Source organism: Corylus avellana, chromosome 5 (assembly GCF_965113065.1).
Source record: "Corylus avellana chromosome 5, dhCorAvel1.hap1.2, whole genome shotgun sequence".
Taxonomy (NCBI): Eukaryota; Viridiplantae; Streptophyta; class Magnoliopsida; order Fagales; family Betulaceae; genus Corylus; species Corylus avellana.
In genome coordinates this window covers 16,395,183-16,520,770 of record NC_142494.1, presented here as the reverse complement: position 1 = coordinate 16,520,770, position 125,588 = coordinate 16,395,183, and the positions used below count along the sequence as shown (strand labels likewise).

Genomic DNA, 125,588 nt, shown 5'->3' with positions numbered 1-125,588 from the left:
CATGCATCGTATCTTACTTGAAGAGGGAGCAAAGCCTTCCCGTCAATCGCAAAGAAGATTGAACCCACCCATGATAGATGTAGTGAAGAAGGAGATCTTCAAACTTCTTGAAGTTGGAGTGATTTATCTATTTCGGATAGTAATTGGGTTAGCCCGGTTCAAGTGGTTCCTAAAAAGACTGGAATAATTATTGTGAAAAATCAGAGTGATGAGTTAGTTCCTACCCATGTTCAGAATGGGTGGCGGGTTTGTATAGATTATAGAAAATTAAATGTTGTAACCCGCAAGGACCACTTCCCTTTACCTTTTATTGATCAAATGCTTGAAAGGTTAGTTGGTCATTCTTACTATTGTTTCCTTGATGGTTATTTAGGTTATTTTCATATTGCAATTGCTCCGGAGGATCAAGAAAAGAGGACTTTTACATGCCCATTCGGAACTTTTGCATATCGTTGCATGCCCTTTGGCCTTTGCAACGGCGCCAAAATTTGGTGTGCTATCACAGGCAACCAAAAATAAAACCTATACTTCTAAAAATACATGTAATAGTGCGAGTAAGGGTCGTTCTCACGGAGAGGATTTAGCCTAGTTTTATGCTACATGAACAAGGATGGGGGGTTTGAGTATAATGAAAACAATTTTAAGTAGAATAAGTAAGGAACAATTCAAATTAATGTATCGAAATCAATCAAAAGAACAAACCTTGGTCTAAGTCAACATCCACCATCGGAATTTTACAACTGATCATCGATGCAAGTATATATCAATTCATACTTTAAATATTCACCGTTGAAACTATTTTCCCATCTCTCCTTAGTCGCAGTTAATTAGAAAACAAGCGATCTAATTAACCTTAACTACTAAACAACCCAAGACAAGCGCTAAAGGTTTAATCTAGTAGCAGCCTTAAGAATTAAAGAGATCGATGAAGCTAAACAACACAAGCACAAGCGGTTGCATTTAATTTCGTCAAACGTTCTTCCTAAGATCTAATAATTTTCTGACGCAGCAAATCATTAAATCTTAGTTGTTTCACAAATTGGAGGGATCAAACAATTACAGATTTGATATTTAACCTAGCAGTAGATTGCAACGAATAATAAACTAGTAGGCCTCCTAGTAATTAAACGAGACAATCATGAACATAGGCACAGAAGAACATCCGATACACAAAGCATAAATTGAACAATAAAAACAAATTAGATCTCATAGTTTTATTGATTTCGAGGCTTCCGTTTCCTTCAACCAATTATGAAAGTTTAGCCGCGCAAGGCCATGATTAAAACTCAAAGGAGAAGTTAGAGAAGAGGGGAGAGGATGCATGTCTAGTCTGATGATTCCCCCCTCTTTATACACGTTCATGCCCCATATTATCCTAAAATAACAATATCCAAATTTGACTAACTCAGGAAAATATTGAAAATAAAATAAAGTCCTAATATAACTAGGAAGGTGGTATTTTCAACTGGAACTTTCGTGCACCAGATCTGAAAACTTCCGCAAATAAACCGCGTCAAATCCGTGTATTAGATTTGCATGCTAAGGAACGTTATTCCAGCACTTCAACAGTGTAGGTGCAGCAACTTCAAGCCCAATTTAGACTTTGATTCAGTCAGTATCTCTCAAAACTCAGAACATAAAAGTTGTATATCTTTTTCTTGGTGTTCCATAGCATCTTGAATCATCTCAATCGGAGCTTGGATGAGAGAGTTATACCCAGATTATAAAGCCATGTCGAAACTGTCCAAAATCGCCCAATTAGCTTTGTTTTGCATTTAACACCTCCATTTGCATCCTAAATCAAAATAAAAGAATAATGAGTACATTTGAGCACCAAATAAGTATAAAAGACTAAATATTAAGGGAGAAAAATATGACATTTTGCATTCTCATCAATGAACATGGTTCATGTGGGTTGAAAATGTAAAGGGAGTTGATAGGAGTGGGTATCCTATAACTAGGAGAGACATGGTGTACAGAAAAATTATTAAAATCATCAGATAGATTTGGAAAATGTGCCCTTCCACTAGTTGAAACATGTTGCACCCAATTTTTTTTGAAAACATCCAAAGAATACATGCTCACTCCCACTCTTTAAAATAAAAACATACTTCCACATGAAACATTAACCATTCTTCTAAAAATAAAATAAACAAAAAAATAAATATTATAAAATAAAAAAAATTAATACTAACACAAAAGCGTAAAACTAAACAAAAATACCAAAAATCTAAAATCTAAAACTTAAAAACTCACAGAAATGACCAAAAATAAATTTTGGCAAAATTCAGCTATTGCCTGTAGCAGGTGCTTCCCATTGCGTTGGTGCACTGATCCGTCAAGTGCTGCTGCTTTTATGCTAGTGCGCTCGAGCTTGCGCTGAAATTAATCGAGCGCAGGTGCGCTGGATCCTCTGATGGAGCTGTCTGTTGCGCTCGTGCGTAGCGTAGATGGGATTGAGCACAGGTGCGCTGATTCGTCTAATGTTGTTGCCTTGGGCTCGAGTGCACTCGAGCGTATTTATGTTAGTGTGCTAAAGCGGGTGTGGCAGAAGCTGCAAAACAGTAACCAAAACCCCCTTTTTTTTTTGTAAGATGACAGGAAATAAAACAAAGAAAGCAAATTGCAGAATGTAAAATCCTAACTATAACTAGTCGAAAGACAAAATAAATTTAGAAATAAATTGTTTTAAAAAATCAAACAATTCCCCGGCAATGGCGCCAAAAACTTATTGCGTCAAAATTTAATACTCGCAAGTGCATGAATCGTTTGCAGTTGATGGATTGCAAATGCGAGGTCGATCCCACAAGGAATTGTGTTTTTGAAAGCTGAATTTATGCCTAAACCAGTTTAACCTTAACCTAGTTCCAAAAGTTAAGAGGTTGTCTTTATGAATGAAAAATCAAAAGCATAAATAGAATTAAGTGAAATTAATCAAGTAAAGAAGCACTAAGGTGTCGGAATCTGCACTTACAAATTCATAGAAACATATTCCCATGATCATTAATATTTTTCAAATTTCTTACAATAAAATCTTAAGTGTGTTTTACCTATGCTTCAAATAATTAATTAAAACCATTCCATGTATTCATTCTTTATACAAATCACAAAAGAAATCCAATTTAAATCAAATTTTCAAGTGTATCCGTAAATCATAAAAGATATCAAATTTAAATCAAAACATCAATTGTATTCGTAGAATAAATCAAAAGGGATATCCAATTTTTTAACAAAGAAGACTAAGTAATCAATTATATAAAATTATCTCAAATTATCAAATATATCCTTGAATCACAAAAGATATCCAAGAATAATTCAACAAATTGAGTTAAAGTAAAATAATTGGAAAATCAAACTAAATAAAATTGGAAAATATTACATTACATGAGAATAATGTTGCTAATCATAAGTGAGGCTTCATCCTCAACCTTAGTTGAGGGTTTAGCCTCTCATGAAATTGAAAGATAAAACAAAAGTAATAGAATCCACAGAGAGTTGAGAAGCTTACAAATTAAAAATTCCAAAGTTGAGAACACCAAAAGCTAGGAAGACCCTAAAGTCTCTTCTCTCTACTCTGAAATTTCGTACTCTATAGCCTCCTACAAAATTCTCTAAAGTATATTCTATTTGTAGGGCTTTAACTAGGGTTTTCAGGGCTTTTTAACTTAATTTTGGCGCCAGGTCAGATAAGTGGGCTCGAGTGCATGGCTAGTGCACTCGATCGCAATCGAGCATGCATAACTTCTCTTGCGTCGCAGGTGTGCTCACGCGCTGGGGCTTATCTGCGATCGATCGTTGCTATTGTTGGGCTCGAGCGCAGATACGCTCGATGCTCAAGCGTAGAGTGTTGCACTCAATCCTACGTCCGTTGGCATCTTTTCTCCAAATCTTGCATTTTTCACTTTAAATTCGCCATTTTACCTTAGTAGCCTGCAAAACCCTTAAAACCACAAAACTTGCACGAGATATCAAATTATAGCACAACTAAAAGATTAACAAGTGTAAATTAGGGGGTCAAATATGTAATATTTGGCACTCATCACCCCCCTCTCACTCAAAGTTCAAAACTCTCAATTTAGTATATCGATCATATGAATTTTTTTAAAATTACCCCATCCGTTAAAGATTGTGGTTAAATAAGACGATAAAAGAGGTAAAATGTCCTTTATACCCCTGAAACTTTTCTAAAATTCTAAATTTAGCCTTAACTACAAATAAAATATTATTATTTTTTGACCAAAAAAAAAAAAGGAAAAAAAGTGACCCATCGCGGGTCACCCTGGGTGACGCACGATGGGTCTTGTGACCCACAGCGAGTCACCTTGGTGACCCTCCGTTGGGTCACCTTGTGACCCAAGCCGAGTCACTCTGGTGACCCACGATGGGACTCAACCCGTTGGAATTTTTAGATTTTTTTATTTATTTTTTTATTTTTTAAATGAGGTCTTTTTAGGAATTTCACACCCATCCATTAAAATTTAACAAAAAATCTTAACGGAAGGGGCTAATTTAAAAAAAAAATCAAAAGATTGATACACTAAAGTGAGAGTTTTTGAACTTGGAGGGAATCTTTGCAAAATGTGTGACATTTTAGGGGGTGTAAGTAAAGTTTCCCATAAAACTTTATATATATATATATATAGAAAAAAATCACTTTACCTCCCTGAAGTTTCAAGGGTTTTTCAATTTGAATCTCAAAGTTTAAAAATTGGCAATGTATCTCCCTAATGCTTGAAATTTTTTTAATTTAAACCTTCCGTTACTAATTTCCGTTAAATTGGATGGAAATTTTTTTTAAAATGCCTGAAGGTAATTATGTAATTTTATAGATTTTCGTCAAATTTGACGAAAATTAGTAACAGAATGTTTAAATTGAAAATTTTTGAAACATTAGGGGGGTATATTGCCAATTTTTAAACTTTTGGGTTTAAATTGAAAAACCTCTGAATCTTCAGGGGATAAAGTGAATTTTTCCATATATATATATATATATATAATATAATATAAAAAAGCCCCCTAAACTACCAGCCGTTTTCGTTTTAGCCCCATAATGTTCAAAAAATGATAAAGTAGCCCCCCAAACTACCAAAAAGTTGTAATTTGGCCACTCCGTTAGTTAACTCCGTCAGATTGGATGGAAAATACAAAACGATGTCGTTTTTTGAGGTTAAGTTACTAAAATGCCATTTTGAAAAAAAAAAAATTAATTAAATTGACCCCCAAAACGACGTCGTTTTGAGGAATTTTGGAAAAAAAAAATCAATTTAAAAAATACTCCCCAAAACGACATCGTTTTGACGGGAAGAAAGAAAGAAAGAAAAAAAAAAGTCATTTTGGGGGGCATTTTTTTTATTTTTTTATTTTTTTCAAAAGGGCATGTAGTAACTTAACCTCAAAAAACGACATAGTTATGAATTTTTCATCATATTTAACGGTAATGACTAACGGAGTGACCAAAATGCAACTGTTTGGTAGTTTGGGGGGCTATACTTTATTACTTTTTGAACATTAGTGGGCTAAAATGGAAACGACTGATAGTTTGGGTTTGGGGGGGGGGGGGGGGGGGGGGTTCTTTTCTCTTATGCTCATTCCATCTAAGCTAAGAATTTGAGTTCCCTTAACACCAAACAAAACTATGTAATATCTGATAAAGCACCTATCTTTGATCGACTAAATATTCTTACATGTGTTTGGTGTATTTTGTGGAAAGTCTATTTTGTGGACTAAATAGTTAATTTGTGAACATGATCCAATATTAAAATGTATTTTGTGGATCTACTAGTTAGTTTGTGAACACAGTCCAATATTTGAATGTAGTTAGAACAATTAACAAGCAAGTCTATTTTGTGGTGATATAGTTGGAATATATTTTTGATATACTACCTAATAGAGAGTACATTACATGAAATTAGAAATTACAAGCTACCAAGTAAGTTTAACATTAGAATAAAGAGTAACATAACATAGAGAGTAATATTACATGACTGTTAGAAATACGACGTTTGAAAAATATAAGCGTTGTAAAATATGACTATTATAAAGTACAACCATTTCAAAAATATTACACTTACAAAATGATTGTTTGAAAAATAATGACCATTGGAAAATCATTGGGTTAAAAAAAATAAAGAAAGAAATACGATTTTTAGAAAAGAACTAAAGATACAATCACTAAAGAATAAATAAAAAATATTTAAATGATATATAGATAAAAAATAGATAATCGGATGTAGGGATCTTTTAAAAACCCCTTACCTAAACTAGATAAAGTGAATTTTGGCTATTCATTTTGCATATAGATTTGCATCAACCAATGAGAATTCTTTTAAGAGCTTGTTTATGATTGCATTTGAGAAATAGAGCTTTTAAGTAAAAAAAAAAGCTTTTGGGCAAAAGCTTTATTTTTAAGCTTTTGCCAAAAGTGCATTTGTGCCATTCTTAGGCTTTTTGGACCCTTAAATACGCTTTTAATTTTTTTTACCAAACGAATACTCTTTTCTTCGTACAGAGTTTTTTAGTGTTAAAAATTCTTTTAGGCTTCTTAAACGCAATCCCAAACAGACTTTAAGTAGTTTGACATTGTTTTTGGGTAACTTTTTTTTGCTTTTTAGGCATTAACATAAAAATCAAAATAAAAATCGTTCATATAATATAATACTCAAAACTATTTTAACCCGAGCTAAATATTACCAAAAAAAAAAAAAAAAAAAAATCCTCGAAAACAGTTTTGTCTAGCTGAGTTTTCCCCCAAAAAATAGTTTTACATTAACGTGAAAAAAAGAGAAGAAAATGGCTTAGCTGTGACGGCCATTCCCTTTCCCGGTTCTTTTTTGAAACCCCCTTGCTACCCCCGAAAACCCTAGTCCATTTCCACGACCACCAACTCTGATCCATATCCATCTGCAATCTCCGGCTTCTGAGGATTATCGACCACCGCAGAGAACCAACCTTTAGCTCTCTCTCACATACACCCACTTCCTTTACAAGCGCACAGAGAGAGAGAGAGAGAGAGAGAGAGAGAGACAGTGAGAGAGTGCTACAATGGCAGGGATTGTGAAACCGCCCGGCGCGTTCGCAATCACGCCGCACAAAGTCTCGGTCTGCATACTTCTTCAGATCTACGTTCCGTCGTCGCAAATGTCGGTGCCGTTCCCGTTCTCCTCCGTCGCTCAGCACAACCGCCTGGGCTTGTTCCTCTTGGCCCTGACCAAGGTACTCACTCTCAATGTGCTGCAATTTGTCTTTAACTTAGTTCAATTTTTTCTTTTAATCTATTGGCCCTGCTATTTGACCCCGCTGGATAGCTCAGAGTATGCGGAAAAGGTTATAGAAAATCTTTAAAGTTGTTTGATGTTGATTTTTCTCGTTTGTTTTCCTATCCTTGCAGTCATGCGATGATATTTTTGAGCCGAAACTGGATGAACTCATATGTCAATTGAGGGAAGTTTGCGGCTCATCAAATCTTTGGTTTATTGATCATCTAACGAGTAGGCTATCGGCTCTGTCATTGGCTGATGATTTGTTTAACTTCTTCACTGATGTGCGAGGTGGGTTGGTCGCCATCATTACTGCATCTTTTCTTTGTTTCTTCTTCATATCCTTCTCATTTTTCGTGTCTTTTTTTCTTTGGCTTCTTTGTTTGCATAATAAATTTTGGTATGATGTTGTTTAGGGATCCTTGGGGGCTCCGAAGCTGGTGTTCTGGAAGATGATCAATTTATTTTGGAGCCAAGTAGCAACCTGGGGATGTTTCTGCGTCGCTGTATACTTGCCTTCAATCTGTTATCTTTTGAGGTACTATGTTTCCAATAATGTCTTGATAGCTATTGTGGAAGGACCTCATAAGTTTCAACCGTTATTTTCTCAGTATCATTGTTGGTTTGCCGTACATGAAAGATCAATTTCTTTTGAAGTTTCATTTTTAATTCTCTACCATGGTCCTACTATATTGCTTGTTACAACTGCTGTGTGCTTGCCTACTATAATTCATGTCTGATTTCTTATTCACTGATTTACATGATGGCATTCACCAAAGGCACCTTCCTTGCTCCACTCCCTTTCTGACCAGGAATGGAACTTATGTGAAAGTTGTTCCTCGCTCTTACTTAACACTTTAATTGCCATAAATTTTAAGTATGGTAATTGTAACTATCTTTTTAGACCATGTATATTGGCTCTGCTGTTAGATTGTTCTCTTGCATGTATTACTTGCTCCCTTCTAGTCACACACAGTGATCTTAGAAGTTCAAAAAATGCTTAGAACTTGATGTTGGTTTTGATTATAGCTGCAAAATGTGTATGTTCCTGTCTAGTAAGTACTAGTTGAAAGTAGATGGGCTGGGTGGAAGAAGAAAAACTTAATCACAAGCAGGGGTTGGGGGAGGCGAATCTTATTTTACAATGCCTTAACTAGTTTGCCAATGTATTTGATGTCTCTTTTTTAAGATTCTTTTCTTTGTTGCAGATAGATTCATGTAGGAGTAATTTTATCTAGTTTTGCCAATTTATTGTCTCCTTTTCTGATTCTTGTGTCTGTTGCAGGTAGTATTCTGGAGGGATACAAGGTCATATAACGATAGAAAATTTATAGGGAAGAAATATTGACTATTTGCTTGTAAATTACAACAAGATTTTCCCCAAATAATTTTGATTATTAAGAAAAGTATTATGCTTTCTTCGGGTCTTCTCAATCCAAACCCTACTTAAGTTTGGGAAATTAAGGCCAAGTTTATGCATAGAGAGGGTTGTTTCTGTATTAACCTTCTGGATTGTAGTCAAGTTGCGAGGACTTATTCATTGCCTGTCAATTTTCTAGCTCCTCCCAATGACTCTTCACAATAGTATTCACTTAGAAGCTTCTCCTTTGTATTTGATGAGAAATACCTTTTTGTACACTTGTATCTGGCAAACTAGATGCTTTTCTTTCAATTTTTATTTTCTTCAGATTATGCTGTAATTTGGAAGTTTAGGTGCTTTTGAAGTCGAAGCTTTTACAGTGTCAATATTCTAAGAAATTTAATCCTGGTGATCTGCCTGAGGACACCAAAAATGCATTGTTTCTAGGCATATGCATTATAGCAAGTGTAGAAGAAGTGACCGCTAGCTTAACTAGTTAAGTTTCTCACTATTTTATCAAAGACCTGAGATAAATTCCCCCAATTGGATTTAGGCAATGAAAGCCTCTACCTTTGGTTTGGTAGCACATGGTCCCATCCCGCCTCCAATGGGTGTAAACAACCCCTCCTCCCCACCAAGTATATCATGTAAAGCTTCAGACTGATGCTACACTAATTTACCTTAAGGTTCAACTTTTCTTTTTCAACCTAGGAAACAGAAATAAGCATGCTACACACACTCAAAATAATAGTTTAGGTAAATTTGTCATATGCAAATCGTTAGTTATTAGTGGTGTGCACTTCTCCTAATCGGTGGAGTTGACAGGAATCCTATCATTGCTGTTCTGTCACTTCAACAGCCATGTTCGTACTATTTGTAAAACCTGCTCATGCTAATAATATGCTCTCCATTTCTGAAGTAACAACTTTTAATTTTACAAATTTCCTCTAGAAGTCTTCTATATCAAATACATAAGGGTATCACTTATTCATAATAGTTGTACAGATGACTCTTTGTCCCTCCTTGCTTAATTCAAATGAAAGGTAGTCACTTTTTCAGTTTTTATCACAGGATGACTTACCTGTTGCCATACATATATAGCAAACATGTCTAACTGCCTTCTGCATCGAATGCTTCAAACCCATTTGATAGTATTGAAATTCTGATCCATTATTTTTTATAGATTCTATGGAACTGCTTTGCACGGGTTCAGTTTCTGTATTAATTTGAGGTTGGATGCAAAAGTTTTAAAATCATGGGTCAAGAGCTAAAGCCATTAATATTTGATTGTGAACCTTGCACATATCTTTTCCAGCTCTCTAAGATATTCAGAAATTATGGCACCTCTGTGCTTGCCTCTTTTTTTTTTTTTTTTTGTTTGTTTGTTTTCCCTTTTGTTTTAGTTGTTGTAGCTTTAGTTTTTATTGGAAAAAGAGAAGATTAAACAGATGTTTTGCTGTCTTATTTCACTAGTAGAAAATAATTTTTCCTACTTCTAACTTGCAGGGTGTATGCCATCTTTTGACCAATACAGGGATATACTATAAGGAAGCCCTCTCAAGTTGTCCTTCTTATGAGGCAACTTGTGTAGAAGATTCCAGTATCAATTCAGAGGCATTTCTAGAATATGAAAACATGGACCTGGAGAATTTTGTTTTTGAAAAAGTGACTGAAGAAATTGAAGCAAGAAAATGGGCCAGTGAAAGAGTTCCTTTTCATCTTCATGCGCCAAAAGCACTTTTTGGGTTGGTTGAAGGTACAAGCACCAAACCTTTGTTTTTTTGTGAAGCACGTGCAGAAAGCACTTATGTTAGCTGCCTTTGAAATGAAGAAAGGTACCTTCAATGGAGGACTGTTGCTCTACACCCTAAGTGATGGAGATATCCTCCGACTTATATGTTGACCTGGAACGCATATGGACTAGCTGCTTAAGGAGATTACATTGTGCCTTCTCTCTAGCTATAATCTTATCACTCTCTCTACTAATAGTGTCAATAAAGCTTTTAGAAGAATACTGTAACCTGTTCGGTGGATGGGATGAGGAAGAATATGATCTCTATGCTACACTTGTGGGTGTTAGCTCATCATTGTAGTGTGGTCCCGACTTTAGATGAGTTCTTGAATATGTGCTCTTTGTATAGGTTTCTATTATATCTTTTGCATTAGGGTTGCGCCCCTCTGCGCTTTTTTCAATAGTATTCTCATTACTTATCAATAAAAAAAAGAAAAAAGAAAAAAGAATATTGTAACCTTTCCAAATTCCCATTTTGAACTCTCTAAAAGATAGTTGTCAATGGGTATCCTCGGTTTAAACCATATAGCCTTCCATCCTTTTCCACCACAATGGAGTTTAAATTTGCGGTGGAATCACCACATCAATTTGTCCTCCCAAAGATTTAAACTTTGTTCTTGGATCTTGGAGGAAACATCATATACTAGTTATGGTTTTCCATAACTTTCTTGGTCCACCAATCCCCTCTCATGTCACCATAGGTCAAGTGAGAACCTTCTCTCTCTTAAGAAATAAGAAGAGGTAGTCGATAGTGGATATGATTGCTTCATAACAAGCCCCTTCCCTTTTCTTTAGGTGAACAATTGGACATCAATGGTAATCATTTCTTCCCTCAATGAGAGGGAGGGAGAGGGAGCTTGGTCAATGGTGAAGATGATCGCTTCATACCAATCCCTTCCTTTTTCTTTAGGAGAGCAATTGGACATCAATGATAATTATTCCTACTCTGGTAAACAAGGTTTCTCATCGAGGTTTCTATGATCTGGATGCTGGCATGAAATTGGAATGCTTGATGAGGCATTTTTGGTTAAAACATGTTTGTGTTTTCCCACACTCTTGCTGAAATCATACCATAAGGATGCCTGGTGTTAAAATATCCCAAAATTGTTTGGCCTTGAAAGAGGTCTGTGAAACAACCTAATATGTGAAGACCACTGTCTTCCTTAGGCCCAAGATTGTTTTCCAGTGGTTGCACCTCCCTCCACCGACATATTTTGGATTACTTAAATGATGCCGGTTCTTTCAGATTTGGCTTTTTGTCTTGATGAAAGTATAATGGTAAACATATAACAATTTAACATGCAGATATTGAGGTTGCTTCTGACCCAAGATCCAAACACAGTGACAAAGGCAGGGAGGTTTCTCCCTATATGCATCCTCCAAAAGATGCATCAAGAGATTTTGAGCCCAATAGTGGGATATTCCTACGAACAAACTGGCAGATACAAGGATACTTGCAAGAGCAGGCTGACGCAATTGAAAAGTAAATGTCACGGTCACTTGTTCTATTTAAAGTAAAGCTTTTCATCTGCGAACTTATAAAAGTGCACTTTTGGTTGTACTAAATCTCAAGTAAAATATTGTGGCAGGAGTGGAAGCTCTTTCTCTTTAAATGCTTTTGAACTTATTTTAAGGCGGCTCCATAAATTAGCACCTGAGCTACATCGTGTAAATTAACTCCCCTTTTTTTAATGCACTCATTTTTTGGTACTTTTGTATTTTCTTTCTCTTCTCTGCTCTTCTCTTTCTTGCATTTTAAACCTGTTGCCTTTTCTCTATGCTGGATTGTGATGTAGGTTCACTTCTTGCGTTACTTGAATAACCTTTATCATGATGATTATCTTGCTGCTTTGGAGAATCTTCACCGCTATTTTGATTACAGGTGAATAAAAATTTTAGCTTGCTATTTAATTTGGGAATTGCTTAATAAATTGCTGCTATATACGTTAAACTGAAAATGGAGAGAAGTGGTTTGGTCGCATGGTGTTATGTGTTCCTATATTGAAAAGAGGTTTAATGCCCAATAAGCTTTTATAAAGATTTTTAGGCTTTTAGCTTCCATAACTATTTACATGTAACTATCAAGTGGCATGCTTTAGCTAAGCGGGGAACTATAATGTTTCTTCTGGATCTGCCATCTCTTTTCTCATGTGTGCAGAAATAAAACTGCTTTAGTTAAGTTTTGGAACCTTATATCTTGTTGAATGTTTATGGTAGTTTTCTCGAGATTGCTTCATCTGGCAATTCCAGTGGCATTATGGACATTGCATCTTGGCATGCTGTTTTTTTCTTTAATGTTTATTGTTATCTCATACCTAGCCGCATTTTTAATATCCTTTTACTGCTTTATTTAAGTTTCAGAATCTTATATCTTGCTGCTATGGTAAATTCTCTTGACTAATTGTTGATAATAGTTTCTTGAGATTGCTTTATCTTGCAATTCTAGTGGCATCATGGACATTGCGAATTGGTGTTCTTTATTTATTTATTTATGTTTATTGTTATCTCGTAAATATTTTCCTTAGCTGAATTTTTCAATATCCTTTTACTAATTATCTTAGTTGTTTGTCTCTCATTATCCACAATTAAAGCAACCTTGAATTCATCTTTATTATATCAGATTGGTTCTGGGTATTGATATTGCAAAACTGTTGCCTGATTGATCAATGGTTGTAAAATTTTACTTTGGTGCTTGGAAATGAAGGGTAAATTTTTGAACCAGTACAACTACAGTTCATTTCTTTATTTAACATATTTTGGCGGGAAAATTTATATCTAATTCCAGGGGTTTTGTGATTTCAATTTAGTGAATGGGTTTCAATTTTGGCAATTAAATTCCTGGGTAATTCACGTTTTTCAATTTTGTAAAACCCCACCTTAGGCATTGATTTAATTATTTAAACTCATGAGATTTTTAGCTTTTAATTTTAGGAGCACTTGGAAGTTTAAATTAGGAATTTTGGCAATTAAGAAAAGTAAAAGAATTAGTTGGAGAAATTATACATTTTCGGCCATAAAGGAATTTTATTTTTTTGTTAAAGCTAAAAATTTGCATTGGAGAAATGGAAGGAATTTAAGTGAAATTTTCGCCATGAAGCAAATTTTACTAAGCCCGGAAATGGTATTGGAAATTCGAAGGGAAATTGTATTTTATTAAAGCCGAAAATGGTGTTGAAGAATTAGAAGGAAATTTAAGAATTTTTGTTTGTTACAAGGAAGCTCCATCAGCGATTACTCTGTTTAAGCATAGTGACTAGCACTTCTTTGTACATGACAAAAAACTTTTTTTCTCATTTGATTTGCTCATTTACTTTTCTAATTATATGTTTAGTTACAGCCAGATGGCTCAAATGACACTTAGATGCTTTTGGTAGCTTATGTAGAAATACTTTTTTTTTTGATAAATAAGTGATTCATTGAAAAGCGTAGAGGGGCGTAACTCTAGTACACAGGAAGTATACAAAGAAAAGCCTTACTAAGGCAAAAAGAGGAACATAAAGAAGCTTATGCAGAAATACTATAGTTCATTAACAATATGTCGTTAAGAATTTGTTCTTTTTATTGTCATTGTCCTCTTTCTTTGTCCTCTTGTGATAAATTCAGGCAGAAGTTTATGTATAAAAAATGAACTAATCTGGAAATGTCACCACAAAAGTGCAGGGACAGAAGGAATTGACTTCGTTCCCCCTGCATCTAGTTGGAATGATTTTGGCAGATACGAAATTGCTTTATTATTTCTTGGGGTGATGCATTTCCAGTTTGGGCATCCAAAGCAAGCTTTGGAGGTGAGCATGAGGAAAGCATTCCCCTCCCAGAAGAACCCTCTTTTCCATTTTCTCTATTATTTATGATATTTCATACTTGTAGCAGTTTCATTTCATACCCCTTGCAGTTGTTCAGTAACTGTTTTGCTTCACACTGTTTAGGTTTTAACTGAAGCAGTTCGTGTTTCTCAACAGGTAATCTCCTTATTTATGTAATTATTGTCATTATTGGTCTCTTGCACGTGTAGATCCCTTTTGCCGATAGCTTGTTGACGAGATCTGCATAGGGGGAGTTGTTAACTAGAATTTGAGAATGGTGTTTGATGGTAATGTTACTCGGGCAAAGATAAAGTATATGAAATCCAAACCCTTTTGGGAGGAAAATGGTGGGGAATAATATAGCTTTAAGATTTGAAGATTCCTACACATTTATTCGCAAAAAAAATGAAACTGGTCGAATGTTGTCAATTTGACGAAAGTGGTTCAGCTAAAGTAGGATTACAGTTTCTGGCTTTATGTGACTATTACGGCATGGACATAGTAAGAAGGGGATTGGCTTCCCTCGCACTGTCTTTGTTTTTGGGTAATGTAGAAGATGGAAAACCAAATCAGTATCAGAGTCTGGTTTTCAAGTGTATGGATTTATGGGAAATATGTAATTGCTTAAGATGTGTGCATTAAAACATTAAGAAAACAACTTTTGAAAGGGTAAATAGAAACCATGATTTGAGAGTGGTTTTATCCCCCTAGGTCACATCAGGTGTAACTTGCACCCAATTAGTGCATTACAATATGATGGTTATTTGTTGTGAAGCACCAAAATGTTTCCATATTGGTTGTATGCTTTTTGTTCCGTTAATTGATGTCTTTTGTGCAATAGGACTGATGTATATTAAATTTGTGCAGCAAAGTAATGATACTAGTCTTGCATACACTTTAGCAGCTATCTGTAACTTGTTGTCTGAAGTTGGTGTCTCAAGTACAGCTGGGATACTGGGATCATCAATCTCACCCTTGACCTGTATAGGCATTTCACTGTCTACTCAGCAACAATTGTTCGTCCTCCTCAGAGGGTCTCTAAAGAGAGCTGAAAGTCTAAATTTGAGACGATTGGTGGCTTCCAATCACCTTGCAAAGGCTAAATTTGATTTGATGGTAAGAATTGGAATTTCTGTAGTTTGTGGCCTTTTCTCTTTGTAAGCTTTCTTTGTTATGTGTTCCCCTGAAGTTAGTAGTCATAGTGTATTTCTAGCATGAATTCTTCCTCTGCAAATAAAATACTATGCATGAGTTACTGCGGCAACTTAATCCTCTTTGTATTAGTGCTTTAAAGTACCTGTTTGTCCATGGTGGATGGCTATCAACTTAGTTACCCCCATTAATAAAAGGGCTTTAAGATGCAACAAATATATGACATAACAATACCTCATTATTTAGATTGTTCACAATAGGGGTGTATGCGAGCGAAGCCGCTTGCGAGCAAACTCGATCGGCTCGTATAAGCTCGACTCGATTATTAAATGAGCCGTTTGTGAACACAAATCCTGACTCGAATATTAATCGATACAAACTTGGCTCGACTTGATTAGGCTCGTGATCAAGCTCGTGTATATATATATATATTAAGTAACATAATTAATTTTAAGGATAAGTTGTAGTTAAAATAAATAGAAGGGGTTAAATAACAATTGGAAAAGAAAGAACTAAGATAAGCTTGGGTAATAATGCGATTTAAAAAGTTAAGAGGGTTTTAATAAAAAAAAAAAATCTTATCCACAGCCACGTGTGTGACTGTAAATCACGTTGGGTCATTTAACCCTAAGGGCTGAATCCTTTGTTCTCAATTCTTGCCCTCTCTTTCTCTTCAACCTGGAACGGCGGAAGTTCTCTTCCCCTTCATGCTCGTCGACACACATGGAGTAGAGAGAGATCACGAGGGAGAGAGAGATTGAGATGCAGAGGAGAGAGAGAACTACTGATAGAGAACCGAACCCAGTGAGTGATGTATGACTTGGAGGATGGTGAAGTTCCAGCCATTGGGAGCAAAAGAGTTACAATTTTGTCTTACCCATTAAGGTTTGATTGCAAAAATTATATCAATTTGTAGGATTTTGTTTAAAGTTGAGTTTTGGTTTGGATGTCCCTTTGTGGGTGTTCAATGGGTATCAATAGGTTTTGTTGTTGAGTGGTTTGATTTGGGCCAAACTACTCGAGCTTGAGCTTGACACACTTAAACAAGCCGAGCTCAAACACCATTTTTGGGCTCGTGTCGAGCTCGAGCTTGACACAATCTTAAACGGGTCAAGCCTAGACAAGGGAAGCTCGCTTAAGCTCAGCTCGTTTACACCCCTAGTTCACAACTTTTTCATCCAGTGCTGACCCATGCTTGCCCACAAGATCTTGCCTTTATTTTTAAATGAAATATGGAGTGCACAATGAGTGATAGTTATTTTTACAAATAGATTCTTGCAATATTAAAGGAGAAAACTACGAGCCCACTTTGTTGTTACCTTTCTAACATTCAAATTCTCCCTCTAGGAAAATTTAATATAGTTAAAGATCCATGCTTTATTGTTAATAATCTCTCACAATTGGAGAAGATAAGGATTCCATAATAAGTTTTGTTGGATAAAACTTGTGACCAATGAAGTGAAGGATATGACTACAATTTGTTGAATAAATCTCTTCCAATCAAGGTTCTGACCTTCTAACAGAAATTAATTTCAAAAGCTTAACAAAAAGAGTGGAGGAGGGTTGACAATTTTGTAACTTGGGTGAGTTGGTATTCGATTTAGCCTGTTGAAACTAGTGAAGGGCATGACAACAATTTACTGCATTTTCTTTTTTCAACATCAATTCAGACCTTCAAATGGAAATGTAATTCCATAATATAAATGAAGGGAAGGGGGGTTGTAACATTTGTAACTTGATTGACTCAAACTTAATTTTTGTTTGGACCAGGAAAAAGTTTATTTCAACTTGAAGAATTGATAACTTTCTTGAACTCTTAATGTGCTTTCATTTGTTAGATTTGAGTCTTGAACATGACACTACAACCTTGTAACAGTTTTTTTCAGAGCTAGAAATGTGTCCTATATTTCAAATTGACTTTCTCCTTATAGTATTATGCATTCTGTAGTTGATAAAAGTTCATAATGCAATGGTGCAAAGGTCTTGACCATTGTTTATTTCTTTGTACTAGCGTCATTGTCTCAATAGGCTGTCAAGAAGAGAACAAAAGGGTGCCAAATAGTACAGTAACTTTAAAAAGAATCCCCCCACTTTATGTTTCATTCTAGATGTGTTTCACCGTGATCCATATTATTCCATTCTCTGGATGCTTTATTTTCTAAACCAATCTTTTAACTCGTCAAGTGCAAATTGTCTCTGTTCAGTTTTGGATGCCTTCAGCGGTATGGAACCAGTGGGGATCTTGATTATGGTTACCTTCTTGCTTGCCCACTGTAAACCCACTTTACCACTCCCTCCCAGATTTGCCACTCCCTTCAACAGTCCTGTGTGTTTAGGAGCCACGTGCCAGTTAGAGGCCTTTCCCATTAACAGATTCTCTTGGTTCTCTTTTTGTAGATAATCTCCATATTCCATTTGCAAATAGTAGCTTCATTTTGCTGGTTCCTTGGCTATTATACCTCAAGAGAATCTCATCTGTATATCCTCACAGAATTTCCTAATAAATGCAAACTTTTGGGAATCCTAAAGTACTATTTCTATTGCATGCAGATGGTAAAAACCTATGCATATGCTGCCATCTCAATGGCCAACACCAGTTCCTTTCAAATGTTCATGCCTATTTCACTTGTTCCCAATTTCCTGTGCTTTTGCCACTTCTCATACTAGCATCCTTTACTGAAGCCGCTAAAGAAAATTCAAAGTTCAAATGCTAAGAGTTGCAGGCTTTTATTGTTATTGCACATTGGAGCTACAGTAGTAATTACACAAGATGCCTTCTCCATTAGCGAGCTTGTTCTGCAATCTGTCTTTCATTGTCAACCAGCAAATAAGTCCTTACTTTAGTATAATGTATTTGTTATATAGTAGGTCTTGCCTAGCTGCTCTTCTTAAATTTTCCTCAAGTTCCCACTCTCTATTAAAGGTAAATTTGTGCCTTGCTGTTTGGTGCAGTCCATTCTTTCCTCTTCGATTAGGTAGTTCAGCTCTTCTGGACAGTTCTATGCTCTTTGAATACCCCTCTTTCCTGATTTAGGAAGGAACCATCAACATTCATCCAAAGACACTTTTGCTTTCCTTGGAAACCCTGATTCCCCAGTGGTCTCCTTGCCAAATATTTCTACCACAGTCCAGAGCACCTGTTTCAACCAGTTAGCACATTCGAAATTCTAAATATTTCTCCTTTTTATTATGAACACGTGCTTTATTTACTTTTCAACTATTTCTCTCATATTAATGTTTTCCTCCAATTCCAGCAGCAAGCACCCAGAAGCTCTTGGCTCTGCTAAATTCTAATTCTCAATTAAATGATTAAGACTAGATGCATTCACTTGCCTGAAGTATTGGTACTTCTGCAATATATGCCTATGTAATCTTTACGATGGCTGCAATATTCCAGCTCTTGTGTCTGCTTCCATCATAATAGACATGCTTCTGTAATAAAAAATCTGACTGTTACAACCCTCTAAGTCATGACAGTCATGAATTTGAATTTGAAACTTCACCTAATTTTGAATGATTTTGAAATTTATGGTAGACTCAATTAGTGCGGTTGAGTCCACCTTACTTGAGCTATTTAACTGTTTCAGCTTATGAATCTTAAAATTTACCACTTATTTGAATGTCGAAAGACCTATGCAACAATCTAATATATTTCAATATGACACTTCCATACCGTAGTAATTGAAATAATATCAATAGAAGAAGCATGCAGGAAAAGGCAAGCATCTGATCAGATCAATCAAGAGATAGGGGTTCGGCCAAACTTCTTTGACCTCCCTCTCATGGTTAAAAAGTGGTTAACCATCTTGAAAATTTGCATATCATCCACCCGAAAAGCGTATCTGGACTACAGGCTACTCCCCTGCCCTCTTATACATACCGTGCTCTTAAGTAACTCTCCTGCTACTGGAATAAGCCACTAGTTCCACCTCCCCTTCCCTCTCATGGGTTTGAGGGAGAGCCCCAGCCAGCACAGGCGCACTAGCTAACCCAGAGCCAGAGGGTGAAGCAGTGTTAACCTCTCCCCCCCAGCCATTCTTGTCATAGCGCCTTTCCACCAAACTTGTTGCCTTCTTTATATGTAAAAATGCCCAAATGGAAGGGAATGTTCAGCCCACCAAATGCTGGCATTTGATCCACTATGTTTGCATGTGCATATGTGCGCTCAACCACCCACATGTGCTTATATTCATTGATACATACCCACTCCTATGTTATCTAGATGCAAGATAGTGCTGATGCATGGTAATATGGTTGAAAGGTGATATTGTCATGCATCTCTGTGTGCATATATAGTTGAAAGGAAATCCAATATTCTTTGATCCATGTGAAGTGATGAAATGCATGTTGGAGAGATTTTGAGAAATTGAAATAGTTATATTATCATGTGCAGCATGTGCAAAGACCTTTACTATCATTTGGTCCTAAAGCTTCCATGAAGCTCAGAACATGCCCAATTAATGTTTGCAAGGTAATATGAGCCTTTGTTGATTATTCTTTGCTCTTTGTCCATTTCAGATAAAATTGTAAATTATTGATTTCTTAGTGCTGTTGCTTTCTTTTTTTTTTTTTCTTTTTTTTGAGTGTAATATTTGCAGGAATTGAGGTTATGTTCTCATTTGATTAGCGAATTTGGATCTGAAAGTTCTACAATGACGACAGATGGTGCTTTTAGTACTGCTTGGCTTAAGAATTTACAAAAGCCATTGGGTTCAATGGTTTTGTCCCAAGATGTAGGATCTGGGAGCAATACTAATGCTTTCCAGTTTTGTGCACAACCAAGTTCAATTCCTAGATCTGTATTGCAATTAATTGGCTCTTCATACTTGCTCCGAGCCACAACATGGGAGATATATGGCAGGTGATCTTTAACACAAACATTGTTACTCTTGTTCTTTTATTTTTATTTTTTATGCGTATTTAATTTAGCTTTTGGTAGTTGTTTTTATTTTATTTTATTTTTATTTTTATTTCCGTATAGAAATAGGAAAAATGACAAACCCTAACTTTATTTTGAGTTGATTTCTAACCTGAAATGATCAGGTTGATCTTCTTGTATATTGGTTACTTTGGGCCCTCTTTTCTAGTACTTTCTATAAAGAAATTATTAATGAAGGTCTTTTGAGTTTATTATAAAAAAGGAGGGGAAGCAAAAGTGGGAAAGCTGGGTTGGGCACGGCTCGGATCCGAGGGGTTGTGGTGGTGTTGCTGGCTAGTTGGAGAGGCCAATTTGGTAGCCATCGTTGTATAGATGTTTGGAGGATGGTTCTTCTTTGTTTGATGCGGTGCATTTTGGAGAGAACACAATTCTAGAAATTTTGAAGATTGTGAGAAAATGTTGATAGAGTTAAAAGCAATGTTGTTCAAAACTCATTATGGGTGGTTGGTTGTTCTGAACAATTCTCGTATCCTAATTTTCTAGAATTTCAAGATTTGTGTTCTTCCGTGTCTCCTTAATTTTGTGTCCTCTTATATACTCCATGTGTACTTGGGTAGTGTTCTTTTGCCTCTTTTTTTTTTTTTTTTTTTTTTTTTTTTTAATTTTAATTTTTAATTTTTTAGATTGAATTACTTATTGAAAAAAGGAAAAAAAAAAAAAAAAAAAAAACTGAAGGCGTTTTGATTTAATTTTGAAAATAACCTTTTAAAACATAAAAAAATAATCAAAGAAAACAAAAGTAAAAAAGAAAAAGAAAAAGAAAAAAAATCTTGGGCTTGCTAGAGGCTGGTCTCCACGTTGGTAGTTGTCACCTTTCGTCTGTGAGCGGTGGAGGCTGCCACCGCTTTATTAGAAGGTGGGGTGGGTCCCTCCTTAACGACAGGTACAAAGCGGTGTGGATCTTCCCCTCCCCCCGTCTCTTGCGGGGTGGAGATCCATCCCTTTGAGGGGGATGGTGTGGGTGGAGAACCAACCCTCTTTGCACCTCTTGCGGAGGCATGGGAGGTGGGTCCCCCCTCCCCCCTTCGCGAAATGCATAGAGGTGTGCTTCCTTTGATGTTCAACCGTGCAGGAGGGGTGGAATTTCACCCAGCCCTTCGTGAAACTCCAGCCCCTTGTGGTGGGGGACAGAGTTTCATCCTCTTTGCTTTGCGAGGGTGGACATTGGAGGTGGGGAAAGGAGACTCACTTCCAGTGTAAGGGTGGCCTCCAATTTTTTATTTATTTTTAAATCCTTTTTATGAGTAACAAGGCCAGCCTCGACATTTTATTGTGCATATTTGGACTAACTAAGCCGTGTTTTCAAAGGTGCTTTCACTTGTTTTTGAAAACTGAGCATGTGTGTTTAAAACATTCTTAAATGATGGTGGCGAGAAGTTTTTTAAAAAGTGTTGTGTTTTGTTTTAAAAGTGTTTGTGGTTGGGCAACATTTGAAAACTTGTTTGGATAACTATTGTCTGGAAAGTGTTTTTTAGTGGTTAAAAAGAAAAAAATGTTTGGCAAAAGTTTACTAAACAAGGCTAGGGTTTTCACTCTTAACATTTTTAGCTTTTGGGATGAGTAATAATTAATGGTAAGTCTGAATGAACTCTTTAAAAATGAGAATTAATATGGGTCCAGCATGATTATTCCCATTGGCTGATTCAGCAAGCATTTTGCCTGTTTGTATTGAGTATCTATCCATGAATATTTAGGGCTTTTAGAAGTTACTCTTTGATGCATTAGTGTTTTCATGTCCCATTTTATGGGCTGCTTTTTAAGGATTGCATGGGAAACCTCACTGATTTTTGTGTTTGTTATTAGTGCCCCACTTGCTCGAATAAATGCGCTGGTTTATGCAACTTGCTTTACTGATGCTTTGAGGTAACCTCTAGCAGAAAATATCACTTGATATCCCTGTTGTTGATTTTCAATTTTTTTCCTAAACAGTACTGTCTTTTCCATCAAGCTGCATTTAACATGAGGTTGAAATTTTCTTCGATATCCTCAGTTCATCTGATGCAGCATTGGCATATGTGAAGCTTATCCAACATTTAGCAGTTTTTAGAGGATACAAAGGTTAGTTTGAAAGCTTATCCATCATTTAAAATGAGATTGACCCTTTTGTGGAATATTGTTCAGTGCATCCCTTTTTTGACATGAGATTGACCTTTTCTTGGAATATTTGTCTTCATTAATACACATTATTTACTTGTGCATTTTCATGAAATTATCAATATTTAGAGTTACTTGTCTAACTGAAATCCTTTAGAGTTGTTTATTTGCTTAAGTATTGTATGAGTTTGACAATGAGAATTATACAAAATATGTCATGCAGACTTGCCCTGGGCAATTCATGTAATCTTTTTTTTTGATAAGTAAGTAGCTGGTTTTATTAAAAGCGTAAGGCGCCCCTAAGTACACTGGAAGTATACAAGGAGGAACACCTAACTAGAAAGGGAAAAACGTACAAGGAAATCATCATAGCTAACCGAAATCGGGAAAACAAACGCTACAGTCCAAAGATACAGAGTATGGAAACAATAGGATAAAAAGTCCTCAAAAGACCTCTCCTCATCCTCGAAGCACCTATTATTTCTCTCTCTCCAAAGACACCAAAAAAAGCAAATAGGCACCATCTTCCAAACTGCAGCACTCCCCCCTCTACCTGCAGACCACCAACAGGCTAGCAACTCAAAAGCCCGACCAGACATCACCCAAGATAACCCAAAGCGGCCAAAAAATGCACTCCACAAAGCAGACGCCACCTCACAATGGATAAGAAGATGATCAACTGTCTCCTCACTCTTCTTACACATCTAACATCTGTTTACCACAATCACATTTCTCTTTCTGAGGTTATCTAGGGTCAGAATTTTCCCCCAAGCCGCCGACCACGCAAAAAAAGCTGCCCTTGGAGGAGCCTGAGTCCGCCACACACTCTTCCAGGGGAACCTCCTCCCTTCCGAGCATGCCAAGGAGAGAAAGAGAGATTTGACCATGAACGTACCTCTTTTGGAAGGGGTCCACCATAATCTATCTTCCGACCCTCTTCTCACTCCTGTAGAATGTAATACTTGGAAAAAGGAGGCAAAGGCCTCCACCTCCCAATCATGAGCCTCCCTCGAGAAGCTCACGTTCCACTGGTTGGAACCCCCTAGCATCTCCACATTATCCGCAACTGAGGCTTCCTTCGCACAAGCAATACTATAAAGGATCGGGAAAGCTATCTTGAGAGCTGAATCTCCACACCACCAATCATGCCAAAAGCTAATCCTAGACCCATCCCCCACTGCATATCTCGTAAAGCTTTTGAAAGTTTCCCACCCTTTCCTAATATTCTTCCATAACCCTACCCCAGAGGCTCCTCCAGGCTCAACCGAACACCACCCTCCCCACAAGCTTCCAAACTTCGCATCTATCACAACTCTCCACCAAGCTTCTCTTTCCGCCCCATAGCGCCACAACCATTTCCCCAAAAGAGCGCGGTTGAAGACCAATAAGTTCCTAATTCCCAACCCTCCTTCCTTGATCGGAGTGCAAACCTGCGACCACTTCACCAAGTGGTATTTGAACTCTTCGCCTATCCCTCCCCAAAGAAAATTGCGTTGAAGCTTTTCAATACACTTAGCAACACTCACCGGAATAGGAAAAAGAGACAAGTAATAGGTGGGCAGGTTAGCAAGAGTGCTCTTAATAAGGGTGACCCTACCCCCTTTCGACAAATACAACCTTTTCCAGCTGGCCAACCGATGTTCAAACTTCTCAATCACTCCATCCCAAATATGCTTGGACTTATAAGAGCCTCCCAACGGGAGACCAAGATACTTCACTGGCAAAGGAGCTGCCTCACACCCTAAAATACCGGCTAACGAAGCCACTTGCTCCACATTCCCCACCGGAATAATCATCGATTTAGCCAAATTAACCTTCAACCCGGAAGCAGCTTCAAACAACAAGAACAAACTCCGCAAGTAGCGTATCTGGGCAGGCCTATCATTGCAGAAAATCAAGGTGTCGTCGGCAAATAACAGATGAGAGACTGTAGTGTTGCCGATTTTGAACCCTTCTAACAACCCCCCATGAACCGCCGCCGAAATCATCCTACTCAGAACCTCCATCACAAACACAAAAAGCAAAGGAGAGAGAGGATCCCCTTGTCTCAACCCCCTGGAGCTACTAAAAAAACCTTTAGGAGACCCATTAACCATAATCGAGAACCGCACCGAGGAAATGCACTGTTGAATCCAAGAACAGCAAACCCCTCCAAAACCACATCTTCTTAGCAAATACATCAAGAAGCCCCAATTCACATGATCGTAGGCTTTTTCCAAATCCATTTTGCAAATGACCCGTGGCTCCCCAGATCTCAACCTACTACCAAGGCATTCATTAGCAATCAAGATAGGATCTAGAATCTGTCTACCTTTGATGAAAGCATTTTGCGACTTGGAAATAATCTTGTCCAACACAACCTTCAATCTATTTGCTAAAACCTTGGCAATAATTTTGTACATACCTCCTACAAGGCTAATCGGGCGAAAATCTTTAAGGTTGATGGCACCGGGAATCTTCGGAATAAGCGAAATGAACGAAGCGTTGAGGCTCTTAACAAACATCCCGCCAGCATGAAAAGCACTGAAGACCCTCATAATGTCCTCCCTCACCACATCCCAACAAGCTTGGAAGAAAGCCATAGAAAAACCATCGGGGCCCGAAGCCTTGTTGCCATTCATCTTAAACACGACCTTTCTAACCTCTTCCTCTTCAAACTCTCTCTCCAACCAGCTGGCCTCTCCCTCCGAGATGGAATCCAAGGAGATACCATCTACCAAAGGCCTCCAACTGCGTTGTTCAGCAAAGAGCTTTTGATAGAAATCCACAATGTGCTCACTAATCTCATCCTGATTTGAAGAAAGATTATCCCCAATCATGAGATTCTCTATCGAATTATACCTTCTATTAGAGTTGGCTATGGAATGAAAGAATTTAGTGCACTTGTCCCCTTCCTTTAACCAAGACACCCTCGATTTCTGTCTCCAACTTATCTCCTCCATAAGAGTACACTTCTCTAATTCTTGAACAACCTCGGCCTTCCTCGCTAATTCCTCCACATTCAAAGCCCTACTTTCTTCGTGCTCATCAAACACCCGAAGATCTTCAAGAAGAGTCCTCTTATTCCTCTCAATGTTACCAAACACCTCCTCATTCCAAGTCTTCAAATTCAGTTTCAAGGCCTTGAATTTGCGAGCAAGAACAAAGCTTGGCGTACCTTGGAACTCATAAGAATCCCACCATTGTTTCACTAAGGCAACAAACCCTTCCTCTTTAAGCCACATATTCTCAAACCTGAAAGGCCTTTTCCCCTGGGAAATCTCCCCCAGCTCAAGCATAATTGGGAAGTGATCCGAGCAAAGACGTGGAAGCCTTTTCTGCCTCACCCCTGGAAACCAAGCTTCCAACTCTGGAGAAACAAGAAACCGATCAATCCTAGACCATAGCGGAGGGTCTTGAGAGACCGACCAAGTACAAACACCCCCTACAAGGGGAAGGTCCATAAGCCCTTGTTCAGAAATAAAATCTGAGAAACCCATCATAGCGGAATCCAGACGAGCTCCACCCGATCTTTCACTAGGGAATCGAGTAACATTGAAATCTCCCCCAATACACCAAGGCAAGTTCCACCAACTAAGCACGCCCGCCAACTCATCCCAAAGGAGCCTTCTATCCCTATCAAAATTCAGACCATATACCCCTGCAAACGCCCACACAGAGAGATCTGCCACGTTCCTGAAAGACAAAGCCAGGGTAAAATCCCCTATACAGACGTCAATCTTCTCCACCACCCTAGTATCCCACATGATTAAAATACCTCCCGATGCCCCATTAGAATCCAAACAGCACCAATCCATATGATTTCGCCGCCATAAACTGCGAACAATGCTTCTAGACATACCCTGAATCTTGGTTTCTTGAAGACACACAACATCTGCATTCCAATCCCTAAGTAAATTACTCACCCTTAGGCGCTTATCCCTCTTATTCAACCCTCTCACATTCCAAGAGATAATGTTTATCTTCATAACACAACTACATTCCCCCTCCCTTTCCTGCTTCCCCGAATCGAGCTCCCACTTCTAGCATCATAATTCACCGAACACTCCAAATTTCTTATCTCCCTTTTACCCTTAGTGCCGCTACTAGAAGTAGATACCATCCCATTATTTCGGCGCTCCTCTTCTAAAGAATTTAACAAAGCTAACAACTGCAGCTTATGACCGGCAAACGAGATCCCCACGATCGGATATATCTCATTGGCACACTGAATAACCCAATCGGAAAAACCTGCTGCATCCCCTGAATTAGGACCATAGCTGTTCAACGGCGAAGGCCCCTCTGTTCCACACTCCTCTGCCCTCCCGTCTTCCTTATTCCTTTCATCATCAATTACTTCACCCCCACAACTCTTAGCTACCACCTCCTGCCCAGCCTCTCTAGACTCGACCAAGCCTGAACACCGGAATCCAATAATTGAAGGATCATCATCCCAAATATGCAACCCACCAGAAATCCTTAGTTCCTGCTCTTGACCCATTCCCCCACTAGCCTGTCCGACAACCTGGAGCACTTCACCGCCACACCAAGGAACCACCTCACTGCCCTCACCAACTGTACCAGTCATCACCGGCAACTTCTGGTCCGAAACAGTATCCCCACCGCCCAAAACCACCATCCCCGGAACTCCAATAGCTTCAGATGTCTCCCCAGACTCGGCCCACTCAATTTCCTCACCGGCATCTACCAAAAATGGCCCCTCCGGCCTTGTCTGGCTCGACCGGAACTCCCCTTCGTCCGAAATCACGCTCGCCGGAGCACTGAAACACTCGCCGGGCCTCTCTGACTCGCCGGCGACAACCTCCAACGGCATCTCCGGCTTTGTATGGCATGGAAGCACTCTCGCCGGCGTGCAGCAGCGAATTCCGGCCAGACTCGCCGCTTCTCTGCCACCAGGAAGCTCACCGGGACCATCACCAGAAAGGTTCACTGTAGCCGGCGGACTCACTTTTGACTGCATCCCTCTTGCCGCCGACGACGAAGCACCTGGGTCACCTGCCGGAGACCTTCGGCATCCCTCCTGCAAGTCGATCTTGTTAAACACCTCCGGCGCTCCCTTGGGTCTAGCCCCTTCTGGACCAGACGTGCTTGGGCTGGACTGACCAAGACCGAGGCCCAACTTCCTACGCCTATACACAGCCACCACCTTCTTCTTTCCCTTAAACTTTCTCTTGGGCCATTGTTCTTTCCCCTTAGACCCATCCACCCCCTCCACCTCCCTAACCTCCACGTTAATCTTCTTGGGCTGGGCCTCCCCTTGCTTGAGAGAGCCCCCTCCTGCCATACCGCACACGCACGCCCCACCAGACCTTGTGTACCCACTCCTTTCCTCCATATTTTTTATTAAGAAATCAAACCTCTCTAGACCCACGTCAATCTCTCCCCTCAACCTGTTCAACGACTCCTTTGCATTAATGAGTTCAGATTTTACACGAAACCAGGCCTGCGCCTCGAGCCTACCTACCCCCTCCCATCCCTTCACGTGATCATCTCCAACTTCCGAAGCTGCCATCATTGCCGAGGCATTCAACCTGCTCGCCGGAAACTGATTTCTGCTCGCCGGCAACCTGTTAACAACACCCCGAGACCCCCCTGCCTTCAGGTTGCACATTCCTTCCTTGCCAGAGAATTGGTTTCTCTTCAGTTCCTCCATGCAACCGCCATCATTCCTCACCTGAATCCTCTCCTTGTACGTACCCACCCCCTGAACCGTGGGAGCATGGTATTGTTTTTCCTTCTCTGCAGCAGCCTTGGCTATCGGCTCTGAATAAGCATCAAAACAGTCATCTGCCGGTTGCAACGACGACCCCAGCACCTCCGCGAAACTCCTCCTTCCCACCCCCTCAAACCTCTTCTTATCTACCGTGACCTCCCTGACCTCGCACAGTGCCGACTTAGCCAAACTCACCTCCGAGATGAAACGTTCCCAACCTTGACCAACTCGCCCTTCTGGTATAATAATCGATCCTCTTCTTTGCCTTCCATCATATTCCTCTACCGTCAGAAAACGTCCATTCCTGTTGGAGCATTTTTGTGCAATAATCCGAGGAAACCCTGCCCTGGATTGGTCCCAAAAAACCTCTGTAGTTTCCACTGCCACCAAGTCCTTCACAATGCGCCCCAACCACAACAACTCATCCTTCTTCAAGAAAATGGTTTTCTGTATCCTACTGCTTCTTTCAAAGATCCTCACCCCTGAGCTTTTAATCAGTAACTCAAACTTCTTGGACTCCACTGACCACTTCCTCGATTCAGCGATAACACTAACCAACCAGCTAACACGCTAGACACCCAAACAGGTCACACGCGCCACCCACACGCCTGCCCTCAGGCGTGGGTGGATGAGAGAGAAGAGAGATGAGAAAAGTGTGGCTAACCGGCATGAACTTTCACAATTTCCAATCCTCTAGTCCTTTGCTTCAGTATTCTTTTGATAGGGATCATATAAGGTTGATATTCCAACTAATTAGGATTAGAATGTTAGGATTAGATTAGATTAATAGTTGAGTTAAAATAGGATTTCAATTATTTAGGATTAGGTTTATTTGAATATTTGATATGTTATCTTTTAGGTGTTATCATGTTATCAATTGTAGTCTATTTTATAGACCATTTTATTAATGAAGAAATCAGAGAATGAATTAGACGTATGTCTTCGTGGTTTGTATCCAGCCCCAATTGGATTCACTTGTGGTTTGTCTCGAGCCCTAATTGGAGTTTATTATCTATAACATTTCCACTCTCATTTCCACATTCATCCACTATTCATCCCTTTCATCAGAAATTACCCATCATCTTTCTTCCTTGGAACAGTACATGTAGAAGATGCGACTCTTGCTATTTGTGTATGGTCCCATGGTAAAATGACTGGCACCCATGGTGGGTGGTGTAGGATTGGGAGTTAAGTGTCATTGTGTATACCTTTGGTAACTCAACTGGCATCCAAAGTGGGTGGTGCAGGATGGACAGTTAAGAGTCATTGGTTTCTTCATGTCATTTTAGAAGATAAGATGGCTTGGTCACTATCAAAGAGTCATAAATTTGAGGTTAAAGCTCACTATTATATGTTCCAAGGGGGATTGGGTACTAGTTTTCATTGGAACATTTGGCAGGTGAAAGTACCTTATGCTGAACGCATTGCATGGCTAGAGAAGAAACATCTTTGAGGAACAGTAAGGCAAAACCAAACGAGAAGCCTTTTTGGTCTAAGAACAAGTGTCCATGATAGTTAATTAGATCAATAATATTATTTTTTCTTGTGGATTTACTTTTGTAGAGTTAGGGCATTTTCGTGATTTTGGAGTGCTGGTTGTGAGCTTTGGGTTTAGCTCAAATGGTACTTCCTTTTGTTGCAAGATTGAGGTCGTGGGTTCAAGTCCCACTAGGTATGTGTATAACTTACCAATAAAAAAAAATTATTAATAGGCAAGGTGAAATAGTATAACAAGGAGAGAGAGTGAGAGAGAGGATAGCTTATCTGGAAAGAGAACACTAACAATTAGGGTTAGTGTAATAATATCTTCACATAGTACAAGTACATAAATACCACCCAATATTATAATAATAACATAACTATAAAATAACACATTAGCACTCTCCCTCAAGCTCAGGCAAAGAGATCCCACATGCCCAGCTTGTTTAAGATGGTATGGAAGACATTACTTGACACTTACTTGACACTTCTTTTGTTAGAGTATTTGCAAATTGTTTTCTTGTTTTCATTTAGGGCCAGTAGATTAGACCCACAATTTTTTTTTTTTAAAATTAATAAAATGCTTGTTAATGTCAACATGCTTGGTTTGGTCATATTGGATTGGATTGTCATCAATGTGATTTGCAGCTTTATTATCACAATACAGCCACATGGAATGGTTAGAATCATACCCAAGTTCTTTTAATAGTATCTTCAACCATAGCATTTCACACACTCCACTGGTGTTGGCTCTGAATTCTGCTTCTGCACTGGTTTTAGAAAACACAAGCTGTTTTTTACTACGCGAAGTAACAAAATTACCTCCCACGAATGTACAATATCCTGGTGTAGACTATCGATTTGTAACTGATCGAGCCCAATATGCATGTGTAAGCGTCTATTTTGAAGTGCTATTGTCGGGAAACAACAAACCCTTCCTAGGTGAGGATTTTAAGTAACGAAGAATCCAGTACACTGCCTCAATATGAGACTCGTGGTGAATACAAAACTGACTTACCATGCTAACATCATAGGCAATATTTGGACTCTCACTACTTTCACCAAATTCAACATTCATTGCCACTGGATTATCTATGGTTTTACACCTGAGCATTCCTGTTTCCTTGAGAAGATTGAGGGCAAATTTCCATTGGGAAATAAATATATCATGTCTTGACTTATCTTGGATTGGATGTATTTGATGGCCTTGAAGTTTAACTAACTAGTGAAAGTCTTAGTTTAAGAGTTCGCTTATAATTTTTAGGGGTAACTTCACTGAAGACTCCTGAATTTTCACTCAATTTGACAAATCCCTCCTAAATTTTAAAATCTTTCAATTTAGTCCCATGAACTTTCAATTGCTCTCAATTTGAACCCCTCTGTCAAATTTAGCCGTTAGAAATGCCAAAAAAGACCAAAATATCATTGATTTTTGTTTTTTGTTTTAAATAAAAAAACGTTTTGGAATTAAGGGTAAAGTTGGAATTTTATAAAAAAAGTTAGGGGTATAAATGTCATTTAACGTTTAAAATCTGATGGAGGGGTTCAAATTGATTGCAATTGAAAGTTCAGGGGACTAAATTAAGATATTTTGAAGTTTGGAGGAGTTTGTCAAATCGGGTGGAAGTTTGAGAGTTTTCGGTGAAATTACCCCTAATTTTTAATATTGGTGGCTAATTAGTTTTCTCAACTTTATTTTGGATTTTTGAGAGTTGTTGAACTATAGAACGGTAGTTTGTTTTGTTTTCCTCCTCGAGCGTTTCTCATGTTTATTCCACTATTATAAAAAAAAAAAAAAAAAAAAAAAAAATTGTTGGAATCAATCTTTTTTGTTTTTTTACACACCTCCATTTGTGGAAAGGGGTTGGCCCCATAAAGTTTATTAATCTTTTTTTTTTTTTTTTTTTTTTTTTCTCTGTATGTTGGACCTTGTTAATAGATGATGAGCTGTTGCTATGCTAGAGTATGTGGGAATGATATTCTTTAAATCACGACTTATCCTAAAAGTTTAAACTGATTGGAAGATGTGAATTTAATTATTTGATGAACATTTTAACCATATCGATTTTTTTTTTTCAGACCATCTACTTTCCTTAATTGTTATGCTTGCTCAAAATTTCTTGTTAAGTTTTATGATATTATTCAACTGTATGGGTTACCATATCATTTTGTTTTGTGAGTAGCAACTCTCTCTTGTGCAGCCACACATGCACACATAAGTGCCTTTCATCCTTGATTTACTTTTGTGTTTTATTTTTCTCTATATTTCTAGAGGCATTTGCTGCTCTTAAAATAGCAGAGGAGAAGTTTTTGTCTCTATCCAGATCACGAATCTTGCTACTAAAGTTGCAACTGCTCCATGAGCATACTTTACATCGGTAAGTTTACTCTCTGCATAGTTTTCATGATTTCTAATTTATATGCTGTGTACATGCTGTCCACATTGATCATGACTTTGATATAAATTCAATATTGCACTATTATACAGAGGGCATCTGAAGCTGGCGCAGAAAGTATGTGATGAACTTGGAGTTCTAGCATCATCTGTCCCTGGTGTGGATATGGAGCTGAAGACAGAAGCAAGCCTTCGCCATGTTCGTACATTGCTTGCTGCAAACCAATTCAGTGAGGTTTGATATTTCAATATACCTCACTTATTTGCTTAAGCTAGTTTGCTCCATATGCCAATTGTGTAGGTGAGCTTCTGTATATCTTGCAATCTGTAATAATTTTTGCTGTAGCTTGTGTTATAGATGAGGAATGAATGTCCGTACCTGCACAGATTCTAAACATCAATCCAGTAGATGTTATATATATTGTAAAATAAAAATTAGTAATATCCTTGGCATATGTACTAAGTAGTAGAATGCAAGTATTTCTATGTATGATAGTTTGTGGTACGTATTAAAAATAATATTAAAACATATGGAGATACTGGTGGGAGTTTATGGGTATTAGTCAATTAAGTTGTCAAGAGGTTTTAAATCCTCTTGGGTGCAAATAATTTCTTGAGGTCAGCCCCCTGGCGAAACCGGAGTATTACCCGATCTGTGTGCAAGGAGTGCTTTATACGGGTTTAAGGATTCCTAATAGAGTGGGTACACGAAGTGGCCCTGCTTTGAAGGAATTCCTCGTTATAAAAGAAAAGTTGTCAAGAGGAGCCGAGACAAGCTATTGTTTTGGCAAATTAGTGCTTGGTTTGATGATTGCATAGACCGGCATCAAGATGAATAATCATGAAATTGAATGTAGTTATTTGATAGAGGCATGGGGTTTAATTACTTGTTTGTGTTTCCTAAGTTTGCTTATCTGTTTTAATACAATATTATTTGCAGGCAGCAGCGGTAGCACACTCCCTCTTTTGCATGTGTTACCAATTTAATCTGCAGGTTGAGAATGCCACAGTTCTTCTTTTGCTTGCTGAAATCCACAAGGTATAGCACATTTGACCATATGATCGGTCATTAAGATGTATTAAAAGTAATGTCTTTTTTTTTTTTTTTTTTTTTGGTTTCAAGGTGTTCTCACTTTCACACGTGCAAAAGAATAAAAGCACAACCAATTACTTCACTGTATTGTAGACCTAACCCCTAAAATAAAATGTAGATTCTATTATAATAAATTTTTTTTGATAAGTAATAATGCATTAAAAGAGCGCAAAGGGGCGCAACCCAAGTACACAGGAAGTATACAAGAGAGCGACTAAGTAGGGGAGAAAGAAGAAGAGAACATAAGGAGAAAATCAGAAAAGTTGATCACTGAAGGAGCAAGCCAGCCTGAAGTCCAAGTGAATAAGGTGTACAAAAAGAAAAGAATAAGGTCCTCTAGATTCCTCGACGCATCTTCGAAGCATCTCGCATTCCTTTCCTTCTAGAGGCACCAAAGGAGACAAAGGGGAGCCATCTTCCAAACCACCGCACTACTCGTTCTCCCACCCGCCCACCAACTAGCGAACATCTCTTTTACACTTCTAGGCATAACCCAACACATGCTAAAGCGAGAAAAGATAACATCCCACAACTTCCGTGCGACTACACAATGAAGAAAGAGATGATCCACGGACTCCCCATCCGCCTCACACATACAACATCGATTAATCACAACGATGCCTCTCTTCCGAACATTGTCCAACGTGAGAGGTTTCCCAAGGGCAGCGGCCCATGCAAAAAACGCTACTCTCAAAGGAGCCTTGGTACGCCAAATGCTTTTCCACGGAAAGTGATTAGGAACCTTAATGGCAAGCATCCTATAGAAAGAGCGAACCTCAAACTTCCCTTTACTTGAGTGAATCCACCACATCCGGTCCTCCCCTTCCCCCCTAATCAAAGACGAGTACAAGAGCGAGAAGAAAGAGGCTAAGGCCATCTCCTCCCAATCATGAATACTGCGGATGAAAGTAACATTCCAGTGAACCATCCCGTTTACACACTCTCGGATATCCGCAATGGAGGCGTCCTTATTGCAGGCAATATTAAAAAAGACCCGGGAAGGCATCCTTGAGAGACGTCTCACCACACCACCAATCCTCCCAAAATTTGACCTTCCCTCCCACACCAGGATCTAATCTGAAGTGACCCCGAAACAACCTCCAAACTCCACAAATGTGTTTCCATAACCCCATCCCATGCGTTCCACGAGGAACTTTAGTGCGCCAACCCCCCCAAACCACCCCATACTTAGCCACCAAAATACTTCTCCACCAAGCTTCTTCCTCATTTGCAAATCTCCATAACCATTTCCCCAAGAGAGCTTGATTGAAAAGATGCAAACTCCGAATCCCTAGCCCTCCCTCAGCAATTGGAGAACACACCTCATGCCAGCTTACCAAATGGAACTTAGTCTCATCCTTGAACCCCCCCCATAAAAAATCCCGTTGAATCTTCTCAATCCGATTCGCCACGGAAATAGGAATGGGAAAAAGAGACAAAAGATAGGTGGGGAGATTGGATAGAGTGCTCTTGATGAGAGTGAGCCTTGCCCCCTTGGACAAATAAGAACGCTTCCAAGGGGCCAACCTTCGAGCAATTTTCTCCAACATGTCATCCCAAATAGCCAACTGCTTGAAGGACGCCCCTAGCGGAAGACCCAGGTACTTCAAGGGCAAAGAACTAGTACCACAACCCAAAACACCAGCCAACTCAACCGTCTCCACCGAATCTCCGATTGGAACCAAAACAGACTTGGCCCGATTAACTTTTAACCCCGAGATCGCCTCGAAACCAATAATGATAGCTTTAATAAATCTGACATTTTCAGGTGATGCCCCACAAAACACCAACGTATCATCAGCAAAGAGAAGATGGGAGACAGAAACCCGCCCATGCTCCCCGGCACCCACATTGAAACCATTGATGAAACCCCTACTGATAGAGACATTAATCATCCTACTGAAAGCCTCCATGGCCATGATGAACAAGAAAGGCGAAAGAGGGTCGCCTTGTCTAACCCCACGCGAACTCCCAAAGAAACCGGAAGGTGAACCATTGATCAACACCGAGAACCTCACCGACGAGATACAATGTTCAATCCAAGAGCACCATTTCTCACCAAAACCGCACCTTTTTAAAAGGTAGAGAAGAAACTTCCAATTCAAGTGATCGTAAGCCTTCTCCATATCCAACTTACACAAGAGGCCGGGGTCCCCAGATCTAAGCCGGCTGTCCAGGCATTCATTGGCAATAAGCACCGAATCCAAAATCTGTCTTCCTTTGACGAACGCATTTTGCGGATTGGAGATGACCCGGTTTATGACTCCCTTCATTCTATTGGCTAACACCTTCGCAATAATCTTATAAATCCCCCCCACAAGGCTAATAGGACGGAAGTCCTTCAAATCGGATGCCCCATGCGATTTCGGAATAAGAGCAATGAATGTAGCATTGAGACTTTTTTCGAACTTGCCTCGATCATAGAACTCCACAAAAACAGCCATGATGTCCTTTTTGATCACCTCCCAGCAGTCCTGAAAGAAAGCCATAGAAAAACCATCCGGGCCTGGAGCCTTATCCCTATCCATCTTTTTGACCACCTCCCATACCTCCCTTTCCTCAAAAGGAACTTCCAGACTAGAAGACTCTTCCCCTTCCAACATATCGAGATGAAGATTATCCAATCTCGGTCTCCAACTAAGAGTCTCTGTGAAGAGCGTCTTATAAAATCGAGTAATGTGACTACTAATAGCCTCTTGATCAGCGATAGCAGTGCCATGAATGATCAGAGACTCAATATAGTTCTGTCTTCTATTGGCATTAGCAATCCGATGGAAGAATTTGGTACACTTGTCACCCTCTTTCAACCAACGGATTCTAGATTTTTGCCTCCAGCTGATTTCTTCTTGAAGGAGGGAAGCTTCTAACTCCCTAGCAAGCACCCTTCTCTTCTCGATCTCCTCCGTGGATAAACCTCTCTCTTCCTCCATCCTATCCAAAGCTTTGATATCTTCCATACGAGCCTTAATACTAGCCCCCACATTGCCGAACTCTTGAGCATTCCATCTCCTAATGTCCCCCTTTAGTGCTTGCAACTTCTTGGAAATAATGAAGCTCGGAGTGCCCTGGAAATGATACGAATCCCACCAACTGCGCACTTTGTCCACAAAACCCTCCTCTTTGAGCCACATGTTCTCGAATTTGAAAGGCCTTTTACCTCCCGCATGAGAATTACAGTCCAATATAATAGGGGCATGATCGGAGCAGGCCCGTAGCAACTTCTTCTGACGCAAATCCGGATGGCGGGCTTCCCACTCCGGGGAGACAAGAAAGCGGTCAATCCTAGACCAAGAGTTGTTATTAGACCAAGTAGAAATTCCCCCCACTAAGGGGAGATCCATGAGACCCTGATCCGATAAGAAATCACCAAAATCCCTCATTGCCGACCGCGAATGAACACCCCTCGACCTTTCACTAGGATGAAGGGTGACATTGAAATCCCCGCCGATACACCACGGCACGTCCCAACAGCTCATGATCCCTGCCAACTCCTCCCATAGAAAGCGCCTAGCAATGACTCTGTTGGGTCCATACACCCCCGCAAAAGCCCACACAAAGCCATCCTCAACATTCTTGAAGGAACAAGCCGCCACATAACCACCCAACGCTACGTCTATCATCTCAACAGCCCTCTTATCCCACATGAGAAGAATGCCCCCCGACGCCCCACTGGAAGGAACGGAGCACCAATCCACGTACGGACATCCCCATAAATTCCTCACTAAGCTATACGAAATAAATTCCATCTTCGTCTCTTGGAAACAAACAACATCTGCCTTCCAACTTCTAAGTAAATTCCTAACCCTCAACCTCTTTTCCCTCTCATTCAATCCTCTTACATTCCATGACAGAATTTTAAGCTTCATGATTTCACACGACTGACCCTCCCCTTATTCCTGTCCCGTGACGAAGACTCCAAGAAATTAACAGAGGACTGCAAGTTAATGAGCTCCCTCTTACCTTTTTTGATTACAGGAGTGCACACTCCCCTCTCCATTTCTTTGTCCTTGTTGTCAGCCATTAGAATCCCTATGGTCTCTTCAAGCTTACCTTCCTCTCCTTCACAAGATAGGCCAACTTCTTTGCATGCCTCAATGATAAAAGTCCTCTCCTGCACCTCCAACTGCTCCTCCTGAACAGATTCTGGCACAAAGGATTCCTGGGAAATTAAATCCTCCACTGCTTTAGAAATTCCCTCCAAATTATCCTGCTGTGTTATGCAAAGCCCCGGCTCCTTACCCAGAATGCCCAGCACAGAAGCATCCCTAGGCTGTTCACCAGGGTAGCTCCCCAAAAAACTTCCCCTCCCGGCCTCCTCACTGTCTCCAGCAGTAGACCCAGAAAATTCCAGATGTACCCCCTTACGAGGCCGCTTGCCCAGAATTCCTGGACCAGATATGCTCGAATCTCCCTTCAGAACTCCTTGGTCAGCAATTCTGGGTTGAGAACTCTGCGGCTTACCTGGGGAATCCTTCGTCGCCGTAGCCTTGTTCAAAGAACCCATCATCGAATCAGCTCCCAAAGCGCCATCCCTTGCCAGAATTTTCCTCACCGCCCCCTCACTGGGCAAAACTCCCCTTTCCGCCACCTCTGCCGGAGATGAGAAGGCTAACTGCAGGACAGAATCAACATGGGCCTCCCTATCGTAAGACAACAGTCGACCATCGGGACAACCAGGGTTACCGGTGACACCCGCCGGAGCATAAGGACCTCCCATCGAGCAGTCCGACACACCAACCAGGGAGCCCGGAGCTTGAACACTTAAGTCCAAAATCGCCGTAGCCTTAACCATGGAACCCACCATCAAATCATCTCCCGGAACGCCATCCCCTGCCGGATTGTTCCTCGCCGCCCCCTCGCTGGACGTGACAACCTCTGTCGGCGCCTCTGCCGGAGCCGTAGAAGTGATCTGCAGAACAGGACTGACGTGGGCCTCCCTGTCGCAGTGCATCGACCTACCATCGGGGCTTGCGGGATTGCCGGCGATGCCCACCGGAGCGATTGGGTCTCCCGGCGAACTGACCGGCACACCAGTCGTCTTCGTTCCACTGACCGAAGCCTCCTCTTTCCCCACGGGCCGAGCTCCCTTCTTCCTGAAGTACATCTTAATCGGCTGAACACCCCTTCCATGCTTGGGCCTTCCCCTAACAGCCTTCTTGGGCTGGGCCATTCCTTTCTTGTGTTTGTCCCCTCCAGCTAGCCCATGATGACAATACCCACCAGGCCTGGAGAAAGCGCTCAAGCCCTCCACTTCCCTGATCGCACGTTCTATTCTGTCAAGACCCACGTCCAACTCGCCTCTCAATCTACTCAACGAATCCTTAGCATTTATTAGATCCTCTTTTACACGAAACCATGTCTGCACGTCGTGGCTACCTACTCCCTCCCATCCCTTCACGTGATCAGCACCACAAATCGAAGTTGTCAGCCGCGTCGTGGAAATCGACCTGCTTGCCGGAGACGGAAACTTGCTCGCCGGAGCTCCGCTGTGAACACCCGATGGTTCCCCTACCTTTGGGTTACACGTTCCCTCCCCCCCAAGAGACTGGTTCTTTACCGGACCCTCCCTACCGTCATTGACTGACCTCGCCGGAATTGAGGGCTTGTGCACGCCCTCCAGAATAGTTGAGAGCTGAACTTGCTTATCCTTTTCGGTGGAAACCTCCTTCAACCACCTTGGCACCCTGGCTATTGGCTCAACGAAGTCATTGAAACATTCCTCTGTCGGCTGCAACGAAGACCCCAAAACTTCCACATAGCTCCTTCTTCTTCCACCATTGACAAAATTCTTATTAACTTCCCTGACTTCCTTAGACCCACACAGGGAAGACTTAGCCATCCGTATCTCCGAGATGAGACGTGTCCAACCTTGGCCATAACGCCCTTCTGGTACAATGATCGAGCTCCTCCTATGCCTACCATCATATTCTTCTACTGTCAAGAACCTCCCATGTCTGTTGGCACATTTCTGTGCGATTATCCGTGGATACCCTGCTCTGGATTGGTCCCAAAAAACCTCAGAAGAATCCACTGCCACTAGGTCCTCTATAATGCGTGCCATCCATAGCACCTCATCCTTCTGCAGAAAGATGGATTTTTGTTTCCTGTTGCTTCTTTCAAACAACCTCACCCCTGAAGCCCCACTCTTAATTAGTAACTCAAAAGTTTTGGACTCCACAATCCACTTTCTCGACGTAGCCATAACGCTAGCCAAACCAACTAACAATCTAGACCCCCAAACAGTGAACACGCGCCACCCACGCGCCTGTACTCAGGCGAGAGTGGAAGATATAACAGGAAAAAGAAAACCTGCACCAAGAGGAGGCCACTTAATGTTTGTCAATGAGACCCTCCTACCAACATAATTTCTGTGGAAGTATAACCTTATCATAAATAAGATCCACAGGTGCTTTTTTCCATATTGGTTAAAATCCTTATGTTCATGACTATTGGTGTCGTGGTCCACTGTTTCTATTTTATTGAATAAAATTTATATTGCGATAACAGATTTTAACTAAATTGATTAATCACCATCTTTACTTCTCTCCTCTAAGCCATGTGGCTTTGGAGTTATTTGTCAACCTTATATTTTTCTTTGCGTTTTCTCTTCTAATTCTATATATATTCAAGTGCTTTAAGGCTAAAACTTCATTTTGTTTTTTTTCAGCGATCAGGAAATGCTGTTTTAGGTCTACCGTATGCATTAGCAAGCCTCTCGTTTTGCCAGTCATTTAATTTAGATCTTCTCAAAGCATCAGCCACTCTTACATTGGCTGAGTTGTGGCTTTCACTTGGATCAAACCATGCAAAAAGAGCTCTAAGCCTTGTACACGGGGCTTTTCCTATGATTCTTGGTCATGGAGGTTTGGAGCTTCGTGCTCGAGCTTATATTGCAGAAGCAAAATGCTACCTGTCTGATCCAAGCTTTTCAGGTATTTTAGGTCTTTATGTTTTCATTTAAAATATCCAAAGTATCAGCACTTTTCCCCTTTTTCATGAATTATGGTAAACTGTTAACGTTTTTTTTTTCTTGAGCAAGTTAATCATAACATTAAAAGAAAATAAAACTATAATTGGAGGGGGTGGGGGACTCCAACGAACACCCCAAAGCAGTTGTTATAGTGCAAGAAATTAAAACTAAAATAAAAATGGGAAATAGATCCAAACATGTCTGATCTCATAATTCCTTGACCAAAAAGCCGAGGAGACGGCCGTGTTGATGGCAGTATGTGATGCACTTTGATGGAAAGACCGTTGAAAATAAGGGTGCATTGACGATGACTGTGTTAAGGCTGTCCAGACTCCGAGAGGAAGGGTGGAGGGAGTATCGTGAGATTTGAAGTTGTTGATAATCTATGTGAAGGCCTTAGTTGATAGCAATATATTTTAGAAAATAGAAACAAATGGACATGAATAAGGCTGAATGGATACTAGTTTAAATTGTCAACATGTTGTCTGTAAAGTTACAATGTTGATTAATTTAGTTAGATATAGGATGTTTAGTTCAGTTACCAAAATGATATTTCCTACATAACATATATTAAGATTTACATAATAAGTTTGGTGTTAGTATATACTATACTGTAGTTTAATATATTTTCAAAATACCAGTGATGATGGTGTTTGCTATCCAAATGTATATGTAAGGGCAAGTTGCTAAGGCCACCACCTCTTTTCATAGAGAAGGGTTTCTGAAATATATTTCAGGATTTGTTTAGGGTTGAGGTGGCTCAACGATGAGCCAACGATGAGCCCAAGATCCACTTGATGGAAGGACCGTTTCTGGAATATATTTCAGGTGGCTCAACGATGAGCCCAAGATCCACTTGGCCAGCTGGAACGAGGTGTGTAGTCCGATTTCGGAGGGCGGTTTAGGGATCCGGAGTTTGCGGTTTTTTAATCAAGCTCTTTTGGGAAAATGGTTGTGGAGATTTGCTAACGAGGAAGAGGCTTGGTGGAGAAGGATTTTAGTGGCTAAGTATGGGGTGTTTCGGGGTGGTTGGCGCTCTAAAGTTCCTCGTGGTTCGCACGGGGTGGGGCTATGGAAACACATTTGCAGGGGTTGGAGATTGTTTCAATGTCACTTTAGATTGGATCTTGGCTTGGGGCTGAAAGTCAATTTTTGGTAGGATCTTTGGTGCGGTGAAATGCCCCTCAAGGAAGCTTTTCCTGGCTTGTTCAATATAGCTAGCAACAAGGCTGCCTCCATTGCGGACATCAAGGAGAGTATAAATGGTATGGTTCATTGGAATGTTACTTTTATTCGAAGAATTCATGATTGGGAGGAGACGGCTTTAGCCTCCCTTCTCTCGCTCTTGTATTTGCTCTCGTTGCGGGGGGAAGGGGAGGATCGGATGTGGTGGATCCCCTCTAGAAAAGGGAAGTTTGAGGTTCGCTCCTTTTATAGGAAGCTTGTCCTTAAAGAGCCCATCCATTTCCCCTGGAAAAGTATTTGGCGCACTAAGGTTCCTTTGAGAGTGGTTTTTTTTGCTTGGTCGACCGCCCTTGGGAAGTCCCTTACCTTGGATAATGTTAGGAAGAGGGGCATCGTTGTGATTAATCGATGTTGTATGTGTGAATCGGATGGGGAGTCTGTGGATCATCTCTTTCTTCATTGTGGGATTGCGCGCTTTTTGTGGGATGTTATCTTCTCGCGTTTCAACATGTGTTGGGTTATGCCTAGAAGCGTCAAGGAGATGTTAGCTAGTTGGTGGTCGGGTGGTAAATCCCAAAGCGCAGTGGTGTGGAAGATGGCTCCCCTGTGTCTTATGGTGCTTATGGAAGGAAAGGAATGCTAGATGCTTTGAGGATTTGTCGAGAAATCTTGAGGACATTGCTCATTTCTTTTTGTATATGCTCTTTATGTGGACTGCAGGATGGCTTGCTCCCCTAGAGATCAATTTCCCTGATTTTCTTTTTATGTTCTCTTCTTCTTTCTCTTCTACTTAGTCGCTCTCTTGTATACTTGATGTGTATTTGGGTTGCGCCCCTCTGCGCTCTTTAATGCATTATTACTTATCAAAAATATTTCAGGATTTGTTCAGTAAAAATGTGGCATATTCCATTGTGGATAGAGGGCTTTGTTCAGGCTTTTCGGTAGGATCCAGGAATAACAATGTGCTTCTTTGTCTCATCTCTTATTCGCGGATGACACGCTGATTTTTTGTGAGTCTAATATTGATCTAATTTGCAGTGTCGAGTTTTGAAGCTGTATTGGGGTTGAAAATTAATCTGGCTAAATATGAGATTGTCCCTATTGGCGACGTAGAAGATGGTTGATGCTTGGTCAGTATTCTTGGTTGTAGGGTGCTCTCGTTGCCTAATAGAAAATTTAGCAATTTTGTTTTTTTTTTTTTTTTTTTGGGGGGGGGGGGGGGGGGGGGGGGGGGGGGGTGTTCCTCTAGATTTAAGGTAAAAGATGGGTATAGAATTCGGTTTTGGCATGATGTGGAAATAAGACCTTGAAGGAAGCTTTCCCAATATTGTTTAGTATTGCCTGTTTCAATGCGTTGGTAGCAAACCACTTCTTGTTTTTGAATGACACTAGCCAGTGGAATTTTACTTTCATAAGATTTGTGATGATTGGGAGATGGAGGTGATCACCTGTTTCTTCAATCTCTTGGACTCTATCATGTTGAATCAAGGTGGCGGGGATAGGAGATGTTTGCTCCCGTCTAAAAGGTGGACATTCAAGGTCAAATCTTTTTATCATGCACTTAGCCCCTGCTAGCCTTGCTTTCCCTTGGAAGAGCATTTGGAGAAATAAGGCGCCTACGAGAGTGGCTTTTCTTGTTTGGACAGCAGCGCCTATGAGATTTGTCTTTTTGGGATAGAGTAGGTAATGCTTTTTCGGGTGGTGGAGTTATTGGCTACTTGGAGAGGCCAGTTTTGTAGTCACGGTAAGTTAGAAGTGGTGGAGGATAGCTCCCTATTGTGTGAGGTTGTATTCCGGGGAGAATGCAATTCCATTAACTTAAAAGATTGTGAGAGAATGGTGGTAGAGTTAAAAGATATAATGTTCAAAACGCTTTATGGGTGGATGACTACTATCAACTATGCTTGCTTTTCTAACTTACTAGAATTTCTGGATGTGTTCTTCTCCATAGGTGGGTGTTTGTATTGAATACTCCGTGTATTTGGGTTGAACTCCTTTGTGGTTTTAATCAGATTGATTCACTTATTAAACAAGGAAAAAAGAAAAGAAAAGAATGTGCATACCACGTTCTGGTTAGGTCAATGGTGAATCTGTTCTATCTGGTACTAGACTCTTGCTGTTGAAATCTTGACTTATTGAAATTTATGGGACCAGAATATAGTGAATGCTTTTTTTTTTCCTCACCTCGCCCAACCAAATTGACATGTTAGGTTAACTTGCTGACAACATCTCTGGTTCAGGTTTTCTGGGCTGTGGAAGTACCAAAGAATCTTGGTTTGACGAACATTATATATGCACATGAAATATTTGTTGCCTGTTTATGTTCTGGGGCTTCTCAAAATAATATTTTGTGGATTGTTACTCTGCTATCTGGTTTTGTCTGCACTTATCTTTTTGTATTTGCTAATAAACTTTTTAACTATTGCGGATGGTGACAGCTGAAACATATTCCAAGATACATGTCTGTTGATGATTTCTCCAACTTATAGTGCTGAATGAATTTGTGTGGGATCTTCAGTTTAATAGTCTACAATGTTAGTTATACAGCTAAAGCATGCTAAGGGACAATACTAGCAATTTCTGCCAAGGCTCTATTTTGGCATTGCAAAGAAAATTATTTATAATTTGGTGATGAGGATGCTATTTTTGTTTCCGACCCATATGAATGTGTACACAACATAATGCCTATTTTGAGTGGATACTGTTAGTGTGGTGTCATTTTGAGTTCATTATGGATGCCTATTTTATGTTTTCCCTTATTTTGTTTTTTATTTTTTTAGTCAAGTAAACTATATTTGTAAGTATTATTAGCACCTTACAATTCTGTTCGATTTTCTCACCAGTTGCTGAGAATTCTGAGGTGGTGCTAGATCCTTTGAGACAAGCTTCTGTTGAGCTTCAAGTATTGGAGGTAATGTCTAATCTTATGAGTGAGAATGTGAGCTATCTCTGCATTTGCGAGCCAAATTTATGTGTTGTATTTTATCTTCAAATTCTGTAAGACAGCATGGTATTGAAGTCTAAAACTAAGTCATGATCTCTTACCATGTAATTAGTGAAATCTTCAAGCATCATCTTCCTAAAATTCCATCCTATCTAGTGTTTATGAATTGAGTAATGCTTATACCACATTTTTATCTTACAACTATCCTCCAATGTTGACATGGTAGTCCCAATCAATCATTGGATAAATCCAATGCGACTCTTCTCAATTATGTATGTTACCCATAGGTATGAGTTGAGGTGAATTGTCGTTTTAACTTACAACCGGTTCAAATCCATGGATTTGGCTTAGGTGGTGAAAAAAAAAGATCCATGAGAAAGAGGAATTAAATTTGGACCGTTAAAAAAATACATCTCTTGTAGTTTCTTTTTTTTAACAGCACCTAAACCAAATCCGAAATCCACAAGTCCTCTAATCTCGGTGCATACTAGGATGTCAAATGTTGCCTAGTTAAATCGTCTACTAGCGCATCCAATGTCTGCTTTGTGTGTGCGCCAAAGTTTTATTTTGTATGGATTGGTGGGTTGTTTTTGTTCTCTTTTTATTGTCTACTGTATTCTCAAAGATGAGATGACAATGCTTTGTTGTCTACAGTATCACGAATTGGCGGCTGAGGCTTTCTATTTGATGTCCATCGTATATCACAAACTGGGGCAACTGGAGGAAAGGGAAGAAGCTGCAGCTTCATTCAAGAAACACATCATGGCTCTTGAGAATCCTCAAGGTGAGGAAGATCCTCTGTATAATATGTTATGAAGGAAACCGGACTTATTTATGCATCTTAAAAAGCCAAATTTCTAATACTTTGTAGTTCATAGATTTGTATAAAATTTAATTTAAAAATCCTGCCAATCTTTAAATAATTCTCTCTGAAATTTCTCTTCCATGGTATATGGAATCAACAGTTTTCTTGTATAATACTCATAAATTAAAAAAAGATCAAAAATTATCGAACCCTCATAAATATATAAGTTATCCTGTTAGAATTTTCTTGGCAAATACATGTGAAATTATATATATATTAGCATGCCTGTTGTGGGTTTGGGCATTACACAGTCCATTCCAACCATTATGATGTTGAGCAGAACTAGGATTATTTTGACATCGTGTGAATAATCAAATACTAAAGATTGAAGGTGAAAGATAATTCAGAAAGAAAAAAAAAAAAAAAGAAAAGAAAAAAAAAAAGAATACTATTTCACATCTTTAGAAGGAAACACTTAAATACAAGTTTTCGCTCTTAAATTAACTGCTTCAAACTTAATTGACAAGAAGTGCAAAATCCAGTAAACTTTATAATGCTTCACTCCAGATTGAGTTTGTTTGGCATGCAATTTCCATAGTTTTTTTTTTTTTTTTTTGAGAAAATAACACTTCATTTCATCAGAGAACAATAACATCTAGAGCTATACAACACTCTAAATAGAAAGAGTTGAAAGCTCTACATCAACAATTGCAGAAATACAATTTGGAACTTCATCTAACCAAACCCTGTCCACTTGATTTCTAACTGCATATTTGGCAAGTCCATGTGCCGCTTGGTTCGCATCTCGTTTAACATGCCCAATCATCCAACTTCTACGCGATTGAAGGACCATCCTAACGTCAGCAATTATCTGTCCATGAGCACTCCAATCAGCAGCTGGATTTGGAATACTCTGAACCACAATCAATGAATCGCCTTCCATAACAACATCTTGGAAACCCAAGTTTCGACATAACTCCACAGCCCGTAATGCCCCCATAGCTTTTGCCATCACTGGAGGGTGAGAACAAAAATAAGTCTTGCTCTGTGCTGCATGTGGTAGACCTTTGAAATCCCTTACAATAATACCAACCCCCAAGAGTTTATTTTTATCATCAAGAGCCACATCCCAATTTACTTTATAGTACCCAAAAGAAGGTGGTTTCCAGCTAAGAGGTTCCTCAACTCCATGCAGATTCCTTCCCTGGAGACAAGGTTCACCAGAAAATAAAACTAACATAGCTTCTGCCTCTTGTACCAGTTTATTCGGATGACAAAAATTCCCCTCCATGCACAACTACATTCCGCCTCATCCATATTTTCTTGGCCAAAACAGCAACAAGCCGAACATCCTCACTGCAGCAACGTGTAACAATTTTTCCAAATAGGTCCATAAAAGACCCACCATGCATATTAGATTTTTGCAGTGATCTTCTGCAAGAAGCTCCCCAGACATCCCTTGCTGATGGGCAATCCCAAAGGATATGCCCAACAGTTTCAGAAGATTGAAAACAGAAAATACAAGTAGCCTCCTTAATAATACTCTTCCGAACTAAATTGTCTTTAGTTGGAAGAATATTGTGAAAAGCCCGCCATAAAAAAACCTTAGTCGAGTTTGGCACTTTCAAACTCCACAATACTTTCCATAAACTGTGATCTTTGGTTTGCTGAGAAGCCTCCCCATATTGCAACAATTGCCTTTCTTTCTCTAAATGATAAGCACTGCGAACCGTAAAGGCCCCTGTTTTAGTAGCTCTCCAAACCAATTTATCTAGAAAATTGTATTTACTAAATGGCAAATTTCTAATTTCTTCCGCTTCCTCAGCCCAGAAAATTCGCCCAATGGTATCCCTATTCCACTCACCCGTGTATGGATCCGTAAGTTCACTTACAGTTGCATCCTCTGCCAACTCCCTACAAGGAGATTGTACCTTGAAGGAAGAAGGACATGGCAACCATTTATCCTCCCAAATACGAACAGTTTTACCATCTCCAATTCGCCAACATAACCCATCAAGAAAAAGTTCCCTGGCCTCCAAAAGACTTCTCCAGGCAAATGAAGGGCGACTACCCAGCTTGGCATTTTCCAGAGATCCCCTTGGGTAATATTTCGCTTTCAAAATTTGTCCCACCAAACTACCTGGTTCCTGCACCAACCGCCACCACTGTTTAGCCAATAATGCTTTATTGAAAGCCACAAGATCTCGAAAACCCATAACACCTTGGTCTTTTGAGAACCCCATTTTCACCCAACTCATCCAGTGAATCTTCTTATCATTTTCCTTGTGTCCCCACCAAAATTTTTGCATAATCGAATTTAACTCCCTACACAAAGTTGTCGGAAGCAAGAATATACTCATGCTATAAGTTGGAATGGCTTGCACCACAGCTTTAATCAAAATCTCCTTACTAGCCTGTGACAAAAATTCGACTTTCCAATCCGACACTCTCATCCGTACTCTATCAATAATATTTTGAAATTCTCGAATGCGAGACTTTCCTACAAGTGCTGGAAGCCCAAGGTATTTATCATACCTTTGAGTAGCCGGAATCCCTGATAAATGAAGAATACCCCTCCTAACTTCCTGGCTTGTATTTCGACTGAAAAAAATCGAGGTTTTCTCCCTATTCAGGCGCTGACCCGATCCCTTCTCATATTTTCCCAACAAGTCAGTCAAAATCCCCCAATCCTCCGGGCATGCTCTACAGAGCAGTAGACTATCATCTGCAAAAAACAAATGATTTATCTGAGGGCCCCCTCGAGACGTAGGTACTCCAGTTAAGACACTAGTAACTGACGCATGCTGAAGTTGAGAACTAAGGGCCTCTGCACAAAGGAGAAATAAGTAGGGGGAAAGAGGATCCCCCTGACGTATCCCTCGAGATGGATAAATGGCCCCCACCGGGTTCCCATTAACAATCACCGAATACTGAACCGTGGTTATGCATTTCATGATTAAATCAATCCACCGTCTTGCAAACCCCATTTTCTGCATTACTTGGTCTAAAAACCCCCACTCAACCCTATCATAAGCTTTACTCATGTCGAGTTTGTGAGCCATATAACCCACTTTCCCCCACATACGAGCATGCATAGTGTGTAAAGTCTCATAAGCAACAAGAATATTATCCGAAATCAAACGCCCCGGAATGAAAGCACTTTGATTTTTGGATATTATTCTAGTAAGAATAATTTTCAGCCTATTAGCCAAGACTTTAGCTAAAATCTTATGGAAAACATTGCATAGACTAATTGGGCGAAAATCGGAAACCTTGGTGGGGTTACTCCATTTAGAAATAAGAGCTATATGTGTGACATTCACATGTGCATCCAAAAAACCAGTATTAAAAAAATGTAGTGTGCTGCACATACCTCCTTTCCCACTCCATCCCAGTTATCTTGGAAAAAACACACAGGAAAACCATCCGGCCCTGGAGATTTAAGAGGAGCCATTTGATGAAGAGCCATAAGCACCTCCTTCGAAGTGAAGTCACCCAGTAGATACTCATTCATTTCAGATGAGACCCGCCTGGTCACATGTGCACAACTATCCTCCATACAAGTATACGTAGGTTCTGATGAAGTGAAAATATTTTGGAAATACCCAATGAATGCCTCCTCAATACTTGCTGGTGACGTGAAATTCCTTCCTTCCATATCCAAAACATTTGTTATTACATTTTTCCTCCTTCGTTGAGTAGCACTAGCATGATGAAATTTTGTGTTCTTATCCCCCATTTGCAACCAAAGCTCCTTAGACCTCTAGCGCCATTTTAAATCTTCCCCTTCCAAAATTTTGTCCACCTCATCTTGAAGTCCCCTTATAGAGTCCAAATCCAACACACCCTCCTGATCTTGCAAGACTTGGATTGCATTGGACTTTTGTTGCAAAGAATCTTCTATACCATTGGATTGCCTACGTGTCCATGTAAGTAGTGCTTTCTTGCTCATCTCTAATTTTTTCCGAACAGCACCCCAAACATCATTCTGTGCAACCTTAGCTCTCCAAACTTTGCAAATAACATCTCTCAACTGCCCATTTTTCTGCCAACCCGCCTCATAGAAAAACCGCCTCTGAGTGCCCCTACGTGCATGGTTTAAAGACTGCAACGAAAGAAGGAGAGGTGCATGGTCCGAACTTCGAGCAGCCAAAATTGTCACTGCTGTGCCGAGAATAAATCACACCATAATGTATTAGCCATAGCTCTGTCTAATCTCTCTTTTGTAAATTGGTTTCCATCTTGGCGATTACACCAAGTGAATTTTGGCCCAGAAAAACCCAGATCTAAGAGTTGATAGAAGTCCACCGTATCACGAAAAATTTTTATTTGCCATCGAGGTCGCACAGCTACACCAAACTTTTCAGAATCAACCAAAATCTCGTTAAAATCCCCCAGACAAAGCCAAGCTGTCGGTGTAATCGAGTTAAGATGGCGAAGAAGACTCCACCCCTCATGTCGCTTCCAGGCCTTAGGATTGCCATAAAAGCCGGTAAATTTCCATACTTGGCCATTTGACCCAGTATCAACAATAGCATTAATGTGACGGCGGCTAAAATTTTGTATTTCCACCGAGAGATAGTCATTCCATAACAATGCCAGTCCTCCACTACGTCCAACACAGTCCACCCCAAAAACATTTCCAAAACCTGTTTTAACACGAACCATTTCCAATCGCTTTGACAATAATTTAGTTTCCATTAAGAAATCCAAAAAGGGTTTCTTCTCCTTTACTATTCGGCAAAGGTCCCGAACTGTTCGGTGGTTCCCAAGCCCCCGGCAGTTCTAACTGAGGATACTCATCGAGATTGGCGGGGCTGGACGACAGCCTCCGCGACAGATTTCTCAATACTCGTAACACACTCAGCATTCAATCTTCCTTTCTTGCTACGCATAGGTATAACTTCTGATCTAACCAAATCCTCTGCTTTTCTTCGCCCAGTAACCTATGTAGAAAGACTCTGCACTAGGTTGTCTTGTGAAATTCCCCTTGCTTTTTTCTTCCATGTCCCATGTTTTGGCCGCAGAGGTGACGAGCACCCATCCTGAGAGGGTAAAGAATTAGCATTACCCGCTTCTACCATATGTCCCTCCGTTGCTGACTTGCCCATCATACTGCAATTATTCTTGACCCCACCTAAAAAATCAGCACCCTTGTTCAAAATAGGCCCCCTTATCAACCTTCTCCACTAAAGGTGGAGTCCTCTCAGTAGGAGTCTCCAAATGCAATTTAAACCCTTCCGATAATACAGGGGTAAGATAACATTCACAATCTCCTTCATGAAGCAACCTACACGAGACACATATACCCCCCACACCTTTATTATTTGCATTACAGCTGGAACCTCCTTGTATCTGCAGCGCACTAGCATAGCATGCACCAACTCCCCCATGCAAAATACCCCTTGAGCACGTAGCCACCTTATCTACATGACATGCCATGCCCTTTGTGACACCGAATAAATGGTTGGTTTGCAGTTCAGAATTCTCCTTTGACGTGTCCACAACTCCCGCGCCACTAGAAGAAGTTTGTGAGAACGGACAGGGCCCTTCTCTCCGACCTTCTCGCTCAACTGCTGCACTTTGAATCTCTCGGCTAACTACTACATTTCCCCCACCGGCACCAGCCTCCATCGTAGACGGCAAACCATTCTGCAGGCCCCCCGTCTGACTTGGACTACTAGCTCCCTCTGGTGATGATGGGGAAGTCCGGTGATCCCATGGACGCTTACCAAACCACTGCCGCCCCTTCTCCTTCCCCCAGACAGACGGCGAGACCCTTAGCCAAAGACCAAATTCAGGCTTCGCCTCCTTAATACCCCTGCACCCTACTTCTCCATGGCGAAACATTCCGCAGTGAAATCAAAAATGAGGAAGCCTTTCGTATTGAAAAGGAATCCAGACCGTGTTCCCTAACAGAGTGAGCCGCCGACCTCGAGATATAGGCTTAGATAGATCTATTTTCACTCTTACACGTAAATACTTTCCCTAGCCAATACCTTCGTCATCAGTTTCAACTTCTTCAACCGTCCCCATTGTAGAGCCAATTTGATAGCCCACCTCTTGACCCATACATCCTAGCGGAAGATTAAACATTCGTACTCAGAAAGCCGCCTTATCAAACGAGATCTCCAGAGGAGGTGTCAGTCCATCAAACTCTTCCAAGGAAAACAAACTACCCTCAAACACCCACGGACGGCCCTCCAACACCCGAATCTTGTCCCATGAATGCTCAAAATCAGCCAAAAAAAGATTCTCCCCTATCACCTTAAAAGATATCGACCCCGTAGGTCTCCATAGTTGCACTAGTTTAGATCTTACAGTGTCTTTACCAATGATCCTGTCAGAGATGAGTTTACCCACCAAGCAACAATTTCCTCTTGTTACAACCTCTGCAAAAGCTTGTGGTTGGACAAATACTTCTGCACTCTCACCCTCCGAAAGATTAAAATCTTGCCACTTATTGGTCAGATTGTCAGCCATCATACCCTCTTCCAATTCACCGCAAAGCAAAGAACCCAATCACTCCTCCAACGTCAACAAAGACTTGGAAAACTTTTCACTTCTCCCCTAGAAAACTAGAGAGAAAACTACTTAGCAATTGCAATTTCCATAGTTAAAAGTACATTTTAAAACAAAAACGTGAAAAGAATCATGTTTGGGAGTGTTTGAAAAAAATTGGTGATTTGAAAACATAGAAAAATATGTTTTCAAATTGTATGCGAAGCATAAACCTAATTTTAAAAACCGAACCACAATTTTATCAAATGCTAACTATATTTTTAAAAATCATGTTTTCATTAAAAATGTTTTAAATTGTTTTTTTTTAAAAAAAAAAAAAAAAAAACCACGCTTTTTTATTAAAAAAAAATAAAAAAATAAAAAGAGAGAGAGAGAGTGAGAGGAAAAAATAATAGTATAAGAAGCTAATTTAGTTAGTGGATTCATGCCTCAACCTGAGACTGTCAATTATTCGGTTAATTCTTTTTTGCATGTACAAATAAATAGAAGAAAATGAGATGGGACTTAAACTATACAAAACCATTTTCTTCGTACTTGGGTAACGAGAATAAAATTAAATTCCAGAAATAGCAACACCATACCTTGTTACAACTAGATAGAATTTTCATCCTCGCTTAAATTCTCTCTTCTAGTAGCCTGTCCACCAAATGACTCCAATCAGCAAAAATGGTTAAGTAGCTTTCATGCAAGTCCCTGTTATTTTATTTTCTTTTTTCTTTTTCTAGGTATTATATAGGGAAAGGGAAGGGGGAAAAACATCAAACTGAAATTCAAAAAAAAAAAAAAAAAATGCCTGAGCAACTCAACAATAAGCCCAAAACAACTAAATCAGTGCTATTACAGCTAAAAGGGGGAAAAGTGTGCCTGTTGAATGACAAGGCTGGGCAACTCAACAATAAGGCAATTTATGGCTCGGGAAATGGCATAAACCTCATAAGGTTCCTTAACTCTTTCCGTAACATAAACGACTAAGCCATGAGACAAGGAAATGGACTCGAACCTCTTAGGGTCCCTGAATCCTACCTAAACCTCCACGTAGAAAGTGTTGCTGCAGCACACAGGAAGGAGATCCACATAGCAAAGATGATACTGATTGAGGTTGGATAAGATCAATTCTCGGGAGTAACCAACCCACACATAGCAAAGATGATACTGATTGAGGTTGGATAAGATCAATTCTCGGGAGTAACCAACCCAGCGTTAGGAGGACACCTCAAAAAAGTCTACAAGAAGATCTGCAAAACTCCATAGCCCAAAAGTGTAAATTAATTTATGGAAAGCCATTGTATGAGCATCGAGGAAGGCGACAAGCAAGCGCTCAGCTCAAAACAAAGCAGAGATGGAAGCGGCATGTGTAACATGCGAATCAGGGTGGCACGTGGAGAGCACGCACAACAGTAAAAGATATTGGAAGGTGTAGAGGAGACCGGTGACAATCCATATAGAGTTGGCCATTATCTACTTTATTGTTTTGTTAGCATTTATATAGGCTTCTTCTTTTTTTTTTCTTTTTTTTTTTCAACCCTAGCTTTAGATAAGTCAATATTTGTAATGGATATTATAGGCTCATCTATAACTGCTTAGTTATTCATTCCAATTTGAATAAGAGCTTCATTATTGTCAGCGTTGTCGTGTCACTTCTTTAGTTAAATGAAGAGTTGAGAGCTTTAACATAATTAATGAAATGGATTGTGTTTGAATTGACTTATATAGTTGTATACCACGACTCAACATGACACAAACCCTACCCATGAACCCAAATCATCACCCATATCTATAACCTAAATTGCTACTTCTGGTTTTTATGTATGACTATAATTCTAGGGTGGAAAATCCATGACAACGATGGCAAAACAGGCCACAAGAACATATAAGAAGCACAAAGCAAATTGCTTAGCTCTTTTGAAGCCTCATCCAAAGCCCCCAACAGTGAACACCACCACCACCACCAAACTTGCTCAAACTCAAATTTGATGCGACTATTAAATAAGAATTTATGATAACGAGTGGGATATGAAAATACCATTCACACATGGACAAGACAAGAAAAGGGCCCTTCTCTTAACCTTACTGTTAACGAGGCTAAGGCAACCCTTTGATTCCAAAAATATAATATTATTTTGGAAGGGATTGTTCAAATTGACAAATTGGAATGAATAACTGAAGCAAAAGGACATGACTTTTTTGCCAATTAATACGAAGAAATAACTAAAGAACGGCTGCTATTGAAAGGCAAGATCGGACGGCTGAGGAGAGGCAAGAATCTTATATATGAATTATATGTCCTTTGCTGGAATGACCAGTAGATTATGAGATAATATTTTCTTTATATTTGGCCCATCTCATTTTATAAATTAATCATTAGATTTGCGAAGTCAATGGTGGACTCCATAAATCTAATGATCAATCTATTAACTTCGTAAAAAAATATGAGCCAAATATAAAGAACTTATTAAATCCTAACATTTCTCTTTATGACTTGTTCGGATGGACCAAATGGGGCACGTGGCTTTGGAGGGAAAAATGCATGGGTGGAATCTTTGGGCCGTTGAAGTTGAATTCAAAAATATGAAATTAACAGGTTGGATGAGTTTGTTACGATTGAGCCTGATTTTGGGGGGGTTTTGTTTTTGAATCGTAATAGGTTTATTTAGAAGTAAGACGTGGGGAACCAAAAAAAAAAAAAAAAAAAAAAGATCTTGATTAGCAAATTTCATTAGACTTTTGGGAGGCCTTGACATCCTGGAATTAGCCAAATAATTATCCTATCTTATTGTTCGTTTGAAATCAGTCATTTGTAATTTTTCTTTACCTGAGTTTCAAGTTCAGTATTTAATTAGAATTAAGTTTCATTTGTTTATTACCACATTTGGTTCATTTCTTAATTCTTATTCACGTTGAGTAATTTTAGAAGTTCCTCTTGTGTCCCTCTAAAAATGATTTGACTTTAAAAATCACTATTTGATTGAATTATCAATAATGATCTATCACAAGTTCAATGGTAATTTTAAAAGTCACATTATTTTTAGACTGATACAAGAATGGCACAAGACATACTTCTAACATTACTTGTAAAATTGATATCAAGCCCTTGGAGCATTCACAATCGATCCTTTACATTTTATCTAAAGTAACTAACTTGCGACACTTCTACCATAAGAAGCTTTTAAAACTCGAAAATTTATTTATTGTCACTAAATCTTTTATGGGTATAACTCTTTAGTTTCATTTATGTTCCAAATGAGAGATATTCCAGTTTGAAGAAGTTTATCCCTTTGGAAGATTCCTAGATTGAGAAGGTTTTATTTAAATAAAGATTTCAAGTTATGGAAATTTCTAAGTTTGAAAATAATCGAAAAGTGAAACCCCTAAACACTTTGCCCAAAGATGTGTAAGGAGAAAATAAACAAAGAATGAGAAAACTTATCCATCCCTCTCCCACCTCTTGTGCGGACATGTAAAAAAAAATAAAAAAAATTAACAAACCTAGCTCTAATAGGTTGGGGGCATTACCCAAACGAAAATTAAATTAAATTAAATGCGGAAACATTTGGTATAACTATCATTAATGTCTAACAGCACCAATTATGCAGCACATTGGGCCGTGGGCAAAAAATTTTATGGCTGCATTCCCTGTTACCCTTTTCCTTCACTCTCAGTACCTATTACTAGTGGGAAGGATTCTCCAGACTTTTTATTGCTTCTCTAATTTGTTGTTTTTGTTCTCCTTGTTTGTTGTTTTATGATGTACTCACAAAAAAAAAATAATAAAATAAAATAAAAACAAAACATAGTAAGGGTGAGTGAAAAATGCTCAATAAAAAGATCATTAACCATAAGACAGTTGAGTTAACTTCATTTTCTTTTAACACCGACTTTTTCTTCAAAATCATATAGAAAAACACTTTTCAACATAGTATTAAATAGTTCTTATCAAAAGAGTATTAACTATTACTTAAAATAGTTGTTCTCATAGACGTTTGGCAATTAACTAAAATATTTAATTAAAAGGTTAAATACTCCATACTCTCTTAGGGTTTTTCAACTTTATTTTTTTCTCCATATGGTTTCATTTTTATCACAGGAGGTCCATGTGGTTTTGATAAGTGACCAAGTTAGTCCATCCGTTAGTTGACCGTTAGGACTGACACATGGACCAATCAGACGTCGACACGTGGCACATATTTAATTTTTTTTTTAAAATTAAAAAAAATGTATTTTTTTTTAAAAAAAAGAAACGGAAAAAAATTAGGGGTGGCTTGGCCATTTGGGGGTGGATAAGTTTTCGAACCACCTTCCATTTTTTTTATTTTTTTTATTTTTAATTTGACTTTATAAAGCTACTTTTGTTTTATTAGAAAAATTTTAGAATTATTTTTATCTTTTTGTTGGCTCAGAAGAATATTATTGACATTATTAATAGTTTAGAAGAGAACTCCGTAACAATTGATAATTTAAAAATGACATTAACAATATCGGAATAGGATCCTTTTTAATTCAAATGAATTGAATAATATTTTGTAAGTTATAATAAAATAATATTTTTAATTTTTTACTTTTTAAGAGGATAAAAATATTAAAAAAATAAAAATATTTTTTACTATAACTATATAACTAATTAAATATTATATCGTCCAAATGAAATTGAAAGATTCTACTTCATCGGTAGCATACAAATCTGAAAATCTGAAAAACAAGCCTTTGTAGATGCTGACACGATTAATAAAATGGATTTTCATTGTTAATTAATATGATACTGTAAGTCAGAAAGCCGTTTCTGAATTTTTTTTTTTTTTTAAAAGAGTTTCTGATCCTTTCAGTTTCGGTAATGCTGTTTGGTTTTGATTTTGATTTTATAGATGCCGATAAATATGCCACCTCATTCCCACCTATTTTATCCCGACACGGCATATCCCTACCCCCTTCACGTGGATCTATATTAAGCCACTTCCCCACCTTTCTCCTCCCACCTACTCTCACCCACAACCTTTGCAGCCATGGGTCATGACTATGTCACCAACAAAAACGGACCTCCGGGCGACGGGTTCAAGCTCGCAGGCTTCTCCAACTTCGTCCGGACCAACCCGAGGTCCGACAAGTTCGGTGTGAAGCGCTTCCACCACGTGGAGTTCTGGTGCACCGACGCCACCAACACCGCCCGGCGGTTCTCTTGGGGGCTGGGCATGCCCATCGTGGCCAAGTCGGATCTGTCCACGGGCAATCTGACCCACGCCTCCTATCTCATCCGCTCCGGCAACCTCTGCTTCCTCTTCACCGCCCCCTACTCGCCATCCATAGCCGCCATGGAGAGCGTGGGCCCTACCGCCACCTCCTCAATCCCCAGCTTCGACCACGCCGCCAGCTGCGCCTTCGCCTCCACGCACGGACTCGGCGTCCGCGCCATCGCCGTCGAGGTCGACGACGCCGAAGCCGCCTTCCACACCAGCATCTCCCACGGCGCCAGGCCCGCGTCCCCGCCGGTCGTCCTCGACGGCCGCACCACCCTCGCCGAGGTCCACCTCTACGGAGACGTCGTTTTGCGCTACGTGAGCTACAACAGCTCCAACCCGAACCCCCAAGACTCCCCGGACCCAGACTCCTGGTTCTTGCCCAAATTCGAACCCGTGGACGAGCTCTCATCCTACCCGTTGGACTTCGGGATCCGACGGCTGGACCACGCCGTGGGCAACGTGCCGGACCTATCTGCGGCCGTCTCCTACGTGAAAAGCTTCACCGGATTCCACGAGTTCGCTGAGTTCACGGCGGAGGACGTCGGAACAAGCGAGAGCGGGTTAAACTCGGTGGTTTTGGGAAACAACGAGGAAATGGTTCTGTTGCCGATGAACGAGCCGGTGCACGGAACAAAGCGGAAGAGTCAGATTCAAACATACCTGGAGCACAACGAGGGAGCCGGGGTGCAGCACTTGGCGCTGATGTCCTCGGACATCTTCAGAACGCTGAGGGAGATGAGGAAGCGCAGTGGGGTCGGTGGCTTCGAGTTCATGCCGTCGCCGCCGCCGACGTACTACAAGAATCTGAAGAATCGGGCCGGAGACGTGTTGACCGATGAGCAGATCAAGGAATGCGAGGAATTGGGGATTTTGGTGGATAGGGACGAACAGGGCACCTTGCTTCAGATCTTCACCAAGCCCGTTGGAGATCGGTATGCTAATTTTGTAGCAGAAATTAATAATTTGCATAAAAAAAAAAAAAAAAAAAATTAACATATTTGACGAATTTGTTTGACTGATTTCATATTTTCAGGCCAACCCTGTTCGTAGAGATAATCCAAAGAGTAGGGTGCATACTCAAGGACGAAGAAGGGAAGGAATACCAAAAGGGTGGATGCGGGGGATTTGGGAAGGGAAACTTCTCGGAGCTCTTCAAATCCATTGAAGAGTATGAGAAAACACTGGAAGCCAAACGAACCCCTGAAACTGCTGCTGCATGAGCAATTGCTGCAAGAATAATGCCAATCTGGTGTGGGCAATGGTTTATATCAACTCCAAATAGGAATAATAAATTCTGGAATTTACTGAAAATATTTGAATAAGATTTTATTGCTATGAATTTTTGTATGTTCTTTTGTAAAAATTATGATAATTATAAGATGTTTAGAAGACAGAAGTTATTGAATGTTGATTACTTTCTTGATTTTTTTTTTTTTAATTAGAGATAATCATATTATATGTTGGGCGGTCGTGGTTGAAGGCTTTTCTGCCAATTTGCTAATTTATTATCAAAAGCCCTTAGAGATAGGATTTCAAATCCTACTCCCATATAAAATATGGAGTTATTTTGGTGTTTGTCTTTTACGTAAAGCATCACCCAGCTTTTTACGTAAAACATCCCTTTAATTAGTTATCATATTGCACAAAAATTTATTGTCATATTTTATGGCTACTTGTTTGTTTATGGATTATTGTAACATCCCGATCTCATATTGGGAAGATGAGAAGAAGCCCACATAGAGTGGATGGTTTATAGAGATAGTCATGGGTGTTAAGTCCTACATTGCCTAGTTACTAGGTGAAACTGGGCTTTATAATAAATTCTAAGAAAACTCTAAATTGACTAGTTTTTTTGAAGTAATAGCACAGATGTGACTAGTGCTTTTCCTTGGGTCGTTACAATTATAATATTGCAACTTATTCAAGTGAAGTGCGGATTTGGATTGCCTACCCGAGCGTCTCGAATAACTAATGATGAATGAGCCATTTTTCATTTCCAACAAATTAGGCCTTTTTAACTTTTTCCAATTATTTTGTTACATATTCACTATTGACACTAAATTTTTTTGGAAAATTTCATTTATCCTCTTAAACTGTCACTCCCTTTGCAATGCTTTAAAGTTCAAAACATCTCAATTTAGTGTATCAAATTTATAATTTTTTTCAATGTCCCTATTCGTTAGGATTTTCTGTTAAATCCCAACAAAATTTTCAAAATATACCATTTTTTTTAGAATTTCTTTTTTCAAACATTGAGGCATTGGTATTTTTGCAAATACCGTTAAATTCAAACAAACACATTAATCTTTGCAATTTTTTTTTTCCTAAAACATATGGGAGTATTTTGGAAAACGTTAACTGAAAAGTTAATAGAATGGCGAAAAATTGAACTTTAGAAGGACATTGCAAAAGTGATGACAATTCAGAGTAAAGTGAAGTTTTCCTAATTTTTTTTTATTGTATCTTTAACACCATCGATCAGAAATTTGAAGATGCCAGCAGCAAGGGCAGCATATGTATTTGTTTCCAACACCAAAAGCTCACCTTTTTCCAAACCTCCGAAAATCCATGACGATAAGTTCGTTTTTTGTTTCCTATTTTTTTGGTTCTGATTTTGTGGGGCTTAGTGTTGTTGGTGAGAGAAGAGGATCTTGGGGAGAGAGAGGCGATAGTGTTTGATATGTTGGGGATTATGCCCCAAATCACATCGGTGATTTTATATCCATGATAACATTTAATGTTTCTAATGAATATATGTTTATTCACTGATTAAATTATTTTGAGCATATGACATTTAAAATATCTTTTACATGTATATTACCAATAGTTCATTATGCATGTGAAAGGTTGTAGGATAACATTGAATATGACTATGAGTGTGAGTAATATGGTTATCATACAAGGTCTAAGTCCATAATTCTTGTATTTTTAAAGATAGAAAATTTACAGTCAATAAATGGAATTGATGCAATTCTATTTTGAGTAAGACTGTTAAACATCGAATCTTGGTGATTTACCTTGATCAAGTGGCGTCGTGTAAGTGTTGAGACCTAAGGTACATAACTCCTTAAAAGATTGCTTTAGACTCTGATTCTAAATTCGGAGGGAATTGTGGATTCAGATGCTTCATGTAAGTTGCTTTGCTGTATCAAAGAGTAAAACTTATCATCGGTCGAAATAAAACCTTAATACATTAGGTGATCACATGAAACATTGTGAGAAATCTCTTTTTTATTTATTTATTTATTTATTTTTTTAAAGAGGGAATTCAAATCCTTTGTCAGTTGGCATTAGTTTTTCTGCATTAAAATTTGTAGGCGATTATCGCTGGAATTACACTTACTTATTATCAAAATAAAACTATATTCTTATGGTGTAATAACATAGACAATACTTCATTTAATTTCTTACTTGAAAATGCTCGCTTATTTCCATTCATAAATAACTGGCTCATTCCATACTTAACTGTGAAATTTACTTATTAAGACTTATGTAGCTATTAAGTCTTGTAGGTTACTTACATGATGAAGGAAATCTCTTTCTGTGAAGAGGCTAGTGGCATGTTTGCCATGTTAGCTTATTTAAGATACGCCAAAGGCCTATTTTGTATAATCAAGTATGATTAAAATATCTGCATCTTAATTAGTAGCTCCCTTTCCAAAGACTTTTCAAAGTCTAAACCAACTAAAGGCAATTTTACTTGAAAAAAAAAAAAAAAAAAAAAAAACTTAATGCAACTTTTAAAACAAAAGCCTAGTGTATATATATATATTGTTTCGATCGAGAAGAAAAGGTCGAGAGTAAGAGACAAAGGACATTGACATTGAAAAGTGAAATTGCGAATTATGATTTCGACTTTTGTGAAACTCTGAAGTCATTCTTTCGGTATGCTATTTATTTATTTATTTTTTTTCTTTTCTTCAAGCTGTTCAACAATACAAATCAATTGCTTTTTGATAATTTCTCCATTTTTTTTAAAAAAATTTCAGTTACGTAATTAAAATTTTATATTTAAATTGCTTAAATAAATTAAATATTTATGAATATGTATAGTTTTTGTTAAGTTTTTAATTGTAAGAAATATATAATTGTAATTACTTAAGATTATGGAGTACAACAATGATTCCATTGACTTCAATCAAATTCTATACGAGCTTGTGTCGAGATAGATTTAACAAATATGCCGTTAGATCCTTGCTTTTAAAAAGAAAAATATCATTACTATCTTAGTGATGAAGATCAAATCCGAAGACAATTAAATAAATTAACTATTGGCGTGACAAAATAAATTGTATGTTACATTTATATGTTAAAACAATTATTAAATTTTGTTAAATTATTTATTTATTTCGTTAGTATAGTTTTTAATATTTTTAATGAATTTTTGTTCAAAATTTTTTTTCATTCACAAAAAAAAAAAAAAAATGACAAAACATTTTGACCATGGTTTGTAGAATTAGAACTTTTAAACTAAAAAATAGTTTTTTGGAAAATTTTTTCCACATAGACTAACTTTTTTGTCTGGTACAACTTTTTACTTTTAATGTATTCAAAGTACTTTAAGCTCCTTAATGCAATCCTAAACAAACTTTTTGTTTTTGTTTTTGTTTTTTTTTTTTAAAAAAATTTTTAAAAAGGCAAGTGAAAAGGGAGGAGGGCAATGAGAAATACATTAAAAAAAGAAAAGAAAAAAGGGTGGACAATGCAATAAACACCCAAAGAAACCAACCAATATAGTGCAAATAGATCCTAAAACTATTGAGAATGGGCCAAAAAATTGGTCTACCCCATTTGAGTCCCGGATGGCCATGAAAAAGGCCGTGACAAACGAATATAGGCTTAGGTCTGTAAGGTTCTTTTTATAGGAGAGTTAGAGCGAGCAATAGGGCTAAAGTGTCCATAAACTTTTTTTTTAATTGAACGTTCGAGTCCAACCCCGAACGTTCCCCTTTAATAGTTTGAATTCAACTTCGAACAATCGAATCTTACATCAAACGTTCATCTAGGCAGAAGTCCAAAATTCTACCTCCTCCTCACACTTATGATCAATTCTGTCATTCTCTTATACCAATTAGAACATACTTAATCTAGATTAAAGGTCGGAGTATTACATGAACACGGTAATCGTACCGTTTGTGCATGGCTGCTCATAGCCTAGCATGTTCTTTTCTTCAATAGCACCTGATTGAGTTGTGCACTCAGTCCTTTAATTAATTTACTCATCTCGCACCTCATCGATCCCATTTCAGACTAACCATTCAAAACGTTGCATTGGCATGTCTAGCTCTGATACGACATTGTTACGTTCTTAGGAGATTGAATGCATAACCTGTTTCTGAATTGGAAAATTATTAGGATGGTTTCTCCTTAACTTCCCTACTCTGAGAAAATAAGAATTAGTTAATTTTATTCCATAATAATGCATATTTAAAAGATTGGACTACAATAGAAAATAGAGCCCCACATGAAATAGGACTTCCATATGACAACCCAACCTACTAACAAATATGACTCCTAATTAAATAACAATACCAAGACTCCTAAACAGTAGACATAACCCAAGAATGTAACACCCACATTCATTCCTATTTTTCTCCAAACACCTCCATATCTGGAAATATTCAGTGAGCTTGCACCAAAAAAAGAAAAAAAGAAAATAGTGGAAAGGGAAATTCAAGTGTACAGCTTGAGAAGCAGAGATGATACATTACAACATGTCAAAGAAACTTTGCTAGACCCTTTTTAAATAAATGATTGGAGATTATCTGGCTTGTTTTCTCTGAAGGATGGAAAGCATCCCAAAACACATATTTATTTGCATCTGTGCACGTAAGTGGACTTTGTGGATCGCAGAGGTAGCTCATCTCAAATCTCCCTGTGCCACAGCATCCCACTTCTACCACCTCCATTCCTGATAATCAACACCAAATAGTTCTCCAATGATCAATTGTTATAAAAATATTGCTGAAAAGGACAGAAAATATCGAGTAATTCTAAAAAGTGGATTAGATTTATTATTTTTACTTTTTCTAATCCTCTCAAATATGAAGTGATTTATTGAATTTTGACTTTAATAATTTTGATTGCAAATTGCATTAATATCATATTAATTGCAACTGCAATTGCATTAATATCATTCTTTTGGCTTGTTTCCTACCAAAAAAAAGAGGACCACAAATAGACCAGGGAATTTGTTTTCCATTGCCTGCCTCGTACCAACCAGACAGAAAATTAAGTTGAATCCATATAAATTATTCTACCAGAGAAAAAGAAAAGAAAAGAAAAGCAAAGAAAACAAGTCTTTTTTCCTTTTAAATCTTATTTATTATGACTTGATATTTATCTTAATTAACATAATTAACATAATTAATAGCCTTATGTCTTGTCTAAGTAATGCTAGAGACCATCTTTTTATCTTCTTAAAGCTGATGTAGCTTTTAAAATCACCATTAAATTTTATATGAATCATACTTGAATTTTGATCCAATGGTGATTTTGAAAGCCACATCAGCTTTAGGAGGATGAAAAAAAGGTCCCTACTGTTACTCGTCTTGTCTGGATCTCATTTTGGTTAAACAGTTAAACGGTGGAAGTGGGAAAATCTTATGTGCTAGGAACAAAGGCCTCTCAAATTATACCACATGTTTATCATATGCAAATGCAAATTTTTCTCGATACGTACGATGTGATCGCGTACCGCAATATTATTTAGCTGTACCATCGGTGGAACTGTAGTAAGACTTTATTGGGAGAAAAAAAGTAAGAATGTAAAGTATGAAAAAGTAATTTTTTTTTTTTTTTGGTAGTAATTTTTTTATTTGAATAATAATAAAAAGTGATTGATTTAATGTAAAAAGTAAGAACATTGGGAGTTGAAAAAATTGATGAATAGTATGGAGCCTTTTAGCGGCTTTTGCCAAATAGCCCAGTAATTGGCCGAGAAGACCTGCATGCTGGTTGTTCTTTTCTCATAGCAGCTCATTGAATTTGGGAAGCTTTTAGGTTTAACCCAGCTAGTACTAGGACTAGTTCATTTGAGATTGCAATTTCTAAACATGTAATTTAGAAATGTGTGATTTTAAAATGCGATATTAAAAAATGGTAAAATTGTAGGTTTGTTTTAAAAGTACAATTTAACCTTTAAAATCGGGTGTTTTAAAAATGAATTCCTTATTATATGTATTTTGAAATCACAAATTTTTTAAAAACGTGCTTTCAAATGATATATTTTTTTGGGATAAATTTAAAATTACATTTTTAATATATAAAATCACAGTGACAAACGCATTCTTAGAGAGTGCGTTCATTCTGGGTTATGAAGTTATAGAAGGTAGTTTATAGTATGATGTGAAAGTGGAAGAATTAATGAAAGAAATGCCCATCCAAACTTACCATATTTTGAAGGTCTTGTAATGATTTGCTGCAAAATGCTATATATATCTGCAAATAACAGTACAAGGTCAGGAAGCTCCTTGCTCAGCTTTGCCACCAAGCCCTCCAATTTCCCATTAAAATCCAAGGCCAGATTGTTGAATTCCTCCACACAACCATGAAAATCCATGATATTCATGGTCCTCTCCAATGGCAAACACCCCATTGGAGGAACCCCAGCTAAGTATATTTTCCGAGCTCCCAGTCCATAAAGATCCTGGATGAAATTCCTGGCAATTCCTATGAGGAAATCTTCATATTGTCTGATGGTGAACTGGGATTTTCGATCAGGGAATATGTAATAGTTCTCAAGGAAGTCGTTTGTTCCAATACTAACCAAATATAAAGCCTCCCTTATTATTTCGTTTGCCTTCTCCTCCCCAGCATACTCTTTCAATTTCTTTTGGTATTCCTTGTAGTACTCCACTTCCTTCCACAGTGGTATCACACCCTGAAACATGCAATTAAGTTGTTACTATTGAGACAAGAGTTACAATAATTCAAGAGACAAATAAATCAAGAGTCAAGACAAGAACTTAAGAGACAAGAGTTATAAATGATAAATTAACTTTATTGTTGTTAATGTAAAACCAGAAAAGACTTGTAACGTTTATACTTTTTCTCTATAAATAAGAGTATTGTACACACTCAAAAATATCAAGGAAAAATATAGTCATGAAAATGATTTGATATGTGGACGTAGGTTATAGGCCGAACCACCTTAATTCTTCGAGTCTCTGTTCCTTGTCATCTCTCTTCTTTAAATTATAAGTTCTAATAATTACATGTGCATAACCTGCGTTTAACATGCAGATTTTTTTTTTTTCCGATAACTGGGGGTATATAGGGCTCCGCCTGCACTAGATATTTGGGATACCATTCAAAACACTCTCTCTACACTGATTAGGTAAAGAACAGACTTTCGCTTGGAAGTGTTCCTCTAAGAAATTATTTGCATTCAATCAAAATCAAACCTTAGACCTGATAATATGGTAAGAGGGTATGAAATAAAAAGTGTATCATATTGACACTTACCAGAACATCAGAAGTGGCATTGTCATAGCCAGCTCCAGCAGAGGCAAAGCAAACTCCAGTAGCAAAATCTGAGATATTATACGTTGGATCCAAGTAGGCAGGTACTGTTGGCTTGATGCCAAAAGCCTCGGAGAAGAAGTCAGTAGCAACGCGACCATTGGAGAACCGTCCGGTAGGGCGGCCGCCAAGAAAATCACGACCGTAAGGCTCGAAATTACTCTTGGCGATTGTTGGAATTTGGTTGTTGTTGCCTGTATCCACGGTTGAGTCTCCAAACACTATAAGTGCAGGAACTTTAGCTTTGGATTTGGCTACTAGTATTAGGATTTGAATTAAGAATAGTTGAATTGAAATGTACATGAATGCCATTGAACTTAGTGGCTCAGTTGCAGGTCGGATAAGGAAATGGGGATATTATAAATAATATTTGGAGACAGCTAGAAGAAACTCTATTCATTTCCTGCATAAGAAAAGTCAGGATGTGAATGGAATTGAATTGACGAAGTTTGGTGAGAGTTCTTTATTGGTTTTAATTGGCTAGGACCAGGCCTATACGTATACCAGCACTATGAGCTGCAGGCTTATCTAAGAAGTTAACCTTGGTCCTTGCAGTACAAGTAGAAATTGGATTGAGATGCCTCATAATTTCTAATAAAAGGGTAACTTATGCTTCATTTATTTCGACGTAAAATGTTTTCAGTAAAAATTATGATTCCTTGGAAACATTTTTTGGTACAAAGAATTAATGAGAACATTTTACGGTTTTAAAAAATAGAAACAATTTTCCAAAAATTAAAGAGGCTTTTCTTTCAAACCGAAAATATTTTTCATTGACTATTATTTTTTGTTAAGCTAAATATCCGAAAATACGAAAAATATTTTCTAAAAATAATTTTACTTTGCCTTGGTCTAAATGCTTAGAAAAAAAGAGAAGGCTCAAAAAGGGTGTTCGGTTGCCCACCTCAAGATAAGGTGGGAGTGCTCTGGCAATTTATAAGTTTGTGAGGGTGTCTGGAACGCACTTCTGGAGAGTGGTTGGTCATCCATCACCATTAATTGTTTTGGGTGATCTATTCTTCAGGATCTTTTGGGGGGTGATTTGCTAACCCTACAACATATTTTGGAGGTGATCGATGCACCAACTACTCCATTAATTTGTTTGGGTGAGAATCATTCTTAAGAGGTATTTGGCCAAAGAATTGGGAACACATCGTCTAATTAGTTATAGTTATGGGTATTTTTATCTTTTCACTTTTTGAAGGAACAAAAATACCTCTCCATTATAATTAAGTGGAGAGAATCTTAATTCCAAGAAATTGAAGAGGGAAAAATGGTACGTTGAAAATTGTTGGTTATTTTTTTTTTTTTAAGAAAATGGTTACTTTAAAGAATTGCATGCGATCACTAGAAATTGTAGAAGATCAGTCTCCGTACAACTGTTTTCTGGGGTAAAATTTATATTAATAGGTGAATAAAAACCATCAAACCCAGCAAAGGGTGAGTCAGCAGATTGTTCAATGGCGTCGGTGTGATTGCTGGAATTTATGATGCTGTAAACAAATTTGAAGATAAGGTTACTTATGATGATAAAGGTAGCTAGTAAAATGCATGTATAAATTTACTTGATAAAGTCTATAATATTATCGAAAGGAGATTTGAGATTTCAGTTCTAAAACTGGAGAAAGAGATTTTTTGAAGAGATGCGAATATGTTGTCTCCAATTTTGTATCCATAATATTAAGGATTAAGTCGAAGAAAAGGAGAAATGATTATGTAATCTATGCAACTCTTCAACCTTTTTTCTTTTAACCTCCATAAAAGTTAGGGATAATTACGTTTTCTCCCATCAATTACAACTAATTATCAATTTTCTCCTATGAATTGCCAACCTTACTGCTCGACCCTATCATACTACTATTTTCTTTCAAAAACCCTCATTCCTTTTGTCAAACTCGTTAAAAACTTTGAAATAACCTAAATACCATAACTTTATAAATAAAAAAGTATTATTATCATATATATATATATATATATATATATATTTAAAAAAATGACGCATCTTGGTGACCCACAGTAGGTCACAAGTGACCCTTCGTTGGGTCACCAAGTGACACACGGGGTCACCAAGTGACCCATGGGGTCATTAGTGACTAGGGGTGAGCGTGGGTCGGATATCCGCCTTTTCCCCTACTTGACCCGCACCTGCGGGTTTTGAAATATCCAACCCGCTACCTGTGAAAATTAAGTGATATCCGCCCGGGTTCTGGTTGAACAGGGTGGGTTGTGTGGGGTGGGGCGGGTTGGGTTCTTTTCCATCCTTCGCTTCCTCTCCTTTCTTTTCCTCCGCCATCTTCTTTGCTGGTTTCTCTTCTTTCTTCTCCTCTGGTTTCTTCTTCTCCATTTTCGTCTCTGCAGGTTTCTTTTCCTCCTAAACAAACACAACCCTACATCAGAACCCCAAGAAACAAGACTATAAACAATGGAAAATAAAACCAAAGAATAATTCAGATTAAGATAATGATAAAAGAGATCTCTTGGTTCCCATTGATGAAAGAGGTCTAGAGAGAGAAAAAAACTTGGATCGTTGTCTGTGGAGTTGGGAGTGACGCAGCAGCCCGTGGTCTGAGGAGGTGGAGCAAGAGAGGGAGAGAGGCTAGAGAGCAGACGACAATAGAAAAGAGAATTAGGGTTAGAGTTTTTAATTTTATAGTTATGCGGGGCAGGGCGGGTACCTGCGGGAAAAAATTCTATACCCGCAACCTGGCTCGCCCCGCCCCACATGGGTTGGATAAAATCCAACCCGAATCGGCAAAAAAACCCTTAAAATCTGATCGGGTCAGGGCAGATCGAGGCGGGTTTGCAGGTTGGACGAGTTCTTGCCCAACCCTACAAGTGACCCACAATGGTCACTTTTTTTTTTTTTTAAAATTAATTTATATATTTATATTTTTGTTTTAATTTTTTATTTGGGGGTATTTCCGTCTTTTAATGAAATTTAACGTTTAAAAGAAAATATTCCATCCAATTTAACGAGTTTGACTCACAGAATGAGAGGTTTTGGAAGAAAATAGTCGTATGATAGGGTCGAGCAGGAAGATTGCCAATTTATTGGGAAAATTGACAATGTATTGTAATTTATGGGGGAAAAGGTCCCTAAAAGTTATTATGTACCATTATGGGGACAATAAAGTGTGGAAATGACCACACTTGTTATGGTGTGATCATCTTTTACCCATCATCATCTCCCACATAATTATACTATAACAATATCAAAATATAATAAACTTAGTTGAACATGATTACCTTGGTACCAATAATTTTTCTCCATGCCAACCATCAACTGTAAACTCTCCAAATCATCATCAAATCATGACATGGCTCAACATGCGCACCTTTTTGTCAATATTTTATCTAATCGCACCTTTTACTTGATGTTATCCCACCAACATCGTATTGTGGGTGACTTTATTTTGCTATGTTTCAAGCGGATGATATTAATTCTCCATGGTTGGGAACATAGTTGTTGTGCCGAATATCCACCTAAATTAATTGGCGAATATTTGGTACGTTTTATTCGAAAGTGCACAAGATCAAAATGATAGTATATGATGGAAGTACGAGATCATTCCCATGAGAATTGTTGATTTTGTTTAAAACAGTTTTTCCAAATTAAAATACCAAATTTGTCACGAAATTGATATAATGAAAAGAGATAAAGATAAATGAAAGTGTTAGGGATTCGACATCTACCACTAATCAGTCTAATTAAGATAACAATATGCCAATGTGCCGATCATACCGGTATATTTAATGCTTGTCAACTTAAGGGCATGTGCGTATACTCCTTAAGGTATGGATCTCCCTAAGTAACGAATTAGGCTTGGGTGTCTACTCTAATTTTTTTATTTCTCAAAGGATTTAGAACGGGTGTCTACTTAGTTGTTCTTTAAGAAAACATAAATCTATGAAAATCGACAAACACATGAAGCTTAGGGTATGGGTGTCTACTCCCAGTTTTCCATGTTGATTAATCCAAGAATCTGTGATGGGGTTCTTTCGTTACTCTATTCAGCCCAGGACCCGGTCATCCAAATTGATTTAAATAACAAATCCATATCACATGCATATATTGATCAAGCACATTCATATGATGAATTCAGTTAATCAGAAAATAATCAATTTAAATATACCAAAATATGATTGTAGCAAAGGCACCAATATTGAAATCATAAAAAGACATGATTAGGACTTCAATCTAGCCCATAACTAAAGAGTTAGTTATACATGATTAAAATAAAGGGAAAAGAAATAACCGAAAACGGCTCTTGGAAGTATCCTCCAAATTATTCTCTTTGAAATTGTCTCTTGAATGGTTTCCTTTTTTCTAGAGGCCTAGAGGTCAATTTAGAGGTTTAGAAAAATCCTAAAAGCCCTAGAAACCCTAAAAAAGTCGTAGGTCTAAGTCTTAGTCCAATTGCTTTGAAAACTTAAGCTGATTTGGAAAAGGAGTTTTTCCGCGTTTCCTGCTGCTCCAGCACATGAGTTCGCTCGATCTCATGTATGCTATGCTCGATCACAGTTGTGTGATCGATGATTTTTTTGGGGCGCTTGAGCACTGATGCGCTCGAGCCTTCTGCTTGTGTGCTTGAGCCTAAGTAATATGCTTGTTCCCTTGCTCTTTGCAGTTTTTTACCAAAATGCCCTTTAAGCTTGTAACTTTTTCAGAAATGCTTTCTTTTCTTCAAGAACCTGTAAAAAGACAAAAAACAAAACGGAAGTAAAACAACACAAACTAACAAAGCTAAGAGATTAACATATATAAATTAAGTGGCTAAAATATGTATTTTCTAGCCCTTATCACACCCCTAAACTTACATATTGCTAGTCCCTTAGCAATATGAAATTAAAAACAAAATGAAGAACAGAAAACAAAAAGATAAATCCATCTTTCGTGGGATGTATGATTGCATTTAGTGTATGCAACAAGCTTTTTAAACCCCTAGGCATTCCTAGTAGGACGAATGAAGTCTCGTGAGGGTTTAACAGAAATGTTATCCACAAACATTATGCAAAAGTTCATGTTATCCAAAAATTGAAGTATCACTCAAAATCAAGATTTTCACTCATTAGCAAGCTTAAAAAAATAAACTCCATCTTCTCAATGAATTTAGATTTTAAAGTCTAATTACTTACAAAAGACAAGCTAAGGCATCACAAGTTTGAAATAGTGTAAAGTGAAGTAGTACATAAATATGAAGCTTCCAATTATTTCCAATGTGCAATGTCTTAATATCTCAAAGTTCACTGAAATCTCCATCAGAATGAATAACTATGACATAACTTTCTTTTTCTTCTTTTTGGTCAGGCTATACAATGTTTGATTCCCTTAAGCTTTCTAATTGACCTATGTAACGAGTGTTAAGCCAATGCCTCCCAAACCAGAAAGTTTTAGCTCATTAGGTATAAAGACACCCTTAAAGACTTACTAACTTGAGTCAAAAAGGCTACGAAAGCAAACTAACCGTGACATTAACCAAATCAAAATTCTCACATTTTGACATGAACACTCATTGCTTAATGAGGCAAGAGGTCCAATTATATAGTGAAAAGCTTATCAATGATTTTTTTTTTTTTTTAATCATAATATGCCAAAGTATCCATCCAACAAGTCTCCCAGCTTCACCCAAGACATTGAAACATACACAATTAGATTCACATGTCATACCCCACATACTATGTGCGAATGTGCTTGTGTAAGATTAGATCAAACACGTGAATTCTCAAATGCCTAAAGTAAGTAATCGAACTTAGAAACTCTATCATCAGATCATGTGTTCAAAATTTTAAGCTCACCAATGAAAATCAAATCACAATTTTTTTAGATCAACTAAAATTTTAAGACAAACATGAACATGCACTTTTTTCTCAAAAATTTAGGGACTACGTGTGTGTAAGTGCCTCCCATACCCCCAAACTTAAATTTCACATTGTCCCCAATGTGTGTATAACATAGAAAGATCTTACCCAGAAGATGGAAAAACTGGCTGGAACAGGTATGGCTCGTAGCATACCCACAAACTTGAATGCAAGCACACTTGTCCCTGAAAAACAAAACACTAAAATAACAACAGAAAACAAAAACAAATATAAAATCAAACAGAAATAAAACAAACAAAGAACTGAAAAGGATATGATGTGGGGAGCCTGCCATGAGTGCTAAGTTTAATGTCTTCAACTAGACTGTTGTTCTCCTCTCAATGTTATCTAGAAGAAGATGCCCCTAGAGTAGGTGGCAATCGTGCTAAAATGGACCATCGTAGTTCTTCTTGTGTCTATAATCCTTGGTCAGCCAAGAACTTGTCCTCCTGGGCTTCCCTTCTTTGATTAGCCAGCTCAAACCGAAGGAACGATAACTCGTCACAAAGGAATTGATAGTGTGAAATGCCCATGGTAATGGTCTCCTCCTCCTTTTCCGCATCCTACTCAGCCGTAGGGTCATCCATGTCCATAGGCTCCTCCTCCTCGACTCTCTCTGCCTTGGCTGCTGGCGCCTGTGGTATACGTGTCATATGTGAATAGCTATGGTTCCATTGGATTCTGCCAAATTGTGGGTGCTCAGTGATAGGTCCATCCGTTGAAGTACCCTTAATTTTATTTTTCCGAAGTATATGAGTGAGAAGACACGGGAAAGGTAATCCCCATTTGTTTGTATTGTCCGTGCCCCGTACATGCACCTCTTCCCACAACTTATATATCTAGCTCCAGATGAGCTCAGGAATGGAGCACCAATAGCCTTTATGAAAGGTGTAGAGTGCTTTGAGGAAGAGGTCTTGTCGTTGAGTTTTGTGTCCCAAGGGTGATGCATTCTGATGCAGGATGAAATCCACAAGCCAGTATTATGGAGGCATTTTGGCCTTGCCGCCTGCATTGCGGTGCCCATCAGCGTACTGTCCCTCACACATGTCTCCAATGATATCTTCAATAGTGAGCATGGAAGGTTCCTTTTCAAATTGATCTTCCTCTGGATGGTACTCATTGTTGCACTTCAAAGCAGCAGCGATATCTGCAAAAGTCACCTCAATGATGACACCTTTAATGGATGAGGACTTGATACCTAGCTTGTTGCAGTCGAAAGTGAGGTGCTCATGGAATTGTGTAATTAGGCTCTTGTAGGTGGTTGAGGTGACTGGCTTGAATAACTCTTTAGCCCACAGTGCTTGAACTCTTCGACCGCCCATCTAGTAGCTTCAAAATTCTTGAAGTCATCTCAAAATGCAAATGTAGTCTCTAGAATGAGCATTCTTTGTTGAAAAGTGGGCCGATATGAAGTAGCCTCGGCCATGGAAGCTTGAGAGGAGGAAGCACGGTTCTTTGGCATTTTGCAATTGGTTCAGGACTTTCGTCGAGGACCTAGTGTGCAGCTCCAAAAGCAAGGGTGCAAAACCACTGTAGAACGACACCCAACCTCCTGCAAAACTTAGCAAGTCCAACACAAAATACAGCACAAATGTAGCCATGGATTGTGTTTGTTAAAATAGTAAAGAATGGGTGAAGAATGGAAATGAATGTGATGTGGGGTGTGTTGGAGGTGGAGCGATGGAGTGGCGGTGTGGAGGGAGCTTCACGGCAGTAGGTAGTGCCATGGAGGTGTTGGGTGGTGCACAGGTGACCAGTGCTGTGAGTGCAGAGGTGACTTTGGGAGAGCTAAATGGTGCAGAGGTGTGGTGGAGAGGGTCACGGTGCAGGGAGAGAAAGTGATGGAAGAAAGAAGAAAGTGACCTAAAAATAGGTCCCGTGAGCCTCTGGTCAAGTGCCCTCGATCGCACTCGTACAGAGGGTGTGTGTGTGTGTGGATGCGGTTGTGCGCATAGGGGTGCACAGGCGAGAATGCGCTCGAACGCACAACTAAGTGCGCTCGATCGCACTCGTGCAAGTGAGAGAATTAAAGAAAACAGAAAAAAAAAATTTAAAATTAACAACCAAGCAAAATTAAAACGATTAAATGATACTCCAACCAAATACCAGTCAAGTGCAACACATTGCTGTAAAAATATAATCATAGAATGAATATGGAACAACAATTGAAAGGATAAACCTGGATGGAGATAATGACCTTGGCCTGATGGAGGTCTCGAGTGCGTAGGGCCTACGCTTGAACTTATGAAGCTAACTCATTTAGTCAAAACATATGGGATCCGCCAAGCCAACATAATCCTCATCATTGAAGCGCTCAGTGCTTTCTGACCTTTAAGTTTAAATTTGAAGCACCAATCTTTTCTTCTCTTGGGCCAAAAAGAATAAATTTTACCTACAGAAAGGTAGTTCCAATTGTCTGTAGATCAGGGTGTACCACTTTGAATCTTCTTAAACACTTTCTCATTCAGAAGAGAATCATGAACTGGAATAATATGAGGAGAATACTCACGGAGCTTATCTATCTTGATGTCCTCAATTTGCTCATGTAATAGCTCTAACACTTTACTCTCTTGGCCTCTTGGTAATTCGGAAATAGGAGTTGATGCTGAAGAAACCTCAATGCTTACTTCCTTGCCTTTTTCCTAATGTAAGTCCTGTGGAACCTCAATTTGTTCCTCTTTCCCCTCTTCCTCTTGACTTTCGAACACTTCTTCACTCCTCAATGTCGTGATAGCTTGCTCATTAAAGTAAGTACACTCATCCTCCATGTAGTGTCCATTAGGATTGGCCACTGATTGACTTTGAAACTCTTTTTCTTTTCTATTGAGGATATCGTCTATCTTGGAGATGGATTGTAGCAATTGCTTACCGTCCTCCACTTGGCTTTTAAATTTGTTGAGAAGAGATGAAAAGTCATAACTCTTTGGGGGAGGTGGCTTCTCTTCGTGAGCTTCTATCTTGTCAAGGGATTGCAGTAGTTGCCTATTGGCCCTACTGAGGCCAAGAAAAGCTGACAGTGCTTCTTTTTAGTTAGAACTTATTGGAGGAGATGCCTCGGCCTGATATTGCTGTTGTGGAGCTAATTGGGAGGAATATGATTAATCATAGAACTACGGATATGATTGATGGTGCAGTTCATGAAATTGTGGAGCATGATTTCCAGGAGCTTGAGCTTGCCACGAGAGATTAGATTGTTGGCTCCATGCCGAGTTATAGGAATCAGAATAGCTGTCGTTCAACGGTATAAAGAATGATGTGTTCATATGCCCATAAGAATGGTTAGACAATTGTCTTGTTGAAGGACAATCTCTAACATGGTGATAAGGATTATGGCAATATGAACATGGTCCATGGGGCGTTAAAATGTTTCCCCACATGAGTGAAAACAAAAATAAAATAACAAAAATAAGTTAAAATCAAAAGGAAAATAAAAACAAAATTAAAAATAAAAACTTACGAAGATGCAAACACGAATGACCCTGCATGAAAAGAAAAAAAATCAGATCCTTAATTAAAACAGTTTTGATGCAGTTGTCCAGATGTGCGATCGATCGCATTGGTTATTGCGATTGATCTCCCCCGAATGGGTGCTCGATCGCACCTCTGTAGACAGGACAGAAACTGCAGAAAACCAGAAAACAGAAAAAATTAAAAATTAAAACAAACTAAAATAAACTAGGAAAAGAAAATTCTAAACAAAATTAAACAATCCCTGGCAACGACGCCAAAAACTTGTTGTGCCGAATACCCACCTAAATTAATAGGTGAATATTTGGTACGTTTTACTTGCAAGTGCATAAGATCAAAACGATGGTATAGGGTGCAAGTCGAGATCATTCCTACAAGGATTGTTCATTTTGTTTAAAATAGTTTTTCCAAATTAAATACCAAATTTGTCATGAAATTGATATAATGAAAAGCGATAAAGATAAATGAAAGTGTTAGCGATTCAACATCCACCACTAATCAGACTAATTAAGATAACAATATGCCAATGTGCCAATCATACCGGCATATTTAATGCTTGTCAACCTAAGGGCATGAGTGTATACTCCTTAAGCTATGAATCTCCCTAAGCAAGGAATTACGCATGGGTGTCTACTCTAATTATTTTCTTTCTCAAAGGACTAAGCATGGGTGTCTACTAAGTTGTTTTTTAAGAAAGTATAAATCCATGAAAATTAACAAACACATGAAGCCTGGGGCATGGGTGTCTACTCCTAGTTTTACATGTTGATTAATCCAAGAACCTGTGATGGGGGTTCTTTTGTTACTCTATTAAGCCCAAGACTCGGTCATTCAAATTGACTTAAATAACAAATCTATACCACATGCATATGTTGCTCAGGCACATTCATATGAGGAATTCAATTAACCAGAAAATAATCAACTTAAATATACCAAAATATGATTGTAGCAAAGGCTCCAATATTGAAATCCTAAAGGACATGATTAAGGCTTCAATTTAACCCATAACTAAAGAGTTAGTTAGACATAATTAAAATAAAAGGAAAAGAAAGAATCGAAAACGACTTCTAGAAGTAGCCTCCAAATTCTCCTCTCTGAAATTGTCTCTTGAATGGTCTCCTTTTTTCTAAAAGCCTAGAGGTTTATTTATAGGTTTAGAAAAACCCTAAAAGCCCTAGAAACCCTAGAAAAGTCATAGGTCTAAGTCCTAGTCCAATTGGGACTTTGAAAACCTAAGTTGATGTGGAAAAGGAGTTTTTCGGCGTGGCCTGTTGCTTCAGTGCACGAGTGCGCTCGATCCTAGGAGTTGCGCTCGAGCGCAAGCCTACGCTTGATCTCATGTACGCTGTGCCCGATCGCAGTTGTGTAATCGATGCTTTGGCTGGGGCGCTCGAGCGCATTTTGCTTGTGCGCTCGAGCCTAAGTAATGTGCTCAATCCCTTGCTCTTTGCAACTTTTTACCAAAATGCCCTTTAAGCTTGGAACTTTTCCAGAAATGCTTTATTTTCTTCAAAAACTTATAAAAAGACAGAAAACACAAAAATGAAGTAAAACAACACAAAACTAACAAAACTAAGAGATTAACATATATAAATTAAGGGGCTAAAATATGTATATTTTAGCACTTATCAATAGTCAACATTTATTCCGCAATTGACGACTTCAGTCTTACATAAGGCCATGTTTTGACCTACGATGAACCTTCAAAAAAGTACTTCCTCTAAAACCATTATTCATGAGGTTTTTCATCATACACCTTATCAACATCTTTTACATTCTCAAAATATAGATATTTTTTATTCTCAACATAATACCTTTTAGTAGACTTTACATTTATTTGAGTTGTAATACTTGTCAGTGTCATATACCTTTAACTAACCAATTGTGTCCCCTCGTATTAGCTAGAGGTGCATAGAACCATTCATCTAGGCATCCTCGAATCTTACCAACTTTGTGCTAATCCATGTAGCTATCACCTATGTATTTCTTAATCCCTTTAATGCTATATGCCCTCTCAATTCATTGAGAGGACCCCTTGGTCAAGGATCAACCACCATCTTTATCGAGCGAATAAAGTCGGTTTTAAATTTACTCCTTTCCCCCATATCTTGCATATATAGTGTACATCAATGTGTTTGCCTTTAAAGCTATGTGCTCAACTTTTTTTTTACAAGATAGTGGACTTGTTACCGCAAAACACATTGATCGGTCTACTAGGTATATTTAAATTAAGTCTTCGATAAAATATTAAATCCAGACCAAATTACTTACCATTGTGGACATACGATATACTAAGCTTCTTTTGTGAACTCCGCAACACAACTTTGTTTTTTTACTTGGCAAAAAAAAAAAAAAAAAAAAAAAATCATTCCACCAAATAAGAATATGCATTAATCACTTGTAGATTTTATATCATCCACATTATGTGCAAAACCTGCATAGTAACTGCAGGGGCTAGTGCAAAATTTGAGCACCACATGAGTATCCCTCCATCAAATATGTGTTATTCCTTTGGATAGCCGATACCTTCACCGGCACCATTCATTCCACATGCCTTCCAAACAAGCCATTAATGCATGCACTTGTGCAACTTCCTGACCTTCAAAGCAACACTTCTAACAATTCCTCACTAGTAATTCATTGCATCTTGAAAACATTGCTTCACATATGTTAGCCACTGCGTTGCTTCAAAAAGCTGCCCAAATTGAATCAACTATACAATATGTATGATATCATAAATGTAACGCCCCATTCCGTTAGGGCTAGGTTTGTTAACTTGATTTCTCAAAAGTGCAAAGGATTATAAGGTTTACCGGATCAATTAAATGTATGAAAAGAAAACAATGCCAATTTAAAATTTTAATAAATGCAAAAAATGTTTGGTCAGAATAGCATTACATGTCTAACATCATAAATTAAATTCAAATAAAATCTAAGTTTTGGGCCAGTGCAATTATTAAAAAAAATTATTTTCATGCAATGACTCTATTATTCTACTAAGCCCCTATCCTAGCCTCCTAATCCACATTGCTCATAACTTGAATAACAAAATATAGTAAGGGTGAGTGAAAAATGCTCAATAAGAAGATCCTCATCCATAAAATGGTTGACTTAACTTCATTTTCTCCAACACTAATTATTTTAGAAGAAAAAAAAAATCATTTAGAAAAACACTTTCTTTTCAGTAGAGCATAAAATATATCTTATCAAAAGAATATTAACTATTACTTAAAATAGTTGTTCTCATAGTAGGGCTCATGTGCACTGTTACGCCCCTTGTACTAGGGTTGCGTGGCATTTGCAACCATGGCAACATCAACTATGAATGAAGCAATCTTCTATGAGAGTGACTTTGTCAGATAGGCTGGAGTGATGGTCCTTTTACACCACTGGTAAATTCAAACATTTCCCTACCTATGGCCGAAGACGTGCCTTCTAGGCCAGCCGATTAACTTATAGGTGCACTCAACTTGGAAAAAATAATGGATCCTACATTCGAACATCCTTCAGTGGGTTGTGTTTCCATATCCAACGCCGGTACCATGTTGTGCATTTTTTGAATTCTCGAGCAAAAATTATCTCCTCCACACACTTTTCCTCATCTTATAAAACTTTTTTCATTCTTTCTTTCTTTTCTCGACACATCTTTCGGCAATGAGTTTGATTGAACAAGTTGCTAGTGTTGTGGTACAAGGAAGGGATTATGTTGCCTTATTGATGTAAAACTGCCATGATTCACACTAGTATGTTGTTTGACTATGGTATTTATGATGATCAAATTAAAATAAGGATGTATTCGATTTTTTTACATGCATATTGTTAATGTTTTTAAGCCTAAAACTACATTAGTCATATGGGCCAAGTAGCAGATTATAAGAATTTATTGACCCAAATGACATGGCACATATGAATTTCCATATCTAGAAAATATCCAATGAATTTGCAACCAAAAAAAAAAAAAAAAAAAAAAAACAGAAACACAAAAATAGTGGAATGGGCTTGGGGAGCTTAAGCTGAAATTGGATTCCATCTGTTAAATATATTGAAGAATAATAAAAGAGAAAGAGAAAAAGAAAGGAGAGAGAGGGGAAGCATGTATGAGTTATATCCTTGTATATTAAAGTGTATTTTGAATAGTATAGCATAATTCTCTATTTATAGAGAGAGAATAAGTAGTGAGTAAGAAATCCTAAACTAAATAAGGTATGGAATAAACCCTAATAGGAAAGACTTTAAAGCTTAGAGAATGATATCAAAAATTTAACATCCCCTCTCAAACTTAACGTGTGAGCTTTAGTTTGGAAAAGGAAGGGAAATAATTTTTTTTTTTTGGGTAATATCGCCGGAAGTTGAATAGAAAATTCCCTATAGTTGTTGTTAGATGATAACTGGTGGTAAAATGGCGGCAGATTATGGCAGTTGGTTGTTGCGGCAGTGGATGAACTTGGCCATTATGGGCTGGTTTGGCTCAAAATGAGTGGGCCTGCTAGGTTGGACTTGTTGCGCTAAAGTGGTAGGCCCAAATTAGAATTGGGTTGACTGGTTTATGAGTGGTCCAGTTCGGACTGGATTTGGATGAATCGAGTCTAACTCGTTGAAATGGGTTGACAAATTGGTCCGAACTATCCTGAGAATGGGCAAGCTTGGGCAGCTAGGTTTGTTAGGTTGAATATGATTTTGGATCGGGTTGGGATCGACCTGGTTGGCCTAATTGGTTGAATTGGGTGGAGGAATCGGGTCTAACCTGTTGGATCGGGTTGACAGGCGGGGCCTGAACCTTTTGGATCGGTTTGGGCTTAATCTATACTGGATAGACATCTGTCAAGAGTGTTAGATGGGCATGTGTGGCAAGTGTGATGACGTGCTAAGGAAGCACTAACGCGTAATGGCGTGTGGGACGTACTGCCGATGCGTGAAATGGTCCCTCGGATTTGGAGGTGCTTGTCATGATGCTTGCACATGCATCTGATGCGTTGAAAACACCATCAATGCATGGAGGTGCTTAGGATAAATGACAACTTCTCTAAGAGGCACGTGAGGCGACGTGTAAGGTTGGAATGAGCTGAAATTGCATAGATCCATCGATTGGTGGTTGACAAACCACTTCTAGTAGTTGTTTGGCTGAAAAGAGTCACGGTGGTGGTGTGTGAAGCGCATGGAGATTCTGTCGGTGGCATGTGGAGGTGCATGTAGTGTCCGGCGGTAACTAGTTTTCCACATATTGATAGAGTTGTACCTTATAGACCTAATTTTGGTTTTAGATTTTCATAATTTGGTTTAGAGAAGGTTGCAAAGAGATTGACATCGCAAGCAGAGGTGCATGACAGCTTGTGGATGATTTGAACAGTGAGATCGTTGAAAGAGAACGCCAATAAACGTTAAAAAATTTTGTTGAAGGTCAGAAGAAAGTGGCTCTCATACCATGTTAAATATATTAAAGAATAATAGTAGAGAAAGAGAGAGGAGAGAGAGCAGAAGCACGTATTTGCTGCATCTTGTATATTGAAGTGCATTTTGAATTTTATTACATGTTGGGATCTTGCACATAAAATATGCGTAGCGGAAAGAATGATTGAAGGAACTTTTGGTTCAAGATAAACAAGGCTAGATTAAAATTAAAAATCAAAGTTCATGATACTTGCAATCAAATTTGGCCTCTCCTAGGCATGTAGGGCTATATAATTATGATTGAAAATCTTCTTTCATGTTGAACATGGATGAAAACATTATTTCTTGTTCTTCATGAATTGATTCCTCCATTAGGTCTCCTCTTTGATGACTGAACATGATTGTGAGTGTGGTCTTACAAAAACTATTCTCAAATTTAGAGAGTAGCTAGAAGTAAAAGCCTAAGAGAATAATTTTTCTCTCTTGTATATTTCTCACAAAACTTTGAATTGTGTCTCTCAATTGTATTTTTGATTCTCTATGGATCCTCTATTTATAGATTTAGGTTTACTTGGAGAGGTAGGAAAAGAGCATTCTAGAATCCCACTAAGGGCCCGTTTAGGAGTACGATTTCAATAAGTGCGATTTTAAAAATTGCGTTTTTAAAAATTGCATTTTTAAAATCGTTACTTTTTAAAATCGCACAGGCGTTTGGTAAAACATACTAAAAAGTAATTTTTTTTATCAATTGAGTGTTTGGATAACATTAGCATATAATTGCGGTTTCATGACCAAATTACCAATAAGGATGAACAAGACAAAGAGAATGAAGAAAAAAAAAAAAGAGAAAAGAAGGGTTTTAATATATTTTAGGTGGGTATTCTTGGTATTTTTTTCATTCCCGTTCTAAAAAAGGTAACTATTGTGCCAAATATCTTTTTAATAGAAATCGTGATTTTGTTTTAAATTCGCACTTTTTCAAATAAGCACCATCTAATCTGCTTATGGAAATCGCAGATTTTTTTGTGATTTTAAAATTTGCATTTTTAAAATCGCAATCCTAAACACCCTAAAGTTGCGATTTAGTTTAAAATCGCAGATTATTTTTTAAAAAACACACTCCCAAACGCACCCTAAAATTAGGATTACAACTGCTAGTAAAATGGATGACCTCGCCCTTTCCTAGAAGCCCAAGGCTTTGGGCTTGAGTTTTGTCTCATTGACCCAATGCTCTATTAATTTTGCTTAAGCTTGTAGGATTAAATCCTTGAGCCCAATACTCTTGCTTAAGCCTTTAGGATTAAATGCCCAAGCTCAATATTCTTTTTATTCCTAAAGCCCAACCAACTCCAAATAAATAGCCATATGAGAATTAAATTTTTGGCCCATGTTTTATAAAATAAAACAACCCAAAAAAAATAAATACATAATTAAGGCACAAAACAAATAGTCAACTTACATCAACTCAAAAAGTGACCTAAAGGAAATATATATATGTATATAGCTCCGATAGGCCTATGACACTTGCCATTTATGACTTCTCACATGATACTATTAATCAAATAGCTCCGATAGGCCTATGACACTTGCCATTTATGACTTCTCACATGATACTATTAATCACATTTGATTCCACTACACAAATGTGACTGCACTCTAATATGCATTTTTTATTTACTCAATTAATCTCTTTGACGTACTTATTTATTGCATATTACATTTTATATATATATATAGCTCCAATAGGCCTATGACACTTGCCATTTATGACTTCTCACATGATACTATTAATCACATTTGATTCCACTACACAAATGTGATTACACTCTAATATATATTTTTTATTTACTCAATTAATCTCTTTGATGTACTTATTTTACATATTGCATTTCATGAAATCATTTCGTAGTCGAATTAAAGTCCATACACTATCACTTTATTCACTACCTCTTTTCTTTGGGTAACTGATTTAATTACATGATTATCTTTTATACCCTTTGAGACTCAATCTCACCTTCTACATATAAGTTTTAGTAAATCCCACTAAAACACTCATATTCGAGTTGTAGGATAATCATTCTCACTAAATCTAAAACAAGAGTAATATTTATTATCACTTTGATCCTGACAAAGGACTTTGATTCCTTCTTGAAGAGGTATTCCCACAATGGTACATGGGACCACTTAATGCACAGAGATGTTGACCGTAAAAAGATCTCAATCATAGATACATCAAAGGTACCTACGCTTTACATTTGAGTTCATGATTTTTTTAGGATTTAGAATAACTGTTATAAGTCATCGTATACGTACATCATTCTTTAAGATTGTTAAAAGAATGATAACTCAGTCCGTTTAGTGTGTGACACTACTTTGCTCCTACACCAACATATCAACCAAAGCCCACTTGCGTCTCCGATCAAGGCAAATCATTAAGGTTGACATGTTATAGTCTAGATGAAATTCTTAGTTCTATTTATGACTACAAACAATTATTTATAAGTTACAAGGGCCTATGGCTATGATCTTTTGTAGGCCCTTGATCTTTTGTGTGATAATTTCTTTACTCACACTATAGTAAAATACAATGTAATTTAGGAACCTTACAGGTACATAGTAGGACCACACACACACACACATATATATATATATATATATATATACTATGTAAAACATCAATGTATATCTCCAATGTTCAATAATAAAATCATAGAATAAACAATATTATTAAAATATAATGAAAACATCATCCACCCAATTAGAGTTTTGGACTCCAGTTCCAACATTACACAATTCTCTATTTATAGAGAGAGAATAAGTAGTATTGAGCAAAAAAACATCCTAAATTAAATAAGGCAAGAAATAAACCCTAATAGAAAAGACAACAAACTTTAAAGAATAATATCAAATATTCGAACACCAGCAACAAGGTACATTCAAGTGTACAGCTTGAGAAGGAGAGATCATACATTACAACATGTCAAAGAAACTTTGCTAGACCCTTTTTAAATAAATGATTGGAGATTATCTGGCTTGTTTTCTCTGAAGGATGGAAAGCATCCCAAAACACATATTTATTTGCATCTGTGCACGTAAATGGACTTTGTGGATCGCAGAGGTAGCTCATCTCAAATGTCCCTGTGCCACAGCACCCCACTTCTACCACCTCCATTCCTGATAATCAAAACCAAATAGGGTGTGTTTGGTAAATATTTTGTTGCAGTAAATGTGATATAAAAGAAATTTTGTGAGAAATATATATATATTTTTTGAATGCGTGAAAATAAGGGGAAAGAGAGGGTAGAATCATTTACCAAACGAATCCCGAATCAAATGGTATAAAAGGCTGAAAAAAGATATATCAAATTGCATTAATATCATTCTTTTGTCTGGTTTGCTCCTACCAAAAAAACGGAGGACCACAAATTGAGCAGGGAATTTGTTTTCTATTTCCTCGTACCAACCAGACAGAAAATTAAGTTGAATCCATATAAATTATTCTACCAGAGAGAATAAAAAAAAAAAAAAAAAAGGAAAAGAAAACAAGTCTCTTTCTTTTTAAATCTTATTTATTATGAGTTGATATTTATATAACGTAATTAATATAATTAACAGCCCCATGTCTTGTCTGGATCTCATTTTGGAACAAAGGCTTCGCAAATTATACTACATGTTTATCATATGCAACTGAAAATTTTGTCAGTATGTAACATGTGGTCGCGTACCACGGTACTGTAAGTAATTGGGAAGACCTGCAGGCTGCTTGTTTTCTCAAAGCAGTTCGTTGAATTTGTCAAGCTTTTAAGCCAGCTATATTAATTAAGGGCAACTCTATTGATTCAGCTTTAGAGACTGGGGTAGTTATAGTCAATTAATGTTGTAGTGCAATAGGACTCGAGTTTGTGATTTTAAAATATATATATATATATATATATATATATATATATATATTTTAAATATAGTAAAATTGCAGGTTAGCTTTTAAAATCACAATTTAAAACCTTTAAAATCATATATTTTTTTAAAAATAATCCCCTTAACTGCGATTTGAAAATATAATTTTTTTAATGTTTTTAAATCACAATTTTTAAAAAATGCACTTCCAACTGATATATTTTTTGTGATTAATTTAGAATCATAATTTTAATCTGTGAAATTGCAGTGACAAACGCATTCTAGAGCAACTCCAACAAACTAGTTAAAAGGGCAATATTAGCTAGTTATAGCTAATCTTACCCCCTTTTTATTTTTTTATTTTTATTTTTTTATCTCGAGCAAAGTTGCCCCATACTAGCTACAATACATTTATTGATATAGTGAATAGCAATTTGGTGCTATTGATCACTATAGAATATGAATTAAACATTCACTTTAACTTGTCACTTTTTCTTTGTTTATCGTTTTTTCCTTTGATTAAGGGTTCGCAAGAATATAATAAAAAAAATAATGAGAACTAATATTTAATGGCAAGTAGAGAATAGAATAAAAAATCTGTTGGAATGTATATTTACAAAATGCAGTAGTTAAAGTAAAGAGTTTTAATTTTTCAGTAGTTATTTTAACTGTTACCGTTGGAGTTGCTCTAAAGGATGAGTTCATTGGGCGTTTCTCGAATGATGCAAAAATCGAAGAATTAATGAAAGAAATGTCCACCCAAACTTACCATATGTAGAAGGTCTTCTAATGATTTGCAGGAAAATGTTATATACATCTGCAAACTCCATATTAAGGCCAGGAAGCTCCTCGTTCAGCTTTGCCACCAAGCCCTCCAATTTTCCATTAAATTCCAAGGCCAAATTGTTGTATTCCTCCACACAACCATGAAATTCCATGATATTTGTTGCCCTCTCCAATGGCAAACACCCCATTGGAGGAAGCCCAGCTAAGGCTATTTTCCGAGCTCCAAGACCATAAAGATCCTGGATGAAATTCCTGGCAATTCCGATGAGGAAATCTTCATATTGTCTGATGGTGAATTGGGATTGTCGATCAGGGAATATGTAATAGTTCTCAAGGAAGTCGTTTGTTCCAATACTAACCAAATATAAAGCCTCCCTTATTATTTCGTTTGCCTTCTCCTCCCCAGCATACTCTTTCAATTTCTTTTGGTAGTCCTTGTAGTACTCCACTTCCCTCCATAGTGGTATCACACCCTGAAACATGCAGATAATTAGGTTGTTACGTGTAAATAGCATGCGTTTAACGTGCAAAATTTGATAACCGGCCTATATATGTGGGGCTTCACCCGCACTAGATTTTTGAGACATCATGCAAAACGTCCTCTTTACACAGAAGGATTGGGTACTCTTTATACAGAAAGATCGGGTAAAGTATAGACAGACCTTTCTTCTTCTTCTTTTTTATTTTTTATTTTTATTTATTTATTTATTTATTTTTATTTTTAATCAAAAAGGTTGGAGGGGGAGATCAATTATGGCTATTCTATCTGGGCGTGACCATAGTAGCACCAACTCGCGGGGGACTGCTCAGGAGGGGGACCTAGATGGCGGAAACTGCAGGCGCACCCTCAATATCAGCCGAGCCATAACTTAATCGCCTGCCCCACCATGGCATCAATGAGAACTAAGGTGGTTAATACTAGTCACGCTTGGGGATTCTCCATTACGGAGATTTAAACCTACAACCTAATACTTACCTAATTACTTGAGGATTTTCTTGAGCCATTGAACCACCACCGTTGATGGTAAAGCATAAACTTTCGCTTGTGAGCATGACCCCAAGAAATTATTTATGTACACTCAAAGAAAGTCAACTTTAAACCCGATACTTCAAGAAACAGTAGAACTGAGTGACTTATCACTTGAGCCAACTTTTTGGGGTTAACATGCAGAACTTGATAAAATGGTAAGAGGGTATGCAATGAAAAGTGGGTATTGATTCCTACCATAACATTAGAAGTGGCATTGTCATAGCCAGTTCCAGCAGAGGCAAAGCAAACTCCAGAAGCAAAATCTGAGATATTATACATGGGATCCAAGAAGGCAGGTACTGTTGGCTTGAGGCCGAAAGCCTCGGAGACGAAGTCAGAAGCAATGCGACCGTTGGAGAACCGTCCGGTAGGGCGGCCGCCAAGAAAATCACGACCATAAGGCTCGAAATTACTCCTGGCCATTGTTGGGATTTGGTTGTTGTTGCCTGAATCCACGGATGAGTCTCCAAACACAATAACTGCGGGAACTTCAGCTTTGCATTTGGATACTAGTATTAGGACTTGAACTAAGAATAGTCGAATTGAAGTGCACACGTATGCCATTAAACCTAGTGGCTCAGTTGCTTCTAGCAAGCCTAGAGATCGGATATGGAAATGAGAATTAATTTCCAACAAAAGAAAGAAGTGGATTTGAAGGCAGGAATTGAATTGAAGAAGTTTGGTGGAGTTCTGTATTGGTTTTAATTGGCAAGGTCCAGGTCCGTATCAGCATTATGAGGGTGCAGGCTTACCTAAAAAGTTACTGTCTCTAGAAATTGTAGGAGAAAACTTGATATTCCTTACATTTTGGGGTAAAATTTATAGTAACAGGTGAATAAAAACCATCAAACCAGCAAAGGCCATGAGTTAGGAGATGGTAAAATGGAGTCCGTGGTGTGGTGCTTGGGTTTATGATGCTTTAAATGTAAGATAGGTACTTGCTCGTTAAAAATTGTTCAGGAGGGGTTTAGACGGCGGAAACTGCAAGCTTTTCCTCAAGACCAATTGAGCCATACTTTGACGCAGCCCCCACGGGCCCTACCACTAGACCGATTGAGTCATAGCTTGATACAACCCCACCAAATCATCAGTGATTTCTAAAGCGATTAATAGTAATTATGCTTGTGTGAGTGATTCTTTATTGTGGAGAGTTGAACCCACACACGCCGTAGTACGTGCTCAACCTTATAATGATTTTTTGGAGACCATTGAACCACTGCTCTCATAGGATGACGGGTGTATATATTAAGTAGATGATAAATGTAACTATTAAAATGCATGCATGTATAATTTGTATTTCCTTTAACTCTTGACTTGACTATGCACAGACGTAATCCTTGGCTATTAGTACAATAAGAAGAAAAAAGTAGGCAGCAGATAAACTTACTTGATAAAGTCAATATTTTCAAAAGGAGCCTTGATGTTTAAGTTCTCACACTGGAGAATTGAGATTTTTTGAAGAGATCTGAAACAGTTGTCTCCAATTTTGTACCCAAAATGAGCATTAATTGGAAGATAAAGAGAAATGAATCGAAAAAAAAATTGAGTTTTCAAGATCCGTTAGGAGGATCATGCCAGCGAGAAAGGATGAAACCTGGTCGAGAGAGAGAGAGAAAGAGACGTCCATAAATGGGCAGCATATCAGGGCCATCTACTCCGCTGGGAAGCTTTTAATGTGTCATTCATGTTATTTATTTGGCTTTCATCATTTTCTCAACGACCACAGAAATCGTACAATATGGACCACAGTACTTAAATATTCTACGGATTGGTTTCGAGTGATTTACTTCAAAAAGATGTTCATGTGTGTTTGACTAACAATCTGTTTGAAATTATGTTTGAGAAATATAATTTTTAAGTTAAAAAAAATTTTTGGACAAAAGTTTCATTTTTAAGCTTTTGTCAAAAATACTTTTTAGTTATTTTTAGGCTTTTTAGATCCTTAAAAGCGCTTTTAATTTTTTTACCAAATGAGTACTTTTTTTTTTTTTTTTTTCAAACGGATTTTTTGATTGTTAAAAGCACTTTTAAGCCACTTAAACGCAATCCCAAACAGGCCCGAAGCCTTATGAGGTGAGTTTTGTTTGTTTTGTTTTGTTTTTTTGTTTTTTTTGTTTTTTTTTTTCAATTGTGATTGACGTGATATAAAATAAACATAAGTTCTGAATTTTTTGTATGAAAAAATAAAAAATTCTTGTCTTGTAGTGAATTTTTTTTCTTGAATAATAATAAAAAGTGAAAAAAAAAGTTATAATGTTTTGAAGTTGAAGAAAATAGGAGAGGAGAGGAAAATGGTATTTGGAGTCTCTCTAGTTGAAACCAACAGAGAGGAGTCGGTTTCTTTTAAGTGAAGGGCAAAATTGTCAAAAAAATGTGAAATGACAATTTTGCAATTCACTTTAAACGAATCGGCTCCTCTAGTTGATTTCAACAGGAGAAGATCGTTTACAGAAAAAAGGTTTGTCAAACAAGCCCAAAATGTGTTTTCTCTAGGTTGGAACATGAGTTTAAGAGATGTGTTTGGTATTATTCTCTTACACTTTTTTTGTCCATCTCTTTTGTAAATTCAACAATTGAATTTGTGAGACTCACATATAGGTTCTATAAATTCAATGATAAATTTGCACATCTTTTATATGAAAATAGACAAGAGATGAGCAAGATAATGAAACCAAACTGTAAGGGATATAATAGTTAGAGCACTTACGTGTAATGGGCATATTAGGTTAGTTGGCCAAAGCCTTTTGGTGAGTAAGGCCCAAATAGGTAAGCTTGACTTTAGGGCGAACTCTATATAAGATTCGTAATAGAATTGTATAAGGCATGAAAATGATTATTCAGTACAAGGTTTTTCTTGGAGATTAGCTGTTCTCAAATCAGCCTTGGAGATTCTTGGGCTTCTCGAAGTGTCATTCTCAATTACGATCCAATCTTTTATATTGGATCATTCTATCCATTCAAATATCTCAAATTACATATGGGAACTAGAAAATATGCTACAAGAGGCCCAAATAGTTAGGCTTTAGTTTAGGGCTAACTCTATATAAGATTCGTAACATAACTGTATAAGGCATGAAAAAGATTATTTAGTAAAAGGTTTTTCTTGGAGATTAGTTGTTCTCAAATCAGCCTTGGAGATTCTTCGGCTTCTCGAAGTGTCATTCTCAATTACCATCCAATCTTTTATATTGAATCATTCTATCCATTCAAATGTCTCATATTATATATAGGAACTAGAAAATATGTTACAAGAGGCCCAAATAGTTAGGCTTGAGTTTAGGGTTAACTCTATATAAGATTGGTAACATAACTATATAAGGCATGAAAAAGATTATGCAGTAAAAGGTTTTTCTTAGAGATTAGCTATTCTCAAATCAGCCTTGGAGATTCTTGGGCTTCTCGAAGTGCCCATTCTCAATTACCATCCAATCTTTCATATTGGATCATTCTATCCATTCAAATATCTCAAATTACATATGGGAACTAGAAAATATGTTAAAAGAGGCTCAGATAGTTAGGCTTGTGTTTAGGGCTAACTCTATATAAGATTTGTAACATAATTGTATAAGGCACGAAAATGATGATTCAGTAAAAGGTTTTTCTTGGAGATGAGCGGTTCACAAATCAGCCTTGGAGATTCTTGGGCTTCTCGAAGTGCCCATTCTCAATTACCATCCAATCTTTCATATTGGATCATTCTATCCATTCAATTATCTCAAATTACATATAGGAACTAGAAAATATGTTACAATAGGCCCAAATAGTTAGGCTTGAGTTTAGGGCTAACTCTATATGAGATTTGTAACATAATTGTATAAGGTACGAAAATGATTATTCAGTAAAACGTTTTTCTTGGAGATGAGCGGTTCACAAATCAGCCTTGGAGATTCTTGGGCTTCTCGAAGTGCCCATTCCCAATTACAATCCAATCTTTCATATTGAATCATTCTATCCATTCCATTATCCATTCAAATATCTCAAATTATATATAGAAACTAGAAAATATTTTACACAAACATTTCTCTCATTTGAAACGTATTGGAGTCACCAAAAGTGTTGTGCAAATATCTACCTAAATTAATAGGTAAATAATTGTACGTTTTACTTGCAAGTGCACAAGGTCAACATAGTAGTATATGGTGCAAGTATAGGATCATTCTCACGAGAATTGCTGAATTTCCGTTTAAAAATAAATTCCTTAAGTAAAATAGAGATTGTGTTGATAATAATAAAAAGGTAGGGCTTTGATATCCACCACTAATTATATTCAACTAATATAACAATATGCCAATGCTTTGATCATGTTATGCATATCTAATGTTTGTCAACCTAAGGGCATGGATGTATACTCCTTAAGTTATAGATTTTCCTAAACAACGAGTTAGGTATGGGTGTATATTCTAACTCTTTTCTTTCCTAAAGGATTTAGCATGGTATATACTAAGTTGTTCTTTAGAAAAGCATATGTTCTATGGAAATCGACAAACACACGAGGCCCAGGGCATGGGTGTATATTCCCGGTTCCCCATGTTGATTAACCCAAGAATCGCGGTGTGGATTCTTTTATTACTTAAGTTAAACCCAGGACTCGGTCATCCAAATTGATCTAACTAACTAGTCTATACCACATGCACATGTTGATCAGGCACACACATATGAGGAATTCATGCAAGCAGGTATTAATCAAGTTAAATAGCACAACAAGATCTTCACAAAGGCGCCAATATTAAAATATTAATTAAACATAACTAGGGCTTTAATTTAGCCCTACTAAATAAATTAGCTACACATAAAATTAATGTTAAACATCTTCATAAAAGAAAAGGAAATAAAAGAAAAGAATAAACCCGAGAGTTGAACTTCAAGAGCTCATTTTCTTCTCCTTACCAAGCATGTCAATTCTAGAGGCTTAAGGGTTTATTTATAGGTTTTAGAAGTCCTAGACAAAGTAGTAAACCTAGGGATTTCATAGGGTTTTGAGGCCTATTACAATTGGGAGTTGAAAAACCCTAATATGGAAAGAGTGACACTTTAGCCGCCACTTGATGTGTCTCATGCGCATGGGTGCGATCGATCGCAGGTCTGAGATCGATTCTTCTTCTGGCATGCGCTCGATCGCTCCTGGCCTGCTTTATGCTATGTCCTCTCGGGTACTGCGCTCGATCGCAGGTACCCTGCAATTGATCGCAGTGTCCGGGAGCTCCAATTTTCTCAATCTTTTCTCTTTGAGCCCAAATCACCTAGTTTTACTTCATTTTCTTCCAAAAGCCTGTAAAAGTATGAAAAACATAAAAAATAATTAAAATAGCCTAATTGACTAAAACCAAAGGATTAAAACATGCAAGTTAAGGACTGAAAATATCAATATTTTAGCACTTATCACACCCCCAAACTTACATATTGCTAGTCCCTTAGCAATACAAAACTACCAACAAGAACGAAAAAAACAGAAGACAAAAGATAAATCCATCTTTCGTGGGATGTACGATTACATTTAGCGTATGCAACAAGCCTTTTAAACCCCTAGGAATTCCTTAGTGGACGAGTGAAGTCTCGTGAAGGTTTTCCAGAAATGTTACCCACAAACATCATGCACAGTTCATGTTATTCCAAAAATTTAAGCATCACTTCAAGATCATGATTTTCATTCATTAGCAAGTTTAAAAAGATGAACTCCATCTTCACAATGAATTGGAATCTCAAAGTTCAATTACTTATAAAGGACATGCTAATTCATCACAAGTTTGAAAATTTGTGTTTAGTGAATTAGTACAAAATTATGAGGCTTCCAAATCTTTCCAATAGGCAATGTCTCTTTATCTCAGACTTCACTGAAATTCCTATTAGAATGACACAATGGCATGTTTCTTTTTCTCTTTTTTTTTTTTTTTTTTTTTTGGTCAGGTTGTGCAATGTTGGTTCCCTTAAGCTTTCTAATTGACCATTGTAGCGAGTGTTAAGTCAATGGCTCCCAAACCAGGTGGTTTTAGGGCATTAGGTGTAGAGATACCCCTAAGGACCTACTAACTCGAGTCAAAGAGGCTACAAAACCAACTAACCATGACATTGATCAAATCTAAAATTTTCACCTTTTAACATGAACACTCAATGCTTTGAGGCAAGAGGCCCAGTTACTCAGTGAAAAGCCATCAATGATTATATTTTTCTTTTTCTTTTTCTTTTTTTTTCTTTTTTTTTTTTTTTTTTTTTTTAAAAAAAAAACATCACTACTATATATGCCATAGTATCATCTAATAAGTCATCTACAAAAACACACATATCAGACCTCATGTTATACCTCACAGACTTTGTGCTAATGTGCTTGTGTGATCAGATCAAACATGTGATTTTTCAACTATCCTTAACAAGTAATCAGACTACCAGATTTACTCATCAGATCATGTGTTCAAAATTTTAAACTCATTGATGAATTCAAGCCACAATTCTTTTAGATTAACTTAAAATTTTAGAGCAAACATGAACATGCATAATTTTTTTTTTTTTTCAAAGAAACAAACAACACACGAAACAAACAACATGAAATTGGGATAAAGTGTGTGTGAACATGTGTGCCCATACCCCCAAACTTAATTGACACATTGTCCCCAATGTGTCTATGTAAAGGAAAGAGTGTACTCGGGAGCTGGTCGATATGATCTTGGAAAGTATGGCTCATAGCACACCTCCAAACTTGAAGTGAAGCACACTTGTCCCTGCAAAATACGAAAACACACAAACAAGTAAAAATGAACAAAACTAAAACTAAATAAAAATTGCACAAAACAAAAGAAAAAAGATAACTATGGGATGCTGCCTAAGTGCGCTCGATTGCACTAACAGAGTGTGTTGAACCCACAAATGGAGACCTGCGCTCAATCGCACGCTGGGTACGATCGATCGCAGTAACAGAATAGAAAACATAACAAATTATAAAAAAACACTAAAAATACCAAAATAAAATAAAAACATAACACAAAGTAAAACAATACAAAATAAAAGGATATGCTGTGGGGTGCCTCTCATGAGTGCTAAGTTTTACGTCTTCAGCCAAACGGTGGTCCCCTCTCAGCGTTGTCCCGAAGTAGATGCTCCAGATGGTGGTGGCAACCGGCTAAGGATAGATCGCATCAATTCTTCCAAAGTAGCTAAGCGTTGATCCATCAGGACTTTATCTTCCCTAGCCTCCCTTCTTTGATCAGCTAGCTCTCTCCGAAGACCTTCCATTTCTTCAAGAAGGGATCGGTATTGGGCGGCTCGAAAGTCAAATGCGGCCTCCTCCTCATCTTCTGCTATCGGCTCAACTGTCGGTTCATCCTCTGCCATTGGCTCGGCCTCATCCGCCTCTTCCCCAGCTTCTGGAGGTGCCCGGGGCATATGGAAGCAGCTCTTGTTCCATTGGCGGATGCCATATATTGGAGTGGTGGTGACCGGTTCATCAGCTGTGGTGCCCTTAATGCCCTTTTTTCGCAAAATGTATGTGATCAAGTAGGGGAAAGGCAACCCCCATGAGTGTGTGGACTCCGCTCCCCCTATGTATACACCATTCCAAAATTTATGGATTTGGTTCCAAATGATGTTGGGAATGGAGTACCAAGCATCCTTATGGAAGGTGTAAAGAGTTTGAAAAAATTGATCACGCCTTTGAGTTTTGTGTCCCAAGGGAAAGGCATTTCGGTGCAAAACGGAATCCACAAACCACAGCCTTCAAGGTAACTTGGACCGGCTTCGGGCATTATGGTGGGCATCCGCATAGTGCCCTTGGCACATATCCTCAATGATTTCTGCCACATAGTATCAGGGCGGTTGCTCGGCAAGAATTGCAGTTTCTGGAGGATGCTCATCATTGCACTGCAGGGCTGCGACAATGTCGGCCCTAGTCACATCAATAACTCGGCCTCGGACTTTTGAAGAGAGAGCAGCCGGGTTGTCACAGTCATGGGAAAGCTTGGCGTAAAATTCGATCACCAGCTTTCGGTAGGCCGTGGCGGTGAGTGGTTGGAACAGCTTCTTGAGCGCCCTTCACTTGAGCTCGGAAACTGCCCACTGAGTCGCCTCATGGTTTTGAAAGTCTTCTCTTATGATGAAGGTGGTGTCAAACAGTAGTTCTCGCTCTTCAAAAGTGGGTGGGAGAGAAGTAATTGGGACCTCGGATGCCCGAGATGAAGAAGCATGGGATCTAGGCATGTTCAGCTTGATTGGGGACTTTTGTCGAATAGGTGGTGCTCACTTCTGATGACGACAAAAACAAACTACGGCCAAAGATGCCCAAAACTACCTGCAAAAGCAAGAAAATCCCAACACAGAGGCAATGTGGGTGGATGAGCACCCACAGTTGCAAGAAAATAGAAGAAATTTGGAGGTTGGGTGAGTGTTCGGAGATGGGGTGTTAATGGGATGTATGAAGGGGTTGTGGTGGAAAAATGGTAGTATGGTGGCCGGAGAAGTGACTTATGTGGTGGTGGTGTAATGGATCTGGTGAAAACTAGGAGAAAAATGGGAGGAGGACGAGTGCCGGAGGTGGGGAGTCTGGGAGAACCTGTACGGCACCGGGAGAATGGTTGTGAGGTCATGGGAAAATTGACCTAAAATAGGTCACTTGCCTTGCTGTCCGAGTGCGCTCGATCGTACAATTGGTGCGCTCGATCACATACATGTTGCGATCGATCGTAGTAACAGAATGTCAAATATATATATATATATATATATATATATATATATATATATATATATATATATATATATATATATATATAAACACAACAAAAGGAAATTAAAGTAAAGGTCAATAATGAAAACGAAATATAAAGGATAATTGAGACATATGTGAAGTAAAGAAAGTAAGATGAAGAAAACAAGAGGGAAAGTGTTACCGCCTTCAGTGGCTTCAGTACCACTGATTTGAGTAGATGAGTTTGGGGTTCTTGACTACTCAAACGCGTCTACTTGTGACTGTAAAACTCCTAGTGTGAAGAGCTGCACTTGAGATCTTCAGAATTTGGCTCAAGTGCCCTTGTAGGAGCAGGACCTCTTCGAATTGTGACTGCCTTCAGCTGCCGGTGACTTTTTGGGTTAGGTATTGTTTGAGCTGGAAATTCTCCCTGCTTCCTCTCATTCAGCTCCTTTGCCATCTGACCCATTTGCACTTCCAGTTTTTGTATGGCTTGCTCAGTCTTTGTATTGACTTGTTTTTGATTAGCCATGAATTGCGTGTGTGAAGTCACCAGGTTGTGTATCATATTCTCCAGTTAGTTCATCTTTGACTCTTGAGTTGGTTGGCTTGCTTGTTGGGGTCCTTTCTGCTATCTTGATTATTGCTCCAAGAGAAATTTGGATGGTTGCGCCATCCTGGATTATAAGTATTGGAGTATGGGTTGTTCTTGTGGGGATAATTGTTTTGTCCCACAAGATTTACCTCTTCTTGCACTGCAAAAAGAGATAAAGGACACTTCTCAGTGGTGTGATCTAGATGGGAACAAATAGCACATACCTGGATTGGTGTGTCCTGTTGCAGAGGTGAGATTTTCTGAGCAGTCATGGCCTTGACAATCATGTCCAACTTCTTTTCTACAGCAGCCAACTGATTGGATGATCCCCCACTGAGGTTTACTTTATACATGCCCTTGCTTTTGATTCCTCTCCTTCCTCTTGAACAGAATTGCTGTGAATGCTCACTTAATGTCTCAAAAAGTTCCACAGCTTCCTTACTACTCTTCTCCATAAATGTTCCTCCACAAGCTACATCAACCATCCCTTTGTTAGCATCATCTAATCCTTTATAGAAAATTTGTACCTGATCATCTGGAGGGATGTTGTGGTGTGGGCACTTTAGAAGCAAGGAATTGAAGTGGTCTCAGGCCTCAAAGAACAAATCTCCGTCTCGTTGTTGGAACATTTGAAGTTCTATTTTAAGTTGTTTTGTCTTCTGGGATGGGAAAAACCTTTTCAGAAACTTGGTCGTCAATTCTTCCCAAGTATGGATAGACTCTGCAGGCAAGGAATTGTACCATAGTTTAGCATTATCTTTCAAGGAAAAAGGAAAGAGGACTAACATGAGTCTCTCTAGAGTTAGGCCTTGGACATGCGGCAACTTGCACAAATCAAAGAATTCCTTAAGATGCAAGTTAGGATCCTCAGTAGCTGTGCCTCTGAAGTGAGTCAATGCATTAAGCATTTGGGGAGAGATATAATAGCTGCCATCCACCTCCAGTTGATATGCTATGCAAGAGGGTTGATGGAGGTTTGTTGGAACATATGCCTGCTTCATTGGTCTTCTCACCCGTGGTGGATTTGCCTCTAATGGTCTTGGCCCAATTGTGTTCTCTTGCAAATCTTCCATCTCAATTTCTTCTTCTTCTTCTTTGTCTCTAGGTCGTTGTCGAATTGTCCACTCAATTTCAGGATTGAGTGGTATAACGGTTGAGGCTTGAGATCGACGACCTTGCATTAACTGAATTACTTCTTCAGTTAGGCAGCTTCAGTACTGCTAGTTCGGATGCTTCCTGGAATTGCGGTCGATCGCAGGTTGGTGCGTTCGATCGCAGTGAGCTCGATTGCACTTGACTGAAGATTGATCACCATCACAGAATGCCAATACACAACCTGAAACAGAAAACAGAAAAATTAGGGATAACGAAAAATAATTTTGATTTTTGCTAACAACTAAATTAAAAATTGAAAATTAAAACAACAAAGCTAAAGAAAAATAAATTTAAACAAAATTCGCCGCAATCCCCGGCAACGGCGCCAAAAACTTGTTGTGCAAATATCTACATAAATTAATAGGTAAATAATTGTACGTTTTACCTGCAAGTGCACAATGTCAACATAGTAGTATATGGTGCAAGTACAGGATTATTCCCACGAGGATTGCTGAATTTCCGTTTAAAAATAAATTCCTTAAGTAAAATAGAGATTGAGTTGATAATAATAAAAATGTAGGGCTTTGATATCCACCACTAATTATATTCAACTAATATAATAATATGCCAATGCTTTGATCATGTTATGCATATCTAATGTTTGTTAACCTAAGGGCATGGGTGTATTCTCCTTAAACTAAAGATTTCCCTAAGCAATGAGTTAGGCATGAGTGTATACTCTAACTCTTTTCTTTCCTAAAGGATTTAGCATGGTATATACTAAGTTGTTCTTTAGAAACGCATAAGTTCTATGGAAATCGATAAACACACGAGGCCTAGGACATGGGTGTATACTCCCGGTTCCCCATGTTGATTAACCCAAGAATCGCGGTGTGGATTCTTTTATTACTTAAGTTAAACCCAGGACTCGGTCATCCAAATTGATCTAACTAACTAGTCCATACCACATGCACATTGATAAGTGCTAAAATATTCATATTTTCAGCCCTTAACTTGCATGTTTTAATCCTTTGGTTTTAATTAATTAGGTCATTTTAATTCATTTTTGTGTTTTTCATACTTTTAAGGCTTTTGGAAGAAAAAGAAGTAAAACTAGGTGATTTGAGCTCAAAAGAGAAAATGAAGACAATTGGAGCTCTCTGGTAATGCGAGCAATCGTAGGGTACCTGCAATCGAGCGCAATACCCGAGAGGACACAGCATCAAGCAGGCCAGGAGCGATCGAGCGCATGCCAAAAGAAGGAACGATCGCAGACTTGCGATCGAGCGCACCCGTGCGCAAGAAACTTATCAAGTGGCCGCTGGATTGACATTATTTCCATATTAGGGTTTTCCAACTCCATATTGTAATAGGTCTCAAAACCCTACGAAATCCCTTGGTTTACTACTTTGTCTAGGACTTCTAAAGCCTATAAATAGACCCTTAAGCCTCTAGAATTGATAGACTTGGTAAGGAGAAGAAGAGGAGCTCTTCAAGTTTAAGTCTCGGGTTTATTCTTTCCCTTTCTTTTATTTTATTTGATGAAGATGTTTAACATCAACTTTATGAGTAGCTAAGTTAATTAGTAGGGCTTGATTAAAGCCCTAGTTATGTTTTGTTAATATTTCAATATTGGGACCTTTGTGATGATCTTGTTGTGCTATTTAACTTGATTAATACCTGCTTGCATGAATTCCTTATATGTGTGTGCCTGATCAATATATGCATGTTGTACGGACTAGTTAGTTAAATCAATTTGGATGGCCGAGTCTTGAGTTTAACATAAGTAACAAAAGAAATCCACGCCGGGTTCTTGGGTTAATCAACATGGGGAACCGGGAGTATATGCCATGCCCTAGGCCTCGTGTGTTTGTCGATTTCCATAGAACATATGCTTTCCTAAGGAACAACTTAGTATAAATCATGCTAAATCCCTTAGCAATGAAAAGAGTTAGAGTATACACCATGCCTAACTTGTTGCTTAGGAAAATCTATAACTTTAGGAGTATACGCCATGCCCTAAGGTTGACAAACATTAGATATGCATAACCTGATAATAGCATTGGCATATTGTTATATTAGCTAAATATAATTAGTGGTGGATATCAAAGCCCTACCCTTTATTATCATAACTTCAACAATCAATCTTCATTTTGCTTTTGCTTAAGGAATCTATTTTTAAACATAAATTCAGCAATCCTCGTGGGAATGATCCTGTACTTGCACCATATACTACTATGTTGACCTTGTGCACTTGCAGGTAAAACGTACAATTATTTACCTATTAATTTAGGTAGATTTTTGCACAATAAGTTTTTGGCACTGTTGCAGGGGATTGCGGCGAATTTTGTTTAAAATTATTTTCCTTTAGCTTTGTTATTGTTATTTTAATTTAGTGTTAGCAAAAATCAAAAAGAATTTCTTGTTTCCCCTAACTTTTATGTTTTTTTGTTTCGGGTTGCGGATTGACATTCTGTGATTGCGATCAATCATCAGCCAAGTGCGATCGAGCGCACTACGGTCGAACACACCAACCTACGATCGAGTACAGTTCCGAGAGCATCCGGACCGGCAGTACTGAAGTTGCCTAACTGAAGAAGTAATCCTGTTCATGCAAGGTCGTGGATCTCAAGCCTCAACCGTTCTTCCACTCGATCCTGAAAATTGAGTGGACAATTCGACAACGACCTCGAGACAAAGAAGAAAAAGAAGTTGAAATGGAAGATTTGCAAGAAAATCCAATTGGGCCAAGACCATTAGAAGCAAATCCACCACGGGAGAGGAGACCAATGAAGCAGGCATATGTGCCAACAACCCTCCGTCAAACCTCTTGCATAGCATATCAAACAGAGGTGGATGGCAGCTATTATATCTCTCCCCAGATCCTCAACGCATTGACTCATTTCAGAGGCACAGCTATTGAGGATCCCAACTTGCATCTTAAGGAATTCTTTGACTTATGCAAGTTGCAACATGTTCAAGGCCTAACTCAAGAGAGACTCGGGTTAGTCCTCTTTCCTTTTTCCTTGAAAGATAATGCTAAATTGTGGTACAATTCCTTGCCTGCAAAGTCCATCCATACTTGGGAAGAATTGACCACCAAGTTTCTGAAGAGGATTTTCCCAGCCCAGAAGCCTAAAAGGGAACTTCAAATGTTCCAAAAACGAGATGGAGATTTGTTCTTTAAGGCCTGGGATCACTTCAATACCTTTCTTCTAAAGTGTCCACATCACAACATTCCTCAAGATGATCAGGTACAACTTTTTTATGAATGTTTAGATGATACTACTAGAGGGATGGTTGATACAGCTTGTGGAGGTATGCCGATGGACAAGAGCAGTGAGGAAGCCATAGGGATCTTTAAGGGGTTGAGTGAACATACTCGACAATTCCCATCCAGAAGGAGGCAAGATGTAAGGAGCAAAGGCGAGAATGACGAAAATAGCAAAATGCAAAATCAGATGTCTGTTGTGGAAAAGAAGTTGGACATGATTGTCAAGGCCATGACTGCTCAGAAAATTTCCCCTCTGCAACAGGACACACCACCTTAAGAGCCAAAGAAGGATGACCTGAAGGATCTTATACGACAATTGGTGACTTCACAACAGCAGTTCGTGGCTGATCAAAAACAAGTCAACACAAAGACTGAGCAAGCCGTACAAAAACTGGAAGTGCAAATGGGTCAGATGGCAAAGGAGTTGAGTGAGAGGAAGTAGGGAGAATTTCTAGCCCCGACAATACCCAATCCAGGGGATCATTAGCAACTGGAAGCAGTCACAGTTCTCAGGAATGGCAAGGTCATTGGAACTGAAGAGCCACTTCTAGCAATTCCAGAAGGACCATCAACTTCTAAGGTAAACAAAATAGAGAAGGTAAATGCACCCCCCTTTCCTCAAAGGCTAGTCAAACCAAAGAAAGAAGAGCAACTCAGGGATATCTTTGAAACTTTGAGGAAAGTAGAAATCTACGTTCCTTTATTAGATGCAATTAAACAGATTCCTTCATATGCTAAATTTTTAAAGGATTGTTGCACTAACAAAAGGAAATTTCAGGAGCATGAGACAGTGGCCTTAACAGAAGAGGTAAGTGCAGTCTTGTTAAGGAAATTACCACTGAAGCTAACAGATCCAGGTAGTTTTACCATTCCCTGCAGGATAGGAGACCATTCTTTTGAAAAGGCGCTACTAGATCTAGGAGCAGAAGTGAATTTGCTGCCTTACACTGTATATGAAAAGCTGGAATTGGGAGAGCTTCAACCAACCTCTATCACCTTGCAATTGGCAGATAGAAGCATCAAACGACTAAGAGATATACTGGAGGATGTGTTGGTAAAGGTAGGTACATTCATTTTACCTATTGATTTCATCGTATTGGATGTGGAAGAATCCCCTATGCCATCACCTTTACCTATTATCTTAGGAAGACCCTTTATGAGAACTGCTGATACTACAATAGGTGTGAAAAAGGGTATTGTGAGTATGAAGGTAAATGGTGAGACAATCGAATTCAAAATATTCGATGCATTGAAATTACCTCAAGAAGATTTAGAATGTTTTAATGTTTGTGTGATCCAAGATGTTACTGAGATAGTTTTGCAGGACCATCATAAAGATCCATTGGAGGCCACCCTCACCCATAGTCTCACAAGGCAGGATATTGAGCTAGAACTAGAAGATATCACTAATGATGTCATGGAAACAGTGCATCACCTTGAGGCTTCTCCAAAATACCCAAGTAAGTATAATCCTCCCTTTGAGATTCTTGAGCCCACTAATTCCTTTCTTGTTTCCTCTGTTGTACAGGCACCCAAGCTGGAATTGAAGCAATTGCCAGAGCACCTAAAATATGCATACTTGGGAGAAAACAAGACACTACCAGTCATCATAGCTGCAAATCTGAGTTGTGGGGAAGAAGAAAAGCTGTTGAGAATTCTTAGAGGACATAAGACCGCCTTGGGGTGGACCATTGCTGACATCAAAGGAATAAGTCCAGCTAAGTGCATGCATCAAATCTTCCTTGAAGACGAAGCGAAGCCAACCAGGGATGCACAAAGAAGACTCAACCCACACATGAAGGAGGTAGTCAAGGCAGAGGTATTAAAACTACTGGATGTGGGCATCATCTATCCCATCTCAGACAGTAAATGGGTCAGTCCAGTCCAAGTAGTGCCAAAAAAGAGTGGGATCACAGTGGTAAAGAATGAAGATGATGAACTAATACCCACAAGAGTAACCATTGGGTGGATGGTATGCATTGATTACAGAAGACTAAACAAGGTAACCAAGAAAGACCATTTCCCATTACCCTTCATTGACCAAATGCTAGAGAGATTAGCTGGCCATAGCCATTACTGCTTTTTGGATGGGTACAGTGGCTATAATCAGATTGCAATAGCACCAGAAGATCAGGAGAAAACCACCTTCACATGTCCTTTCGGCACATTCGCCTACAGAAGGATGCCATTTAGCTTATGCAATGCCCCAGCTACATTCCAGAGATGCATGATGAGCATTTTTTCAGACATGGTAGAGAAAACCATTGAGGTATTTATAGATGACTTTATTGTTTTTGGGTCTAGTTTTGATGAAGGTCTACACCATTTGAAGAACATTCTCAAGCGGTGTGAAGAATGCAACCTAGTGCTCAATTGGGAAAAATGCCACTTCATGGTTCAACAAGGCATTGTATTGGGTCATGCTATTTCAAGCAAGGGCATTGAAGTGGATAAGGTCAAGATAGAAATCATCTCCAAACTTCCCCCACCTCAAACAGTAAAGGGGGTGAGGAGTTTTCTTGGACATGTCGGGTCCTCTAGAAGGTTTATCAAGGATTTCTCCAAGATCTCTAGACCCCTCTGTGCATTGCTTGGGAAGGAAGCTAAGTTTGACTAGACCAAAGAATGCATGACGGCCTTCAATACACAAAAAATACTGCTCACTTCTGCACCAATAATGCGAGCACCTGATTGGAGTCTACCCTTTGAGCTCATGTGCGATGCCAGTGACTTTGCCTTGGGAGCTGTCTTGGGTCAAAGAATCAATAAGGTACCTCATGCAATATACTATGCTTCTAGGACTTTGAATGATGCGCAGCTAAATTATTCTACCACTAAGAAAGAATTAAAAGGAATATATATATATGCCAAAGTATCCATCTAATAAATCATTTAGTTTCACTCAAGACATAGAAACACACACATGAGACTTTCATGTCATACTCTACAAATTATGTGCTAATGTGATTGTGTAAGATCGGATCAAACATGTGAATTCTTAACTATCCTAAGCAAGTAACCAAACTGAAAAACTCAATTATCAAATCATGTGTTCAAAATTTTAAGCTCACCAATGAAATCAAATCACAATTTTTAAGATTAACCAAATTTTTAAGACAAACATGATTATATATATATATTCACAAACAACAGAAATAAAACTAGGAATTTTTTTTTTCTTTTCACAAAAAATAAAAATAAAATAAAACTAGAACAAAGTGTGTGTAAAGTGTCTCCCATATCCCCAAACTTAAATTACACATTGTCCTCAATGTGTCTATAACATGGAAAGAATTTACCCGGGATATGGATGAAATTATTTGGAATAGCATGGCTCATAGCACACCCCCAAACTTGAACTAAAGCACACTTGTCCCTGCAAATTAAAACACTAAACAAATAAAAAGGAAACAAAAATAAAACTAAGGACAAAAATAAATGAAAAACAAATAGAAAAATAATAGGATAAACTATGGGGTGCCTCCCATGAGCGCTAAGTTTAATGTCTTCAGCCAGACTGTACAATAGCTTCAGTATTGCTTGATGGAGGTGCGCTCAATCGCACTGCCGCATGGTAACTCAAAGTTGTGGACAAAAACAGAGAAAAATTAAAACTACAAAATAAAAAATAAAAAAAATAAAAACTAACAGACTTTAAAAACATAAACATAAAACAAAAGGCAAAGTAAAAGAAAAAAGAAAAAAAAAATAATAATAAAAATAAAAATGAAAAATAAAAGCAAAATTGAAATCAACAGCTTCAATACTACTGTTTGGCTGTGCACTCAAGCGCAGTGCACTTGCGCTTGATCGCACAACTGCGCTCGATCTCCCTGGAATGGGCGCTTGAGTGTACTGTCGCAAAACATAAGCATATAAGGCTCACAGGCAGCAGTGCGCTCGATCGCAGTGAGACTGCACTCGATCGCACTACCGCAAATTAAATCAAATTTGCGAACAGAAACAAAAACGAAAAACAAAACATAAAAATTTAACAAAAAGAAATAGAAACATAAAACAAACAAAATTAAAGACTAAACAAAATAGAGAAAAAAAAAGTAAATAAATAAATAAAAGAAACTAAATTAAACTAAAGGAAAAAAATTTTAGACGTAATTTAACACAATCCCCGGCAACAGCGCCAAAAATTTGTTGTACAAATATCTACCTAAATTAATAGGCAAATAGTTGTACGTTTTACTCGCAAGTGCACAAGATCAAACGATAGTATAGCGAGAATTGATAAATTATGTTTAGAAGTAATTTCCTATTTAATAAAACAGCTAAAATTCAATTGTCACTATTGAATTAAAATAAAGAAATAAAATTAAAGATAAACTAAAACTAAAAGAGGATTAGGGTTTTGATATCACCACTAATCAGACTAATTAAGATAACAATATGCCAATGCGTCAGTCATACTAGTATATTTAATGTTTGCCAACCTAAGGGCATGGGTGTATTCTCCTTAAGCTATAGAATTCCCTAAGCAACGAGTTAGGCATGGGTGTATACTCTAACTCTTTTCTTTCTTAAAGGATTTAGCATGTGCATATACTAAGTTGTTCTTTAAGAAAGCATAAATTTATGAAAATCAAAAAACACATGAGGCCTAGGGCATGGGTGTATACTCCCAGTTCCCCATGTTGATTAACCCAAGAACCCGGTGTGGATTTCTTTTGTTACTCTTATTAAACCCAGGACTCGGTCATCCAAATTGATTTAATTAACTAGTCTATACCACATGCATATGTTGATTAGGCAAACACATATGAGGAATTTAAGATAACAGGAATTAAGCAAGTTAAATACACCAAAATATAATTGTAGCAAAGGTACCAATATTGAAATCAGAAATAGTCATGACTAGGGCTTCAATCTAGCCCTAAATAAAATATAAACTACATAACAAAAATAAAAGGTGGAAGAGAAGAAAAACCCAAAGTCCTCTTGATCTAGCCTTCAGTTCCTTTCTAGAGTTTGTGTCTCTTTCTCCACACTTTTTCCTAGAAGCTAAGAGGTCTATTTATCGGCCTTAGGAGAGTCCTAGAATCCCTAGTAATCCTAGGAAATTCGGAGATTTAAGTTCTAGTCTAATTAGGATAAAGAAAACCTAAGCCCAAATCTGAATAGGATTCGTTTAGAATTACGTTCCTATCTTGCAGGGTGATTTTGGCATAGCGACATTCCGATTTAAGAAAATGCTATTTCACAATGATTTGTAGCATTGTGAGTTAGCTTTCCAATGCCACTTGAATCACCGCAATCGGAGATTTGAGATGGTCAAAATACTGAGACATATGCAAAATTCAAATTTGAATCCAATCCGATTTTGACTCCAATTTGAGAAATTCCGATTTAATCATTTTCTTTATTTGATTAAACTTAACTACATCATATAGGTCATCTATTATGATTGGTTAAGCTCAACCATATCTTCTAGGTCTTTCCAATTTGCCCTTTAAGCTTGGAACTTTTCCCGAAATACTTTCTTCTATTCCATGACCTATAAAACAAAGAAAATACAAAAACGAATAAAATTGCACAAATTAACAAAACTAAGGACTTAACAATGATAAATTAAGGGGCTAAAATACATATATTTTAGCACTTATCAGTTACGACCTATAAGCATTAATTTTCTACATTAAAATACTTAGGCGATTGCCGCCCGGAGTACACCACTCTTTTATTAACCAAACAATGCTTTTATGGTGTATTAACAAACACAACACCTCTTTTTAACTGTTTACTAAAACCACATGTTTATTTCTGCTTAACAATAATGAGCTCCTGTCATACCTAATTGTGAGGTCTACTTAATAATTTAGTAGACATACGTGGTTATTACTCTTATAGGAAACTTGCTTCTAGAACCCAAAAGTGGTATGGTTGCCACTACAGACTTTGCTTTAAGATCTTCATGCCGGTATCAGGTTTGCCATATATTATTGTTAGTTGCTCCATGTCTTTGATTTGAAGATTATACTTGTCCCTATAATGATTATAGATTTCTCAGATTTATTTCACCTTCCTATGCATTAACTCTGATGATACTTGAAGGGGTGGTTCCTCATTTAGCCACTAGTTGGTTAAACTGGAGTAATTGCCAATAATCCTACAAGGCTGGTGAAGGCCAGTTTTGAGGGCGCTACAGGTCGTGACCCACATGGGTCAGTTCATGTCCCATGCTGGGTCACGGCCAAACCTATGTTGGGACATGACCCCCCCTCCCCCCCTCCAAAAAGGTTTGAAAGTTCAGGGTTATAAATTGAGAGTTTTTGATTTTTTTTTTTGGGAGGTGGGGGGGGGGGGGGGGGGGGGGGTCATGTCAGAATGTATGATTTCTAAAATTTGTGAATTTCTTGTTGAGAATTGTGTCCAAAACTTCAATTGATTGATAAGAGTTTTTGAAATAGAACAAAAGACATATACATATATTCTTACATGGCATATATATGGAGTGTGTATTATCCGATTATATTAATGTAAGATCCCTAAGATGCATTGTATATGAGTGATGGTGTGTGTATCATAGAAGATCATATTCAAAAGATCCCTGCAATTTATAAAGCTTGTTGTTTGTAGTCGTAAATGGAACTAAGAATTCCATCGAGACTATAACATGTTAAACCTCAAATGACTTATCTTGGTCATGAGAAGCAAGGAGGCTTCAGGTTAAGATGTTGGGGTATTGTCAAGGTTATGCCATACACTGAACAGGATGATAGAGATAAGATTACTATTAGATAGGTTTAAGGGTTAATAGTTGAATTAGAATGAAATTCCAATTCATTAGGATTATATTATTTAAAATTAGAATTAGATTAGAATTATTATTAATTAGAGTTCTTATAACCCTAATTGGATTCAATTGTGGTCTCTCCTTCCCGAAAGGAGTTATTGTGGTCTCCCTTACCTGAAAGGAGTCATTATTATCAATATATTTCTATTATTAGTTGTGGGGTTCCATCAACGTGGTATCAGAGCCTTTGCAACAATGTCGGATTCTCAACTTCATCGTTTACTTGATCGTTTTGAGCATATTTTTGCTCATCAGAAAGCCATCAAAGCCAAATCGTGAAACAAATTGAGCAAAATTTAGATGAAATATTGTGTGGCCTAAAGGCACTGAAAGAGGATGAAGAATCATCGCTCATCTCTCTCAATAAAGCTCGGGTCCACTCTAAGCCACCATCAACAAATGACTTACAGAGATCCACAATATTGCGATGCCGTCCACAGACTGAGCCATTCACAACCCATGGTCACCGTCCCAACAATTGCTGATCTAGAGAACACCAAACTCAACCCTTCAAACGTGCATACCATCCCAACTACGCCATCAACCACTGTCCACATCGCCGTATCCTCAAACTGCGCCATCAACACCACCACACATCTCAAGTTTCACAACCTCATCTCCTCACACCATCTTTGTTCAAGTGGCTTAGAAAGCGAAAATAAAATAAAATAAAATAAAAAATGTTTCATTTTTTTTCCCTACGAAAAAAGGAAAAAAAATAAAAAGTGGGGTCATAACTCACCTTATAAGCCTATTTTGTAAGTACCTTGGAACTTGAGGACAAGGTCCCTTTTAAGGGGCGAGGAATGATAGAGATACGATTAGTATTAGATAGGTTTAAGGGTTAATAATTGAATTGGAATGAAATTCCAATTCATTAGGATTATATTATTTAAAAGTAGAATTAGATTAGAATTACTATTAATTAGAGTCCTTATCAGTTTATTATTCTATTGTACTCTATTTAGAGAGCATATTGTTGTCAATTGAGAGAATGAACAATTATTAAGCAAAAGCTTGTTTGCGGTTTGTTTCCAACCCTAATTGGATTCAATTGTGCTCTCTCCTACCCGAAAGGAGTTATTGTTGTCTCTCCTACCCGAAATGAGTGATTATTATTGATGTGTGCCAAATATTGCATATTTGGACCCCTTAATTTACTTGTGTTAATCCTTTAGCTGTTTTATTATCTGATGTTCTGTGTTAGTTTTGTGTTTTTAGTATTTTGTAGGTGTTGAAGAAAAACTACTTTTTGGAAGAAAACATACTTTGAGAAGACCTAGATGATGTGGTTAAGTTTAACCAAATCCAAGAAATGGGTAAATCGGATTAAGGATAAGATTGGATAAAATTTCGAATTGGATTCAAATTCAGATTCTACATGTCACAGTATTTTGACCATAACTTTTCGCTCATATATCCGATTGAGATGATTCAAGTGGCTTTCGAAAGTTAACTCAAAATACTACAATTCATTGTGAAATAGGATTTTCCTAATTCGGACGTTTACTATTCCAAAATCGTCCCGTAATTAAATGGTACAAACCTGGACGAATTGTATCCGATTTCAACTTGTAAAACCCTAAGTTTTAGGTCTATAAATAGGGAATTATCAGATTAGTTGAGGGGGCTACGAATTTGAAGATTGCAAAGGAGAAAGAAGAGAGTTTAAGGTTTTCCTAACTTTTGAATCTCTACTTTGTGATTCTTATTTGTAAGTACTCGATTTTACATTATGAATTCAATCAATTTTGTTTTGTCTTTCAATAACATGAGAGGCTAAACCTTCAACTAAGGTTGAAGATGAAGCCTCCCTTATGATTAGCAACTTTGTTTCATGTATGTAATATTTCCCAATTTAATGGTTTAATTGCTCTATTGTTTTACTTCTAATCAATTGGATTGAATAACTCTTGGATATCTTTTGTGATTCAAGGATACACTTGATGATTTAAGATTATTCAATACAATTGATTGCTTGGTTTTCTTTGTTAAAAATTGGATTTCCCCTGTGATTTATTCTCTGGATACAATTGATGTTTTGATAAAGATTGGATATTTTCTTGTGATTTACGGATACAGTTAATGATTTGATCGAATATTAGATTTCTTTTGTGATTTGGGTTATGAATGGATACATGGGATCTTTTGATTAATTCTTTGAAGCAATAGTAAAACAAACATAAGATTTATATGTGAGAACTTTGGGGAATATTATAGATCATGAAATTATGTTGTTATGAATTTGTGAGTGCGGATTTCGAAACCTTAGTGCTTCGTCATAAGATTTCAATAACTTTAAATTGCTCATGCTTTTGCTTTTGCTTTTTCATTCAAACAAAAAAATCTCTCAAAAATTTGGAACTAGACTAGGGTTTAATTAATTTAGATTTAAAATTGCTTTCAAGAATACAATTCCCTATGGGTTCGATCTCGCACTTGCAATCCATTAACTACAATTGATTCGTGCACTTGCGAGTTAAATAAATTTGCACAACAATTATCAATATATTTCTATTATTAGTTGCGGGGGTTCCATCACAAGACCACATGAGTCATCAATTGCAAAATACTGTTATTACAACTAATGTACATGCGTGATGTCTTAAACATTTTACTCTAAATCCTGAGAAGTAAGTGAACTCAGATGTGAAATGATTATTACTTTGATATATCATAAAGTGAGACCTTTCGGCAGTCAATAGAGCTCAATACGTTGTGTAATCACATCTAACATTGTGGGAACATAAACTTCAAGAAGAAATCCAAATCATTTGTTAGAAAATAAAGTGATAAGGAATATTCCCCTTGTTTTAGATTTAATGGAAAAGATTATCCTAAGAGCTCAAGCCCAAGTATTTTCAGTAGTTACACTAAAAACTTGTATATGTGCAAGGTGAGATATAATCTCACAAAGGTACATAGGGATAATCATGAATTTAAATTAGTGATTCAAGGAAAACAGGTAGTGAACAAAATGATAATTGGAAAAGACTTTAGTTCAACTACGGAGTGATTCCATGGAAGGGTAAAAATTTAATAAGAACATCATGAGAGTTGATTGACTAAATCAAAAATAACTATTAGAGAGCAGTCACAATTCTTTAGTGGAATTAATTGTGATTAAAATAGTGTCATGTGATATGATCTAGAAAGACATGTTCACACGCCTATTAAGCTAATGATATTTTACCTTAGGTCCCTCTTTGAACTGATATAAATTGATTGAGAAAATATATTGTTCCTCAAGTATTTATTCACTGGGATGTTTTATTCTAATAAAACATGTGCCAAAAGATTTAATCTTGTTGGTTAAATGGAGAAATGAATTAAATAGAAGCACTAAGCTTATGATTGAATTCCTAGAGGCTAATGAATTAAAATAATGGGGAAAATGCAGTTTACCCCCCCGAAGTTTCAGGAGTTTTTCAATTTTAACCCCAAAGTTCAAAAATTGGCAATCTACCCCCCTGAAGTTTCAAAAATTGGCAATTTAAACCTTCTGTTTAATTTTTCCGTTAAAATTGACGGAAATCTATGAAATTACATCATTGCCCTTAGGCTTTTTTTAAAAAATTTTCGTCCAATTTAACGGAAAAATTAAACGGAAGGTTTAAATTGCCAATTTTTGAAACTTCAGGGGGGTAGATTGCCAATTTTTGAACTTTGGGGTTAAAATTGAAAAACTCCTGAAACTTCAGGGGGCTAAACTGCATTTTCCCCTAAAATAATCCTTGCGCTTGTCATTTTAATTCATTAGGTTTATTAAATGACTTTGGGCCACATGGAATTAATTCCAAATGGCTAAAGTTATTTAAATGAGCATTGGGCTTGTGGAAAAAACCCAAGCCCTAGTAATTAAATGAAGTGGAAGTGGGCTAGGGCTTCTAGCCCTAGTCTAGACTTATGGGGAGAATAAATTTGCCCATGGCCGTGTGACACAAAAGGGCAAGTGAGTCTTTTTGCTCCCTTGGCCATGTGATATGATAAGGGCTGGGATTTGAATTCCCAGTACCACTTCGATTAGAACTCCGTCTTCTTCACAACACCTAGTACTATAAATAGAGGAGTATGTGAAGCCATAATTTATACATTTGGCTTAAAGCTTATGATTTTTGTGAGAGACAAAAACACACCCTCACACTCCCCTAAAGTATATACACGGCCACTTTGGAATTTTTGATTCCAAAGTTTATGCTTTCTAGTTCTTCTCTTGTTCTTGAGAAAAACATTGTGAGCCCACACTCGTAGTCATCTTCAATCATCATAGAGAAGACCCTATGGAGAAATATATAAACCATTTGATTGAAAATCTTGAAATTCTTGATGTTGGATCAAGTGTTCAAGAACATAAAGATGTTCTTGAAGTGCACGAAGAACACGTTATATTTAAGATATGCATTTAAGATATGAGCTACAAATATAGTATTTTGGAATATGCAAGCGATGTACAAATTTAATTGTACTCGCAAGCGCACAAGTCGTGTACAGTAAAGTGTGTGTGCAAGTGCGAGGTTGAATCCACAGGGAGTCGTGTTTGCAAAAATTAATTTTCTAATTTAAACCAATTTTATCTTAACCTAGTTCCAAATTTCGTATTTTTGTTGTGCAAAAACATAAACTGAACTAAATGATTTGAAAACAATTAATGGAAAAGTACTAAGAATATTCGAGTCCACCTCGCAAAATCAAACAACATGTTCTTGCACTTTATGCATACAATAGACAACCAAAAAGTTTATACAATGTTCAAAAGTCGTAAACACGCATATTAAATCATTCGATGAATCTATCCGTTAAAAGAATCACAATGAATATTTAATTGAGATCAAATTATCCACCGTATCCGTAGATCACAATGGATATTAGTCTTAATCCAATCCTTCGATGTACCCCCAGACAAAACACAACGAATATAAAATTTAGCATGAATAAAAGGACAACATTCAATCAAATGAAATTAATCAAACAATTGAATTATCTTTGAATAACAATTTAATTTAAAATCACATTGTATACATAAAACGACAAGAACATGAATGTTTATCAATGACGAGGCTTTATCTTCAATCCTAGTTTAAGGTTTTAGCCTCTCATGATAATAAAAACAATAACAAATTGAATTGACATCAAGAAAAAACGTAAAACTTACAATAGAATTGGAGTTCAAAGGTCCAAAAACCTAGAAAAAATGAATTTTGACAAAGTACGGCGCCCCCGACGTATCTTCGTATTTTTATAATAGAAAAGAATGATATTTATAAGTTAATTTTAGGGTTTTAGTGCTACTTAATCAGCCGAGTGCGCTCAATCGCACTCGCACATCGCTTTCCACTTTCGATGGGAGCGTGTGTGCTTGATCACACTAAATATGCGCTCGAGCGCGCTACCTTCGGAATTAGCCAAATCTTGTGAAACATGAATTTGTAGATCTTTGAGTTATCTTTCCAATGACAACAAGATTACTTCAATCGCTCTACAACTTTAGATATGTCCTTTTTAGTGGGACTCGTCGGGTGCGAATCATTACTCGATCCAAATTTGCTGCCAATGTTCCTTAAAGTGTCTTAAGCCCTAGAATTAATAGATTGTCCCTTTAAATGTGTAGTTTTCCCTTAGCAACCTACACAACACTAAAACACCAAAACTAACCAAAACATCAGAAAATAATAAAACTAAAGGCTTAGCAAATGCAGATTAAGGGGTCTAAATATGCAATATTTGGTACTCATTAGCAAGGAACCAAGAACTGCCGCTTAACCAAAAGATACACTTACCATTTGGTGGTATTTATTCAAGTTTGTTTTTTTTGCTAAATGTGTACATAGTAGAGAGTCAACTTCAGTGTATATTTTCTTATTGTTAAAGGGCTATATACTAGAGATGCAGTAAGCAAACTACAGTTGCTACGTCTACCATGAAAGCAGAAGTCATTAACTACAGTTGCTACGTCTACCATGAAAGCAGAAGTCATTACATGCTATGAATTCGTTACACAAGCATTATAGTTGAGACAATTTTTGTTAAAGGTCTCAGGATTGTCTATTATATAGTTAGACCCATAAAGATCTTCTGCGATAATTCTACCGCAGTTCTCTTTTCTAAGAATAATCAGAGCAGAAGTATAAGTAACTATAGTGACATAAAGTATCACTATGAAAGAGAACATTAAGTGACATGAAGTGTCGATTGAGCATATAAGTACTGAATTAATAATTGCGGATCCCATGACTAAAAGTTTAGCAGTAAAGAAAGTATAAAGTCATGTGAAATATATGAGACTCATTAATTCATTTGTGCTTAGTTTCTCTTTAATTGGTTTGTGGACATCAAGTTATTATTACAAAGATTTTTGTGCATATATATTATTTTTATCCGTGACGATAAAATAAAGTTGGACCCGAATGACTTATACGAAGTCCATTCATAAAGTTCATTATCCATAAAGTACTCATTTAGGGAGGCATTACACATTGTGATACATGGAAGGGACACTTATTATATAAAGGTTTTACCGTCATGATTCGTGTGTAGTATTCCTTCAACGAGGGGAGGGTTCCATGAAAGGTTGAAATAAATAAACTAATGGTCATATCATAGAACCGAACACCATAAAAAAATTATGTGTCATAAGGGCCAAGTGGGAGAATGTAAGAAATTCTATTTAAGGTATGGCTCGTATGTCACATATATTTACTTAATATAAAATAAATACAATTACGGTGTTTAGTGATTTATTCCAAATCAAGATTATATTGTGGAATCAAATATTTTGAATTGATTATTGATTTGATTTTTATTCCTTGATGGGAGGAATAAATAAGGTAACAATTCTGATTAAGGGTTCATGACTTACTTATAAATAAAGCATGTGTATACTATCTATTGGCACTAGTAAGCATATGTCAGAAGATCTCTCTTTCTTTGTTGCAGTGTGTTCGCATGAGCAAACATGGCTAAAGGTAATTCTAAATCCTTATTTCCATTGCATATTTTATAACATTTAGTTTATATGCTTACAGTTACATATAAAGGTTTTGTAAGAAAAAAATCAATCTGTATTTGAGGTTGACTAGCTGCCAAACTGATTTTACTATCTTGTGTTCATTTATTTTCTTATAGTTTGGATTTTAGTGATTATGTTTGTGGTGTTTATCCTTAATTTGATAGCTTCACTAGTATGACTTTGGAGATAAAAGTGAGATATATGCTGTTTGTTATAAGTTGTGGTCTAAAACGAATTTTTTAATTGCTAAAGAGTGGGTTTGAAGAAACTTAGGGAAGGAATGGAGGAATTTGTGCCACTCTTTCTGCATTTTAGAAAAAGACTTTCTTCTGGCTCTTAGAAAATTTCTTAGGGTCAAACTTTTAGGATTTTTTATTAAAAAAAATTTTTTAAAAAAAAACCCTAGAATTTCCTTTTTTTCCAGATTTTAGGAGATGCATTGTTACATTTTATAAAAATTCCAAACGCAATTTCTTTCCTCAAACTTTTGGGGGAAATTAATGGAGAGGGGCTTGGTTTTTTTTTTTTTTTTTTTAAGGATCCGTGGGGATCTTTTAGATTCTTAGAGGGACCCAAGGATTTTAAAGAATTTTGGGGGGTTAGGAGGAGTATTGCTAGAAGTCCCTCGTATGTCCATCTTGTGTCATTCTAAGAACAATGTGACTTCTAAACTCACAATTGAGCTTATGATTAATCATTATTAAATTTTAATCAAATGGTGATTTAAAAGGTACCTCATTATTGGAGTGACATAAAAATGACACAAGAGTAACCTCTAGAATTACTCTGCTAAAGGAGTAATGCTTCTAGAAGTCCATCTTACATCCATCTTATGTCATTCTAAGAATGATGTGACTTCTAAACTTACAGTAGTGTTTTTGATTGATCATTATTGAATTTTGATCAAATGATGATTTTAAAAGCCACCTCATTCCTAGAGTGACATAAAAATGATATACGAGTGACTTTTAGAATTACTTTACTAAAGGGAGTAACGCTAATCCCCCTTTTAAAGGATGAAGGATTTCAAATTACTTTGGAAGCGTTCAAATGTTTTTATTTCCAAACTTGGGAGTCATGGCCGTGATTACATGTCGGAAGAGATAAAGCTTCCAAGACCTCTGGTGGATAGCAACTGAGCTCCAAGAATTTAGGGATAAGAGTAAAGCTTCCTACAATCTCGAGATGCACTCGTATGGAGACGATAAATGGGACTCCCAATAGTTTTGGGGTTGATCTATGACGTCTGCCTTGCTTATAAAAGGCGAAGACTACATCTCATTTTGTTCTACAGATTCTTATAAGCAAGCAATTGACTTGAGCATCAAAACTATCTCTCCCCGGCACATCCCATTTTTTAATTTGCAGGTAATCGATAGAAACTGTTGCAACACCTAACATTTTCTTTGCAAGTAAAAATAGCACCCATTTCAAATTTGGCATTTTGTTTGGGCTCTAAATGTGGGGACGAATCCAAGGGGATCAAGGGTTTTTTTTTTTTTTTTTTTTTTCTGCTTTTTACTTTATTAAAAATTCAATGCATGCAGTCTGATCTATGCCTAGATGCATCTTTGGGTTCATTGGTGTGTAAAAGTCAGATTCTGCTCGCCCAGGCATGCAATACAAAATAGCTTACCAAGCAAATCCCATATCATTTTGGAGAGAGAAGAAATAGAGAGAACGACAAGGATTCACCATGTGATATTATATCATACACAACCATTTTTTTCTAGTACTACTTGTTAGAGATATTTACAGGTTGATACAATACCTAATATTCGAAAATTTTAAGCTTATGGATTATATTATATTAATGACTCACGATTATAACAATTATCTATAATTTCAATTAATTTTTTTATGTTCACATCTATATACTTCACACCCTTGCTTGTTACATTTAAGCTGGAATTTGTTCCTGATAATCTATAAGTTGCAAAGGTTTTGTAGAAAAGTGGTGCTATATGAGGTATATAGTACAACTTTTATTATAAAATCATTTACAAACTGATGTAGCGATTCATAAGTAGTGAAATAATTAAGTAAAAAAAATCAGACTGCTCATTCAATCTGCTGATCACTTGTCCCGCTTACTCCTTCTATTTCTTCAGTTTTTCCGATTAACATGGCAAACACAATCACCATAGCTGCTGTCTGCATATTGTTCTTGGTCGGCTTCTCGGGTTTTTCCGTGGACTCCGAGGCACGTGTTCTTCATGGACGCCAAGCCATGCACAGCCAACATCTTTGGAAGGAGTTGGGTTTTGATGTCTCAAGTGTTGAGCATTATCGAAGGTTGGCCAATTCTGGTTCGATGCCGGATAGAGTTGTACCAGGAGGACCAAATTCGGACCATAACTAATGATGATCATCCAGCAGGAATATTATTAATGTTTGAGACAAGAAATGGAGATTGAATAACGTGCTGGTTTTCTGTGCAATTTTTTATGCGATATATATGTATATGATGTAGTAATTTGCATGTTGTGAAGGGTGAAACTTTTGCCTCATAACATGTAATTTTCTTTTCTTTTCTTTTCTTCTTTTTAATTTCTAACTTTTAATGTGGGTGTACGTTGTTATTTTGAATTTATTTCAATATAATGGTATAATCTGTTTTTTTGTGAGAATTTAATGGCGTATATAATCATAATTAAGAACTATTTGCTGGACAGTATCTTATAACTTAATTATATATATGCTTATTTCAAAAAAAAAAAAAATTATATATATGCTAAAGCTTTGCTACTTTTCATGGGAATCCGCTGTCCCAGGCCTCTCTAGGGACATCCACCACTCTTAGGCAATCATTCCCAAGCCAATCTTTTAACTATATATATATATATATATATATTAAATTTAAATTATTATACTTGCAATTTCACACATAATGTAGCTTATTAGCCCGTATTCAAATATGTACGTAGTGGTGGAACCACGCATTTAGGTGCAACATTTTTTTTTTTTTTTTAATTTTTCTGAGTGTCAAACACAGCTTACTATGTTGAAGAAACTGTGAAACAGAGTGTGAAGAACAGAGAAGACAAGAAAGGAAGAAGAAAACTTGAGAAGATTGAACAAGTTGAGAGAGAGAATCTGAGAGAATGTAATCTCTTTATATTCAATCTTAATGAAATACAAGAAATGAATTCAACTTATCACATGAATAACAGAACTTAACAAACTAACTAACTTAACTAACTTGAAGTTTGACTAAGAAACATAATAAACAATAATCAGTTCAAACTGTTGGTAACTCAAACTAACTGAAAAATAAAGCTAAGCTAGTTGCTTTACATGTTTTACACGTGCAGCCAACTCTAACTAAAGTTGAGTTGTCTGATACTGAGCAGGTGCAAGTTATTCTTTCGGGCATTTTTGCATTTTCGTTGGTCCGCCAATCTTCATCTTCTATTATGCTTTTTGCCCACTCATTCTTTCGGGGATTTCTTCAAATACTTCTGCTCCCTTTTTTTTTCCTCATCTAACACAAAGAGATTTTCCCAACGGGTTGTCTTCTCTGATTCTGTCTTTGTGTATGGTATTTGATGTGGTTGCTTTCTTGTTTGCTTTGGTATTCATCTGGATCTATGTTGGATGTATAGGTTTTGCTTACCCTTATTTGAGTGTACATGCAGAATTTCTATTCTAGTTTAGGAATAGGTTATTCTTGTTTGAATGTCAGAATTGGTTTTGTTTGGTTACCGGATTAAGGTAATCGTTATCCCAGTTTATGTAAAAAGGAAAATCAAAACAGGCCAAGGATGCCCACAAAAGAGGCCAAAGTTGCCCACCTTTTCTTGGCCCTTTGATTGGCCTAATTCTTTTTTCTTTTTTAACCCTTTGTTGGCCCATTATTTGTAATTTGGCATTTGTGGTTTTGCCGATGCCCATTTTAGCTCATAGTTGGCCCATTCCGGCCAAAAGTTGCCGATGTTCAAGAGCCGCCAATGCTTCCAATTCCGGTGCAATCAATCACCTCCTTCTGTGCAGTGATCAAGAAAGAAACTCAAGCTTTTACAAGTTCTCACCTTAAGTTTGAGGGGGAACGTTAAAATAGCATTGTGGGCTTGTCCCACATTGCTCAAATATAAGAGCTCCTCTCCCTTTAGCTTCTATTTAAAGAAGCTTTTATGTACAATCAAATTATTCAATAAAACAAGATGTAGCCAGTAGGACTTTAGTATGTAGATGTAGGTCTTAAACTGAACCACCTTAAATCTTGTGTCTTTTGTCTATTTCTCTCTTGCTCATTTATATTTCCGCATTCTAAATTCTATCACAAGTTAGTATTGGAGTAATTATATATCCCACTAATTCTTTTTATTATTATTATTATGAAAATGAGTAAAAATGCTTAAGTTCTGTTGGTTTTCAAAATCAGGCCTGGTCAAAAAAGAGCTAGGTTTAACATGAAATCGAAAAAGATGCGAAGCTTAGGCCACTTAAATGAATAAAAAGAATTTGGTCAATCTAAACAGAAAAGGAAATAACCATTTGAATATTAAATATCGGAAAATGTTTGGTTTGATTCTTCTACCCATCGATCTCTTGTTCATCTCTGTATAAGAGATGAACAACTTAGTATACACCCATGCAAAATCCTTTAATAAATAAAAGAATTAGAGTATACACCCATGCCTAATTCGTTGCTTAGGGAAATCTCTAACTTAAGGAGTATACACACATGCCCTTAGGTTGGCAAACATTAAATATACCGGTATGATTGGCTCATTGGCATATTGTTATCTTAATTAGTCTAATTAGTGGTGGATATCAAAACCCTAATCCTTTTTAGTTTTAGTTTATCTTTTATTTTATTTCTTTACTTTAATTCAATCGTGACAATTGAATTTTATCTGTTAATTAAATAGGAAATTACATATAAACATAATTTACCAATCCTCGTGAGAATGATCTCGTATTTGCCTGCTATACTATCATTTGATCTTGTGCAGTTGCGAGTAAAACGTACTAATTATTTGTCAATTAATTTAGGTGGGTATTTGGCACAACACCGTGTGACACAAAAGGGCAAGTGAGTCTTTTTGCTCCCTTGGCCATGTGATATGATAAGGGTTCGGATTTGAATTCCCAGTCCCACTTCAATTAGAACTCCGTCTTCTCCACAGCACCTAGTACTATAAATAGAGGAGCAGGTGAAGGTATAATTTATACCTTTGGCTTAGAGCTTATAATTTTTGTGAAAGACAAAAACACAACCTCACTCTCCCTCTAGAGTATATACATAGCCACTTTGGAATTTTTGGTTCCAAAGTTTATGCTTTCTAGTTCTTCTCTTGTTCTTGAGAAAAACATTGTGAGCCCACACTCACAATCATCTTCAGTCATCAAAGAGAAGACCCTATGGAGAAATCTATAAGCCATTTGATGGAAAATCTTAAAATTCTTGATGTTAAATCAAGTGTTGAAGAAATTCATTGTGAATATGATCAAGAACATAAAGATATCCTTGAATTTCTCAAAGAACGCGAAGAACACGAAGAGCGCGATGAAGGCAAGATGAGTTTGGATGAATACATGAAGTTTGCAAGCGTGTTAGAACTTCAATTACTCAATCCAACGTTGACAGAAGAATCAAATGATACTTCTATGACCTCATGCCTAGGAGAGGCCGAATCTACATGTAAGTAATTATAACTTATATGTTTACTTAAGATCTAAACATGTTTATCTTGATGGTAAAAGGTCTTAGGGATCGTTTTAATCCACTGCGTATAAAAAGAAAATTTTGAAGTTCACCTTCTCAAACATACGCATAGATCCCAATATTTCTATGAACTGGGGGAAATGGTTTCTTAGTCATTTTAGCTTGAATACATATTTCACATCTTTCATTATTATCATTATTGTAAGAAATTAAACCATGCTTAGACATATATTTCAAATATTTAAAATTTAAATGTGCTAAATGACCATGCCTTATAGAAGATGACTCAACAATATAAGAAGAATGTGAAATAGCTTTATTAATAATACTGAGTTTGAACATTCCATCACAAGAATAACCATTTCCTATAAGCATCCCATTTTTAGAAAAAAGATCAACTTATCAGACTCAATGACTGCTTGTATGCCCTTCTTACACAATAAATTGGCAGATACAAGGTTCTTAATTTCTGGGACATGAAAGACATTGGTTAAAATTAATTTCTTCCCACAAGTAAACTGCATTCCTTTTTCCATGAACCTTAGCAGAATTGTGGTTTCCCATCAAAACTTCTTCACCATCAGTTGCTATGACGTAAGTCTTTAATATTGTTTTCTCGTTCCACACATGCACGGTAGCACAAAAAACAAACCACCAATCAAAAGAATTTGTTGTCGTAGCCATCTTCACTTCAGACTTTCAGTGATCATGCCAATTCACGTTTTAGTCACCATAGCAATAATGTCTTCAACTGCATTTTCTATGTTTGAACTGCTACCATTTTCTTTCTTTTTATTCTTTAAGAATCTGCATTCACGAATATAATGGCACTTTTTTCCCACAATTGAAACATGATCTGTTCTTCTTGTCTTTGTTGGGATAGTTAGAGTTATTTTTCTTAAAACTAGTTCCCTTCTTGTTTACTTTAAGATAATTTTTTGTTCTATTACCTCCGTTGTGGACATTATCTACATTTATATTAGACACAAATTGGATACATTGTGAATTCGACTTTCTACTTCAATTCACAAATGTTTTCCAATTTACTCTAACGTAAGATCTTTTGTCATATGTAGAGGCTTCTTCTTGTAGTTATTCCAACTTGGTGGGAGTTTTACGATAATTGCTCCCACTTGGAAAGACTTGGAAATATTTATAGAAAGATCACAGAGTTTATTGACCAAAATATGCAACTCATGCATTTGGTCTAGAACAAACAAATTGTCCATTTTAAATTCAAAGTACTTCAGAATTAAAAATGTCGACGTACCTATTTTTTATGTTTTGTACTTTACTGCCAATGCGTTACAGATTTCTCGTTGTGACTCAATTGCAATGAACAAATCATACAATCGATCAGAAAGAGTGTTTAAAATGTATCCTTTGCAGACAAGTTCATCCTCCTCACGTTTCTTCCTCTCCACCTTGGTACAAGAAGTGAGTTCAAACTTGGATTGAGAACATAGAAAATCTTAAATGTAGTGAGGAGAAACTTCATCTTATCCTGCTCACAAGTGAAATTGGTTCCATTGAAACTGTCAAATTTCACAAAATCTTGATTTATAACTTTAAAACCGGTTACATCAGATCATCTTTTCATTGTGAATATCGTCTTAAAATTGTGAAAATAATGTGATAAGGAAGAAGAATAAGAAATAAACACTGAAATTGTTAGGAAAATATTATTCAAGTAATAACAAAAATTTAAAACAAAAAGCTAGCATTGAGGCACAATTAATCTCTATCTTTAAGACGATATTTGCCCCCACTCAGAATGAGTTTGCTGATAAGTTACTAGCAAATCATCTCCCGGATACAACAAAACTATAAATTCTACAGATAGCAATTTTAGAGAATTTTCACAATTTCTCTTGTGAACTCCTAAAGTTGAGAATGAAAAAAACTAAATGTAAAATTCTGTGGGGGAAGTGTCTTATTTATAGAACATAAAGGGGCAGAAGTGAAAAGTCACTACTTTTCATTTTGTAATCGATGGTTAGTATTAATATTAATGTATGTTTATTTACATGCAAAAGTTGTGTGGTTGGCTTGATGGTAGAGACGCATCTCTTTGTCCTTTGAGGTATAGGTTCAAGCCCCTATAAGTGCACTTATGCCAACACAAAAACTTGTTGAGCGATACATTCAGGACTTTGTCAAATTGCATAAAGACGCTATTATTTTAGATCGAGATTCAATCTTTTTCCATTTGAAATACATCCAAAACCGACATTACCCCTAGTAAGGGGTTTCGAACCCCTTTGCCCCGATTCAACTACAAGCATTTAATCACTAATCAATTGAACCACACAATTAGGGGTGGGCACGGATGAGACCGGGTCAAGTATTGGGCATTTTCGGTACCCGCCCCGCAGGTTGCGGATATTAAAAATGAGATCCACAAACCCTCTATAATGAACCATATCCAATGGATTTGGGGTTTTGCGGGGCGGGGCGGGTAGATGCGGGTGACGTGGGTTTGGAACCCAACAGAGCTGCAGACGGGACCGCTAGAGAAAGATGGAGAGTGTTGGAAATGGTGGCTCATATCAACACCAGTGAAAGGCCAAGCAGACGGGAGCGAAGTTAACGGTATTTTGGGGATTTCTTTAATACGTTCGTGTAAGTAGGGTTTAGGATTTTTCCTATATATATGTTATTATGTAACCCTGAATCATTAAGAGTAAAATTATAGCTACCTCTCTATGGACATAGGCACATTGCTGAACCACGTAAATTTGTCTTTACTCTCTCTTAATCTCTCTCTTTTCGATTCTATATTGTTCATCATTGTTGTGCACAGTATCAACAATTGGTATCAGATCCTAATTCTACGATGGCTAGGGTTGGTACATCTTCTGCGAAATTCAACGTAATGAAGTTTGATGGATCCGGTAATTTTGGGTTATGGCAAAGACGTATCAAGAATTTGTTGGTGCAACAAGGGATGGTGAAGGCTGTTGTGCGAAATACTACATAAATTAATAGATAATATTTAGTATGTTTTAACTCGCAAATGCACAAGATCAAAACAATAGTATAGTGCAGCAAGTACGAGATCGATCCCGTGAGGATTGTTGATTTTATTTAGAATTAATTAAAATATCAAAATTGTCACGAGATTGATATTAATACTAAGGAAAAGAAATAAAGATAAAGATAAAGATAAAGGTAGGGCATTGATATCCACCACTAATCATACTTAGATAATATAACAATATGCCAATGATTCAATTATATTATGAATACTCAATGTTTGCCAACCTAAGGGTATGGGTGTCTACTCCTTAAGCTATTGATTTCTCTAAGCAACGAATTAGGCATGGGTGTCTACTCTAATTCTTTTCTTTCTTAAAGGATTTAGCATGGGTGTATACTAAGTTGTTCTTTAAGAAAGCAGAAATTTATGAAAATCGACAAACACATGGAACCTAGGGCATGGGTGTATACTCCCGGTTTTCCATGTTGATTAATCTAAGAACCCGATGTAGATTTCTTTTGTTACTCTTATTAAACCCAGGACTCGATCATCCAAATTGATTTAATTAACTAATCCATACCACATGCATATAATGGCCAATCACACACATATGAGGAATTTAATAAAACAGGAATTAATCAAGTTAAGCATCACAATATGATTATCACAAAGGTACAAATATTGAAATATTAAATAAACATAATTAGGGCTTCAATCTAGCCCTCCTAAAGTATTAGTTACACATAATTAAAATAAAACTAAAAATAAAAGGGAAAGAAATAACCAAAAACGACTCCTTGAAGTAGCCTCCAATTCCTCTCCTCGAAGTTGTCTCCTTGAAATTCTACCCTGAATTGTGAGGCTTGGAGGTCTATTTATAGTCTTAGGAATACCCTAGCAAACCTATAAACCCTAGTAAAATCATAGGGTTTAGTCCTAGTTGGACTAGAAAAACCCTAATATGGAAAGCAAAGGGACTCTGGCCGCAGCTTCTGGAATTCTCCAGCGCAATGGTGGACTCAATCGCAACTCGTGTGCGCTCAATCGCAATGCGATCAAGTCTTCTCTTTTGCGAACAAGCACACGCCTCGCTCTTCAAGTCTGGACCTCTCTAGAAGTGTGCTCGATCGCAGGAGACTTGCGATCGATCGCACTACCAGAATACTTTTGCATGCTTAAAATCTTCTAGCATTTTCCCAATTTTATCCTTTAAGTCCGATACTTCTAGGAATGCTTTATTTTCTTCCGAAAACCTATAAAACAAAGACAATACAAAAAGGAAGTAAAATAGCACAAACTAACAACACTAAGGAATTAACACATATAAGTCTAAGTGCCAAAATATGAATATTTTGGCACTTAACACACCCCCAAACTTATATATTACTAGTCCCTTAGCAATACGAAACTAAAAACAAAATGAAAAAGAAAAAAACAAAAACAAAAAGATAAATCCATCTTTCGGGGGATGTACGATTGCAATTAGCGTATGCAACAAGCATTTTAAACCTCTAAGCATTCCCTAGAGGACGAGTGAAGTCCCATGAGGGTTTTCCAGAAATGTTACCCACAAACATTATGCAAGAGTTCATGTTATCCAAAAATTGAGTGTCACTCTAAACCATGATTTTCATTCATTAGCAAACTTAAAAAGATAAACTCCATCTTCACAATAAATTGGAATTTTAGAGTCTAATCACTTACAAAAAACAGGCTAAGGCATCACAAGTTTGAAATAGTGTAAAGTGGACTAGTACACAAATATGAAGCTTCCAATTATTTCTAATGTGCACCGCCTCAATATCTCAAAGTTCACTTAAATCCCCATTAGAATGAATAACTATGGCATAACTTTTTTTTTTTTTGGTCAGGCTGTGCAATGTTTGGTTCCCTTAAGCTTTCTAATTAACTCATGTAGCGAGTGTTAGGCCAATGACTCCCAAACCAAATGGTTTTACGGCATTAGGTATAGAGACACCCTTAGGACTTACTAACTCGAGTCGAAAAGGCTACGAAACCAAACTAACCATGACATTAACCAAATCAAAATTCTTCACCTTTTAACGTGAACACTCAATGCTTTGAGACAAGAGGTCCAGTTACTTAGTGAAAAGCTTATTAATGATCTTTTTTTTTTCTTTTTTTTTTCTTTTATATTTTGTTTTATTACATATATATATATATATATATATATATATATATATATATGCCAAACTATCCATCTAATAGATCATCCAGTTTCACCCAAGACATAGAAACACGTACATCAGACTTTCATGTCATACCCCACAAATTATGTGCTAATGTACTTGTGTAAATCAGATCAAACATGTGAATTCTCAACTGTTCAAAGCAAGTAACTGATAAGCGTCGAATGTTGTACATTTAAGGCCCTTAATTTGCATATGTTAATTCCTTAGCATTGTTATTTGTTTGATTTTGTTTTGTTTTTGTGTTTTCAGGTGTTTAATAAAGATACAAGAAAATCATTGATTTTGGACTCCAAATGCATTTCAAGTACTGTAGCATCACTGTAGCAGTAATGTAGCGAATTCACTGTAGCAGTTACTGTAGCGCACTATAGCAATTTTACTGTAGCACATTACTGTAGCTACAGTGCGCCCGAGCGCACACGCGCGGCAGAGGCAAAAAGGAGTTTGAAATTGATAAGGAAAGTTTTTCCAGGTCTCCCAATCCGGCTAGGAGACTGAATTACGATTTTTCTGGGATTTCTAGGGTTTTTAGGGTTCTCCTAATCTCTATAAATAGGCCTCTAAGCATTGAGAAAAGAGACACACCGCTTCCTAGAGCTAGAAATCAGAAATTTGTCTTTGGAGCTTAGAAGATCATGAGCGACTAAACCCCTTCGTAGGGTGTTGATGTAATCCTATCCAAGCACAACGGTTTGATTGTATTTAATTTCTAGATTTTCAATTTATGCATATTGATTGTATAACTATGGGGATTGCTACAATTGATTTATGTTCTTCATATTACATGCAATTGTTCTTAAATTCCAAAATCAATATTTGTGAAATTCTTCTCTTGTCTTAGAAAGTATTTTGCTTTTATTGAAATCAAATCATTCTTGTTTTCTGTGATTATGAGGATGATAGTTATACAATGGGTTTAATTGACATATGATCAATAGGATTTGATAGGCCATGCCTAGGGAAGACGGATTGTACTACACCCTAGTTTAGTGTAATTTAGGTAGACAGTCTGTGCCAACTGAAGATGGGTTACACTTATTCATTGATTGTATGTATCCGGTTAAAGAATTTGATAATTTATACCTAGGAAAGACTGGTCGTACTGCATTTTAGTGGTTAGGTGGACGATCCATGTCAACCAAAGATAGATTATACTTATTCTTTAATAAGGTAGTTTCTTTTTTATTTATAACATGCATAGAATGAATTTCTGAGATTAATTATGATTAGCCATTGTTGTGTGGATAGAGGTGAAGTCAATACCCTACACTCTCTCTCTTATTTTAAATTTCTTTTATTTTCATGCACTTTAGTTTTAAAGAAAATCAAATCAAATATCTTTTTAATTAAGTTAATTTTAATCTTTCGAATTTGATAATAAAACCCCTATAGTCCTTGAGGTTCGACACCCTCTCTATAGCCGTATCCTACAAAGATTCATCCTATTGCGAGTGGTTATTTTTATAATTGATATTTTTTGTCACAAAAATACCACATCAGTAACCAAACTGAAAAATTCTATTATCAAATCATGTGTTCAAAATTTTAAGCTCACTAATGAAATTAAATCACTATTTTTAAGATCAACCAAAATTTTAAG

At 37.5% G+C, this 125,588-nt stretch overlaps 4 protein-coding genes and 1 long non-coding RNA gene across 5 annotated transcripts; 2 read left to right on the top strand and 3 right to left on the bottom strand.

Annotated features, from left to right (window-relative positions):
• The first annotated feature begins 6,779 nt into the window (after positions 1-6,779).
• LOC132182601 (anaphase-promoting complex subunit) lies at positions 6,780-45,321 on the top strand. The gene is made up of 20 exons (XM_059595891.2): positions 6,780-7,212; positions 7,388-7,547; positions 7,673-7,794; positions 10,123-10,372; positions 11,714-11,891; positions 11,998-12,076; positions 12,205-12,290; positions 14,064-14,193; positions 14,335-14,367; positions 15,079-15,327; positions 19,757-19,834; positions 19,962-20,224; positions 22,106-22,165; positions 22,293-22,360; positions 31,861-31,966; positions 32,077-32,218; positions 32,924-33,022; positions 39,744-40,008; positions 44,075-44,142; positions 44,830-45,321. The coding sequence occupies exons 1-20, from the start codon at positions 7,042-7,044 to the stop codon at positions 44,989-44,991; spliced, it is 2,769 nt and encodes a 922-aa protein (XP_059451874.2). The 5' UTR covers positions 6,780-7,041; the 3' UTR covers positions 44,992-45,321.
• LOC132182602 (uncharacterized) lies at positions 32,227-52,949 on the bottom strand. The gene is made up of 3 exons (XR_009440316.2): positions 52,526-52,949; positions 52,084-52,138; positions 32,227-32,362 (listed from the first exon to the last, which is right to left on the bottom strand). It is a non-coding gene; the product is annotated as an uncharacterized LOC132182602 (long non-coding RNA).
• A 3,478-nt stretch (positions 52,950-56,427) lies between these two features.
• PDS1 (4-hydroxyphenylpyruvate dioxygenase) lies at positions 56,428-58,165 on the top strand. The gene is made up of 2 exons (XM_059594026.2): positions 56,428-57,665; positions 57,767-58,165. Exons 1-2 carry the CDS (start codon positions 56,500-56,502, stop codon positions 57,951-57,953), a joined length of 1,353 nt encoding a protein of 450 aa, XP_059450009.2. The 5' UTR covers positions 56,428-56,499; the 3' UTR covers positions 57,954-58,165.
• A 4,198-nt stretch (positions 58,166-62,363) lies between these two features.
• Positions 62,364-65,576, bottom strand: LOC132182560 (GDSL esterase/lipase At2g42990). Its single transcript, XM_059595843.2, has 3 exons — positions 65,200-65,576; positions 64,126-64,615; positions 62,364-62,644 (listed from the first exon to the last, which is right to left on the bottom strand). Exons 1-3 carry the CDS (start codon positions 65,566-65,568, stop codon positions 62,451-62,453), a joined length of 1,053 nt encoding a protein of 350 aa, XP_059451826.1. The 5' UTR covers positions 65,569-65,576; the 3' UTR covers positions 62,364-62,450.
• A 17,242-nt stretch (positions 65,577-82,818) lies between these two features.
• LOC132182859 (GDSL esterase/lipase At2g42990-like) lies at positions 82,819-86,245 on the bottom strand. Its single transcript, XM_059596217.2, has 3 exons — positions 85,877-86,245; positions 84,635-85,124; positions 82,819-83,145 (listed from the first exon to the last, which is right to left on the bottom strand). Exons 1-3 carry the CDS (start codon positions 86,243-86,245, stop codon positions 82,952-82,954), a joined length of 1,053 nt encoding a protein of 350 aa, XP_059452200.1. The 3' UTR covers positions 82,819-82,951.
• Between the last annotated feature and the right edge of the window lie 39,343 nt (positions 86,246-125,588).

What these genes read in the sequence shown, in the direction of transcription:
- LOC132182560 (XM_059595843.2), bottom strand. Translation starts at nt 65,568, where the DNA reads ATGGCATTCATGTACATTTCAATTCAACTATTCTTAATTCAAATCCTA. An exon ending in ATGCCACTTCTGATGTTCTG is followed by an intron (nt 64,616 to 65,199) that starts GTAAGTGTCAAT and finishes TGCATGTTTCAG; the next exon opens with GGTGTGATACCACTGTGGAA. An exon ending in TACAAGACCTTCAAAATATG is followed by an intron (nt 62,645 to 64,125) that starts GTAAGTTTGGAT and finishes GTTGATTATCAG; the next exon opens with GAATGGAGGTGGTAGAAGTG.
- PDS1 (XM_059594026.2), top strand. Translation starts at nt 56,500, where the DNA reads ATGGGTCATGACTATGTCACCAACAAAAACGGACCTCCGGGCGACGGG. An exon ending in ACCAAGCCCGTTGGAGATCG is followed by an intron (nt 57,666 to 57,766) that starts GTATGCTAATTT and finishes TCATATTTTCAG; the next exon opens with GCCAACCCTGTTCGTAGAGA.
- LOC132182859 (XM_059596217.2), bottom strand. Translation starts at nt 86,245, where the DNA reads ATGGCATACGTGTGCACTTCAATTCGACTATTCTTAGTTCAAGTCCTA. An exon ending in ATGCCACTTCTAATGTTATG is followed by an intron (nt 85,125 to 85,876) that starts GTAGGAATCAAT and finishes TGCATGTTTCAG; the next exon opens with GGTGTGATACCACTATGGAG. An exon ending in TAGAAGACCTTCTACATATG is followed by an intron (nt 83,146 to 84,634) that starts GTAAGTTTGGGT and finishes TTTGATTATCAG; the next exon opens with GAATGGAGGTGGTAGAAGTG.
- LOC132182601 (XM_059595891.2), top strand. Translation starts at nt 7,042, where the DNA reads ATGGCAGGGATTGTGAAACCGCCCGGCGCGTTCGCAATCACGCCGCAC. An exon ending in ACTTTTTGGGTTGGTTGAAG is followed by an intron (nt 10,373 to 11,713) that starts GTACAAGCACCA and finishes TTTAACATGCAG; the next exon opens with ATATTGAGGTTGCTTCTGAC. An exon ending in CTGCAAACCAATTCAGTGAG is followed by an intron (nt 32,219 to 32,923) that starts GTTTGATATTTC and finishes TATTATTTGCAG; the next exon opens with GCAGCAGCGGTAGCACACTC.